The following is a 138968-nucleotide window of genomic DNA, read 5'->3' on the forward strand; positions in this document are numbered from 1 at the left end:
GTGACGGTGCGACATAAATGTTGATATAGTAATTAACGTAAATTACTACTTGTACGATTGAGTTGCATCTCTACTACTTTTTGGATCATAATCATTTTGGACTAGTGTTGTGATCTTAGTTGTTCAATGGATTTTTATTAATGAAGTATGTTTTAAGCATTTGGGATATTTTCAATTTGGTGCATAGTATTGCTAAAGAAAAAATTTATTCGCTGCGAATATTGCATATTGTTAGATGCATGTTAGGAATATTGCATCTTATATGTCATGAACGGGGGCAGGTAACCTTGTGTTGCATGTCTCGACGCTTCAAATGTCCGTCCGATCCCAAACGGAATTTGGGGGCGTCACAGGGTGGTATCAGAGCAATACGTCTCTGGGCAGTAAATCCACATGTCCTTAGGAAATGCACCAAACATTAGGCTTGAATTTCTTAAGGTATGAAAGGTAGTATGTGGTTTTTATACATATACTCGTGTGTTTCAAGAAGGGACACATGACTCGTGATAGAATACCTCGGAATCCTAAGGGAGATAATAATCAAGAGGATCAGAATTTCCCGATGGATGAAGGATTAGTTGAGGTAAACATAGTTAACGTTGATCTGATTGCAATTGATGGTAGTATTGCATTATTGTTATTTTGGAGTAGGTCAAGTCATTGGGGTTGGTAAATTGTACATTGTTTGATTCAAACGAGTCATTGTTTCTATTAATTGTGGTGCTTGAGAATTCAGCTTGGAAGTTGAATTGTTACTCTAGTGGTAAGAGTAAAAAATTTTCATTAGAAGTATTATTGTTCATACCAATGTAGATATAGAATACATTTTAGTAATATGAAAAAGGATATGTAGGATTGATGAATGGTATTCCACATATTTGGAGAATTGTTTTGATTCTAAAAATACGATAGAAATTGTGTTTGGAAGAGTAATTTGATTAGGAGAAGCTTTAGCCTTAATAGGATTCATTTATGATAATAGTATTACCACGCCGCCAGTAAATGATTTCTGGCAAAGCACTATCTTTATGGATACATAGATCGATCTTCTTTTGAAGACTATTATATGGAGAGTAAAATCTTGGTCTTGAGGATTTATGTGAACATTAGGAACAAATCATTTAGAGTTAGAATAATTGATAATTTATGATGGATAGAAGAGTTATGACAATCATAAGAGAGAAAGTTTCAAGTTTAAGTTATTAACTGGTCAGTTATCAAAGTACCACCTAGGAAGATGACTGATTGTTGCGATTATAAAGAAGTAAGTTAGTCCTAGACCAGTAGAACTCCTTGAGGTTTTTATTAACTTGAAGATTACTGAGAGTTTGGATATGCATGATTAAATGCATATTTATATGAGTCATTGGATCATGTCATATATATGAAAATCCCTGAAAGAAATAAAATAGAGTACATAAAACATATACCAAAAGATAGAAATACAAATATGAATATTTGTGAAGTATTATTTTATTATCATAAAGCAAAATTACAGAAATTTGAGACTCTTTGCCTCAATCTTTAAACGTTCTTGCTCTTCAAAAATCTGCATGCCTCTCCTATCTAAAGGAGTAGCCACTCGAAAAGAAGAGTTAAGCAAAGATTTTAAATCTCTGTTCTCTCGCTTTACTGCTTCTATCTTCATGTTGGATTCCATAAGAAGCCTCTGAAGCAGAGAAATACTCTCGTGGAGTTTGTCAACCCCACCAGTCCTGGATTGCAGTCTCTGAGAATATGCGACAATGGCTGATGAATATCGAGTACCGAGACTCACAAGCTCGTAGATAAGTTCATTTTCTGACTTATTAGTCAGATCATTATTTGATTGCATAATAGCACCTATGGAAGAAGCAGAAACAACTGGGGAACGAGGTGCAGAATACCTCATGTTTTGGCAATGAGAAGATTGCTGAGCCATTGCAAAGTGAGTAAGCAGAAAGAGATTGCAGAGTAAGAATGCAGATTAATTTCAGAAAAGTGAAGAAGATGAGATGAGAAAGAAGATGAACTGAATAATTCTTTTATAGAGAAAATTATGACGAATCACCTCTCGTGAATCATTTCTCTACAAGAGACAAGAGCAATGTAGTATCATAGCTGCAGTGCCTGACAATTACAGAAGAACAAAGTAGTGTCGTAGCTATGCGGCGCCTGACAACTACAGAAGACCTATAAAAATCACGCGGATCAGAGTTGTCTGGTCTAAAACAGAGTGCCACCGATTTTGTTAAAAAGAGAGAGGTTAACGGTTTAATTTTGATGAATTCTTTACTAACTATGGTATTTACAAGAACATTTAAAGTATATCACCTATGCTTTTCTAAAGAAGAGTTTCGGAAGATTAATTACTTAAAGTTTTAGGTTTGGAGAGTATGTCGTTACAACTTGGCCAACCTTGTGCAAAGAAGTATAATCTAATTGTTGATTAAAGTAAGAGAGTTAAGGAATGACATAATCTCAAAGGCATATATATATATATATACGGGATAGACAATAGGTTGGTAAGCAACACCTCCTCATTAAATTGCTACTTCTTATTTAATTCGATTTCGAGGACGAAATCTTTTTTTTTAGGAGGGGAGATTGTAACAGCCCGCTAGAAATTCAATTAAGGAATTTCTATTGACTTTAGGAACCTCGTGAAAATTCTGTAAGTTTACACGAATCGACTAATCGCATAAATTTTAGCCTGTCAACATAGTTAGTGTTATCACTCACTATGGTGCTAGAAATGCGATTTTAATTATTTGAGATAGTTAAAAGTGTCAGAATACATTATAGTCTACACCACTAGGCTTAATTAAATATTTAGAATTTTTCAGTACTAAGTTTATTACGTTTATTTTTGGAGTGAATAGTAACCTCGGTAAATGTACTGAGCGCAGTGTTTTCAAAATCATAGTGTGAAATGTCCAAATTAGGATAGCGATATTTTATTTGGACACTTGGCAAGATCTTAACCACACATAATGAATAGTATTAGATACTTGGCACAAAGAGAAACCATTAGATGGAATTGTGAAGGAAATCAAGGTGTGAGATCATGACACCTAAGCAAAATACACATTTGGAAAATATCTTAAGAATAGAGATTTAAAATACACGTAGAAAGATTTTAGCCACCTTACTCTTCCAAGTCTACTCCACATTTGGAAAATATATTGAGCTGATTTTTATAGATATTATTGGATAGAATATTTTGAGATAATATTTTATAGATATTTTGGGTAGGAGAAAACCACACTCAACTCTCAACTCCAGCCTTATCATCTCCCTTATCTCTTCCATAAGCATCTCCAGCCATCACCCACGAACTTATCTTCATTTACACGTTTCTTTAAAAGAATATCAAACATTCTCTCTCGGACAGCTTTTAGGAGTTCTTTTGCATGCCCATTTCGAAGCTGTTTTCCTCGTGATCGCGCTTGAGGTTTTATAAGAAACGCGGAGATCGAGGTAAGTTAGCTTTTAACTTACTAGCAGTCTACTGTGTATGTGTGCTAAGTAAAAGAACTATAGTGTATGTATGTGTGTTATCATATATGTCATGCCACGCCAAGTTATCACGTAATTGTTTATTATACAGAATTTATTCTGTCATCAATTTTTATCTGTTACATAATATATTCTGTTATGTATTACTGTACATTACAAGTACGTCATGCTAAGTATGCTATCTATTACATGTATGTCAAGTCATGTAATATTCACTGTTGCAAGTATGTCATGTTAAATATGTTGTCTATTATATGTTATGCCATGTTACGAAATGTTTCTATCTCAAGTTGGTCATGTATTTCAAGTTATGTTCAAGTCACGTTTCATCTTGAGTACATTATATTTGTGTAGAATACATGGGGCCACAACAACTGTGGAGTATGTATTTTACTACAATTGTGATGCGTAGAATACATGGGGCCACAACAACTGTGGAGTATGTATTTTTCATGTTAAGTCAAGTTTGTGTAGAATACATGGGACCACAACAACTGTGGAGTATGTATTTACACGTAGAATACATGGGGCCACAACAACTGTGGAGTATGTATTTTTCATGTTAAGTCAAGTTTGTGTAGAATACATGGGGCCACAACAACTGTGGAGTATGTATTTTTCATGTTAAGTCAAGTTTGTGTAGAATAAATGGGGCCACAACAACTGTAGAGTATGTATTTACACGTAGAATACATGGGGCCACAACAACTGTGGAGTATGTATTTTTCATATTAAGTCAAGTTTATGTCGAATACATGGGGCCACAACAACTGTGGAGTATGTATTTTTAATGTTAAGTCAAATTTGTGTAGAATACATGGGGCCACAACAACTGTGGAGTATGTATTTTTCATGTTAATTCAAGTTTCAGAGCAAGTTCATGCTAAGTCAAGTTTCAGATCAAGTTCATGTCAAGTCAAGTTCAGTTCATGATTCAATTTAAGCTATGTCAATTATGCTATGTTGTACGCTAAGTTATGCTTTAATTACTTATGAATTTGATTATGCATTTATGCTTTTACTGTCATACATGTATCATTAGTCTATATGGAAGTTTTTTGTTAACTTGCTGAGATTTGTAATCAAATCTCACTTTGGTAGTCCCAACTACCATTCCCCCCGAATGGTAGATCTTATTACAGGACTTGAAGGAGAATCAGGAGCTGATCAACTAGACACAGTTGACTAAGTGACGGTGCGACATAAATGTTGATATAGTAATTAACGTAAATTACTACTTGTACGATTGAGTTGCATCTCTACTACTTTTTGGATCATAATCATTTTGGACTAGTGTTGTGATCTTAGTTGTTCAATGGATTTTTATTAATGAAGTATGTTTTAAGCATTTGGGATATTTTCAATTTGGTGCATAGTATTGCTAAAGAAAAAATTTATCCGCTGCGAATATTGCATATTGTTAGATGCATGTTAGGAATATTGCATCTTATATGTCATGAACGGGGGCAGGTAACCTTGTGTTGCATGTCTCGACGCTTCAAATGTCCGTCTGATCCCAAATGGAATTTGGGGGCGTCACACTACAACTTTGGGTTTGGCTCAGATTAATTAATACAGAACTTGTGTTTGTTGTACCAAACCGTGTCTACTTAAGAAGCATGAACTTAAAAACACAATAATGGTGATGTGTCTGCTTTTGATCAATACCAATGTACACAATAATTACGTGACGTGTCTGAACAATCATTTTTTTTTTTCCCTATTTCCTTCCCCCACAATATTCTTTCTTAATGATCATGACAAAGCAAGGAACACATGGGCCTTAAGAAAAAGATGTTCCTCTCCATTTAGTCCACAAGAAAAATGAAATGTCCTGGTGTCTGCCATACGAAAGAGGACATGCGAAAGCAACAGGTGAGGGAGAGGGCGAGGTAGCGTACGAGCAAACAACTACTCCATTCTCAAATTTCCAACCTATGTACAGTATTTTTCAATCCAAGAAAAAGACAGTCTGGGCAAGTCGAGCAGAAGTTTCGGTCATGTAATTATTTGTAACGCTAACATTAAGACTCAGACCACAAATTCAACGCGGAAGATTGGTTTTGTTGCTATGTACATAAAAGGACTTGAGTAGTTGGAGATAAAAATAATGGTGTGTGGGGGAAATGAAGTGGCAGTTTCTACGCCGTAAAAGTGGCAAGAAAAAAAAAAGAGAAGGATGAAGAAGGAGCCTCGTGGTTTTAACTTTATGCAGAGATGATTGAAAGAAAGTGGTATTATTCTGATAAGGTGGAGAAAGGTAAGATGCAAAATGCAAGAGCCGTGGGTATCGAATCCTAGAAGTTTTAGGCCATGCACATTGAGATCGAGATTGATTAGAATCACTTAAAAAGGGATTCTTTGACAATTTTGACGCCATCAATTATTGGGTTCTCTCTCTCTCTCTCTCTCTCTCTCTCTCTCTCTCTCTCTCTCCTTGCTTATCTTTTCAACTCTCTGTCTTTTCAGTACGTAGGACAATCCTCACGGGATCCGAGTCAGGACAGCAACTCGCCGCCCATCATATGTTTGCTGACAAGCGTGATGTTGTCGTTGGATCCAATGAAACGCATTTGATCCCAAACAAAAATAATAATAATAATAATAATAATAATAATAAATATTGCCAATTTACTTCCTTCCTCGTATTGTTACAAAATATTACTTATTATTATTTTAGTTATTATTCCCTCTCCATGATTTTCCAATATTACTAGAAACAATTAATTTATAAGTGAAAAAATAATAGTTTTTCAATAGTTTTATATCAAGTTACAATGGTAAAAAAAGAAAAAAAAAAATTGCAACGAGTAACACTACTTTAAATTTGTTTTTTTTTTATAATATTTTTTAATTTATCTCATCTCATGTCATCTAATCATTATAATTTTTTCAAAATTTTACATAAAATAAAATAAATAATTCAACTTTTTCAAATTTTAAAATAAAAATAATATTAAAAAATATTTTAACTGTATTTTATTTAACTTTTAAATTTTATCTTAACTTAACTCATCTCACTTTATCTACAAAAATAAATCAGGATATTACATGCTCCTTTATCGTTTATCGATATATGAATAATATATTAATGTAGAGGTTTATCATATCAATATACCTAAAGAAGTATTGATATTTAAAGTTTTTTTATGAATATAATATATCCCTTAATAAGTTGTGTTTTATATATCAAACTTGTAAATTATAATTACTCTTTAATAAAATATAGATATTTATCACAAGTCTTAGATCAATTATTGAGTATTTTGATGTTATTAACAAATTTATATAAAAAGTTAATCTTATAAAAATTTATATTTATGTGTCATGTCTCGTGAGATTTTTTTTATTAGATTGATATATAGAACATATTTAATAAAATATTTCTATAATTTAATTTAATTTCAAATTTTAATTTTAAAATTTAAAATTTATAAATTATATCTTATTATTTAATTAATGTAATCTTATAAATGATGTACTCTACCCACGTAAACATTGGATAACTCCTTTCTTATACGATATATTTTTCAAAATTTTAATGACAATTATTAGTTGCTACGTGTTTGTTACGGCTAGCGAGTTTTATTATGGTTTTACCCTCGGATGGTGTGGACAACTAGGAGTACGACGAACATGCAATAACCTCGAATTCTCCATCATGGTAAATGGTTGTTTTGACCTGTGGCAGACACAAGGCCACGTGGGCGTGGAGTCGATGTCGGCTCAAGGAAATGAGGTACCCTGCACAAAAATAACGTGGGTGGGTGAAGATGAAATGTCTAAGTAATGCCACGTCATTATGCCAGTTGTCTCCAGCTACGTTTAGGATCTGGCCACGTTGAAAAATGTCAGACCAGTGAGAGAGGGCAGCCTGCCGCCTGCCTACTGGCGCCATCCTTCTCCATTCTTTCCACAGCCGTACGATCACGGCTTGTAATCGCTTCTTTTGTCGCTCTATAATCTATTTAACTGCTGATATATTTTCTTTATTCTTTTTATTTTATTTTATTTTTAAAATTTTTTTTTTTTAAATACTACTCTTACTAATGATTTGTACCGCTGTGATTTTTTTATTATTATTTGTTTTACTTAATGATTAAATAAATATTCTTTTAATAATATTGTAAATTTTTTTATTTTTTAAAAATATTTAAATGTATTAAAAATATATATATATTATATATATATAAAAAAATGTCAAAGGCACAGGCAAGAGCCAATAGAAGCTTCCAGCAATGGGAGAAACACCGCTCATTAAGAAAAGACAGAAGGTCACGAAGGACAAGGCTACCCCACGTAAAGGGTGTTAAATTTTGCCCTCCAGGTGAGATGGATTATCCACCTCAATCAATTCTCAGTCTCTTCCATTAAAATAAAATAAAAAAGGTAAGGCAACGTTGAAGTTAAAACGACATGTAACATGTCGTACACTTACATTTAAATGTTTGCAAACAATACCTTTCTATACAGTTCATGCAAAGCCACATGATAATGATGAAGCAATGCCTTATATATTGCAACATTATTTTTACTATTTACTATTATTAGTTTGGTACGTTTTTTAAATGGTTTCAAACGTACCTACCTTTACAGAAAGTATGGTATTGGTACATAGAGTAAGTCATACCTTAAGTCAGCTAGTTTGTTGCATTGGATTATAGCGTGAAAACTGGAAGGTGTTCATACGCATTTGACCAAATCGCATTTGTTATAATCCAAACAAACAAACAAACAAAAGTTTGATAGGCTCATTTTCTATAAATAAATAAAGTTTCAATGTATGCAAAAATAGTAAGACAAAAAATCGTTATTTACAGATAATCATGTACAAAAATATATAAGAGATAAATAAAATTTCAGATAATGTCCCGTTTCGGGTCGGGTGAACTCGACAGTACATTATAAATACTAACATTCGCAAGGCTTGATTTATAAAATTGAGAAAAAAATTTATAATTTGACATTTGAAATTCTAAAATTTGTCTGCATTGTATTGCTTGTGAATAGTGATGAGTTTTTCTTGTCACTATTGAGCTCCAAACATATATAACAGACAATTTACTACCTATTATTTAATAGTGAATAGTCAACTTGTTTATACAACGTGTCTTATGTTCTCTCTACCTTGGTTAAAGATAACAAACACCACATTATTGGCTCAACACGCTTAATGATGTAAACACGGCAATATCGAGGAACCTTTCAATGATACAATCCGATTACCCATTCAAAAAACATAATTCCTAATTGTAAAATAAGACGACTAAAAAAAATGAGTCTTTGAAAAATTCATAAATTGTTTTAGTTTTATATGTAAAATATTCTTTATAATAAAAATAATTTTATAATTTATTATATCACGTCAAATTATATTAATTTAGAAATTTAATTTTATAATATGTTTTGTGACCAAAACATTTATCATTTTTTAAAAATGAAAGTAGACTAACTTTTAAATCGAGAATATAATCTTCTAAATGTCATTTTTAAAAAAATCAAAGGTTCGTATTTGGTGTAAGTGTAAAGATTGGAATTCCAACACAAACTTATATGAATCCGTAATTAAATTAGAACATTATGCGATGCGCTTCTAATCAAGATGAGGGCATATACATTAGCATATTCTCTTTTCCAAGTGGTATTATATTTCTAGAGGGACATTCAGTATTGGACTTTGCCAACATCAATTATTGAAAGGTAAAAGGAAATGATAGAAAATAATTACATCGAAAATTTTATACGTTATCTTATTTTTATTCTATTACTTAAGATTTGATAAATTTTAAAAGATGATAAATGTGACTAATTTTGTAGTAAAATGAAAATATCATTACTCGTTACAGTCAGAGAGATAGATGCCAAGCAATATATATATTATTATAATATTATAATATATATAAAGAAGAAGAAGTAGTTATTATTATTGTTATTATTAATCTAATTTATGTGGATGCAGTAACAGGGGCTTTCGTTCTCTCTCTCTCTCTCTCTGCCTTCCTTCATCACGATCTATCGCCTCTGAGCTTCGTTTTGCTCTTTCTATCGCGTGTTTGTTTCACTGTATATGTATTTGAACATGTATACAACGGATTGAGCATTTTCCACTGTATTTGCGTTTTTTTTTTTTTTTTTCTTTTGTTGTTTTCGGTGATTTCTGTTTCTTTGTCTGAGTGTTGAGAGTGAACCCGAGCTCCTAAGCTCGGGGATCCGGATCATGGCGACGGAGAAAGAGCTCAACAACTGGACTGATGTGGAGGTCGACTACAGCTCTCGCTACTTGCAGAAGTTCCGACTTTATGAGACTCGCTCGGTATATACTATATACATACATCTTCTTCAGCATTGGCTTGTGATTTTGATTTGTTTCCACCGTTGTGTGGGTCAAGTTCATGTTCCTTATAGTTTAGTTTAGGTTTTTTTAATAAAAAAGATATTTTATGCAGTTTTTATATTATTGTGTTGTGCATGGTATTTTGGAAATCCATATGCTGTTGCTCTTGTTCGTTGGACTTGATTTATTGGAATTTTATGTGTGAATCTACGCAACTGAAGTGTTATTATTTTAATTATATGTTTGAGGTCATATATGCTTGGTTTATTATTTTTGCAATTATTTTTGGCCGCAAAGGGAATTTTGGTTTAATGATTCGTGCTTTGGGCATGATTTGGCAATGGTAGTAGAGTTAGATTTTGGCTTGAATGCGGTGTGTGGAATTGATCCAAGTCGAAGCGTGATTTATATATTTGCTACTTCTCCGTGTATAGCTAGAAGATGGGGGATTATTTGTGTTCGTTTCTGATTGTTGTCTTTCTCCCGTGTTTTTTCACGTTTAGAGTATCCTCAGCGTTCCAGAGATCTACGTTTTCTCGTATCTGATATTTTGGAATTCATATTTTGGTGTTAACTGGCAAACATATAGATATTCCACTGCTATGAACTATCAGATTATTGACACTGGTTTTTAACAACCACGATCTTGGATTTGGGCAATGCTGATTCTATATTGGCTTTTACTAATAAAACAATTGTTCCTTTTTGCTCTGTCTATTAACTGATTATCCTACTTCGATTGTTAGTTTTTCATATTTGAATAATAGTAATGCAAATGTTAACATGCCATCTACATGCAACAGAACTTTTATATGGTAGGAAGAGACAAGAGCAGAACAATCTGGAGGGTGCTAAAGATTGACAGATTGGACCCTTCTGAGATAGACATTCTTGAAGACTGTACAACATACTCAGAAATTGAATGCTATGACCTGCTAAGGAGGATTCATGAAGGAAACCAGTGTACGGGTGGACTTAAATTTGTCACCACTTGTTATGGAATCGTTGGTATGTTACGTCTATAAGAGTTAAAAACTGTGCACGCTTTCTTTCTCAATATTTGAGCGCTCATGGTTTTTCTTTTGATAATAGGGTTCATCAAATTTCTAGGACCTTTTTACATGCTGCTTATCACGAAAAGAAGCAAGATTGGTGCAATTTGTGGGCACACAATTTATGCCATTGCCAACAGCAGGATGATTCCAATTCCAAATTCTACCGTGCTGTCCCAAATGGCTTATTCTAAGAATGAGAACAGGTCTTTTGTCCATCCTGCATGTAAATGTAATATGCCCTTAGTGCTTCTAAGGAGACCTAAGAGGGTAGCAATCAGATTTAAAGATTTTCCATTGTACTTGGATGAGAATTTTGTTATAGTGTTGTTCTTTTCTCTTAGTTTCAATTAATTCTTTTTGGGGGCAAGTAATCTTCTTAGTCTCATCTTTTAACAGTATATAAGCTCTGCATTTAGGAGCTAATCTGTGTACCAGCTAATCTGTGTACCACATTTGTATTCACCACTCAGTGTGAAACCAATGATGTGGGCTTCTTTGATTCAAACTTATCTCATGTTCCTCTGGTAGTTTATAGTAATTATAAAAAGAAACCAATTATGCATCTCCATTGTTTCCTGAGTTATATAGAACTGAATGTTATTGTTGTATCCTTCTCTGTTTATACTTTCCAATAGAGGCAGGCTATTGCCAGTTTGTTTCCTGAAAATGTACAGGGGCAAAGTTCATTGATGTTGTGATGTAAATATAACATGTTGAATGAGACAAGGTATCATCAGGATTTTGCACGGATAATCCACATCCTTTCCTCTTTTTTTCTTTTTTTTCTCCTCTATTTCCTGGTTAATGTATAGTTCAAACAATTACTTCATGGCATTTTTCCCTCTTTGTTCAAGTTATTAGATGTATATTGATACTTGTTGCCTTTGTTTTCCTGGTGGACATAGATACAAGAAGCTCCTAGGCACAGTGGATCTTACGAAGGACTTCTTTTTCAGTTACTCATATCATGTCATGCATAGTCTTCAAAAGAACTTGTGTGATAATAAGACAGGCGAATCCCCTTATGAATCAATGTTTGTTTGGAATGAGTTCTTAACTCGTGGAATTCGTCATAGCCTCAAGAACACACTATGGACGGTCGCCTTAGTGTATGGCTTCTTTAAACAGGTATGGAATATGTGACTTGACTAATTTATATGGGGATTCTCTATCTCTTTACTTCTGGCAAGTCACCACCAAGAAGGATGCACGCATAGTTGAACCTTTTTTGGCCATTGTTTCTCTTTTATTTGTTTCAATTATTTGTCTAATATACTCATCTTTGAAAATTGTTCTTTAAAACCACCACAACCATCCTCATTTTGCTATCACTGGGGTCAGGACAGGCTGTTTAAAATGATTTCAGGGCTGAGCATTAATACAGATAGTTCTTATTTGTTTAATTTTTATTTTATTCGCATATAGCTGTTTTTGCTGAGCCATCCAGGATGTTGGCATATATGTTGTCCACTCCCAATATTTATTCAAAGCAAGAATAATTCAGTTAAGAATACTCTTTTTGGAAAGCTAAATGGCCTACCCTTGAGGCAGATTAAAGGGTACTAGTGTTTACATGTTTCTGAAGTTGGGAGCATATGTATTTTTCTTGATATTTATTTGAACTGCAAAAAAGTCTATTTAGGAATACACATTGTAGCAAGTCAAACTGCTTGCTTGTGCTAAAACTTGGACAGTGTAGTGTCATACAAAGACTTGCCACCTTCCTCAATTGTTTTTCCTGAATTTATGCATGCTATTATGTATTAGAACGAAAATTGAAAAGTTTGGTTTTATTTTACTCTTTTATGTTTTGGTTTTCCAGGTCAAACTTTCTGTATCTGGCAGGTATTTGAACGTGACCCTAATTGCTAGACGCTCACGTCATTATGCTGGCACCAGGTTTGGCCACTGCTCAAGAATGCCTCCTCAATTAGTTATTTGGTTAAACTACATTCTCTTGATATTGCATGTGGTATATTTTGACTCTCACCTCCTTGACCTATTGCCACAAATATGCACCTATAAATGATCTAGACAGGCCACGTGACCTTTTATAACTGCTTCTTTGTCATTTCAAGTTGACTTGTGACTGTAAATTTTGATCTTTTCTGGCTTCTTCTGGATGCTCGTGAGCTCTGTAGTAGGCCACTGAGGAGATTTTCCCTGCACATGTTATGCTTTCCATTTGCCAGAATAAGGTTTTCTCCTCTAGACATAACTCTCACTTTGTCTTCCCATCTCCTGGAGCAGATATTTAAAACGAGGTGTCAACGAGAAGGGTAGAGTAGCTAATGATGTTGAGACAGAGCAGATTGTTTTTGAAGATTCTCTTGAAGGACACTCTTCACAAATAAGTTCAGTTGTGCAAAATCGAGGTTCAATACCCCTTTTCTGGTCCCAGGAAACTTCGCGATTGAATATCAAACCTGACATTATATGTATGACTTTGGCATGTATCTTTGTCATGATAACTTTTTAAGTTCTGTTCATACTTTGCTGACATCTCTCTGTTTCCAGTATCAAAGAGGGACCCTAATTATGTAGCTACAAGACTTCATTTTGAAAATCTTGCCGAAAGATATGGAAATCCCATACTTATCTTGAACTTGATTAAGGTAGGCCTTTCTGCATTTATTGAGAAATCCTGTCATCATATTTTCATCCATGCTCATATTATATGCTCATCTATCTGAATTTTAGTGGCTTTTGAGGTATGATTTCTGAGCTCTTTGTTCATTTTCTTTGCCTTTTGTTATAATGGTTGGTTACTAACAGACTCGTGAGAAGAAACCTCGAGAAACTATTCTTCGTGCTGAGTTTGCAAATGCTATCAGGTTTATTAATAGAAGTTTAACTGTGGAAAGTCGCCTTAGGTTTCTTCATTGGGATATACACAAACACTCTACAAGGTGCTTCACTTTCCCCTGGCTTATGTAAAAGCTTCAATTTTTCTTGTTATTTCAACCATCACTGACATTAATAGAATCTGTATTATTGCAGCAAAGATACAAATGTGCTGACACAACTAGGGAAAGTGGCTGCTTATGCATTGAATGTAACCGGCATCTTCTATTGTCAAACAACACCAGATTTAAAGCCAGAGGGTTTATTAAATTCTTCCTACTTGGAGTAAGTTCTTAACAAAAAGATGTTACCTTACTGAAATCGCTTTTGTGATCTATTTTTACAACGTTTCAGTCTTCCCATATTAGCATGCCTGAAATCCTGTGTTGAACAACTTTATGTTATTGACGAATATTATGTTTCTCCCCCATCCATGGGTCTCACTGTTTCTAGCTTGTACAATCCAAATGAGACGGAGTGGAACAAAATTCCATTTTGACTAAGGTTATTATATGCTTTTATTTAAAACATTTTTTGCAGGATAACTTTACTATGTAAGGTACCATAGCTTCCTGAGGCTATCTTATAAGGCTTCGTTTCAATATTTGCCAATACTGCTTAAAAATATTTTTTTGTCAATTACACTGCTGACACCTCCGTATTGTTGCAGGAGGGAAAATGATGGAGGTAGCTGCTCTCTGGAGAAGTTTTCCAGTAGAAATGACAATTCTTATAACTTGGGAAATCAAGCTAAAAATGGCAGTGGTAGTGGTGATGCAAGTGGGGACCACCTTGTCAAAACCCCAATATTTCAAAGAGGAGTCCTAAGAACCAATTGCATTGATTGTTTGGATCGCACAAATGTAGCACAATATGCCTACGGACTAGTTGCCCTTGGCCGTCAGCTGCATACTTTAGGATTTTTAGATTCCCCAGACATCGATCTAGATAACCCTCTGGCAGAGGATTTGATGGGAGTTTATGAAACTATGGGTGACACGCTTGCATTACAATACGGTGGTTCTGCAGCGCACAATAAGGTACATTAATTTATTTTTGTTTTTGGAAAAATTGGAAATCAATGTTGGATGGTTGTATAAATAATAGTGTGAAAAAGTGTGACAAAAAGAATTCAAACCTCCCCCAACTAATGGCCTTTGGCATATCAGTTTTTTTTTTTTTTGTTAAAGCTGGGAAGTTACTTTAGTTCCTGATTAGATTTAGCACTATCGCCATTCAATGATTGTGCATATGTAATGCTAAACAGATATTTTCTGAAAGGCGAGGCCAGTGGAAACCCGCAACTCAGTCGCAGGAGTTTTTTAGAACACTACAAAGGTTTTATAATAATACATGCATGGATCCTGAGAAACAAAACGCCATTAATTTGTAAGTCAAACCATCCCCTTAGTCAGAACCCTATTTTATTTCTGTAAAAGACTATCTGGGGATCTTTCTAGTTTAATCTATTATACTTGGTGAGTTAGCGTGAGAGTCGAAATGCATAATTTGACCACGTGGTTGTGCAGGTTCCTGGGTTACTTTCAGCCCCAACCAGGTAAACCAGAGCTGTGGGAGATGGATTCGGACCAGCACCAGAGTGTTTGCAGAAATACCCCTAATTTTGTTGATGAGAATATTAGGTATATACTTCTTGGAAAATGCTGTTGTGCCACCCCAGTTGGGCATTTTTTTTTTTTAACTTAGTGATTAAGAAAGTGATTTTAAGTGTATTGATGTATTTTTTTTTATCTAGTGATTAAGAAAATGATTAAAAGAAAATTAAAAAAAAAACAACTAAACGTTACGCCCAGCAGTATACTCCAGGCAGCATAGTAGCCGCATCCATACTTTTTTGTGTTGCCATTATTCTGTCATTTCAATTTTCTATGCTGATAAACGATAAAATGTATGTACAGTATTCTTTTAAGTCAGAATGGAAAGGATTCCGTTTAGGTGTTTGATTGCCTCAAGGAGTTAGGGAATGGAAAGAAAATTATGTTACTTGGGTTCCGTAACCATTAAAAATTAAACCTAGTCTCTTTGTCGCATCATCCAAATTGGAAGGGAAAGAATAGTGAGCCTACTGGGAAGGGAGTCCCTCCCCTAGCTTTTTTACCCAACCACCCCCTTCCTCTTTTGTCCACCCTCTTCTTTTCCCCATCAAAAACACAACTGTTTTTTTTTTTTTTTTCTCTGTGGGTAGAATGCATTTCTGTCACTTGGATGATATAATTGGAAGTACTGTACTCAATTAACTTTTTTGTAGGGATGGGAATAAATGTACAGTTTGTCTTCTCTTTTTGTAACGATAGAACTTTTTTGAATTACTGAAAAAAAAAATGATAGAACTTCTTTGAAGAAAAAGATGTTGCTTGTTCTCAAATAACTTACCAAGTCCTATTGCTTTATTTGTAGATCATTTATTAAAAGATCACTATCGGATGGCAATATTCATTGCGAAAGGGATTCACCTGTGGTAAGCACAGATGTTGGACACGAGGAGCCTTTGTCTGAAAAATTGCAAGAAAGTAACACTGGTCATTCAGAGTCGATGCCAGAGATCTCGAGTTGTGAAAGTGCTTTATCCTATTGTTGGTCTGTTGATTTCTCATTTTTTAACTTGCTTCCATGTGAAGCTGCTCTAATGATTATTTTGGAACTGTGGGCCTTCATCTGCAACTCATCCAGTAAATGTTGGTTGTCTTTTGTAGGTTTACTCCTTCAATGTCTCGCAGGCAGCTCTTTAGAGATATGCTAGAGGACCAAAGCCCTGAAAGTGGTAAACTTTGTTATGATGACCATGGTGATGCATGTACCTGCTCAAATTTGCTTCATGCGGACTGGCTTTCTTCATCTGGAAATTCTTGTGAAGAAGAAATATATGAAAGGTAATTCTCATGTATCTGCTATGCCTTCTGCTCTGTCACAGGATGCAAGGATCAAAACATTTCATTGTTTGCATCTTATATGTGCATTCATTATCGTTAGCCATTGAAGTGATAATCTTCAAGTGACATGAAGAAGATTTGTGTTAAATTTACAATGTGACAAAAAGAAATTTCTCTTGTTATGCACCAATTTTACCAGTAGTGTATGTGAGGTATGTTACCTTGATTTCAAATCAAAACAATAAGCTGAATTTTTTGGTGGAAATCAGGTAAGTAAAATCATTCCACTTGATAGGCCTGTCCGAACCAATCAATTCCTTGAATTGGACGTCTGTTTACAAAGAAAGCTTGTAAAGAATCAGAATGTGTACTTAGGGGCAGTCAATCAGTACTTGGTCGTACTCCCTATCTTAGCTTCATTGCCCGACCCTAGGCCTTATATTGGGTAGATGCAACAAGAAAATGTTCAATTGCGAAGTATTAATGAATGAAATATATTTCTTTCTGCTGTTTTTGTTTTCTTTCTTGTTGGGAATATTAGGTCTTGAACCGTGATTTCACCATTCTTTTTCTTACCTGAGAAGACGTCATTTGAATTTTAGTTCACTGGCAACTGAATACCGATTTATTTGGCCGCAGGTCTATCACCAGCCTCTCATCAGAAAATTTTGGGGATGGACTGAAACTTGACACTACCACATCTGCAAGCGAGACTAGTTCCAGCATGAGGGTAAGTCTTTATCATCTTGCTGCTGGCAATTTTATCCAACGTTGCATTTGGATTTTATCGAGAAAGAGTTTAGAGGATAGAATTTTCCCCAAAGCAATCATTGCAGGATTGAAAAATGATTGGCTTTGCTCAATAATGTTTGATAAAGACTTTAATAATTTTTCAATATGTGCAAGGATCTTCGAAAATGGAAACATCATTTCTGCACGGAGAAATGATATTTGCAATTCTAAAATGTGTAAGTCTCGCACACATCATTTGAAAAAAGTGGATAAATTTGAGTTCCATATAAAAAAAAAAAAAATCATTTGTTTAATAATAGATTCTATTTTTTTTTTTCAATAGAAATATGCAGGGCTTGCATACTCAAATATTATATGGCATTACTCTTTCTGCGCGATTCTATTCTTTGATATGTTACTACAACATTACCTACTCTCTCTGTAAACTTGGGCTCTGAATTTATGACTTTGTTCATATCACTCCTGGTATGTACATATGTACCCATACGCATATACATATATCCATCGTTTGTACAGTTGCATGGATATGCATACAATTACACTCAAATGCACATAGCCGAGTAATTCCCTGATGAAACGATAAAATTCTAAATGGACCTATGGATACATTTAATGCTACATGTTGCTGGTTGGAAACGGGTAATGAATTCTATTGGTACTTATTTAGGAAAGGAAGCTGACTGGAACAGAGATCACGGATGATGGTTTCCATCCTGGATTTTCTGAAAGTTTTGCGAAATGGGTAACTCATGGTGGAGTACTGTTACCACTAAAGTTCACCTAAAAGTCTGTCACTACATTTATTTTCATCTTCGTGAATCGTCTGATTCAACCCGTCCGAAGGATGTGGGTTGCCGTACAGAATAAATCGTGAGATAGCAATGAAAAGAGACTGGCATTGGTAGCGGATATATTCTTTCGACTCCACAGCATCTTCTAGCTTCTAAACTAACGAACTTGATTCTGTAAATATGATATGAAGAACTCTTAACTCCACTAATTCCTCTAGGTTTTAAACTCTGATCAGAAGGTTCTTGACCTTGTGTAAATGCTCATGAATAAGGTTAGAACTTTTCCATTAGATCTCAAAAGCACACTGTTGGATTATAATTTCTTTGTTATTTATTTATTTTTATTTTTTATTTTTTTGTTTATATGGTAAGAAATAATGGTGTCCCATTTATGGATCGGTGGGGATTTTAACCTCGAATTACTGTGGTTCTTGAATCCTTTTGAGAACTGCGGCGGGGCATGGAGGCGAGAAGTTATGCCTTGTTCCATAAAAAACACAATACAGTAAATACTAAATATGTGAACACTGCCGTATTTTTGTCCCTAGATGCGTTTGAAGTTTGATCCATTGTGGTCGGCGTGGCAGCAATGCCCAGACCTAGACGAGGATTAATTACTTTTGACAGAGGATATATACAACCTACAAATGCAAGTTTCGTGCAAATCTCTTATTAAAAAAATAGATTTTATCATGACAAATATGAAAAATACACTCTCTCAATAGGATCTATATTTTTACCAAAGGCTTGTATAAGATTTATACATTTAAAACTTATACAACATTACTCTTACATTTTAAAATTTAAATAAACGCTTGGGCTGAGGTTCTCGAGAAAAAAAGCAGTAAGACTGTTACCTCTAGTCCTCAACTGTTGACATCAATTTTCCACCATCGATTTTACTAATCTATCCAACGGATTTCCATCCCTTTTTTACCCCTTTTATTTTTGAAATCTTTTTCCCCCCTTTTATTGGTAAGTAAAAGAGGAAATTATTAGCTCATTTAAAATACAATTACAAGATTCTGCATTTCAATTTTCTGTCCAGAAAATATATGTTATTAGTTCAATTGAAAATTGAGGGCACAGCCTAACGGATACGATTTTGGAGCAAATACGAGATTCGGCACCTACATTCTCTAATCACCATTCCTTTTACCAGTATTTTTAAATCTCATCATAATGTGTTATTAAAAAATTTAAGATTTATTATATTCTACTTGTGAATCAATCACTTGATGCTACATTAAGTGAAGTTGAGAAAATGTTGAAATGATGTTAATAAAAATTCATTATTATATGAAACATAATAGTTGCAGTCATGTCTTGTATAAGCATCACACACTCCTCTTGAAAAAATGTGAGCAAATATAAGACCTACCAAATAAAATAAAATTTTTAATGATAAATTTCACTGTAAAAAATGAGTGCACAGTACTTACATAATTCATTGATTGTATCTAACATTATTCATTAGTGACCAAGTGTTCTATAAATATATTCCTCCACTGCAGGCCAACGTACATTCGAATTATCTTTCATATCGATTGGAACTACACTTCAGAGAACAGATCTAAACCCACAATGGAACTACACTTCAGTCATGTAGACAGGGTTGGCTTAACTATTAAGTTGTCTGTCTCCTACAATCAAACTTATATCATATATACAGGACTGGCTTAAACTTGCATCCTATAAGATTGATGAAAAGCCATTGATATGAACAGTCACAAACACAGACAAACAAGACTCACCCCCTCATTTTCCTTAACCTTGTCTTAGCAAGGCTAGGGCGGCTAAGCACCAGATGATCTAACTGCCGATATTAAAATAGTTAGGTTTATATGGATAGAAGATGAGTAAGATGATAACTTCTGGTCACCCAAAACGAGTTTATTTTCTGGGCGATCATATTAAAAAGTTGGGGGGCGATACCAACTTTCAAGCTACAATTGCCAATCATCTCAAGCTGTTTAGGCTGCGAATCTGAATCAAAACCAATGAAGTAACCCAATCGTAGTGGGAGACCAGATGTTATTATCTTACTCCTCGAGGTGAAGGAAGAACTACTGACACAATAAATGAATAATAACACTACTCAGCTGCCAATCAGAGTCGTTCAAAATGTCCATCTCGAAAATACAGTAGATGGATCCTCAATAGAATCCAGTGTGCCATATTTTAACAAAAATGTAGAAACACCACAGGCACATCAAACCTTCCAGTATTTTAGGCTCTAAAATAACTAGATATATTATTTAGCTTCTCAAAAAAGCCTAGGCATCAACTCCGCCTTTTAACTCTTCCTTTCCAAAAGAATTGAATTTGTACGGAAAAATTACATCCTTCTATTAATTGCATTCAGAAGACATGCAAAACAAGTCTTACACTGGTGGAAAAAAATTCAGTATTAAAATATATCAAAACAAGGCATCTCCCTTAAAACGGCAACAAAAGACTCAAAAATAGAAGGAACTCAGTCTCAAGACTAAGATGTGCCAATAAAGACATTTCCCAACAGAAAATTGAAAATGATAGAAAAACTAACTCACAATTGTAAATGCAGCAATTTAATAAAAAACACTTTCAAACTCCATTCACTCCCAATCTGAAGAAGCAGGAGGAGCACCTTCAATAACAGGCACTGCTGGCGCCGGAATAGGATCCCATTCACCTGTTAAAGGGACTGCAGCTGAACGAAAAAGGGTTGATAATGATTTACAAAGGCATTTCAACAAATAAATTAGATGCTGTGCCAAGTACGCAAATGCAAGTACAAAACCAACTGCACAAAATCATTATACTTTACATGACCATGTCAAATATGTTAAAAAATCACATTAGAAATTGGCAAATATAATAGCACCATCACATAGAAATATCTTTTGATGGACCACTACAAGGAGAGAATGATATATAATATTTTATTTCAATAAACCACAAAAAGCACGTAAATTAGTTCTACCTGGCTCTGAGCCCCATGGAGCAGCAGGAACTGCTGAAATAGGTTGCTGAACGTCAGGGTTCCACTGGGCATCAGAACCTTGAACTGGCCAGTGATCAGATGCAAGGGGAGCAGCAGAATAATCAGCAAGACCATAATCTGGGATGGCAACTGCTTCTTCTTCTTCTAGTTGCTTAGCCTCCTCAGGCTCGCGGTAGAAAAACAAATCCACCTGCACATAAGGATGACCAATTTTTTTTAATTAGCAATTTAGCTCTCAGCAAAAGTCCACCAAACAAAGCCGTCTAGTTTCCTCCTCACCATCACATCCCACTTGTGCCCCGGACGAATAGTACCACGCATCTGTAGAACCATTCTTGCCAACAGCCAAAAGAGACATCCTATGCTATGCTTCCCCTTGTTGTTGGAAGGGATCCCAATATCAACATACCGCATTGGCGAATCAGTGTCACAAAAAGCTATCGTTGGGATATTTCCAAGAGCAGCTTCCTTAATAGGCTGCAACCATCCTTTCAAGGTGAGGAAAAATTGAGATAAAGAAATTGAGATAAAGAAATGCAGAACAAGAAAAATTAATGCAAAAAGATCGTGGCAGTAAATAAATCCTCCAATATATAACAACATCCAAAATATCAACACTCTATGCAAGTAACTTCTACATTAAAATTTATCTCAAACAAATTTCCAACCGGTAACAGAACCAAAAACTAGGCATCACATTAAATATGAGGAAGGCAGCATTCACCTGGTGATCTGTCCTTGGATCGGTAAGTATGAGGAGACGGGGTTCATTGAACGACGTCTGCAGCTGGTTGGTGAACGTACCGGGTGTGTGCCTTCCAGCAATTGCATGGGCACCGGTGTACTGAGCAAACTTAAGGACTGCTCTCTGACCGTAAGGTCTTGCAGACTGTACTATGATGTCCTGAGGATTCTCAATTGCAACAATAACCCGGGCTGCCAGCTGAAGCTTTTCCCATGTCTTTCCAAGGTTGATTATGTATATACCTAAGCATCAAAACACCGTTTCGTAATGCTAGAAAATTTCACCTGTAACCAACGCATGTAAATGAAATTTTCACAAATACAGAGATGGAACGCATTACGTTCTTCGCTTAATAACTCATACGAGAAAATATATATGCGTACAGAAAACATAAATCAGTACAAAAAACACGAACAAGCCATTCAGCATATTAGATCTCTCAAAAAAGCCCAACAAAACCACAAATTTCCTGTTCGATGATCCAAAAACAAAACGCAGAAAGAAAAAAAAAAAAAAGAGGCCATCATTCCCACCTTCCTTTACAATCATTTGAAATAAAACCAAAATAATTGAAAAAAAAAACTCGAAACCCATTCTTTTTTTCACTTCCAATTCAAATTTCTCAATGCTCGACGACACTACGACACAGGCATGAGGGAAAGAAAGTGCCCGATCTGAGAAATGAAACGATAAATACCATCGTTACGGCGCTTGAAGACGTAGCGTTCCATCTGGAAATCACAATTCTTGGTGCCCAGATGGACCTCGGCGGCCAACATCATCTGAATGTCAGCCTCCTTTTGAGAAAGCTGACGAGCTGGGGCGGCTGCGTTGTTAGCCATGCTTCGAGGAGAGGAGGAGAAGCACAGAAGAACCTAGCCGCCTTTATTTGGTGGGAGAGAAAACGAGGGAGCTTGAAGAAACGCCAATTATGGAATTTATACGTTGCTAAAACCCTAATTGTCCTTAAACGAATTTGTATCTTAACGTATTGAAACCCTATTAACGAGTAATGCTACGGAAAGTCCATTTCGTGCACCCTTGTACAGTCCTTGCTGACCTGGCAGGTAGTTTAGTAAATAAAAATCTTATGTTCAGATATTTTTGAGAAATTTTTTATGGAAATTAATTATATATTAAAAAAATTAATCGAACTAATCTAAAATATAATTTGATATGTTAAAAAAAAAATACTTAGCATTTCTCTTTAATAAATTATCGTATGTTGTTGACTTCAAGAAGGAAAGCTCTGTTTCCCGCTCAATGCACGAACGAAGAAGGCAAGCCCACTCAACACATGAACGAAGAAGGCAACGCAACGTAATCCAGCCCCTTTCATCTCCACCATCGACACGGCTGTGCACCGGCACGTCTCTGCCATTAGCATGTCTGAGCACGACTCTCTCACCACCGAGACATCTGGGCAAGGTTCTGTCGCCACCGGCACGTCTGGACACCGGATTTGGGTTTCGCAGCCAGCAAAACGAGGCCATTGACGATCTCTTGTGCCGTTCCTCGACGTCTTCAGCAAGCCACCTGTTGTCCTCTGCCACGCACTTCTCTCTCGAATCCGTAGTCGCCTGCTTTCCTCCGGCATCGATGTGAACATTGGGTTGTCATCGTGGGACGGCAGCTCCTCCCCACTCCTCAACGTTGTCAGCAAGCCATCGTATCTAGTCTTAACAGTCTCGTCTTTTCTTCAATCTGTCAACCCTAGCCCCAAATCACGACGCATTCTCCATTCCCCCGTAGCCAAAGCCCCAAATCATTCTTAGCAAGCCATCGGCATCTCTCTCTCTCTCTCTCTCTCTCTCTCTCTCTCTCTCTCTCTCTCTCTCTCTCTCTCTCTCTCTCTCTCTCTCTCTCTCTCTCTCTCTCTCTCTCTCTCTCTCTCTCTATATATATATATATATCTTTGTGATTTTGGATTAGTTTGTATATACATATAATGTTAGCTTAGGCCAACATTATGTGCTTGTTGATATCTAAACTGTAAATTTATGTTGTTTGTTTCTGGGATTAAGTTTCGTCTTGAGTTGGTGTTGAGCCTTGAACTGCTTGTTTCTTCATCTAGCGAGGTGATGCTCATAATTCATTATGGCAAAGAAAAAAAATTCTTAACGTCCATGTCTAGTTAACAGAGGCCTAAGCTAACTAATATCTGGGATGATGCAAAATATTTTCCAATCGATTACACCATTACAGTGACATTGGAAAATTGGGTCGAAGAAGTAGTAGTTGAAAATGATCATCAGGATGCAAATTAGATTGTTAATTTGATTTAGCTTATAGCTAGCTAACAGCTTCATGTCCCAAACTTGATTCGATCTGCTTATAGGTAGCTAGCAGATTTAACTTATCAAAAAAAAAAGCTGGCTAGCAGATTTAAGAAATATCAGCATCTAGAAGTAGAAGATCTGAATGCCAAACTTGTCCTTGTTCTATCATCTTTCTTATATTTTATAGAATAAATCACAGTACATTTTAGATAGCTATAACAGTATGTATTATTCAACTCCAATTATAATGCATTGAGGAAGCATCAATCACGAGTAACTATTCCTTTGAAGTAACTCCAAACAACACCAACTTAGTTAATGATTGCTTTCCCAAAATTTGTTGGATCAAATAGTAGAGGTTGATATTTTGAATAAAATTTTCCCCTTATTTTATTTTCTTGTTGATTGCAGGGTATTAAATTTTGGGAATATGGTGGATGCAGCTAGCTAGGGGTTGAAAACTTGCAAAATTTTAGTCACCAAAGAAGTTGATCACTGTACTCCATGAGGTTTTCTTTCTCTTTACCCTTTCAATATTCAACACTTTTCAAGGAATTTGTGAAGGCCTAGGAATTGAATTTGTAGAAGTAGCTAGGCATACTGGAATATTGGTACAGGTACATTTAATATAATGCAAATTCATTGAATTTTACTCGATCGGTTCCATTAGCAAATTTGCTGGTATAACTAGTTGATCCTTGTCAGTATATATATGATGTTGCAATTGTATTTGAATAAGGCCTATGCAGTAATGGAAATACAATCAATACTCACAAAATAGCATAGAATATCTATTTTGTACTGAGGCTTTCACTTCGCCAGTACTCTTGTAAGGAGGGGGAACTAAAACTTAGTTAGCAATTATAAGTCAAAATTATTAAATTACAGCAAATTCAAAGAGGAGAGAGATAAAAGTACTTCAATAAACATGGAAGTGTGTTAAAACTTCACTATATGAACATGAGAAATACTTTTTGCAGTCGGCAGATGCAGTCGGCGTACAGTCGACTGTAAAAAAATGAATTAATACGGGACCTACATGAAAAAAAAATTATTTTTATAATTTTTTTTTTATTCATGTAGGTCCCCCTGAATATAAAAAAAAATTTATAATTTTTTTTTTATTCATTCCGTACAGCCGACTGCACGCCGACTACATTTGCCGACTGTATGTAGCAAAGCCTTATGAACATTGAAAGCAGCTAATAATTAGGTGCACATGTCCATCAATTTGCCATGTGTTTTAGGAACATGCGTATGCATGCATGCATGCAGTTTCATAATTAGGTGTCATGATTTATTAAAGCTGGAAACATTACTTTCTTACTTTGAGAGTCAATTTAATTTCTTACTTCCAACTCCAAGATTATTGCACTGAAATCTTGGGAAGGGGGGGAATAATGCTTGATAGCTTTTCAATGAGAAGTAGAGGAATATCTTTATAACATTGTTCACGCAGACTCATCAATCAAAGATGAGGGAGGTATGCAGTCAGCATCATCATCCATTATATACAAGATTTGCATTACTTGAATAAAGAAACCAGCTTTGAAATGGACAGTAGCATGTGTCTTTTTTACCAGACAATATTTTACTTCATATCTTTATGTTCCATTCTTCAAAATGAGCCCCCCTTTCTTTATATCTAATATTAATATAATAACCCACCACCTATTTTTAATTTTGCACTGATCTAGACTATCATCAAAGGCTACAAGTGTGTATGATTCTTCTACACGACAACTTCACCTTTCGTTTCTCTAGATTTTAAAATCTAAAAAGTCAATTAAACATTAAACCCTTAATAAATTTAGGACAAATATTTTTTCTTTTCTTTTATGAGGACTACTGATCAGATATTTGGCCAGTATATTTATAATCAATAGTTTTTTCTCTTCGCCTCTTTCTTGATTGTTTGCCTAGTATATTATGGTTATAATCGCTTCCAAAAATTATTCTCCAGATAGAAAAATGGAAAGAGCATGCTGAGCACACTAGGGTTTAGGGTTTAGGGTTTAGGGTTTAGGGTTTTTTCGCGTATGTCACCTCCTACCATAAATCCATCAAATATTCCACAAACCCAAGTTTTTAAAATATTATTTCAAATCTAGTTACACTGTTTGATGTCTATAATTTTTAATTTTGTTAAGGTTCATTGTGCTGACTGTTTATATCTTAGGTGATACAAATATCATTTTATCCACATTTCTCAACACCTCCTACCACAAATCTATCAAATATTCTAGCAACCCAGGTATCCACAATATTAATTCATGTTCGTTTAGCTTTTTATTGTTTAAAAAAAAATCATTTCTTTTTGTTTGGTTTATATCTTATTAGGTGATACCAACACCTTTTTTTGGTTGGTTACCACCATTTGCTCCGATGGCAACCCATCTACATGGACTAGTCAGGTTATGAGTTCATCCCTTATGTTGTTTGTTCATTTGAATCTTGCTTATATTGATTTATACATGGATTTTTATTGTTGTAAATTGCAGGGAAATGTTGTGTCCCCATTTGACTCTTCAATTAGCCTGCCGATTGGTGTACACACTGCAAGCTCAAGCCATGTTAAAGAGACAATAATGGGGGCACCTGAGTCCAAGGAAGCCAAAACTTTATCTCCCTCTGACTGTAATACTGGTGAATCCAATGATGGAGATGACTTCGGGACACAAAATAGAATGCATACTGATGGGGGTTATAGCATTGAGGAGCCCAAGTTGGGGATGGTTTTTAAATCTAAAGAAGATTTAGTTTCTTATTATAAGAGTTATGGGAAACACTGTGGTTTCAGGATAATGACGCAGAGAAGTAAGCGGGAAGCAGATGGGAGTCTCAAATATATCACACTAGGTTGCTCTCATGGTGGGAAGGCACAAAACTAGACATCAAATGTTGAGGCCACGTCCAACATCAAAGACAGATTGTAAAGCAAAGCTCAATGCTACATTCATTGATGGGGTGCTAAAAGTGTTAACAGTTCACAATTCCCACAATGACGGTCTCAGTCCACAAAAATCAAGGTTTTTTGTTGCAATAGAGAAGTGAGCGAATCTATAAAGAGAATGTTAGATATAAATGATCAGGCTGGCATTCGAATGAATAAGAGTTTCGCCGCTCTTGTGCAAGAAGTGGGTGGATTTGAGAACTTGTCATTCTTAAAAAAAGATTGTCGTAATTACATCGACAAGGCAAGCCATCTGTGACTTGGGAAAGGTGGCCCTTAAGCCCTTTGAGAGTATTTTGCTAGGATTCAATACAAAAATGATGGTTTTTTCACATTGATTGATTTGGATTATGATGTGTGTAGGTTGAGAAATGTTTTTTAGGCTGATGCACGAAGTAGGGTGGCCTACAAATACTTTGGTGATGTAGTCACATTCGATACCATGTATTTGATAAACAGGTATGGGATGCCATTTGCACCGTTTATGGGTGTAAACCACCACGATCAATCAATCCTTTTGGGCGCATGATTGATTGGCAGTGAGGATGTAGAAACATTTACACAGTTGTTTCAGACATGGTTGACATGTATAGATGGTATCGCTCCGAAAACTATTATCACAAACCAAGATAGAGTTATGAAAAATGCGATTGCACTCATATTTCCTAACACTCGACATAGATTTTGTTTGTGGCATGTATTAAAAAAAGTACTTGAGAAACTCGGATCCTATATTGCATACAAAACGGGGTTGAAGAGCCAATTGCTAAAGTGTGTGTATAACTCTCAAACAATTGAGAAGTTTGAGAAATGTTAGGAAGTGTTAATTACGACATATAACTTACAGGAACATGCTTGGTTGCAAAGTTTATACACCGATCATATGTATTGGGCTCCAGTATTCCTGAAAGATTGCTTTTGGGCTAGGCTGAGTATGACCCAATGCAGCGAGAGTATGAATGCATTCTTTGACAGGTATGTTCATGCACGGACAAACTCAAAAGAGTTTGTGAATCAGTTCGACAATGCATTGAGGAAGAAGATTGAGAATGAAAATGAGGTAGACTTCCACTCATTCAATGCAACAATTCCCGTCGTCTCTACCAATTATCATGAGAAAGTATTTCAAGAGTTATACATGAACTCGAAATTTAGAGAGGTTCAACAAGAAGTAATGGGAATGGTCAGTTGTCTTCTAGTTCTATACAAAAATGAGGGTGTAATTTCAACGTATCATGTAGAAGACGAAGTTCATGTTGAGACATTCATAAATGATGTTACCCATTCTGTCTACTTCAATGAGGCTGAGTGCGAGATGAAGTGTACATGTGGATTGTTTGAGATGAGAGGGATATTGTATAGACATGTGTTTGTTGTTTTCAGGTTTAATCGTATCTGTTCGTTGCCAGAAAAATACATATTGGACCGATGGAGAAAAGATATTAAAAGGAGATATGTTGTTATCCAAAGTAGTTATGATGGAGTTGTGGCGAGGCAGGAAGTGCGCATTCACGAATAATCAAGATATGTTATGATGTCACAACAAATGCTGCGTCATGTGATGAGCATATGGAGGATATGATTGAAAAGTTACATGAAATGAACCTTGTCTACAATAGCAACAAGCCGCCCCCGGATTACTTGGTCGCAATCCCTACTGTCAACACGACTACGACTGGGAGTTCAATGAAAGTACTCAATCCCATTGTTGTGAGAGGCAAAGGCAGACCGCCATCGTTAAGGAGAGCAGGAAGGATGGAGGGATTGTACAAACCCACTCTGAAGAGAGCTATTCAGAAGGAAAAATGTAGACAAGTACACACCGTAATCACATTGCTTATAATTTCAATTTCACTTATCTTTTGCAATTGTTGGTTAGATTTTAATGTGGTTATTTTACTATTGATTTGTAGCCGCGTGGAGGACATACACAAGTCGTTGACATGCGCAGGAATCTATTTCCCCAAGTAGTGGTTGAGACTGAAGAGAGCCTTCCCATTCAGGTTTGTTTGTACCTACTATGTAATTTTTAATAGTATGCTTATATAGAATTATAGTTGAACTTACTTATAGTTTGTTTGTACTATTTAGATGCATGGAAACACAGTCGAAGTTTTGGAGTTAAGTGGTGATGAGTGTGCAAAAGTGCACTCTAAATACCCTATTATTAGACTAAAATGCTAAAATGTGAATAGCAATCATAGGAATTAATGTGTATTCTTAAATTGAATTTCTATTTACGTTGGAATACTCCTAAACAGTTTTTTTATGTCTAATTTCAGAGTTTATAAAAGAGCAAGTGAAGCACAGTCAAATTCAAATGGGGACATTAATGGGGTTTGAGAGCAATTTGGAAGAAAAAAAAAAAGAAAAAAAATCACAAAATGAAACCACAAGAAGTATAAGTCCGAAATTCGTTAAGAGACAGTCTGGACATATTTTAGTCTGTTGACTATATCTTTTTATTCACATATTGGATTGATACGATTCTTGATGCATTAGAAAGCTATCTTAAATAGTTATAACTTTGTCTCTAATAAGGATTTTCAAATTCAAACTCCTGAAGGACGTACGTGACTGTCAAGATAAGTCCTAAAATTTAGGCGATTTTTTTATGCGGAAATTAAGAGGACATTAGGGTTTCTTTCCTACCCTATATAAGCATATCATTAGCACGAAATGGAAGGGAGGAGAGGCACAAGAGGCAGATCTAAAGAGATGAGAAAATCACTTCCATGGCCACCGTTCGCTTCAGTTTTCTCTAGAGATTTTTGTTGTCCAGTATATTTATGGGTAACTAAATTCTCAAGTAGGGTTAGGGATGAACTTGCACATTAGATGATATTTCTAATTTATTTTTAATTCATGTATTTGATTTTCAATTTCTAAAACTCTTTTGTTTTATCATTTTCAATTCATCGTTGATGTTTTCTTCTCCGAATAATCATAGAATTTATTCTGTTATGGATTCAGTCATGCTTTTTCTATTGAATGGATTAGTTCTTTGATTATATTTGGATCAATTATTTATCTATATTGATTTAGTTTTTTGCTGCAATATTGCTCCCTAAGTATATTGTCGTCATTAGATTTTCTCAATAGGGGTAGTAATTTACGTATTTTAAAAGTGGTGAATGATTTTTTTTTAAATGGTTAAATTTGATTTAATTTTGGTTTATAAATCTATACCTTCCGATTGGAAATTTCGGGAATTGAGTTCCTAATTGAGTTATCCAATAAATTAAGAATAATTAAAATACCGGATTTGTGTAAGGGATTCCTGACACTCTACTGTTTGTCAAATTTAAGTATTTTTTCCGTTAATCATTTTGCTTCACTTTAATTTACATTTAAAATTAATCTTTGTTCTTCATTTCTTATTTAATATTTTTCTTTAGTTTCTTTGTTCCCCTTGCTATTCTTTTAATTTATCTCCTTGTGGAATCGACACCCCAAAGCTGTGCTACAACTACCGCGTTATTTTTTGGGCGTAATCAAGTGGCCTGATTGGATAAATAGTCATTGAGACTCAAGAAAGTGTAATTAATGTTGTTTAATTACTTTATGCACAAGTATGGAATTACAGGTGTTGGTAAGACATGTTTTATTTTTCTTAGTGGAACTTTAATGGAGAATTAATTAAGTCCCTCACATATTTTTCTATGTTTTTTCTACAAAATTAATGATGTATATTTGTACAAAATGGAATTGGACAACACTTTGGACAGTTACAACCTTGAAGATTTATGGAAATACTTTTGAATGATAGTTTTGTCTTTTGTTGGTGTATTTGTTTACACTCAAGTTAGAGATGTAACATTGTTGTTTTGAGGATGGAAATTGAATTAGTGTATTTCATTCCATGGTTGTATTTTGAGTTGTAAGTGTTAATTAATACTTGTGAAGTAGGTAGCATGTTATTTATATGCAATGGAATGAAGTGTTGCTTGATTATATTTTATTACAGTTAAATCAGGTAGTACTTGAATGAGGTTCTGATTATATGAAATGAGTGGAGCTCCTAGTACTACATTATTAATTATATCAACAAGACGAGGTTGGTGTGCGTTGCGTAAACTAGTGCATGGAATTATATAGATATATGTAAGGAACTTGGAAAACTGATGATATATGCATGCATGAATGATTTCGTACATCAATCCATTTCGTTTTTTAAACTTTAACTAAGTAGATCATGAAGAATATTGGAATTCACTCGTTAAGATCGAATTAAAATTTCATTTTAAGCTCAAATATTGTGATATTAACTAATGGTATCACTTATCTTGTGAATTAAAATCATTAAAAATTCGATCTTGTATTCTAGAGTACTTTTAATGTATGCCATGATACGCATTTATAAGATCTTGAGTTACCTAGATCTTGTTGTGGAATAATGATATGGAATATATTAGTATCATTTAATCAAAGTTCCAGTTTTCCATCTAATTATATATTTCATTTTTTTAATTGTAAAAAGATAATATGATCAATATTAATCTTTTTGTAAAAAACTTATAAAACCAAAGTCATGAAATTAACTGATCGATCATTTTTCATCTAAAACCATGGCTTTACCATTTTGGGGTCCAAATTAGAGAGACAACCCATTCATGAATAATATGAGACACCAAAAATTAAGGATTAATGTGTAGAGATTATACATCCATGAACAATATTCATGTAGAGTAATATATATGCATGGACATGCATGCAGGAGGGTTCTAATTAGTCGAACATTACTACAAGATTATCAGGAGTCGAGTGTTACAATATTTCGCCAATAATCTAATATTGAGCTTGACCATTAATTAGCAACATAAGCAGATGGGAATTAAGTTTCCCCGTTTTAAAATTTAACTAAATTAACCAGCTGAACAAACTAAGATACAATATCAGTAGCATTTGCTTGGACCCTTATGACAAGTACAATTGAAGAGTTCTAGGGTTGATATTCCATATAATATACATATATATATATATATATATATATCTCATGTTCAGACATGTTCAGGAGTTTTTTAACAAGAAGTTAGTTCTCACAATACTTTAGCTTGGTTTCTTCACCAAATGGAGTTCAAATTGAATGGTTGCTTTGACTGTTGCTGTACTTGCACAGATTCCAAGACTTTAGAGGAAGAGGCCTGCAAGTTAGAACTCAAATCATCTGCTTGATGAATTTGCAATATTGATGTTTAGGTTTGGTAACTCAACGTCTCCAAATTCATTTACATTTGACTTTGTTTCACATGGAGACTCAAGATTAGATGGCAGCTGCGAGGATATTGGTGTGATCTGCTGTGGTTTTTTCACTACAGTCTCTTGGAAAACATGACAAACCACCCATTCTTCCTGCAAAAGAAAAGATCACCCAAAATCTCTCAGAATTAACCAAATCAAAAGAATTCATTAAAGGCCGAGCACATTCTGTGCAATCTACTACTGCTTGCTCACACTAATGAATAGAACATAATATAAGATATAAGGAAGCCTGGAGAAATGTTTCACAAACTAATCCAATGAAAAATTGAAAATGAGAAGGCCAGCCACAAATAAGCTAGGAAAAAATAAAGATAAAAAAGATTAATATTTCCTACCTCTCTCTTTCCTAATCATTCAACTGCCTATAGTTGCTACTTCAATACTTCATGACAGAAAAAGTTTGAATTTTTTATTTTGGCAAATAAGAATGGTTTTGAAATTGACCATCATTTGTCAAAGATTTTCTACCTAGAGTCCCATCAATTCTAGTTCCCGGTTGAAATACCCAATAGGATATTATAATAGCTTCTAAGAAAAATTTGTTCCAGATAACATATGCATGATTTAAAACTTATGATTAATAAGAAATTTAAAATTATTCACTTAATTTTGTGGTCATCAAACAAATAGTAGTCTCCATTTCAATTAGTTAGCTTTCAAATTAGTTTTACGTTTAAACTCAAGTTAGTACTTTGAATTAATCCTTTCAAGAAGCTAATTTTAGAAAGCACTAATTTTTCCTTTTGATAAGTACTAGGCTAGAAATTATATTAGTTGTTTACAATTGAATTATAACTCAATCTTTGAAGTGCGGTTTAGAAAAGGTAAAGTATTTTCTCACCTATGCTATCTGCCCCTCAGAAAAGGCAAGAACTGTAATATTCTAGTAAAAGTTGAGAACTTCTCTTGTTTTACAGCAACCTCAACAAAACCCAACGCAATCCGCACCAGAGCTCTCTTTCTCCTCCATAGATACATAATAATTAATTACATAAAACAAACCCAGAAACCTTCCAAAAGCTTGAAGCCTTAAAAACTGTAAACATACCGAAGCCTACCCATTAAAGACTCAAATAACCAAAAATGGAAAAACGAATGCATGAACTCCCCAGAACAATTGGTTTCAATCAAAATAAAATCAGTGAGAGAGACATACCAATGTTGATTGAACTGGCTTGCAGAGTGAGGCCGTAGAAAATCACAGTAGGCTGAGTCTCTAGCTTGCAGAAGCTACAGGGGGAACTTCGCGTCTTCGATGGAGGAGGAGGTTCTGGGGGAATGGGGAAGAAAGAGAAGGGAATAACCCAGCACCGACGTCTCTCTCAATTTCGTCTCCCACCCTCCAATCTGCATTGTTTCATTAACATTTTTCCATTCCATTTTCAATTTTGTCTCCAGCCAAATGCGATCCACACCGTTTCATTAATCAATTACATGTCATTTGTCGTGCGCAGGGTGCTCAAACTTCACTACGAACAACATTTTCCTTAACCATTTCTATTGTTACTAAAAAAATCCTATTTCTTATTCTCTTAATCAAAATGAGATGCTTATGAGACAAAACAATGAAAGATTAAGGTGTTGAGAAAATATATTTGTAATCGTGAATTGAGCAACCGCCGCGTAATTACTTTACATATAATTTCAACCAATCTCATTTCATCTAATCTTAACATTCAAACACCATTTAAATATAAACATTTTTCAATTTCAAATTCCCAACTTTTTAACTTTTTTTATCTAATCATTACAATTTTTTTAAACTTACAAACAAAACAAAATAAAATAAAATAATTTCAAATCTCAAAATAAAAATAATATTAAAATTTATATTATAATAATATTTTAACTTTATAATTTTTTATTTAATTTTTTTCTCTCTCATTTTTCAAAACTCCACAAAACATCCTAACTCAAATAAATTTTACTACTATTTTCAAATTATATCACTGTTATTTATAAATTTATTATCTTATCCCATCTTATTTGTATAAGCAAACAAGGCCTAATATCACCACCTAGATTTTTCTAGAGAATTTCCTAACCTTCTAGAGTCTCATAATCCTTTGTAATCTTGTAGAATTGTGTGGAGTATTCTAGAATGATGTAGAACCCACTAGGGAAGGACCTTTTAGACAATTCTAGAGTAGTAATCTAGAATGGACGTTATAGACAATTCTAGAGTAGTAATCTAGAAAGTTCTTTACCCTTGGATTGATGACAAGTGTCACAATCCTAACCATTCTTTGTACCAAGAGTTCCCTATAAATAGAGGGGCTCTCATTTGTGTAAATCACCAAGCAATAAGAGAAACAAGTTCTCTAGAGCATCTCTCTCTATCTTCTCTTTCTAGCTTTGTTCTCTATTGTCTTGAGTCCTTTAGAAGGCTTACTTAGGAGCTTTGTGGAGAGAAAGCCTCCTAAGGCCGCACGGGTCGAGTGAAGAAATTCTAAGTCCATGACAGTTGGTATCAGAGCTATCCAGGTTGGGATGGCAGATCCAAGCGAGATCACCATGGAGCACCAGGAGACAAGAAAGAGCAAGAGGTCGAAGGATTCAAGCTCTTCTATGGAGTCTCGTCTCGATGGCATCGAGAGGGCCATGACCAAGATATTGGCCAAGATCGAGGAATGGGATCAGTCTCACAGGGAGGTGAGCACCCTTGACAACACTGTGACGAGGATGGAGGTGGCGGTAGCGGATGTCATGGACCGACTTGACATCGTGGAGCAAGGTTTGGAGGAGCTAGGATTGGAGGGACAATCCGAATCGCTCAAGGAGTCCATTCTGAGCACCATCAACCCCACCATCGAGGCACAGCATGTTGAGAACGTTGCTTTCCAAGACCGGGTCTTGGGGGAGCTAACAAAACTCCAAGGGCAAATGGAAGAATACTACGTCGGTCTGGAGGAGACCAAGGCGGATTGGGCCATATGCAAGCGGGCAGTGGCTAATGGGGGCGCCGTCGGAGCTGGAATGATGGCGACACCAAGGGTGGATACCCCCAAACCAAAAGATTTCGATGGCAAGCGGGATGCCAAAGAACTAGACAACTATATGTGGCACATGGAGCGCTACTTTGAAGCTTTGAATATGCAAGACGAGCATGTCAAGGTACGTACTGCTTCTCTCTATCTTACTAATCTTGCTGGTACTTGGTGGCGTCGTAAGCATAGTGAGATAGAGAAGGGTACTTGCACTATTGATTCTTGGGAATAATTCAAGCATGAACTCAAGAGGCAATTCTATCCTAAGAACGTGGCTGTCAATGCGCGGAAGAGAATGAATGAGTTAAAGCACACATCTTCTATTCGCAACTATGTTGAGGAATTTTCTGCCCTCATGCTTCAAATCACAAACATGAGTGAAGAAGATCTCCTCTTTAACTTCATCGACAGTCTCAAATCTTGGGTGGCTCAAGAGCTCAAGCGTCATGGAGTCAACGACATCTCCACCGCCCTGACAGTGGCAAAAACCTTAGAAGAATTTGAGTATCATAAGAGTGACAACTCTTCAAAGCCCAAGTCTTCAAAGGATAATCACAGCAAGGGTGGGGGAGCAAAGGGGTTCAAGCCCCCACAGTACAAAGACCAAAGAGACAAGCCTTCAACATCAAAGGAGGGCAAGAAGGACTACTCTAAAGATAAGAAGCCAAATGATGCTTGTTTCCTTTGTGACGGCCCACACTGGGCTAGAGATTGTCCCAAGAGGAAGGCCCTCAACGCTATGTTGGAGGAGAAGGAAGTTCAAGAGAAGTCGCACCTGGGGTGTCTACAACTTCTCAACTCCCTCAAGGCAAGCACAAAGCCAACCACTAAGGATGGATCTTTGATGTTTGTAGAGGTACTTGTCAATGGGAAGAAGAGTCACGCCATGGTCAACTCAGGAGCTTCTCATAACTTCATTAAGAAGGAAGAGGCCACACGGCTAGGAATTCCTCTTAAGAAGGGTCAAGGATGGCTGAAGACCGTGAATTCTGAAGCCAAACCCCTTGATGGTGTAGCTCACGGGGTGGAGCTACAACTTGGCACTTGGAAAGGTACGGTGGATTTCTCGGTCGCTCCTATGGATGACTTCAACATCGTGTTGGGAATTGAATTCTTGAGACAGTTCAATATAGTCTCTCTTCCCCACTACAACTCAGTGTGTATCTTAGAGGGCGGTCCATGCATGATACCCACCGTGTCCAAGCCAAACACCACCCAGCTTCTATCTGCCATGCAATTCAAGAAAGGATGGAAGAAAGGCGAGGTGTCTTACTTGGCTTCTATGGAGGAAGATGAAGTGAAGATTTCCTCCCCTCCACCCAAGGAGATCCAAAAGGTCCTCAGGGACTATGAGGATGTCATGCCGCCAGAGTTGCCCAAGCAACTACCACCTAGGAGAGAGGTGGATCATCAGATCGAGTTGGAACCCGGCGCTAAACCACCCGCCAAAGCACCTTATCGCATGTCACCTCCAGAGCTTGAAGAACTAAGGAAGCAAATTAAGGAGCTACTTGATGCCGGATTCATCCAACCCTCCAAGGCACCATATGGGGCACCTATGTTGTTTCAAAGGAAGCATGATGGGTCTTTGCAGCTGTGCATTGACTATCGGGCTCTAAACAAGGTAACCATAAAAAACAAGTACCATATTCCTTTAATTGCTAATTTGTTCGATCAACTAGGCCATGCAAAGTACTTCTCCAAGTTTGATCTAAGATCGGTATATTATCAAGTGAGGATTGCGGAAGGGGATGAAGCAAAAACAACTTGTGTAACTCGCTATGGAGCATACGAATTCCTAGTGATGCCCTTTGGCCTCACAAATGCTCCAGCCACCTTCTGCACACTTATGAACAAGATCTTCCATCCCTATCTTGATCAATTTGTGGTAGTCTATTTAGATGATATCGTCATCTATAGTTCTACCCTTGAAGAACATGTGGAGCATTTAAGGGTTGTTTTCCGTATCTTAAGGGAAAACCAACTCTATGTCAAGAAGGAGAAGTGCTCATTTGCACTAAACGGAGTCCATTTCCTTGGCCACAAAATCCAAGGGGGAAAACTCAGCATGGAAGAGGGGAAAATTGAGGCAATCAAGAAGTGGGAGCCTCCCACTAAGGTTACCGAGCTCCGATCCTTCCTTGAACTTGTCAACTATTATAGGAGATATATAAAGGGATACTCCACAAGAGCATCCCCCCTCATCGACTTGCTCAAGAAGAACAGGACCTGGGAGTGGTCATCAAGGTGTCAGGAAGCCTTTGATGATTTGAAGACAGCCATCATGGAGGAACCGGTCTTGGCCCTACCAAATTGTACCAAGCCTTTTGAGGTACAATCTGATGCATCAGACTTTGCCATAGAGGGAGTTCTCATGCAAGAGGGACATCCCATTGCATATGAGAGTCGCAAACTCAATGAGACTGAGAGGCAATACACCGTACAAGAGAAGGAGATGACGGCTATCATTCACTGCCTCAGAGTTTGGCGACATTATTGCTTGGCTTCCGTTTTGTGGTCAAGACATATAATATTGCCACTAGTTACTTCCAAAGTCAGAAGAAACTAAGCCCAAAGCAAGCTAGGTGGCAAGACTTCTTGGCAGAATTTGACTTTGTCTTGGGGTACAAACCTGGGAAGGCCAACCTTGTTGCTGATGCACTAAGTAGGAAGGGCGAACTTTCTGCTATCACTCAAGCTCAAGGGGAGCTACTTGATGTGATCCGTGAAGGCATGGAGCATGATCCCTTAGCCAAGAACTTGGTAAGTATGGCTAAGGAGGGGAAAACCAAGAGATTTTGGGTAGAGGATGGTCTTCTCTATACCATAAGGCGGCGAATCTATGTTCCAAAGTGGAGAAACCTTATCAAGGAATGCCATGATTCCTTGTGGGCTGAACATCCAGGCCAACGACGTACTCGAGCTTTGTTAGAAGCTTCCTACTATTGGCCTCAATTGAGAGATGAGGTAGAACTCTACGTGAGGACTTGTCTTGTGTGTCAACAAGACAAGGTGGAGAATCAAAGTCCTACAGGATTGCTAGAACCACTACCCATTCCTTCTCACCCATGGGAAAGTGTGAGCATGGATTTTATAGTGGCTCTACCTAAATCCGAGGGGTGCGGTACCCTCATTGTGGTGGTAGATCGATTCTCCAAGTATGCCACCTTCATCACGGCTCCTAAAGATTGCTCAGCTGAAAAACCTGCAAAATTATTCTTCAAACATGTGGTGAAGTATTGGGGCTTACCAAGGAGCATCATTAGTGATCGGGACCCTCGTTTCAAAGGAAAGTTCTGGTCAGGACTATTCAAGCTTATGAGGTCTGCCCTACATTTCTCTACCAGCTTTCACCCTCAGACAGATGGGCAAACTGAGAGGGTGAATGCCTTGTTGGAATTATACTTGAGGCACTTTGTAAGTGCCAACCAATTCGATTGGGCTAAGTTATTGGATGTCGCTCAATTCTCCTATAATTTACAAAGGAGCGAATCCACACACAAAAGCCCATTTGAGATTGTAATGGGCCAGCAACCACTTACTCCCCAATCATTGGAGACAAGTTACGCGGGGAATTGTCCGACAGCCTTCAAGGTTGCTAAGTCTTGGAACGAACAATTAGATGTGACTCGTTCCTACCTAGACAAAGCAACCAAGAAGATGAAAAAGTGGGCTGATCAAAAGAGGAGGCACGCGGAATATCGTATAGGCGACTTGGTGTTAGTAAAGATCTTGTCGAGCCAACACAAGTTCACAAGAAAGCTACACAAGGGGCTTGTACGACGTTATGAGGGACCATTCCCAATCATCAAGAAAATAGGGAAGGTCTCCTACAAGCTAGACTTACCCTCCAAGTTCAAATTTCATCCGGTCTTCCATGTCAGCTGTTTGAAGTCTTACCATGGTGATGAAGATGAGCCAACACGATGAGAGTCTAAGCGTGCACCATTAGGCATAACTACCACTTTCGACAAAGAAGTAGAAGAAATCTTGGCGGACCGTGTCATCAGGCGAAAGAGTCATAAACCACGCCAAGAATACTTGATCAAGTGGAAGGGATTGCCCGAAAGTGAGACAACTTGGGAACCAAAAGAGTCATTGTGGCAGTTTGAAGATCACATATGAAGGTTCCATGAAGATACCGCGCCGAGGACGTCGCGAAGCTAGGTGGGGGAGAATGTCACCACCTAGATTTTTCTAGAGAATTTCCTAACCTTCTAGAGTCTCCTAATCCTTTGTAATCTTGTAGAATTGTGTGGAGTATTCTAGACTGATGTAGAACCCACTAGAAAATGGCCTTTTAGACAATTCTAGAGTAGTAATCTAGAAGGGGCGTTATAGACAATTCTAGAGTAGTAATCTAGAAAGTTCTTTACCCTTGGATTGATGACAAGTGTCACAATCCTAACCATTTTTTGTACCAAGAGTTCCCTATAAATAGAGGGGCTCTCATTTGTGTAAATCACCAAGTAATAAGAGAAACAAGTTCTCTAGAGCATCTCTCTCTATCTTCTCTCTCTAGCTTTGTTTTCTATTGTCTTGAGTCCTTTAGAAGACTTACTTAGGAGTTTTGTGGAGAGAAAGCCTCCTAAGGCCGTACGGGTCGAGTGAAGAAATTCTAAATCCGTGACATTAAGCATATCAAAATTAGGAGGATTTTATCTTTGCATTGTTGATTGATAGAACCACTTGCTTATCCATAAACCACAAAAAGAAAAATATGCCATTAAGCATCAAAATTTTGTTTATTTCTACATACATGTACTATCCATGATCGTTGCTACTTATTAGGGATGAAAAAAAAAGGAAGCAACCTCGTAAAATCAGTCTGGTACCTATTTCATTGTTTTTAAAACTGGTCGAAATCGGTCAATTTCGATTTCCTTTTCCAAACACCAGATCTGACCGGTTCATATAAATATATATTTTAATTTTTTTATTATATAAATATTTTTTATATGATATATAATTTTTATATATAATATATATAATTATATATAAAATAATATTGTATTATATGCTAAATTACTAATTAAAATAACATTAAATTTTAAAATCCTATATAAATTACTATATATTATCACTATCATCTATAATATTAGTACTTATACTAATACAATGTCACTATATATGTGTGTGTGTATTTTATAATGAAACATTGTTTTATTCATTTATAAAACGGATAATTAAAACTTCGAACCTAAGAAATACAAGCCAAATTCTAAACTTTTATCGCTCTTCAACCTACAAATTTTTTTGCAACTGATAGAGTCTTATCCAACACTTCTAGACTAACTATCTGAGAGACAGGCCTTCAGACTAATCTTCTGAGAGATAAATCTCTGTCTTAGACCACCTCTAAGACAGTCCACAAAACTCCCCCTCCCAAGGAGCGGAGTACAAATTCTACGGACCATTGATCTTAAAGACAATATATTCTATTTTTGATTTTTTTGGATTTTTGTTTTTTTCCTAATACTACCTAAAACAAAATAACTAAACGAAAATACATGAAAACCACTCAAAAAAATACACAAATCAAAACAAAATACACAAAACACTCAAAAAACATAAAATCGAGTCTGGGAAAAACTCCTAGTAGCAGATCTTCTTCTTTTTTTATATAAGTAAAACCTGGTAGCAAATCTAATAGAGCCGAATGCACAACAGTCATGTGTGGCAACTAAAAAGCTCACTGGATAGAGGCAAGTGGGCTTTATGGGCCGACTTCAACCCACACGTGTGGCTCACATGCCACACCTTTCAGCCAACTTCTTCTACCATCTGAAAGATCAGCTCTGCGGGGAGCTTGTGATGGGGTGTGTGTAGCTGGCCTGTCGCCAAAGAGTTTCAAATCGACGTTTTCAACTTCCTCAACCTGAAAAAACAAGGAGAAACAAAAGAAAAGAGAGGGAGGAAGAAAAAGAAGAGGGGAGAGGAGGGAGGAGCCGAATCTCCCCCTCGTCGAATCTGCTTGGGCACTGGGAGTTTTTCTTAGAGGGTCTCCAACTTTTAATGTCACTATATATTATAATATACAATAATATATTACTATATTATATATTATAATATATCACTATAGTCTATAAACAATTATAATATATATAGCATATTATATATACTATATATATAATATACCGAAAAAATTGGATCGAAATTGATACAACCAGAAGTACTGGTTTAGGAGTGTAACTAGTATGCTATTGATTTTTCAAATCTTAAAATCGGTATATATCGGTTCACAGACTAAACATGACCGATTACACCTTTACAATACCGATTGCTCTACGCAACATGCATTGTTAAGTGCTATGCAATCTTTATTTCTCCGCATAATGATTCCATCTTTCAGTGATAGCTTGCTACATTTGGACGCTAAGGTGAAATTGATTTGTGAATAACAATATTGTATAGATCTTATTAATATGTGTTTAAATATATAAAATTGATTAAAATGTGTTTAAATGTACAAAATAAATTAAGATATGTTTAACTTTTTATGAGAAATTAAAAACAAATAATAAATCTCATCACAATTGGTTTGTACATAGAGATAATCCTGATATCCAAAGATCCCGGCTAGTTATACTTATTTACTGGACTACCATTTCAAGATTACTATTTACTAGGATCAGATTCAATTCTCAAATCTTTTTAAGATTGTGTTGGGTATCCTCTTTAGAATTCAGTGGGTGATCATCTAACACGAAAATGGAAACACTTAACAGACATTAAATTAACCCACAAAGACTTTATAGGGTACCCAAAAAGCAGTGCGAAAATGAGGATGTAATCATTATATTAGTAGAGCATTCGGGAGATCCATAAATACAAGTCCTGTATTGCTTGAAAAATATCAAACCATAAGACGTATCAAATAAAACAACTCTATTATAGGTACCAACAGCAAAGTGAAAAAATCTTTAGAATTCAGGGTGCCACTAAAGCAAGTTCGTTTCACAACAGAAAACTGAACTACTTGAAAAAACTAACAAAAAGTGATTTTTAAATAAAATTATGGATGCAAAAGCTTTCAAACTTCATTCCCATCCAGTAGCAGCAGGAGGGGCCCCTTCAACAACAGGGGGGGTAGGCAATGGTGGCGCTGCAGCAGCATCCCATTCCCCTGTCATAGCAGCAACTGCAATTGAACAACAAAGAATCAAAAATAATTTCGAAAAAATGTTGGCATATGTAAAAGATACCATACTAGATAATTTTCTGTATTAACCGTTACATGTTAACAAATGATTTTTTTACAAGTTTAATGTTACTAAATTATAAGTACGGATTACAGACGTTTCTTTAATTAACAGGCTAACAACCAAGGATGATGTATATGAATTGTATCCAAAGAATTTTGAATAGTATTTTTTAGAGGTTCAATGAACATTCGAATAATAGTTGAATTCTTTCATGATGATAGACATGATAGTAAAAGAAGGCAGGGCTTATGCAGTTAATCCAGACGAGAAAAACAAACAAATGCACATGGTTGTAAATGAAAATAGCTTATAATTTAGATGACCAAGTCAAATACAACAATCAGTCAAATATGTTTAAACAATACGTGAAATAGTTTATAACAAAAGCAGGTAAGTTAGTTCTACCTGGCTCTGAGCCCCAGGTAGTGGCAGGAACCGCTGAAATAGGTTGCTGAACTTCAGGGTTCCACTGGGAATCAGCAACTTGAACAGGCCATTGATCAGATGCAAAGGGAGCAGCAGAATAATCAGCGAGGCCATAATCTGGCATGGCAACTGCTTCTTCTTCTTCTTGTTGCTTAGCCTCCTCGGGCTCTCGGTAGAAAAACAAATCCACCTGCACATAAGGATGGCCAATTTTTTTAAATTAGCAATTTAGCTCTCTGGCAAGAAGTCCACCAAACAAAGCCGTCTAGTTTCCTCCTCACCATCACATCCCACTTGTGCCCAGGACGAATAGTACCACGCATCTGAAGAACCATTCTTGCCAACAGCCAAAAGAGACATCCTATGCTATGCTTCCCCTTGTTGTTGGAGGGGATCCCGATATCAACATACCGCATTGGCGAATCAGTGTCACAGAAAGCTATCGTTGGGATATTTCCAAGAGCAGCTTCCTTAATAGGCTGCAAGCATCCTTTCACAGTGAGGAAAAATTGAGATAAAGAAGTGCAGAACAAGCAAATATTAATGCAAAATAAAAAATCGTGACAATAAATATATCCTCCAAGTAACTTCTACATTAAATTATTTTTTATTGGCACCGGATGTCCGGTAACAGGTCCCAACTAATCCCGGGGTGAACTTCTACATTAAATTTATCTCAAACAAATTTCCAACCGGTAACAGAACCAAATACCAGGCATCACATTAAATATGAGGAAGGCAGCATTCACCTGGTGATCTGTCCTTGGATCGGTAAGTATGAGGAGACGGGGTTCATTGAACGACGTCTGCAGCTGGTTGGTGAACGTACCGGGTGTGTGCCTTCCAGCAATTGCATGGGCACCGGTGTACTGAGCAAACTTAAGGACTGCTCTCTGACCGTAAGGTCTTGCAGACTGTACTATGATGTCCTGAGGATTCTCAATTGCAACAATAACCCGGGCTGCCAGCTGAAGCTTTTCCCATGTCTTTCCAAGGTTGATTATGTATATACCTAAGCATCAAAACACCATTTCGTAATGACAGAAAATCTCACCTGTAACCAACGCATGTAAATGACATTTTCACAAATACAGAGATGGAACGCATTACGTTCTTCGCCCTTGATAACTCATACGAGAAAAAATATATGCGTACCGAAAACATAAATCAGTAAAAAAAAAAAAAACGAACAAGCCATTCACCAGATTAGGTCTCTCAATAAAACCCAACAAAACCACAAATTTCCTGTTTGATGATCCAAAAACAGAACGCAGAAAGAAATAAAAAAGGCCATCATTCCCACTTTCCTTTACAATCATTCGAAACAAAACCAAAATAATTGAAAAAAAAAAAACTCGAAACCCCTTCTTTTTCTTTTTTTTTTTTACTTCCAATTCAAATTTCTCATCGCTCGACGACACTTAGACACAGGGAAGAGGGAAAGAAAGTGCCCGATCTGAGAAATGAAACGAGAAATACCATCGTTACGGCGCTTGAATACGTAGCGCTCCATTTGGAAGTCACAATTTTTGGTTCCTAGGTGGACCTCCGCAGCCAACATCATTTGAATGTCGGCTTCCTTCTGCGAGAGCAGGCGAGGTGGGGCAGCAGCGGTAGCCATGCTTCCAGTTCGCGGAGCTGAGGAGAACAACGTAAAACCCTAAGTTTAGCTACATATTTATAGCGGAATCAAAATCCTAGCTCTTACTGACTTAAATACCCCTCGGCCGTTGCAATTTTACATTTGTGGACAATTCTGGTTGCGGTCGGAGGTTTGTATGAGATGAAATTTAATAGTTAAATTATTTATTATATTTTATTTAAAAATTGAGAAAAATTTTAAGTATTATATTAGATGAGATCAATTTAAATGATTTTGATATTCAAACTTAAATGTTTATTTTTGAAGTATTTTTTAAACCTTTTTAACTATTAAAAAAATATAAATTTACCAACATTCACTTCTTTAATTATTTAAAAAAATTAAAATATATAAGTGGATATATTTAAAAGTCGTACTAACATTTTTCTATACATTTTATTTATTTTTAGTGTCAAAGTGACAAAGCAAGAATACTTTGAATTTTCATGAGTTTAAATTTAAAAAAAAAAAATTATTGAACTTTAAAATTTTGGATTTTAGGATTTTTTGTAATTAATTATCTCTATTTTATCTATACAATTATCAAGCCGCGCTAATGTCACGATATTTTTGAGAATTTTTCAAAATATTTAAGAATTAAGAAAATTTTCAAAAAAAAAATATTTTGATGTTAGTTAATATTTTATGTAATAGCCCGCTAGAAATTTAATTGTAAAATTTCTATTAACTTTAGGAACCTCGTGAAGACCCCATAAATTTTCACGAATCCATTAATCGTATAGGTTTTTGTCTAACTACATAGTTAGTGTTATTATTTACTATGGTATCAGAAGTGTATTTTTGATTATTGGAGATAGTTAGAAGTGTCAAAATGTATTATGGTTTGTGCCATTAGACTCGGAGGGTTATTTAAGGTCTTATGTCGCAATAACATTTTTTCATATTTTCAGACAAAACGTCTGTTCAAAACTGTAGATATTATTGGATAAAATATCTTAAACTAATTTTATAGATATTATTAGATAAAAATATTTTAAGCTAATTTCGTGGATATTATTGAGTAAAAATATCTTGAATTGATTTTTGTAGATATTATTAGGTAAGAGAGTCCTACACTCCACTCTCACTCTGGGTAAAAGAGTCCTACACTTAACTCTCACTTTAGGTAAAAGAGTCCTACACTTAACTCTCACTCCAGCTTCATCTCTTCCATATCTCATCCATAAGTATCTCCAGCCACCTCTCCCCACGAAATTATTTTCATTTATACTTTCAATTAAAAGAATATCAAACACTCTCTCTTGGACAACTTTTAGGAGTTCTTTTGCACACCTATTTCGAAGCTTTTGTAAGTGTTTTATCATAAAGTCTCTTTCATATAAATTGTTCCTTTTTTAGTTTAGTTTACATGGATATCTTATTTGCCCCATTTGAAGATTATTTGGTCAGTCAAATATTGTATAAACTATAGAAAGGTCACTCTAGGAGATAAACTGGAGAATATGTTATAGTTTGGAATTTTTGACCAAACTAATGGATAGATATTGGTCCAAAATTTTTGTGGAGTATTGTTAACATGTATATATGACTATTGGTTGAGGATTTTTGCATGATTAAAGGTTTTAATGAAAGATTTTCTTAGATTTAGAAACTTAGAAACTGGAAGAGGAAAAACAGTTTCTGTTTTGAGAAAGTTTAACTCTTTGGTGGTCTAAACCTATTCTAATGACTTTGATAATTTTATTGGAGGATCTTAAGCATCTTATATACATGTTATATTATTATTTTGAAGATATTTGATGTTAGTTTCAAAGATATGAAATTTTATGTAAAGAGATATTCAGATAAGCCAAAGTATGGATGTTATTGGCTAAATTTATGTTTTGGTTAATTTTTAACCATGTGATCTTGAATTAGAAGCTTATATATGTTTTAGGACATCTTTTTAAACCATGTGATGGTTTGGTTTGAAGATCACATATTTATAAGTCATAGATCAAAAGGTTGATCAAAACAAGTTGGAAACAAAAATCAATAGAAATAGCATATGAGAATTTCGGCCCTATGGAGTTTTAATAGTTGTGATTAGTTTTAAATTTTTCTAAATTGATATTTGAATTGAGGATAAAATTTACATGAGGCATGTAAATTTTGGTGACTTTTTGAGTTAGTATGCAAAATCCTTAAGTTATGGGTAAAACGGTCATTTTCCTACATGCAGAGAGTAAAATAGAAATTTTTAAGTTAGTATTTTCCATATTTCAATTTATTAATGATTTAGTGCTAACTTTCAGAATCACTAATTACAGTTCCTTGTGATCGCGCTTAAGGTTTTGTAAGAAACGCGGAGATTGAGGTAAGTTAGCTTTTAACTTACTAGCAGTCTACTGTGTATGTGTGCTAAGTAAATGAACTACAGTGTATGTATGTGTGTTATCATATATGTCATGCAATGCCAAGTTATCACCTAATTATCTATTATACAGAATTTATTCTGTCATCAATTTTTATCTGTTACATAATATATTCTGTCATGTATTACTATACCTTACAAGTACGTCATGCTAAGTATGTCATCTATTACATGTATGTCAAGTCATGTAATATTCACTGTTGCAAGTATGTCATGTTAAATATGTTGTCTATTATATGTTATGCCATGTTACGAAATGTTTCTATCTCAAGTTGGTCATGTATTTCAAGTTATGTTCAAGTCACATTATGTTACGTCAGGACTTCAGTCATTTCGTATTCCAGTCACGTTTCATCTTGATTACTTATGTATGAGGTCACAGCAATTGTGGCGCATACACTACGTGAGACACAGCAATTGTGACAAGTAGAATACATGGGGCCACAACAACTGTGGAGTATGTATTTAAGCAGTTAAAGAATAAGTTTCTGTAGAATACATGGGGCCACAACAATTGTGGAGTATGTATTTACACGTAGAATACATGGGGCCACAACAACTGTGGAGTATGTATTTTTCATGTTAAGTCAAGTTTGTGTAGAATACATAGGGCCACAACAACTGTGGAATATGTATTTTTCATGTTAATTCAAGTTTCAAAGCAAGTTCATGCTAAGTCAAGTTTCAGATCAAGTTCATGTTAAGTCAAGTTCAGTTCATGTTTCAATTTAAGTTATGTCAATTATGCTATGTTGTACTCCAAGTTATGCTTTAATTACTTATGAATTTGATTATGCATTTATGCTTTTACTGTCATGCATGCATCATTAGCTTGTGTGGAAGTTTTTTGTTAACTTACTGAGATTTGTAATCAAATCTCACTTTGGTAGTCCCAACTACCATTCCCCCTGAATGGTAGATTTTATTACAGGACCTGAAGGAGAATCAGGAGCTGATCAACTAGACACAGTTGACTAAGCGACTGTGCGACGTCAATATTAATATAGTAGTTAACGTAAATTACTACTTGTATAATGGAGTTGCATCTTTAGTACTTTTTGGATCATAACCATTTTGGACTAGTGTTGTGATCTATTCAATGGGTTTTTATGTATGAAATATGTCTTAAGCATTTTGGATATTTTCAATTTGGTGCATAGTATTGCTAAAGAAAAAAATTATCCGCTGCGAATATTGCATAATGTTAGATGCATGTTAGGAACATTGCATCTTATATATCATGAACGGGGGCAGGTAACCTTGTGTTGCATGTCTCGACGTTTCAAATGTCCGTCCGATCCCAAACGGAATTTGGGGGCGTCACATTTTATGACCCAAGATTAATCCTCTTTTATCAACTACAAATAGTAGCATTAATGCTACTACTCACACCCTCAGACGAGGGTGCCCTTACCTTTGCCCGGCCCCAACATGTAGTTTGGCCGCCGGCCCTACCCCTAGTCCCATCCCCGCTTGGGTGCCCCCCCCCCCCCCCGGTTTGGATGCCAATGAGAGGATTGGCTTCAGTCAATCCACCAACTACCTATGACAAAAAATAAAAACTAACTCTGTGAAAAACAACAACCAAAATTAACTTAGAGAGAGATACTAGCTGGGGTGATGAGAATCATAAACAGAGAGATTAAGAGATGAGAGGGAGACTGAGAGATTGGTGGTCGGTGGGTTGACCTCAGTCAACCCACCGACCACCCATGACAAAAAATAAAAACTAACTCCGTGAAAAACAACAACTAAAATTAACTTAGAGAGAAATACCAACTGGGGTGATGAGAATCATAAATAGAGAGATTGAGAGATGAGAGAGAGAGACTAAGATATACGATGGGGATGGGTGTTTTAAAACAAAGTCAATTTTAGAATTTTTTTCAAAACACTGTTGTTTTATTGAAAAAAAAAAAGTTGTTTATATATATATATAATTTGGGGTGGGCGAATGAGGTAAACTTGGGGCGCCTAGACTAAGTAGCATGGTAACATGTTACTCCAAATAATACTTTGCATTAGGCTTGTTACCCACTTTCAGGGGCTATCAATCGGCCATCCCACCCCTTGCATCCGCACTTGCATGGGGGGAGAGTTGAGGTCGACCCCCTAGTCTCGATTTCGTCTCACTTGGGTTGATGTCCCCACTAGAACGACAGACATATGGATAAACTCTTGGGCCGGAGAGAGAGAGAGAGAGAGAGAGAGAGAGAGAGAGAGAGAGAGAGAGAGAGAGAGAGAGAGAGAGAGAGAGAGAGAGAGAGAGAGAGAGAGAGAGAGAAACCTAGCAACATACCCTAAGTTGGGCCTACAACTCAACCAACAGAAGCTATGTTAGGGTCCGACTTGACCCAATCATATTATTATTATTATTTTTTAAATTCACCAACCTAACCCGCTCTTACTCGAGTCGGGTCGGATCCGAGTTTAGTTCTAGAGTATTCTCCATAATATTCCTTGTACATATTGTGATAACCTATTCGACCTTGATACCTTTAACCAAATCCCCTAGCTCTTGATATCGGTAGGGTTCTTTTCAAAGATTTCATTGATCGCAAGCATTTGCCCATTGTTTTTATTGACCTTCTTCAATTTTCTTAGAAAATACCAGAACTTAAACTTGGTGCAAACTTCATATGTGGCCCAAAGTTTCATGCGGTGGATATGTGGGTGCTCATTTGCTTCAGTCGACAAAGCCCTCCCAACAACTTGATACTGGTGAAACCTAAAAGTAACCATTTACAAGCTAAGATCTCCGAAGCAACTCCTCTGGTTCAGCCTCTGCCTCTCGCCCTCTCTCTATGCGGGTTTCATACAATGGGTTTCATCCTCAATCGAGCATGGGGTTCGATGGGCAAGGTCTCACTATGCTCACGGCCACGTCCAAGCACAACCACGCCCACTCAATTGCACAAGAGTTGGATTCTGGAAGCTGGCGATTTTGCTCTGGAAGCACAGCCACTCCCTTTGGCAATTTCACTCTGGAAGTTAGCCACTTAATCACGTACACTCAATGCCAATAAGGTGCTTTCTTGCTTCGACAAAACCTCTCCCCACTCTTCTTTACAATGCCCAATGATCCACTCTCATATCCCCTTCCTCAAGAGGCTATAACAGACGTCAAACACACTTTGTAATCTTTTTCATCATTATTGTCAAGGTTGAGGGCGACGTCTATCAAGCCCTTAATTAGACCATCCATGTTTGTTCAACGAGAGAGAAAAAGAGATAAGAGTGCGGCTTGAGAAGTGAAGAAATAAATGTTGAATGGATTGGCATCCAAAATACAAACCGTTATTAATAACAGGTTAGAGACACGATCAAGTTTAAACCGATTAAACTCGGGTCGGGTTGAATTATTTTAATTTGGGCAAGCGTGCTTTTGGTTCATATGCATAGCCCTACTCTAAGAGCATCCACATTGGTTTCATCAAAGCTATCTTCAAAATTTGATGAAAAGTACAAATTTTTCATAAATCTAAAATTTTCCCATCTATAATCGCACATTGGATTAGCTATTGGATTCATTAAAATAATACTATAATATTATTTTTTAATAATAATATGTTTTTTTTCATATTTTGCAATTAAACCTACTATATGTACATTAATAATTTAATTTAATATTTAAATTATTGATTTCCAACTAATTTTTTTCCTCAATCTAATTACCAACAAACACATACAATTTGTTCATCAAATATTGAAGGCAGTATCACTTGTGCCTTTTATTAACTTATATGGATATATATATATATATATTTATTTATATTAACCATTAGCTCTAGTAGTTAAATAACAGATTGTCCATCTGGTACGTATAAACTACACAAATACAAATGAAGCCCTGTATGATCAACAAAGTTCTTGGAAGCTAGACAAATAAGAGTTCCTTGAAGCTACACAAATAAACTACACAAATGCAAAGTGTTGGATGCTAAAATTGAGAAACAGTCAAATTAAATCCTATAAAAGTAGTTATCCAAAAATTGGAGCTAATAAATGAATAACAGATTCAGTTCTATAAACTGAACCATTTAGCCTCAAGTCATAAATCCAGCCACATAACAGCATACACCAATTCAACCTTTCTAAATGACAGAATAAACAATCTCCATTCATATTTTCTTTCCACAAACAGATCCAAAATACAAGTTTAATAAATAGCCACATAACACCATACACCAATTCAGCCTTACCAAATGACACAATAAATAATTTACATTCAGATTTTTCTTTCTACAAAGAGATTCAAAATACAAGTTTAATAAATAGCCCACAAACACATAACAAAATGCAAGCTACTTCAATATTTTCATTCCCCCAACACTTCCATATTTCTGGCTACTTCACAAATTTTCTATTTCCCAAACACTTCCAGCAAATACAAGCTACTTCACATACAATTCATATCTACAAACACTTCCAAAAAAGTTGGCTACTTCACAAATTTTCTATCCACAAACATTACCAAAAAGTAATAATTTGTTTCTGGCAACTGATGACTTTCTGAAAACAGGAAAAATAGAGAGGAAATAAATACTTCTTGTGTTGGTATAATGAAATTAGTACTAGGCTGTGACCTAGTTAAAATGCTTTATATATGTAGCAGCCCTTCTACTTGGAAAAAATCCAAGAAAAGAAAAGACCAACCCTTTTGCTTTCTGGCCATTTTCAAGTTACTCATTTGCTTTTATATTTTTCCTAAGTTGAAATGGCAAACCTTTTGTGAAGAGACACATAATTCTTATTTTATTGAAAGAGTGATTGATGATGTTGATTACCTAGTACAAGGAGTTTTGGAGAATAACTCTTTTTAAAAGAGTTGACTTATTGGTGACCAAATGGTTAGATATAAGCTTTTTTGCACTTTTTATTTTGAACCATATCTTGTGCTTTGTTTTGGATCCAGCAGGTTTGGTGTAAATAGATTCAGATTTTAGCTTGTAGCTTAGGAAATATTTAACTATATATAAAAAGATTGAAATAGAAGCAGTTCATTTTGGAGGCAGCTGCAATCTTCATCATACAATTCAGTTACCTTTGACATGCTCCACACGTTCCTTTCTTTAACAAAAAATTTGTTTTCCCTTTGTTTTAAATGATGTTTTACTCTTGAAGGTTGTTTTCCTTTTCATTAGGATGGTGGTAACTAGAACAGTTGATTATAGGAAGCATTAATATATAATACTACCGAAAGAGGTCAAGAATGGGAGGTAATGAAGGGGTTTTGGAACATCAGCTGGAAGGCATGAAAATCGTATAAAAGCTTCTGAAGGATCTCATAAAATACAATGATTGGCATGGCAAAATTCATTAACTCTGACTGAAAGCAAGCATAAACAAGTCAGACAAATATTTAATATCTTAAGCAGCAAACCAAACGACAAAAAATTGTTGTCTGGAAGAAGCAACTCAATCTAACATGGGTGTCATCATATTAAGTGGAGCATCAGGCTATGAAAAGTTTCACAAAATTTAGTTCTAAATTTCTGGTGAACCCAGAACCTTAGGAATGCAAATCCAACTTCACAAATGGTTTTCGTACACTCAACAAATAAGTTCAGTACTACATAATGAAAAGAGATTCAAGAGAAAGAACAAAAATCCAGAGGAAAAAAGTGCAGAATATCTTTTAAAGATTCATCACCGAAGCATTTTCTATTGTGTTTTTTTGGTAAGTTCCACCAACCCATTTGTAGAAACAATCAAACATGTATGAGAGAATGACTTCGACTTCCTGTTTCCATTACAAATACTTTTGTCCTGGTACCGATTGCCCCTTCGAATTTTCTTTTTGTGATTCCACTTAATCATCTAGACAATAATAGCCAAATAGCAAAAAAACAAACAACTGGGTTGGAAAAATAGACCATAATACATTCGCCCATGGCATCAAAACAAAAAAAAAAAAAAAGAAGATAGAACTAGGGTTGCAAGAATTTGGAGAGGAGACGAACCTGAAGGGAGAAGAAGGTTGCGCCAAGTGCTGAAAGAAGCAACCCAGTAAATCACTCTGCTTCTACGTGAAGAAAAGAGAAGGGGAAGAATCGGTGAGGAAATACCATTACAGAGAGAAATAGAGAAAGGGAGAGAACGAAAAACATGGGAAGAAAATGGAGAAGAAGATCGCACCTGATTCGAGGAGAGAAACTATGGATTTACTTTGATTTTGCGTGGAGGAGAAGAGTCCCTTCAGATTCTGAACTCGGACGAAAACAAGAGTAAGAGAGAAAGGGGGGGAGAAAGACGCGGGGAGGGAAAGGAGAGAGAGAAAATAAACTGGCTATGTATTAAAATTATAATAAAATATAGGGATGAATGTGTAACAGTATTCTTTTAAATTTGAAGGAAGTGAAAGAATCACTGTAGCTCAAAATTTGAGATAAAAGTTTTTACCGAATCCAATACAGATCAATTTTATCTATATTTATCAAATTTTAAAAATGCATTGACTTTTGATGAAACCAATATCAATGCTCTAAATGGTGGTGCAAGAACAATAAGTATTCGGCATGAGAGAGACATCGACGCAAGTATCATGCAACAACATCTGTGTAGTAAAGTCTCGTGCGGTGGGGTGCATACTCCAACCGGTAGTGCCAGAAGAGAGTGAAAGAGAGGCAGAGTGACGGTAGCGTTCAGCGCTTCCTTCTGGCCCGGACCCGAGTTGAGGAACGGATCGCCTGCTCAGAGGCCATGACCCAAGCCCATCATAACGTTTAATGGGCTAATTACTAGTATGCCACTCGCTTACTCCGGTTACTTTGCATCGAGTCCTTCGGCTCCATAAACCCTACGCTCTGTCACTCTCTCTCTCTCTGCTCGCGCAAAGTTCGCAACTTTACGACCTCCCCCAACACTCCGTTCAAAACGTTAAACCCTCGTCTCGGAGCTCCTTATTTGACAATGGCTGTTTCCCTGAAATCGAAGAAGCCTTCGAAGGCCCCAGAAGACATAGATACTCTCAAATCGGACGTAGCCTCCTTTGCTTCTTCTCTCGGCCTCTCCTCCTCTCTCCCACCTTCTTCCTACTCAGGCTTCAACGATTCCGATTTTCGGAAAACAGGTCCTCTCAAACCAAAACCCACAAAACCACACAAGCCAAAGACCCAAAACACCAACAATACCAACGAGGATAAAGAAAGACCCAAGCCTAAGGGGTTTGACAAATCACAACCAAAGGGCAATCACAAGCCAAAGACTCAGAATTTAAATCCCAACGGGAAAATCTGGAGTAACCAGAAGCCAAAGGACCAGAACTGGAACAAAAACGAGAAGGCCAAGGCACCCGTATTGGAACTTGATGATCACGGTAAGCAACAGGGTTTTAATAAATTCAAGAATTTACCAAAACTGCCACTAGTGAAAGCTATTGGGGTAGGAGTGTGGTATGTGGATGCTGCTGAACTAGAAGCAAAGGTGGTTGGAGAGGGGAAGAGATCGGAAGCGAGGAATGTGGAGCAATTGAAGACTGTGGTGGAGAAGAAGAGGGAGCTCGGGGAACGGTTGATGGCACAGTATACGAAGGATTACGAGGCCTCGAGAGGGCAGAGCGGGGATATTAAGATGTTGGTAGTCACACAAAGGTCTGGTACTGCAGCCGATAAGGTCTCGGCATTCTCGGTTATGGTGGGGGACAATCCAATTGCCAATTTGCGGTCACTCGATGCGCTTTTGGGTAAATATGCTTCTGGAAATGAAATCTTTGAACTTCATGAGTTGTACAACAAAAGGGTATTTTGTTTAGTTTGTTTCTTCCACAACCATTTTTTGTTTAATTGGAAAATAATTTATTTTCTGAAAATAGAAAACGAGAAATTCTACAACTGTGGTTAAAGAATGTTTGGTTATGCTTCTGAACTAGGGACTCTAAATAAGCTTATTAGGTTTATAAAAGTTATGCAATTTAGGCGTGAAACTTAAGTTATTTATTTATTTATTTTTTCTGGTTGATTTGGTAAGTATTGTTTTTTTTTTTTTTATCGGTAAACAAAATTTTATTGAGCATGAACGTGGGCAATGGAAGTATTATTTTCTATTCTGGAGATTGAGGAATCCACGAAAAAATTAGAAATGTTCAAGTTCCTCCTTGGATATTATATACACCTCAAGCAAGGCTATAGGCCCAGTGGTCTTTGTTGATTAATGGGCCTTTCAATTAAGGAGGAGGTCGCTGTAAGGTTTCAAATAAAAAGTTTATGTTTTGTCGATCTCAATTATAAGAACTATTATGCCCACAAAGAGATTCACAAAAATACCTCACAAAGTGATGTGGCATGATGTAGTACATTAGATTTGCTTTAGAATAAAGAAAGCTTTATAATCTAAAGTACCACATCATGGCACATCACTTTGTGAGAGTTTTAGCTGTTTATGGACTAATTATTTTCCTTCAGTTGTATATTAATCAATTAGTTACTTATCAAAAAAATATATTAATCAACTTATCAAAAAAATATATTAATCAATAAGTGCTAATGTAGAAAGTAGATCTTTTTTCCATATATTGTAACAACTTAAAGCATATGATAATTATGTTTTTAAATAGATTCATTGGAAAATGCATGTAAGAGCATGAAGACTAAGAACAATAGGTTAATCTGACATGAATCCGGCTGACTCAACACGTACTTGAATGACTCATTTTGTTATTTGAGTCTGGTTAAGGTTGGCTCTTTAATGACACAACCCTAGTAACCCGACACGAATCCGAATGACACAACACGAATTGCCACCCCTAGTATGTATGTCAATGTAGCATGGAAACTTGGCGGATGGATTCTTTGAATGTAATGTGGTCATTTGAAAGGAACACAATGAGTGGAAATTGAAGATTTTTTGAGAATGCGACGGATGACCTTAGATCCATAGAGCTAGAAATTCTTTGTCTAGATGTCAGCTCAGAATAGCTATAGCCTTGGTAGTTATCAAGATTTTATGTCTTTTTGTTTTCTCTCACCTTTCTATTCAGGCGCTTCTCTTGTATACAGCATGCATACTTTGTTTTGTCTCCTTGCACTTGTAATAAAGGTGGCTTATATATATTGTGGGATTGGGATGCCACAGACCATAGTGGTTGCTGGTTTCTAAATCTTTCTACATCTATGTTTCTCATCTTGTTAATCATTTTGATTAGCTTTCAGCAAAACATCTCCTGAAAGATATATCCTTCTTTCTGTGGAATCTTTGTTTGTAAAACACTGTTTGTTTTTTTATGAGTAAAAATATTATATATATCAATAGAAGTAACCAAGTACATTGGACGTATACTAGAAAACACCTAGCCCATATTAGCTAGCCCCAAATGACCCAAAAAGCCCATGAAAATTAGAAATCTATTCAAAATACATCAAGCTTGAATTGGAATAGAACACACCTCCCCAATCCCCACCCCCCGTAAGGCTAATACTCTACCCGAAACTCCCTCTACGAGAACTTCTTGCCCTCCCTTTCATCTTCTCTCGAATTGAGCTACCTTCCTTACGTCGTAGTTGATTGCCTAAGAAAGACGCAAAAAACTCCATGCTTTTCTTAAAACTTGATTTGGTTTCAAGCGAGTGGCCCGCCTCTATCGCAGTGAGTAGTACTTTAAATTGGTCTTCACATCCTCCGTATGAAAGCCCCACAATATGCTAAATCTCGTTAACCTTATGCAGGACCCAATCTGATGGTGACACGCCATGTTGTTTGTCAAAGGAAGAGAAAATAGGGGAACAACATTATTCCCAGACACAATTTCGAACTGCTCTCCCGTCCCTAGAAATTGCTCTTCACAAGGCACCAATGATAAACTTGTAATTTCCTCCTCACAGTTTTCTACATTCGAATCCCGAACCTCCTCAACAGCTATATTGTTGTTGCACCATTAGAGGTTCCTTCACCTCTGGCATAGGTGTCGTTGATCCTTCGATGAGAACATTGCTTGTAGGTGCCCCACCCTTGACGACCCTTTTTGTGCCACTTTGTTAGACCGCTACTACTCCCCATAGAATAGGTAGGGGCAGCACTATCTTCTATTACCCCATTTTCATCTTCTAAAAGAAGCTCGTATGCTTCTTCCAAAGTACTCAAAACCCTAGAAGGACCCCATCTTCAACTGAAAGTGAACCCAGGAAAAATGTACCAACCCCAATTGCAATTGGTGACTGAGGTTAGTCAGACGGCAAACCGGCGTGAACAGTGATGCTGGTGTCCGACAACCCTATCTGTGACGGCATCGAAGTGCCCTTTACAACAGATGTGACTAAGATCTTTAAGTTTAGCTGTTTTTGGGTGATTAGGAAAGGTTCTGGCAATTGATAACTTGAGAAAGAGGCACATTCTGACAACATATAAATTGGAGGGCTTCTCACAACAGCTACCAACTTTGTAGCTTTTTATATTTCAACTATGTTTGCTCTTTTATCTTCCTAATAGTTGGATGTTTCCTTTTGTATACTTCCTATATACTAGGGTTACACCCACTGCGTGTCTTAATGATATTGCATTATGAAAAAAATGAATGTTAAGATCTTGGTTCTTCTATGACCTTACTCAAGATGCTAATTTGATATGGATTCTTGACCTGTCATTGTTTATCCTTATAGATATATTTGCCAAAGGGAGCAGTAATAATAACCAAGCTTTTCTGGAATTGTGTATATATTGCATTTCACTGTGGCTTGAAACACTATGATCATGCCAGAAAAATGTGAGCCAATTGTGCCAAATGCTATGCGTCTAAGTGCTTTTGTCATCCAAGGACATTAGATTTGCATTAGTTTGGTTGTTGTGCATTTTATATTGGGTCTTTGAACTGGCTTTTAATGGAACAGATTATTTGTTGTAGGAATGGTAGCATCAAAAGTTGGGAAGCGCCATGCATTGGCAGGTTTTGAAGCACTGAAAGAACTGTTTATTTCAAGGTTCTCTCGCTCTCTCTTTTATTTTCATTACATCTAACAACCTGAAAAATGACCCCTTCATAGTTGCTTAATGCACTCTTCAAGGCACAAGGAATTGTATGTGGTGTGTCCTACATTGGTGGTGTCCACCTATAGCAGCCACTGTTCACACTGTTTATTATCTCTTGATATCCTATAGACTCCCATTATTTTTTTTTCATAATTAATAAAAATTTTATTACCATGAATAGGCATAGCCCGAGCACACAAGAAGTATACAAGATGAAATACCTACACACAGTGACTAAAAAGATGGGAAAAAAACTAGAATAACTCCCAACACATCATCACCATTCATTACATTAGCCTTAGCCCATAGAAATGTAAAGAAAAATTCCCTAATTTCTTCCATCATTACATTAGCCTTAGCCCATAGACATGGAGTTTTAAAGAAATATTCCCTAATTTCTTCCATCGATCATTTGTTGTCTTCAAAACATCTCCCACTCCTTTCTAGCCATAGACATCGCATCAAGCACGAAGGAATCATTTTCCAAATGGCTGCAATAGGTAGACTCTGCCCAACATACCTCCAACAAGCTAGTAAATTCGCCACATGCTTTGGCATTACCAAAGAAATACCCATCCTTCCAAAAATGACATTCCACAAACTATTAGCCACCTCACAAAGAAGAAACAAGTGATTAACTGATTTGCCATCTTTCTTGCACATAGAACACCAATCAACAATACAAAGACCACGCTTTGTTAGAGTTTCTGTAGTCAGAATTTTATCATATGAGACACTAGCCAACAGAAGAAAGCTACCTTACTCGGCACTTCAGCTTTCCAAATACTTTTCCAGGGGTAATCACATACACCTTGGCAGCTTAAAGGATTAAAATTGGAGTGTACAGAGAATCTGAAATTTCTTTCATGAGTCCACAACAATCTGTCTACACTTCCTTGGACAATCTTCAACTCATATAATCTGCTGAGAAAACCTGAAATTACATTAACTTCCCAATCATTTACATTTCTCACGAAGTCAACAGTCCATTGAATGCTGTTATTCAAAAAACAGAATGAATCAGCCACACTAGCATCTTACTGCCTTGCAATATGAAAAAGAGAAGGAAATTCATCTTTGAGAGTCAACTCTCCATACCAATTATCATGAAAAAAGTGAATTCTTGATCCATTCCCCACCTTAAATTTGACATGTTTAACAAACTCCCCCCAACTCATTCGAATTGATTTCCATAATCACATCCCATAAGCTCCTTTTACTTCATTTGAACACCAACTACCCCACATATCCCCATATTTAACATCTATCACATTTTTGCATAATGCATCTCTTTCTAAAGGATATCTCCATAACCATTTTCCACAAAGAGCTTTATTAAAAAGCCTCAAGTTACACACACCCAAACCACCATTTGAAATCGGTTGACATATCTTATCCCAACTCATCAAATGATATTTCTTTTCCTCCCCTTTACCTCCCCACAAGAAATTCCTATAGATCTTTTCAATTTTCATAGGGTAAAGGAAAGAGAGAAAGGAAATATGTTGGAAGATTGGACAGTGTACTCTTGATTATATTTAGGCAAATATAATTTTTTCCATCTGGCTAACCTCCTCTCAATCTTCTCAATCACTCCTTCCCAAATCGAAACAGATTGATGTGAAGCACCCAGGGGAAGACCAAGACACGTCATAGGCAGCGACGATATTTTACATTTCAAAATATAGCCAGATCTGAAATATTTGTCACTGAGCCCACCGGAACAATTTCAGACTTGGTTAAGTTAATTCTCAATCCCAACACAGCTTCAAAACATAGCAAAAGACCTCTTAAGGACCAAAGTTGATCTTGATTGGCTTCACTGGAAATTAGTGTGTCGTCGGCGAAAAGTAGATGAGAAATGATCACACTACTCTGAGAATCACAGCCCACTTCAAAACCCGACAAGAAGCTACCTCCCACCACCGCTTCAATCATTCTACTCAATGCATCCATGACAAGAACAAAAAGAAAAGGAGATATCGGATCTCCTTGTCTCAAACCACGTGAACTATTAAAGAAACCAACCGGGTTACCATTCAAGAAAATGGATAATCTTGGCATAGAAATACAATACTTTATCCACATACACCACCTCTCACCGAAACCATATTGACCAAGTAAATACAATAGAAATTCTCAGGAAACATGATCAAACACCTTTTCTTTTTTTTTTGATAAGTAAATAAATTGTATTGTCAAAGAATAGGCAAAAGCCCAGTACAAAGTATAGTTTCCATAGCTAGGTATGAGCGATGGACATCAGAAAATCATGTAGCTCTAAGCCATTAAAATCAACCGCTATAGTCCAATTACAAAGAGTTCTAAAAAAGAAAACTTTCAGTTCCTCCATTGATCTCTCTGTCTTCGAAGGTCCTTGCATTGCGTTCTTGCCACAAACACCACATGATGCATATGGGTATCATCTTGTACACCTCTTTTATCTGTTGGTTGCCTCTCAAATTTGTCCAGCTAGCCACTACTCCTACCACATTCTCAGGCATAACCCAAGCCAAGTCAATTCTACCCAGAACCTCATTCCATAACCCTCTCGCTATCTCGCAATGTATTAAGAGTTGGTTCATCGATTCGCCCCCCTTCCTACACATACAACACCAATCTGCGACGATCACCCTACGCTTCCTCAAATTATCAGTAGTAAGAATCTTGCCTAGGGATGCTATCCACACAAAGAACGCAGCTTTGGGAGGCGCCTTATGTCTCCGTAACTTTCTTCAAGGGAACTGAATAGGTGTCTCTTGAGTAAGAGACTTATAAAAAGAGCACACAGAGAAAGTACCTTTAGTTGCAGGTATCCACCATAGACTATCCTGTGAATTACCCTCTTCACAAGAATACAAGAGGCTATAAAAGGCTTCAAAACTGCTCATCTCCCAATCTTGTGCCGCCCTACTGAAGTTGATGTTCCATTGGATTTGCTCCCTTGATCTTACCCTTACATCTGCCATTGAGGCATCAATATCTCTTGCTACTCTAAACAAAGAAGGAAAAGATTCCTTTAAAGCAACATGGTCACACCACGTGTCATACCAGAACTTAATACGGTTTCCTTCTCCTAGACAGAATCGAGTATGGCGTGAGAACACCTCCCACCCTCTTCTTATATGTTTCCACAAACCCACTCTGTTCACTCCTCTCACTTCTTTTGTGCACCAACCCCCCATAGTTCCCCATATTTTCTCTCTATTACCGTCTTCCAAAGGGCTTCAGCTTCCTTATGATACCTCCATAACCATTTACCTAACAATGCCCGATTGAAGGTTTTCATATTTTTAATGCCCAACCCCCCGTTCAAGATAGGGCTGCATACCTTTTCCCACTTAACCAAGTGAAATTTGTGTTCCTCTCCCAATCCACCCCACAAGAAATCCCTTTGAAGTTTCTCCAATCGGTTTGCCACTTTTGTTGGAATGGTGAACAATGACAAAAAATATGTGGGTAGATTAGATAAAGTACTCTTGATTAGTGTAATCCTTCCGCCTTTTGACAAGTACAATCTCTTCCAACCGGCTAGACGACTTTCCACTTTCTCAATAATCGAATCCCATATTGGAGCCGCTCTCGATGCCGCCCCCAACGGGAGCCCCAGATAGATCATAGGTAACATTGTGGTCGAACATCCCAAAATACTAGCAAACTATCTAATACGCCGAACTCCTCCAATGGGCACCATCTCTGATTTTTGCAAGTTAACCTTCAGTGCAGAAGTTGCTTCAAAGCAAAGGAGAAGGACCTTCAAAACTCGAATCTAGTAAGGATCTGGTTCACAAAAGAAAAGAGTATCATCTGCAAACAGTAAATGAGATATGTTAACAGGTCCCCTACTTGGAGAGCCAATCTTGAAACCAGCCACCAAACCATTCGCTACCAAGGCCGAGGACATTCTACTCAACGCCTCCATCACAATAACAAAAAGTAATGGGGATAGTAGATCTCCTTGTCTTAAACCTCGTGTGCTACGAAAAAATCCAGTTGGGCTTCCGTTTATCAAGACAGAAAATTTTACCGTTGTTATGCAACACCTAATCCACGAGCACTATCTCTCCCCAAAACCACATTTCTCCAACAGATTAAGAAGGAAGTCCTAGTTTACATGATCATACGCCTTCTCCATATCTAGCTTGCACATGATCCCTGCCTCACCAGATTTCAGACGACTATCAATGCATTCATTAGCAATAAGAACCGCATCTAGGATTTGTCTACCCTTTATAAAAACATTTTGAGGTTTCGAAATTAGTTTTCCCACTACCTTGCTTAAACGATTTGCTAATACCTTAGATAATATCTTGTATACCCCACTTACAAGGCTAATAGACCGGAACTCCTTAATCTCCTCAGCCCCCACCTTCTTTGGTATCAGTGCCAGAAAAGTAGTATTAAGGTTTTTTTCAAAACTCTCCTCTTAGTAGAATTCCTGGAACACTTTCATAAGATCTTCTTTCAATACAGCCCAACAAGTTTGAAAGAAACCCATCGAAAAACCGTCGGGACCCGGTGTCTTATCTTTAGCCATTTTTCTCAGAACTTCATAAACCTTCATCTCCTCAAATGACCTCTCCAGTCAACCTACTTCATTAAGTTCAATGGACTCAAAACCAAGCCCCTCAAGTTTTGGCCTCCCTCCCACCTGCTCAAAAAGTAATTGCTCAAAAAACTCAACTACATGGTTGTTTATCACTAGTTCTTCCCGACATTCCACTCCTTCAATTTTCAGCATCTCAATATTGTTGTATCTCCTATGCGAGTTGGCTATTCTGTGAAAGAATTTAGTGCTTCGGTCCCCTTCCTTCAACCATAACGCTCTAGACTTTTGCCGCCAAGAAGTCTCTTCTAAAACTATAATTCTTTCCAATTCCGCTTCCAACCCCAATTTTACAGCTATTTCTTCCTGAGTTAAAGGCCGTGCTTCTTGTATCCTTTCTAACCCTTGAATCTCCCTTTCCTTACTTTTTTTGCGTATATCGCCAAAAGACTTCCTATTCCACTCCATTAGGTATTTTTTTAGAGCTTTCAATTTACCCGCAAAAATAAAACTAGGGGTTCCTTGAAACTTATATGATGCCCACCCACCGTTGCCCGACCCTTTCTTCAAAACCATCCGCCTTTAGCCACATGTTTTCAAATTTGAAATACTTGCGTCTCCTTAGAACTCCTCCACTATCCAACATAATAGGCCAGTGATCCGAGCACAAACGGGGCAATCTCTTTTGCCACACATCCGAGAAATGACATTCCCACTCTGGTGAAATAAGGAATCTATCCAATCTCGACCATGTCTGATTGGACCACGTACAAGCGCCCCCTGCTAGTGGTAAGTCCACCAAATTCAAATCATCCGAAAATTCTGACATAGCTAGCCTACTTCTATTCCCAAAACTCCTAGTTGGAAATCTTGTTACGTTGAAATCTCCGCCTATACACCATGGTAGACCCCACCAGCTATGTACACTAGCCAACTCCTCCCATAACAATCTTCTTTCCTGGTCTAAGTTAGGACCATACACCCCTGCAAATGCCCACATGAAATCATCTGCCACGCTTCTAAAAGAGCAAGCCACCGAATACACCCCTATGAACTCTTCCATTTTCTCCACCACTCTTTTATCCCACATCACCAAAATACCTCCCGATGCCCCTTTGGCTGCCAAGTACACCCAATCTACATATGTGCAGCTCCAAATACTACGCACCAACTTTCTATCTATAAGTTTCAACTTTGTCTCCTGTAAACGCACAATGTCCGCCTTCCACTCGCGTAGCAAATGTCTTATTTGTAAACGCTTGCTGACCTTGTTCAACTCACGGACATTCCACGATACAATTTTTGGTTTCACTTGGAATGTGCCAAACCTTTCCCTTTAGACCTGTCCTTGCTTGCACTCCCCTCCGAATTCATTGACCAATTCAACCTCCTTAGCTCTCTTTGCTTTTTTGATTCTACTTTCCTATATTCTTGGTGACCTGTTTCAATTACTGTAAGTAAAGCCATAAATTGATCCTCATAGCCTTCACACCTCAATCCCACCAAATTCTGAATATCCTTTACCGTGTTGAAAACCCAATTTGAAATCTTGGGCTGCACTGGACACATGAATTTTAAAGGTACTGGCTCACCCTCTTCTACCTGCACTGCAACCACCCCTAGTTCAAAAACAACTTCCTCATCTGATTGAGCACTCAGCTCTGCCTCCACCCCCTGATTTCCTTCTCTGCGTAAAGTGTCTTCCACCATGGAATAATCTTCCACCCCTATAAGTTCTAAACATCCCTGAGATGGTCTTGAGAGTGTTTCATCGTTTGTTCCCTGAAAATCCTCACTATCCGAGTTCAGTAAAAGCCCCTCCACCTCTACCGTCACTCCAACTTATTTCAAACTCTGGTTGGAGTGATTCTCTACCACCTCCGACGCCTCTAAACCTAACATCGGCAAAGTCTGACCCAGAAACGGCAGCAAAAACTCTCCCGATCGTCTCGGGGAGGTCCTGGAACCATTTGCATCTTTTTTCCGGTCACCCCACACCTACGTGCCGTCATCGGAGAGTTCCACTGTCGTCGTTGGCGGTGTCTGTCCCTTCGGCGACAACCCCTGCTCCGGTGGCTGTTGCCGTTGCTCCTCCATAGAACGAGGGTCGCCTCTGTGCAAACCCTAAGGGTTACGGGGCTGGATACGGGCACAGGTACCCTGGGCTAGGCTCCCGGTCCTTTCGATGGGCCCTTGGCTTGCGGCCCATCTAGCTGGCCCTTCCTTTCATTTCGCCCAGCTGTGCTCTGGGCCTGGGCATTGGGTTGAGGATTGTGGCCGGCTACTTGCCTCCACTCAGTATCTTTTATTAAAGGGGCCTTACCCTTCCCTTTGTTAATTTGGCCCGGCCCCTTCCAGCCCATCTCAAAATCCTCCCTTTCCTTATATCTCCTGACCATCATCCTCATAGCCGTCATATCTCTCTGCAGTTGCCATATTTGCCTCTGCATATCTTCCAACTTCCAGCCCATGCCTCTGTCACCTACCCTATCAACTTTCGTGTAGCATACTCCATGAGGGGCTCGAGACCATTGCCTGTCAAAATTTTCCGCATCACCCCTCTTTCCGTCTTGGATTAAAGCCTCCTTATACGACCTCGGCTCTTCCTCCTTCCTCCATGGCTGAACCCCACCATGCATGGCAGCAACCCTTCCTCTTCCTTCTTGAACTGACTCCCCCAACACATCCCTCATTCTCCTCCATCCTCTCCCCCTTTCCCCTTCAGGAATGATAATAGAATTTTTTCTCGCACCCTCCCTAAACACCGACACCACAACAAACTGACCCCTGCCATTGGAACACCTCTGTGCAAGTAATCTGCGCTGCCCCTCCCTAATGGTGCTATAGACCTCCCTTTGTTCACCACTTAAACATGCTTCCAAAGCCTTTCTTAGCCACTGGACCGTATTCTCATCCACCCAAACCTCCTGCTCATTCTTCCATCCTCTCTCAATAATACGCAATTGTCTTCCTTCCTTTGGTAGAATGAACAACGTCGATTCAATCACAAGTTCTCTCACAAAACCCATCTAAACTAAAAGAACATTACACCATCACCATTAACATCCCCACGTATGTTACGACGATGTTGTGTGTTTTTTTTTTTCTAAAGGAAAATCGCCAATGTACGGAGAGAAAAAAGTTTCTCAGGACATTGGTATCTGTACATTTAGAGGCAAAGAAAACATCAAACACCTTTTCCATATCCAATTTAACCAAAACTCTAGAGTAGCCCATTTTAATTCTGTGATCCAAACATTCATTAGCCGTTAAAACTGAATCTAATATTTGTCTTCCTCTTACCAAAGCATTTTGTGACTTCAATATAATTCTTCCCATTAATGCTCTCATCCGATTGGCCAGCACCTTATAAATTATCTTGTAAAACCCCATTAACCAAACTAATTGGCCTGAAATCCCGCATAGATGCTGCCCTCACCTTTTTAGGAATCAAAGCTATAAAAGTGGCATTGATACTTTGCTCGAATTTCATGAAAGCATAAAAGTAGCAATGAACATTATTTCAATGACCAATTTAGTGCATGAGAGGCTCGATTCCTAGTTTGGCTTGTGTTATGCTATATAATCTGGCAATAAGAAGCTGGTCCACTTTGAGTGTAGAATTACATTTGCTTCAACACTTATGCTTGTATCATAAGTCTCATTCAACACTTTTCTTATTTTCATATTTGTGAATTATGCTTCATTGCTGCACTGATTTATCCTGTATAATTTTATTTTTTTTTGATAAGTAAAATGGTAGTATTAATAATTTATCCTGTATAATTTTATCTTACCAGTTTACTACCTGATCGTAAGCTGAAGAGCCTCTTACAGCGACCAGTAGATGGTCTTCCTGAGACTAAGGATGGTTATTCCCTTCTTCTTTTCTGGTATTGGGAGGAATGCTTGAAGCAGAGGTAGGTATTATCTCTGTTTCATTAAATGAGCTTTGGTTCCAGTTATGCATGAGTCATTTTTTATTCTAGGTATGAACAGTTTATTTGTGCACTTGAGGAAGCCTCAAGAGATATGTTACCTGCATTGAAACACAAGGCGTTGAAGGTTAGTCCGGTCATTATTATCTGATCAAAGCACTTTGCATGGGTATTTTTGTAAATCGGAAGTGTGTTTTCAAGAATTCATGCAGCTAATTGAGTTATTGAATAAATTACAAAGTTAGTGAATTTTGATTGACTGCATGTGACAATGAAGGTTGAAGTAAATTGAAATCGAATGTGAGAGGTTTCAATTCGTAAGTAGTTAGTGAGAAAGATTAAAATCTAATGAGTATTGTGGATTAAAACTTAAATTATATAAAGTAGGTGTTTAGCCAAAGTGATTGTGATCTCATGGATTTTTTTTTTCAGACAATGTATGCGCTGCTGAAGAGTAAATCAGAGCAGGAGCGCAGATTGCTTTCTGCATTAGTCAACAAAGTAAGTTCACCTTGAAGTCTGCCGCATGAGGAAACTACTTATAAAAAAAACCTTATTAAAGATTTTAATTGAAGTTGCTTTAACTTTTGAAGTTGTTTCCTTGTATACTTCAATTATTGTATTACTTGCAGCTGGGAGATCCTGAAAACAAGGGTGCATCCAATGCTGATTTTCACTTGGCAAACCTTTTGTCTGATCATCCCAATATGAAGGTATGGCCATCTGGTGTAGTTAATTCTAATTGTTTGCTTTGTGTATAATTTATTTTTATAGGTAATCAAGAAGTTTTATTCATAGAGATAGGCAAAGCCCAAGTACACATGGAGTATACATGAGAGTTTGCTTTGTGTATAATGTGAAGGCTTATGTGTTGGTTAACTGGTTTAGCCTGCTTGTTTTAACCAATGACACATTCAAGTTTAAAATTCATAAAAGTTGGGGTATAGGGCATAGAACATTGCATTTTTTTATTGGAAGGGTATGTACACAGGTCATATGTCAAATATTGTGACATTTCTCATGCTCATGGTCCTTTGTCATTATGAATCCCTTCCCTCCTCACACTCCCCCTCCCACACCAAAAAAAGGAAAAAGAAAATTTGCTGCCGAGTTTTCTGGCTTTTAGGATGTACTTACTGAAAGTCATGGTTGCTATTGTTATGGTGATTTGATCTAAGTATTTACCTACCGTTTACAGGTGGTGGTCATTGATGAGGTGGATTCTTTCCTCTTTCGGCCGCATTTAGGGTTACGAGCGAAGTACCATGCTGTATGGCTCTTCATTTTTACTGCTGATAATTTTAGTCTCTACTATGTAATTTGGAGGAAACTTGTTGCGTAGTTTGAATATTAGTTTGTCCTGTATATTTTTCCAGTAGTTGTATAATAATGGTGATCTTGTGCTTACAAAACGCGTACACACAGAGTGGTAAGAGATTTAGTGAAGTTCTTGTCAATGGACAGCTTTGCTGTCCATATTTGTTGCCATATTTATTTCATACTTATTTCCTTGATTTACTCTTCCGTGTAATTAGCTTAATATTTGACAGATTGTATAGGAATAACAGTAGCATTTACGTAGCTCTTTATTTCCTTGATTTACTCTTCCGTGTAATTAGCTTAATATTTGACAGATTGTATAGGAATAACAGTAGCATTTACGTAGCTCTTTCCATGTATAGAATTCCTTGTACAGTTTATATAATAGAGAGAAATCACAAGGCCAACTATTCGGCCATTCATTCATCCTTTTCGACTTATCTTGACATGGTATCAAGAGCCGGTTGAATTTTTTTTTTCTCTCGGTTTGTTGTTGCCCGCGTGAATTTTTTTTGGTCTTTTTCCTTTTTCGGTTTCGTGTGTCGGCGTCTTCTGAGTCTCGGCAGCACATCTCGGCGTGTTTCTATTTCTGGATTTTCACATCTGACGTCACAGCCTTGTGCTTTTCGGCATTCTGTTTCTGGGGTAGTGTTTCTCAGCAGCCTCTGTTTCAGTTTGAGCATTCTCGGCAGCTTCTCGGCATTCTGTTTCTGGGGTAGTGTTTTTCGGCAGTCTCTGTTTCAGTTTGAGTCTTCTCGGCAACTTCTCAGTCTATCGACACGTTCCTCTCCTGGAGTGGTCTTTTTCGGCAGCTTCTGTTTAAGGTCTGGGTATTTCTCTCGGTCTCTACGTATTTTTTTGGGTGTCGTTCTTTTTTTTTGCCTGGAGTGGGTGTTTTCGGCACATTGTTTTTTTTGGTCTGGATATTTTTTGGGCTTCTATTATTTGTCGATAGCAGGTCCTTCTATTGGTCTCTTTCAATTTTTTTTTAGAATATTTTTTGCTGTCTCAGGTTCCATTTTTTTTGCAATGGACTCTGCACCTGTGTGTGTCAAGTTTACTGGCAAAAATTACTCTACTTGGGCTTTTCAGTTTGAACTTTTTCTAAAGGGAAAAGACCTTTGGGGTCATATTGACGGTACCGATGTCGACGACCCATCCACTTCTGACAAACCCAAGACTATTCCTTCATGGGCTGTTCTTGACGCTCGGATTATGTCTTGGCTTCTTGGTTTGGTGGAGCCACATATTGTTACCAACTTGCGGGCGCATCGCTCCGCTCAATCCATGTGGAATTACTTGAAGACAGTTTATCATCAAGATAATGATGCTCGTCGCTTTCAGTTAGAACATGCGATTGCCATGTTTCAACATGGTAGTCTTTCCATCCAAGACTATTATTCGGCCTTTTTGACTCTTAGGCATGAATATACCGATTTGGTTATAACGGATGTTCCTGTTGCCGCTCTTTCGACTATTCAGAAGCTTCATGAGACTAGCCGGCGTGATCAGTTTCTTATGAAACTACGCCCGGAATATGAATCTATTCGCTCCTCTCTACTGAATAGATCTCCTGTTCTCTCTCTTGATGTTTGTTTTGGTGAGTTACTTCGCGAAGAACAACGTCTTAGTACTCAAGTTCTTTTGGACCAATCTCATGGGAGTTCTGGGACGCCCACTGTGGCTTATGCTGCCCAAGGACGAGGATCTTCTATGACTTCTAAAAATCTACAGTGTTTCTGCTGCAAGGAATATGGGCATATTGCTGCCAATTGTCCTAAAAAGTATTGTTCTTATTGCAAGAAAAAGGGTCAAGTTATCAAAGAATGCCGTATCCGTCCTCAGAATCGTCAGGCCCACGCTTTTCAGACTTCTGTTACTGTTCCTCCTGCAGCAACTTCTGTAGCACACGACTCTTCTTCAGGTGCTTCTTCTGATCTTGCATCCCTTGCCGCCCCTTACTGCACCCCTGAAATGGTGCAACAGATGCTTATTTCCGCATTATCTGCGATGGGCTTTCAAGTTAACAATTCTACTACACTTTGGTATGTAGACTCAGGGGCTTCTAATCACATGACGAATACTCCCACATCTCTGTGTCATGTTCGGCCCTATGCTGGTCACTCTGCTATTCAGACTGCCAATGGCAATTCTCTACCCATAGCTGCTGTCGGAGATGCCTCATCTACCTTTACTAATGTGTTTCTTGCTCCTCAGCTTTCCACGAATCTTATTTATGTTGGTCAATTAGTTGATAACAATTGTGCTGTTAATTTTTCTGGTGATGGTTGTGTTGTGCAGGACCAGGTAACGGGGGAGTCGATCACGAAGGGACCTAAAGTGGGACGCTTGTTTCCACTATTTTTACCTATTCCGTCATTTTCTTCAGTTTCTTCTATTAAGTCTTTTGTTTGTAATAATGTTCCTGATCTAAGTATGGTGTGACATCGTCGTTTAGGCCATCCCAATACTCAGATCCTATCTCATGTATTGCACTCTGGTTTTCTTGATAATAAAAAATGTTCTTCTTTATCTCTTTAGTGTGATTCTTGTAAGCTTGGCAAAAGCAAAATTCTTCCATTTCCTTTGCATGCCAGTAGAGCTTCTAGCTGCTTTGAGCTTATTCATAGTGATGTTTGGGGACCTTCCCCGATTAGTTCACATGACAAATTCAAATACTATGTGACTTTCATTGATGATTATAGCAGATTCACTTGGGTTTATTTTCTTCGTTCTAAATCTGAGGTTTTTCGTACTTTCACTGAATTTTTAGCGTATGTTGACAATCAATTTTCTGCGACTATTAAGACTTTACGCACAGATTCTGGTGGTGAATATTTGTCTACTGAGTTTTAGGCATTTTTGGCTTCTAAAGGTATTATTCACCAACGTTCATGTCCCGCTACTCCCCAACAAAATGGAGTAGCTGAACGCAAAAATTGCCATCTTCTTGATGTGGTACGTACTCTTTTGTTAGAATCTTCTGTTCCATCCATGTTCTGGGTTGAGGCTCTAAAAACTGCTACTCATTTGATTAATCGTTTACCTTCCCAAGTATTACAAATGGAGTCTCCCTATTTCCGCTTGTTTGCTCAGCAACCTAGTTATGATAATCTTCGTATCTTTGGTTGTGTATGTTTTGTTCATTTACCTCCTCATAAGCGATATAAACTATTTGCTCAATCTGTTCAGTGTGCATTCTTGGGATATAATGTGTGTCAAAAGGGATTTGTTTGCTATGATCCTACTTTACATCGTACACGCATTTCTCGAAATGTTATTTTCTTTGAAAATCAACATTTCTTTCCTATGTCATCTGTGCCCTCTTCTTCTATTGTGGTCCTTCCCTCCTTTGAGCAGCAGCTCTCAGATCTTCATCATGTCAGTTCTTGCTTTAAACCAGGTATGGTGTATACGAGACGCTCCTGCTCACAGTCTCTTCCGGTGGCTTACCCGATATCTGATCCTAACATACACCGGCATCAGTCAGTTGCTGCACCTCCAGAGCCTTTGGTACGTCGCTCTTCTCGAGTGTCTGTACCCCCGGATAGGTATGGTTTTTCTTCTGGCAATTTTGTTTCAGCTCTGACTGTTGCATTGTCCAATTTTGATATTCCTACATGCTACTCACATGCTGTCAAACATGACTGTTGGCGACAAGCTATGCAGGAAGAAATTGCCGCTCTAGAGGCCAATCACACCTGGGACATTGAGCCTTGTCCTTCCACTATAGTTCCTCTGGGTTGCAAATGGGTTTACTCAATCAAGGTTCGCTCTGATGGGAGTTTAGATCGTTATAAAGCTCGACTTGTTGCTTTTAGGAATAATCAGGAATATGGTGTCAATTATGAGGAGACCTTTGCTCCTGTGGCTAAGATGACTACTGTTCGTACGATTCTAGCCCTTGCTGCTTCCAATGATTGGCCACTACATCAGATGGATGTTAAGAATGCTTTTCTTCACGGGGATCTTAAAGAGTGTATTTATATGAAGCCACCTCCGGGATTGTTTCCCTCTCCGACCTCCAATGTATGTAAACTTCGTTGCTCTCTTTATGGTCTTAAACAAGCTCCGAGGGCCTGGTTTGATAAATTTCGAACCACTTTATTAGAATTTTCCTTCAAGCAGAGCAAGTATGACACTTCATTATTTCTTCGGAAATCGGACATGGGTATAGTTGTCCTCTTGGTTTATGTTGATGATATTGTGATCACTGGTTCTGATTCTGCTTTACTTGTCCAGCTTAAGACTCATCTCTCAGAATCCTTTCATATGAAAGATCTTGGGTCTCTCACATATTTTTTGGGTCTTGAGGTGCGTTGTAGTTCCTCGGGTATTTCCCTCAATCAACACAAGTATGCTAGTGATTTGGTGGCTACAGTTGGATTGCAGGAAGCTACCTCTGTCGATACTCCCATGGAGTTAAATATCAAGCTTCGCAAAGAGGAGGGTGACTTGTTGATCTTAGTTTATATCGGAAATTGGTGGGTAGCCTTGTCTATCTCACTATCACTAGACCAGATATTTCTTTTGCTGTACAGCAAGTTAGTCAGTTTTTTCAGACTCCTCGTCATCTCCATTTGGCTGCTGTTCGTCGGATCATACGCTACGTTCAGGGCACTTCTGCCCGTGGCTTATTCTTTCCTGCAGGAAATTCTCCCCGTCTTGTTGCTTATAGTGATGCTGATTGGGCTGGTTGTGCTGATAGACGTCGCTCCATCACTGGTTGGTGTGTATTCTTAGGTGATGCATTGATCTCCTGGAAGAGTAAGAAGTAAGACCGAGTTTCTAAGTCCTCTATAGAATCTGAGTATCGAGCGATGTCTCTTGCTTGTTCTGAGATTATTTGGCTTCGAGGATTGCTTGCTGAGTTAGACTTCTCTGAGCCTGATCCTACTCCTTTACATGCTGATAATACAAGTGCTATTCAGATCATGGCCAATCCTGTCTATCATGAGCGCACCAAGCATATTGAAGTTGACTGTCACTCTATTCGTGAAGCCTTCGATGCTCGTGTTATCACTCTTCCCCACATTTCCACTGAACTACAAATTGCTGATATCTTCACCAAGGCTCTTACTCGTCATCGACACTATTTCCTAAGTAGCAAATTGATGCTTGTTGATCAACCCGCATCAATTTGAGGGGGGCTGTCAATGGACAGCTTTGCTGTCCATATTTGTTTCCATATTTGTTTCATACTTATTTCCTTGATTTACTCTTCCGTGTAATTAGCTTAATATTTGACAGATTGTATAGGAATAACAGTAGCATTTACGTAGCTCTTTATTTCCTTGATTTACTCTTCTGTGTAATTAGCTTAATATTTGACAGATTGTATAGGAATAACAGTAGCATTTACGTAGCTCTTTCCATGTATAGAATTCCTTGTACAGTTTATATAATAGAGAGAAATCACAAGGCCAACTATTCGGCCATTCATTCATCCTTTTCAACTTATCTTGACAGTTCTTTGCATTCGTTTGCACCAAATATATGGTTGCTATGATTGGCTTTCAAGAGTCAAGTATCACTCGATCTTGTGAGTCAGATTAGTTGGCACATTTTTCTGCTCTTCGTGTTGACTTTTACAAGATTGTACGACTTATTGGGAATCTTATGACCAGCCTATATCCATGCTTTTTTTTCGATTTTCCTTGGCCAACCAAAGTATTCTGATGGCAATAACCGCGTTTGCTGTTAAAAGTCAACCAGTGCTTTACTTATCCCAAAAAAAGAAAAAAAAAAATCTATCAGTGTTCATGTGTTTTTCTGTACTGATATGCCTCTTTACGTTTGTTTTACTGATTCAAGTCCCCTTGATACTTTTGAGCTTGAACTTTCATATACTAGATTCTATTCATTCTTAATTTTTCATGATCATATACATTTAGTGTGGGTCTGTCTTATTTGGAACCATTTGTTTTTCTTCAGTGAAACGACCTCTCTAAAACTATTGAACTGGTTCCAAAACCTTGATTATACTTCTAAAGGGTTGTGTTCCCCAGCTTCTGTATTGAACCACAAATCTCTCTATTTTTTTTGCGCAACTTTTCTCCTTACCATAGTGCACCCAATTCAGGCTCATTTGTTTTGACCTGCAAGTTTTTTGTTCTGTTTTATACAAATGCAGGTTAACTTTTTAAGCCAAGTTCGATTTAGTCGTAAAGGAGATGGGCCAATAGTGGCTAAACGTTTAATAGACGTGTATTTTGCACTTTTCAAGGTATGGCTGCATTCTTGTTTTGAAACTGTATCATTTATAGTGCATGGCTTTCCTATCATGTTTGGATTAAGTTTACATGTTCTCCATAGAGTTTCGTCTCTATTATTGTAGTTTTGAAGCAAATACAGTTTCATACCTACACTTAAAAAAAGAAAAATATGTATATTAAGTGATCATCTCTCTGACTGACTACAGTTTTTTTCGTTGGACACTGTTGTTTTACTTCAACAATGCACCATCCTTCTGAATTGGTGAGGATGATAGAAGAACCTTGTAGTTACAATTCACAATTTCAGGTCCTGATTACCGAGGCTGGTACTGGTGCTGATCAAAAGATAGATAAAAGTGGCAAGGCTCTGGATAAAAAAGCTCAGGGGTACCATAAGGATAGGAAGGGTAGTAGAGTGAAGAGTTCGTCAGAAACTCATGTTGAATTGGATTCACGACTTCTATCGGCTCTTCTAACAGTCCGTAAAAATGCTTATTCATTTTATGTCAATGTTACTCTGAATAGGATATTTTTGTTTGCTTCCCAGTTGTTATACTTATGCTCTAATTGTGGGCTTTTGGAAAAGCTTATTCTGAAATGTTACTAACTAACTTGTGCTTTACCTCTCTTCTTCCATTCTCACAGGGAGTAAATAGAGCATTTCCTTATGTCTTGAGCAATGAGGCTGATGACATTATTGAGGTCCAAACGCCCATGCTCTTCCAACTGGTAGGTGTAATGCTTGATGTCACTTTATTGCAATCCGTTGAGAGGAAACTTCATTTTTTGCGCTGTAATGTGGACATTCGTTAAAAAAAATCAGTGTCCGTATCAGATGTTTGGATGTTAATGTAAACCTTTCACCCTGCAGGTTCATTCAAAGAATTTCAATGTAGGAGTTCAAGCATTAATGCTTCTTGATAAGATATCTTCTAAGAATCAAATTGTTAGTGACCGGTTTTACCGAGCCTTATATGCAAAACTTCTACTTCCCGCTGCCTTGAATTCTTCCAAGGCAAGTAAATATGGGTTGATGTGGTGTAGTTTTGTTTGATTGTACATCCTCCAAATTCAAATTCAATTTCTAAGAGTGTTCTTAAGCATGAGCTTATGTTAATGTGATGCAGGATTATTTCTTATTTTTCTTCTTCTTATTATTATCTTTAATTTTTTTTTTTTGGTTTTATTAGCACATTATTTGGGTGTTCTGTTATCCTGTTTGATGCTGTTTGGTTAAACTAGCTTACAATATGGAATGGGGTGAGGCTATTTTGATTCCACTACTCATTTAGACTGATTCAGATATGTGTTTCCTAGTTTACGTACTGTAATCTTCATTGACATCTATATATAGCTGGGAATGTAGTTGTGGAGGCTTTGCCGTATATTGATGTCTAAAGCTTTTCCTTAATGTAAGGAAGGAAAGAGCCCTAATTAAAAAATCGTAGTAAGATGTTCTTGACATAGGAAAGGTTGTGAATGGGCCCCTCTTTATCATACCATCTATAAAAAGGAAGACTTTCTTCCTTGCCCTGTGTGGCCTTGCTGCTCACTAGTTCCTTACAATTGCCAAGATATCTTCTGGCTTGGGTAGAGACTAGAACAGAATTTTGGATAAATTTGATTATTAGTTCTGTATAGGTTATTCAAACTTTTCAGCTGGCCAACCTGTCCATTGATCTGGATTCTTTGGCTGCTGATGTTGGAAGTTTCAGATTATGAGATCACTTTTCAGATGTTTTTCAAATTTAAGGCCCCTATTGTGAATTTATTCTTTTCACAAATAAGCGTGTATGGGTTAGATGTTTGAATTCCATGGTGGTAGGCAGGACTCAACTTGACCATTGAGAATGTGGAGTCGGTTTCTTATTTTATCAGATGAATAATTATCATGAATGAACTGATAATGATGTTAACATTACCTGATCGATCTTTTTAATATGTTATCGTTCTTCCAATTTGACTTGCACCTTAGTATATGGGTGTATAAAGGGTGGTTCTTTAATGAAGAAAATATTCTACAGGCAGAAATGTTTATCGGACTTCTTCTTAGAGCAATGAAAAGTGATGTGAATTTGAAACGTGTAGCTGCTTTTGCAAAGCGTGTGCTTCAGGTTAGTAACAAAATGCATTCTTGCTCTTGTTAGACCTTTGTTTATCACACAGATGTCTGACAGAAACAATCTATAAATGGATAGCTCTGCAAGCATTCGCTGTTGTAATGCACCCCACTAATTTAAATTGAGAAGTTATGTTTTAAATAACATGCAGCTATCTGTTATGGTACAACTAGAAGAAAGAGGAGTTTTTTAAATCACGGGGAATTGGTCTTTCTATTTTCTTATCTTTTAGCATTTTGTAAGTTTTATAATATCCTTGAGGGTTGTGGGCATTGTTGCCGTCAATTAAATAATCTATGGCTTTGCTTGTCCTGCACTTTGAAAAAGATTTACATATGCAAATACGCCAACAGGTTGCACTTCAGCAGCCCCCTCAATATGCCTGTGGATGCCTTTTTCTCCTCTCTGAAGTTTTTAAAGCTAGGCCACCCTTGTGGTAAGTCAGATTTTTGTGAACTGGCTTGGTCCCCTTATCATTACCTTTAAATTAAGAGTTCCATCACTATGCAGGAACATGGTGCTTCAGAATGAGTCAATTGATGAAGAACTAGAACATTTTGAAGATGTTGTTGAAGAAACTGCCGAGGAACCAAGCACTACAGCAAAGGAAGAGGAAAATGATGGTGGGCTGGTTCACAGCACTGATGCTATCAACTCGGATGGTGAATCTTCAGAAGATGAAGATGAATCTCCAGCTTTTAATTCTGAAGATGATGTTTCTGATGAAGCAGAGGAATTTCTTATGAGAAATGATTCAAAAGATATTGAGGAATCCAAAACAGTATCTCCTCTTAATGTGCAGCAAACTCAAGTATCTTCTAAGAAGTCTTTGCTGCCTGGAGGGTACGATCCACGGCACAGAGAGCCCTCTTACTGGTCAGTCATCTATTATTCCCAGTTTATTTTTTATGGTTCCCACTTTCCATTGCTTGAAACACATTTTGGTGGCCAATTGAAGACACCATCAATAGATTTGACAGAAACTAATCTATGTAAGTTATTTCAAACATTACCTATATATATATTATAATAAAGTTATTTCGAACTTTGAGGAAGACAGAACAGCTCCGCTGCAGGAATTAACTTTTTGGTTGTGTTGTCATATTCTGTTTTGAGCATGTTGGTTCTTCTTTTTATCTTTCCTTTTAATGCACTTTCAGCAATGCGGACAGAGTAAGCTGGTGGGAGTTGGTGGTACTTGCTTCTCATGCGCATCCATCAGTTGCTACCATGGCTAATACTCTTCTTTCTGGGGCCAATATTGTCTACAATGGAAACCCACTGAATGACTTATCACTTACCGCGTTTCTGGACAAGTTCATGGAGAAGAAACCAAAGCCAAGCGCATGGCATGGCGGTTCTCAAATTGAACCTGCTAGGAAGGTTAGCTTACATACTGGCATTTCTAAACCAGTATCTATTTTGCTTTTTTTTTTTTGTTTTTTTTTTTAAAAAGAAAATTCTTCCCTTCGGGATGTAGAGTTCCTGCATCTTGCTCGAGTGATTGAATCAGTTTCAGTGGACATTGACAAACTATCAAGCTTATTAATTATTTTTCTGATTTAACTTTTATTTCCCCAGCTTGACATGAACAACCTTTTAATTGGGCAAGAGATTCTTTCATTGGCTGAAATTGACGTACCTCCAGAAGATCTGGTCTTCCACAAGTTTTATGTGAATAAAATGAATTCTTCAAAGAAACCAAAGAAGAAAAAGAAGAAAACAGCAGATGAAGAGGCAGCGGAAGATTTGTTTGACGTGGACGGTGGTGTGGATGGAGCTGATGAGAGTGATAATGAAGAAATTGAGAACATGCTGGATTCGGCTAATATTTCCATGAAAGCAGATGGTGACTATGATTATAATGATTTGGATGAAGTTGCCAATGAAGATGATGAAGACTTGGTCGGTAATGTTAGTGATGCAGAAAACGACGCCTCCTTGGATATTGCCGAGGGAGAAGATTTTGATACCACTGCTGATGATGGTCCAAGTGACAATGATGATGACATTGATATGGGGGATGCAGATGATGGTAGTGATGATGAAGACGAGGTCTTTGACCAGACAAGAAGAAAACGGAAGTCCAATGGGAAGGCCACGGCATCCCCATTTGCAAGTCTAGAGGACTATGAGCATTTGTTGAGCGAGAATAGTCCTGCTAATGAGCAATCTACTAAAAAGAAACCCAAATCACGAAAGAAGAGGAGGTCATCTTCCCGAGAAGAACCTTTTTGACGTCTCGTTTACGGTCCTTGTAGCTGTCTGTCCGAGGAAACATAATTTAGTTTAGTTCACTATTCTTGTACCCAACAACATGTTTATTAGAAATATTTTTGTTATTATCACGATCAAGCAGAATGGCTTAAAAATTTTGAGTACGCAGATTAGCTCTTAAAAGTTTTACTTTGATGTTTGTATAACCGAAGGCTGTAGAACGTTTCCCAGACACAAAGTTCTAGTTTGAAGACTGATCTCACACGCATGAATGTGGACTCATGATTATTTCGCATAAAAATATGGTTTACGTGCAATGTATATAGAATTGACTCTCTCATATCTACGAGACCACGAGGCTCTGCCAAGTACCAGAGTCAACTTTCTAGCATTGGCCTGTCTCCCCGTATCACTTGAAAATCCATAGTCTATACTGCTTTCCGGCAAACACAGTGAGGACCATAAGATAACCATCAAACAGCGATTACAATGATTAATTAAACTACCATTAAATGAATCATAATACAAGTCCATGACGATCACAAACTCATGAATACGACCGTTGTACATTGCTACCTCATCCCATCGAAAAGCAAGACCTAAAGCTAAAAATGAGCGACTACAACTGGAAACTCAAAGCTGTCCTTCCCCTCTGTGAAACCCCCCATATTCTTTTAGGAAACAGTAACTTCCACGGTTTTGGGCTTGTTTGCCGGAGGAAGCTTCTCAACCACCACAGTCAAAACCCCATTCTCGCATTTGGCTGTGATGGCCGACACATTCGCATTTTCGGGCAAGCGGAACTTCCTCAAGAGCTTTTGGGGTACCCTCCTCTCAAGCCTGAGGTACTTGCAGCCTTCCTCGCCATCTTCACGTTTTCTCTTACCACCACTACGGATCACAAGAGTGTTCTCATCTTCGACCGTCACCTGCAACAGATTCATTAATGCACAGAAAACAATACCAAAAAAGAGATTTCAGCAACCATCCTGGTATGGAGAAGTACACAATATGAACAGGGGATAATACAAAGAGGAGAGACTACTTCAAAAACCATCCTCCCATCTCGCATTCGCTACGCGAAATATAAACACGGCTATATGAGAAGTTAGGATAGAAAGATGCACCTGAATATCAGACTTGGACAGACCAGGCACGTCCATGTAGAAAATGTACTCCTTGGGAGTCTCTAAAATGTCAGCCGGAATGCTCAACACGCCCTTGTTCTCATTGGACTGCGGCGGCCGCGAAGTAGACATTAGTTTCTCACCGCTCTCCGGGAAATTGAACAGCTGGCTCACCGCCGACGCCCAGTCCCCAACGAATCCATTCGAGTCCGCAACAACACGACTCATTTTCACTCCTAAACAGCCCACAGATGTCCTGTAAAGCGTAGACAAATACATTTATCACATTAGTTCCTGTCAAAAAAAAAAAAAAAAAAAAACCTTAAGCAAGAAACTACAGCAGCCCATGGATAAGACCAATATTATGACATAATCCCGTTGTCCCAAATTTAGGAACCCAGACTCTGCTTTTCCCTAGGGCAAAGGGAGAGATTATAAAAAGTGAAGCAAAATGCCAACGAATGAAGAGTGTGAGCATCTCATTAATGTCGATCCATGTCTAGGGGTTCGGCAGTAACTAACCAAATAAAATTGAAAAACAAAACACTTTACCATCCTCTGTTTGGTTTTCCGAGAAAGTGAGGAACCCCTGCTGCTTACCTATGGACGCCTAAATAAGAGTGGGCTTCCTGATTAGTGCAAGAAGATGATTATTCAACGAAGACAGTAAGTCCAAGCAGCAGATTGTTTGCCGAGATAATGTGGGGATTGCTATAAATGGATGAAAGCAAAGGGGTAGGAAAGTTCGAGAGGGTCACCCGAAGGGTCTGGAAAGAGCTTTGGCATTTGGAGGCTTACACGTGTATTTATCCAGGCTAGTGCGAAACCCTCGATCGTTTAACGGTTAACTGTATGTTGACGTATCAACAAGTTGGTCCCAAACAACAGGCTTTGAAGTTAAAGCCCGTCATTGGGCTATTAACCGGCAAGTCTGCCGTCTAGCCCAATCAAATGGCGGGTGGTCAGGGAATTCAGGCTCTGAAGCTCTTCGGTCAGGCCCATGATTATGGTTCTTTTCTGCAATACATTGGACTCGCCATTTCTTTGATTTGATTGAGCAAGTTATTGGGTTTGTGAGGCCCTTTGGAGGCCCATGTATTGAAATAAAAAAAAAAGAACTTGAATTAACCGAGATGGTTTGCACGAGGAGAAAAGATAACCGTGTTGTTAAAGCCCCTAAAAAAACAAGAGTTGTTGGTCTTGTGGAAAATTTCATTTTCTTCAACAAACACACAAGGACTTTCTGTTGACCATCTGACAACAAGTTAAAGCTGTGTGATTTTCTCATAGGGTACATTTGTATTTTAAGAGTATTCCAAATCGTCTATAAATAGTACTATTTGTAAATAATAGTAAAGTAGTCTTAGAAGGTCTGAAAACATCCCGAACATAATCTTAATTATCATGCTACAAGCACTAGGGCACTTTTTTGGTTGGGAAAATAAGAAAAGTAGACGATGATCCTTGGGTTCGTACATGGGATGTGTGATCCCATGATTATTAATTCGGAACCGAACATGATTATTAATATCCTACAATTTATTAATTACACGACTCGATCGATTCTTTTAAAAATGCATTGATTATTTATGATGTTTCTTGTAAATTAAGCACATGATCCAAGCTCTCAAAATCTTCCATTTATATATATATATATATATATATATATATAATCAAAACCTGATCATGTCCTCGAGCACATGCCCCCTAAGTGGCTAATCCTAACAACCATATATACTCGAGATTTTAAGATCATTTTATTCATTGAGCCGTATATCAATCGAGGAAGAGATCGAGAACAACAACATGTGGGAGCTGCATTGCAACATATATAAATATATATATATATATATATAATGCCTTGATTACCTCCCAACAAGAGTAATTTGAATGTTCCTAATCCTTTTCGATTATGAGCCAGACCAAATTATTGTGCATGTTTTTTTCTTTCGGGACAAAGAACAAAGCCTCAACTTATATTTCCTGTTTTATAGTGTGATTAAGATGATGAAGATGATGAGGCCCACCTGCAAGACGAGAGCTAGCAAATTAAAGCAAAAGGGGGGCATGACAAGAAACCAAATTAAGCGTGGCTTACTGTTAGGTATCCTATATCTATTATCTAACGTACAGCTTGTTCGAGCTTGCTTGCAATTAAGAAGAAATACCGTTGGAACAGAATGATTACTTGCTGGAATGTTGGACCTCAGTCTGCACCTAATTATTAGTGGTTTTAAATGTTTAAAGAGCGATAATTTGTACAAATTTAAAATATATAAGTCTCGTAATGACCTATTCAAAACTTACATATTTTAAGATTATAGATATGGAAAATGCTAAATGTACTTAACAAAAACTTATAAAAAACTTACTTCTCCACGTGTCAGTTATTGATATGTTAAAAATCATGAAATTTGAAATTCAAAAAAAAAAAAAAAAAAAAAAAAACTAACCAGATGAATCTTGTAAGTAAAAGTGTAAATAAAACTATAAGTACATATAGCACTAACATCCACATATATACTGATAACATTAAAAGTTATGAAGCATTATTTCTGTTTGGTTTGATACTTGATAGATTAACATTCTTGTTTAATTTATTAGAAATAAATGAAAATATATTATAACAATAAATAGGATACAATCATACAATTTTTTTTTAAATTATTTTCAACAACAACATCTATTTTAGAAAAAGTTAGCTCGACTTACAAAAATATAGTACTAATAAAGCATCCAAAAGTAAAGACAAGAGGTGTAGCGAATACAATGCAGGTAATAAAGTATAGAGGTGAAAGATGTCAAAGGTTAGTTTATATTCTTTGTTGGAAACAAAAACCGGTTGTTTTTTCGGATGGAAGCTGGTGGGCTGCTCACCAACCAACAGCTTAACTTCGTTGCTGTTAATGGTAGAAGTATAGACAAGAACAAGAGCAAGAACCAACCACTTAGAGTGAATGATACCACCTTATTATTTGCGTGGTTACTCTAATTATTACGTCTTCGTTGCTTTACGGCCTCATGTATGCCCATCTGATCTTCATTTGTGATCGATGTACCAAATTTTGTTTATCTCGAGATGGTCGAATAATTCTTCTTTTTACAATACTCGTGACGTTTACGTCCATTAGAAAGAGACAGTGAAATGGTCATGATAATTGTTTACTTCCGGAATAATTAAAAGAAATTTAAGTGTCGGGAAGGATAGCTACGTACATACACAACAAAGACACAGATCATTCTAAAAGCTATGGATAGACAGTACTGCAGTAGTCCCACTCTCACCAGACGCCAAACAAGGCTCAACTGGTTTTGCTGCTTCATATCTCATTCTTAGCTGGTGTCGAACAGTGGGCCATGCACTTTTGTCCCCCCTCTCTCTCTCTCCCTCTCCTCCATGGCTTTATATACGAACCTTCCCTCCCTCTATCCCCACAGCATTCACAACAGAGACCCGGCCTAGCTAGCTAGCCTGATCTACATCTCTTTCCCTCTCTTAATTCCATATTCAAAACCCATTAAACACTTTCAAAGATTCGGTACACTGTTTCAGAAACCCATCAAACACTTTCGAAGATGGCCAAAAACGGGAAGCTAACAAAGCTCAAGTCGGCCATAAAAAGATGGCCTTCATTCCCCAAGCTCACCCGCACCGCCAGCTCCGTGGCTGCCGCAAACGAATCCGATCAGGCGTCGAGGGAACTTCATGCTGTTTACGTGGGAAAGTCTCGGCGGCGATACCTTGTAAGCTCCGAAATCATTGAGCACCCTCTCTTTCAGGAGCTGGTGGACAAGTCGTCGACCGGTGAACATAATGATGGGGTAGCGGTTGCTTGTGAGGTGGTTCTGTTTGAGCACTTGCTGTGGATGCTTGAGAATGCTAAGACTCAGTTGGGGTCCATGGATGAGCTTGTTGAGTTCTACACTTGCTGAATTCGAGTACTGCAGTGATGATGATAATGATCATGGATGATCAAACTCCAACAAGATTCAACGAATTAGTTTGTAAAGATTATATGAGTAGGGTTAATGGTAGCCATTAGTAATATGCGTGTATTAATGTTTGACCGTTGGATGAATATTTATAACCCATTTCATTTTAACGGAGATCGTGATGTTAAAGAATTGATTAGGCTGGTTGTAAGGAACTCTTATTCATCATTATTTTGAAGATTTGTTACCACTTTAATTTTTTTGAGTGATTGCTTGTTAGTTCGTCGTCGTTGTCGTTCGAATTTCTCTCTTTTCTCTTTCTCATGTATAGCTTTCTAAAAGTAATCAAACGCTTAACCCCACAGGGTGGTGGCTTGAATTGCAGGCCACTTAATTAGAAGCCCCTTGGAAACCACACAACCCTTCGGGCTCATGTGCTACTCAGCTAAAGCAAACTCTAGATCCAAAAATTATAACTATCATTTAATTATAATAACCATATAACGAAACAAAAACAAATTAATGAAATTTAGTACTGTTGCTGACGGATAATAAGAAAATTCTTGTCCAACTTGCACGAATACGGCTCGCCCTAATTTGGGTCCTACTATACTGTGCTATGAAGTTTTTGTCAACCTCCTTAATTATTTAGAGCGTATTGATCGATGGTGGACCTAATCATATGTTTTCTGGTAAGATTGATCAACGAGTTATGGCATCAAATCCCAAACAACAACTTCGTCACATATACTTCTCGAGCAAATGTCGGGAATTTTTCTATAGATCTCTTCAGAGTCCCAAACCAATGGTTGGCTTTTGTAGGCGCTCGAGTTGCCGGCGATGACAAACAATACCGACGGGGGACGGTAGAACGTAGATTAGAATAATGAGATTATTGTTAATAAGAACTTATATGTGGGGGGAACATTAATTTAATAAGCAAATGATTGGATAGTTAGTTAGAGATGCTTCTGTGGCATATATACAAACATGAATTGATGCACATTTTATTGTCACAAAGGCTGTTTGTATTGGAGGACAGACACTTTGCTTAGCAAAGGTTAACAATTTCTTACCAAAATAAAAAAATAAAAAACTATACACGTACGAGAAGAAAATGGAAGTGACCATTATATATACACCGTTGATAACACAGGGAAAGTGGGACTGGATTGAATTAATCAATGGTTTGGTGGTTAAAATCCCTTGGGATAGTAAGGGCTACTTGACAAAGACGTCATCTTATTGTCTTAAGTACTTTCTTTCTAGGATCGCATGTGACAGTTCAGCCTTGAATTTGTCTTTGCAGTTACAAACTGTCTTAACACTTTCACGACCCCAGAAGTTGCAGATGAAGGCATGGCTCATGGTCCAGCATCTGAGCAGCCAGCCAAGACGGTAACGAAACCAGTGGCTTATATGATGCCGCCCGCTCGCCCCCAGGTTGCTTCACAGTTAATAATGGTCTGGACAGGCAGTGGCTCAAAGCACTAGGAGCAGGATAGAAGCCTGCTTATGCGGGGGCAATCGGCCAATAAACGGTGTGCGATTACCGTGGGCCTTGCCCACTAGCAGCTCCATTTGGCTGCCAGATTATATATATTTTGATATTATTATGAGTACAAATAGCTCAGAGAGAAGGGAAAAAAAAGGAGGGAGGAGGAATAAAATATGAAGGGAAGCAACCAAAACATAAACTGGCCCGCAATGGTCCCTCTAACTGGCAACAATAAGGACAAGTTGCGACAGAAACGTGGATTTAGAGAGAAGGAAAGTAGACCCAATGCGCTGCTTTGAGTGTCAAAAGGACTGTAACCTTTGTCCCCTGTACTCTGATTTCGTACACAATTGATGTACATTTTTCTGTGCTACTCTCGCCGACAGTTGGTCCAAATTAGGTTTGACATTTTTTTTTTATTTAACGATTTAGAAAACATTTTTTTAATAATATTATAAATTTTTAATAAATATATCTATTTAAAAATAAATAAAATAAATAAATAAAATTACCCTTATCGAGACCCATTTCAGATTCTCATTTACACTCACGGTAGGCGTAGTGGTACTCTTCCGTGCTTAAAAAGTTGCGACTACCAACTTGGCATCCATTATTAATTATAAAAAAAAAAAAAAAATTCTTTTTATAATTACACTTCATATATCAATTTGTATATCAATATCGATATATAAAATATATGTTTAACAAAACGATATAAATTAAAAATAAAAATAATTTTTATGAGATAAAAAATTTTATTATTTTTTCAAAAAAATAATTATATATTTTTTTAAATAAAAGAATTATCAGTACGTAAATTAGCATATAAACTTATTTATATTTAACAAAACTCAATTATAAAATATAATAGTAAAATTAAAAATACTAGTTGCAGTACAATATTGCAGGAGGACGTTGTTACGTAAGATTTTCATAAAATATTTTTTATCAATCAGTTAGTAGTTTTTTTTTTTTCTTTCACCATTTTTTTAAACCATTTAGATATTTTTAAAAAATAAAAAAAATCACATATTTATTTAAAATATTTATTTAATTACTAAGTAAAAAAAAATTAAAAAAAAGTTTCGGTAAACAATTTCTGTAGCGGTATTGTTTTCCATTTTAGTGTCCACAATGCTAACTTGCTGCTTTAAGGATAAGATTAATTACCCATCTTTGTCTTAATACTTTACCTTTATAAAAAATGGTCGAATATATTATATTTTCTGACAATCTCTCTCGTTCACGTGTGAGACTAGACTAGACAGCACGTGGGCCTAGCAATGAAGTCAGTTTTCTTTTATTTTTCTTGTTTTTGAGGGGTCAGCTTAAGGCTTATCATAAGAAAAGCAAAATATCAGAGTAATTCAAACAAAAAATGTGACTTTTTAAAAGCAAGGCAGACTAAAAATTCATACAAGACTGACACCAATCGACACGGGTTAGCCAATTTATACTATACACGACACGTTGTTCAGATGTGTAATTGGCTTGGTTTTTCATTGTTTGTCACTCGTAAAATAACTCTCTGATCTTCATGACCAAACAGTGCACACAAGATTGTTTCTCTTGGACCTTCTCATCATCCCTCATTGCAGAAGCCATATTATTCACCTGAGCTATACATCAACTCCATGAAATCCTCTCACCTCCAATAAATCTTTTAACCCTAAGATCTAGAAACTTCATTTCGATCAAGTACTGCTTTTAAATTTAGGAAATAAACCTTAATTTGCTGGCTCTTTGTTCTACTCGCGGTTTTGGCATGACATGGCCTGGTTTTTTTTTTTTGGGGGGGGGGGGGGGGGGGGGGGTGTTTGACCTACAAGGGGTACGTACTGGACCGAACATGTCAGTAGTGACTCTGAGATTGAGATTGACAAAAAGAAATGGTCCACTTCTGGAAAATACCTAAAAGGTAGGGGTGTGTAAAAAAGGCTTTGGACCGGTCCGTCCTGTGCAACCGAATTGAGCCCACCCGACAAATGCCGGGTTCTTCGGATCCAAGTCACCTACGGGTTGAGAGAAATCTATATTGGTCGAAACTAATAGATCCGCTATACGCTTTCACTGCACAAGCTCTTTCTCTTAGTTTTAGAAACCCTAGCCACTGCCGTTCGACTTCGCCGTTCGATTTCGCTGTTAGACTTTTCCGTTCGACTTCACCGTTCGTCTTCGCTGTCCAAGCCGGTAAGTCCCTCTATTAAACGCATTTTCCCCTAAACTGAGCGATGATTTTGTGCCCTGGATCCTTCCTCTTTCTGTTTGCAATAAAAAGATGATCCTCTCTCTGTTTTTAGAGCTTCGTTTCTAACTGCATTGATATGGATATCTGCATTTGGTTATGTCATTTTTATTAGTGTTTACTGAAGTTGGTTTTAATTCTTTTTCCTGAAGAGTTACTGTTGTTGGTCAAAAAGAGCTTCACAAACCTGAGTCTGATCACTCCTGCATACATCTCGAGTTTGATATTTTAGGGACTGGCATTATGTAAGTTCATGAATTTTTCTGGGCATTTTTCTGCAGTTTTTTTTGCTGCATACAGCTCTGTCTTTTGCTGAATCTTGTGTATGGCAAATATATAAACATATATTTTTCGCTACTCTCTTCGATTGTTCTTCTACAACGAATGGAATACATAATTTTTACTCGAATGTTCATCCTTGCCCTTTTTTTTTCGAGGTAGAGAACTGCTTGAAATTCCCATTTCATGTGTTCATTCAATTATGCTGGCAATTAGAGAAGCGAGTCCTCTACAAACTGTTCTTTTTTTGAAGTTCATTGTTCTACACTATTTCTTTGACGGGTTATATTATGTCTCCGATTGGTTTGGCTGCTTTTTGCTCTTTTGGCAAAGATGACATAGATAAGAATTCTGTCATTCTGAATATAGACAATGCACTTCAGGATTAGTTTAGTTTTGAGGCATTCCTCATCAAAATGGTTGATTAATAGAAGTGACCATATTTAGATGCTTGAGCTGGAATCCTGGACTCAATAGATTTTTCTTGTTCTGTCTGTATCATGTTTGCAAAATTGACCAAAAGATAAGATGATAACTGCATTTCTTCGTGTGAAAGTAGTGGATGTCTTAAAATAGCCATTGTAAGGATTTCTTTGAATGATTGGGAAATTGTATTGGGTTTACTCAGGGCTTGTGGAAACTTGGATATGTATTAATCAATGGAGGCCTTTTGAGCAGTGGAGCTTAATTTTGTGAAGGTGTTGACGCTAAGCACTAAATTTTGATTTGGAAACTTTGACAATGGAGTGCAATTTAGGCACAGGCATTCTGATTTAGAGCTACTTTGTGCAGGGGTTTTTTTTTTTTTTTAAATGACTGCTGATATTTACCTTAATACTTGCTCTTCATGACAGAATGAAAAATGTTTAGCCACAAATAAATTTCATAAAAATAAACTCACAAGTTGACATTGCTTGATGTCGTATCTAATTATAAAATTATTTTTATTATAAAATAGATATAATGTATTACATGAAGCCATATTAGTGTGTGAGTTTATTTTTGTGAAATCTCTTTATGCCTGTAGTACTTCTGTGATACGAACATCACTTTCCACTTTCTTATCTGATTATGCTAAAGCTTAGCATTTAGTAGTAATATCATGGCTTTTCCCTTTCATACCATAATGTATAAAACAATAAACCCTTTCATTAAAGAACCAAATGCAGATATCCATAACCAAATTCAGTGCTCATAGTTAGGTTGAATATTTGTTTGAAATGCTTGGAATAATTCTTCAGCTCATGCATTGCGAGACTACTTGTTCTTGTTATCCTCCTCTGTTCTTCAGTTTTAATACATACTTTTTATTTTTCTTGCAAATTACACTGGCTGGCTCTCTTGGCATAAAGTTCTAGAATTTCTCAACACAGTTCATTTTTATTAATAAGCAATTCCTTGTTTTGGTACGGGGACAAATTTATGGTAATGTAAATTTAGAACAGCTATGATTATATAATGTTGGTGGCCTTGAAATCATTTATTATTCTTAAATTAATGCCATAAAACCCTGCAATAAACAAATAATCATAATTATAATTCTCACTGCAATATTTATGCCATAAAGTAAACACTTGGAAGCTTTCCTTTCTTGTACCAGTTTTATATTTGTGTGTGTGCGGTTGGATGCATTACTAATATCTTGATTTTTGTATGTAATATTATATGTCAGTTCATATATGGATTGCTTCGAAAGTGACACTCATACCAATTTAAGAGATAATGAGACGGTTACTCATTTGGATAACCGATCACAAAAGGCATCAAATATTAATTTGTCTAGTGACACAAGTCTCCCTCCTCGTGAAAGGATGGCAAATTAAGATCCCTCAGTCGTGTGAGATCATTTCACTAAAATAGATGAATGCCCTTTAAATGACCCAAAAGCGAAGTGTAATTATTGTCACAAGCTTTACTCTTGTCATCCCAAAAGACATGGTATATCAAGTATGCTGCAATATCTTGATATTTGTAAACAACATCCCCATAGAATCAAACTTACGGATCAACAGAATATGAGTCGTGATGGGCCTCTTGAGGGAGTTGGAGATAGTGATGTTAGTAACTCGGCAAATGCACATAAGTTTGATTCGGAAACTGTACGAATGACAATTGCTGAAATGATCATTTGTGATGAGCTTCCATTTAGGATAGTAGAAGCCCAGGGATATAGGAAGGTATGTAGATCTCTTGAACCAAGGTTTCAAGTACCATCTCGAACCACTGCAGCAAGAGACTGTATTAAACTGTTTAAAATGGAGAATGAGAAGTTAAGGAAAATTTTTAAGACGGTTGGGCGGGTTAGTTTAACCACCAACACATGGACATCAATTCAAAAATTAAATTATATGTGTCTTACTGCACACTTTGTTGACTCTAACTGGAAACTACACAAAAGAATTTTAAACTTTTGTTGATTCCTAATCATAAAGGAGAAACTATTGGAAAGTGTGTAGATTCATGTCTACAAGATTGGGGCATTGACAAAATCTTTACTGTTACAGTTGACAATGCTTCCTCAAATAATGTTGCTATTGAATATTTGAGAAAGTTTGTAGGAGGTCACTTGTTTGAAGGGAAATATATTCACATCAGGTGTTGTACCTATATAATGAATCTCATTGTGAATGATGGGTTAAGAGATTGTGATGATTCAATCACAAGGGTGCGCAATGCAGTTAGGTATGTTAGATCATCTCCCATAAGAATGGAGAAATTCAAAAAGTGTATAGAGAAGGAGAAAATTGATTGTACAAAATTGGTATGTCTTGATGTTTCCACGAGATGGAATTCGACTTATCTAATACTAGAAGTTGCATAAACATATAAAAAACTTTTTTTGCCGTTGGAGAAAGATGATGATTCTTTTGTTCGTTATTGTCGTAGTGTGAACTTGGGCCCCCTAACTCTAATAATTGGGAGAGAGTTAGAGTATTGATAAAGTTTTTGAAGATTTTTTATGATGCTACTGTGAGACTTTCTAGCTCTTTATATGTCACATCTAATGCATATTTTTAGGAGTTTTGTGACATACAATCACGTTTGTAAAAAATGAGTCAAAGTAATGATGCAGTGTTGAAATGTATGACGGAAAATATGAAGATTAAGTATGACAAATATTGGGGATCAATTGAAATGACAAACTTGTTGATATTTATTGCTGTTGTTCTTGATCCAAGATGCAAATTTAGTCTTTTATATTTTTGGTTCAAAAAGATATATGGTGGTAATTTAGTCGAAAAATGATTGCAATAGTGAAACACTTGATGATGGACATTTACTGAGAGTATAGTATTTTGTATGGGAGTTCAAGTGGAGTTTCCTATTCTGAGCCTCATTCCTCAGTTGATCTTACTATGATTGATTCTGATTCTCAACAGAGTTTTTGGATTGAGTATGAGTAAGAAATTATTGAGTCTAATTTGATAAACAAATCAGAGATTGATCAGTACTTAAAACATGGATGTGAGGCACGAGCTCCAAATTTTGATATTTTGGATTGGTGAAAGATCAATAAAGTAAAATATCATATTTTGGCAAAAGTTGCACAGGATGTAATGGTCATTCCCGTTTCTATAGTTTCTTCTGAGTCAGCCTTCAGTGCAATGGGTCGTGTGCTTGACCCATTTCGTAGTTCACTATCTCCAAGAACAGTTGAGACACTTGTTTGTACACAAAATTGGTTGAAGGATCCAATACCCATTGATCTTCGTGCCTCTTTGGATAATATTGAAAGCTTTGAGGCGGAATTAGGTAATGAATTTATTTTTTATTTACATATTTATTAAATTTTTTCATAATATTTATTTTTATATCATTTTAATAATCATCATGTGTTTTTTTAGAGTTTGGCCCAAAATCAAGCTTTGCTTATTATGATGAGATTGAGGAGTAACTCAAGGCTTATGCTCTATATGAATGGTATGATTTTTATTTTCACTCATTTGTATATGATTTGTATGAATTAAAAATTCTAATTTGATTTTCCCCAATGTTAGTTTCTAAATCTTTGATATTGGATTTGTAGATTCACTTGCAAAATGGTGGATTAAAATGGAATGTAGGTAGTAGCTTTGGAAGCCCAAGGATGAGCGGAGGTTTTTGAATTATAAGGGATGCAGGGGAATTTTGTTGCTGCCTTCTCAAACTATGGAATTGGTTTTAATAGGTTTTAATGGTTTTAACAGTAATTGTATAGAAAAATATGTTTATTTTGTAATTTTTTTATTGATAGTTTTGTACTAGTATTTTGCTCACTCCTTAATAATGAATTGATGTTGATTCGTATGGGAAAGACAACAAATAGATAATCAACTCACCTACACGAACCTTCAGATTTTAAATTAAAATATATATATATATCCGTCCGTACATGCGGACGGGTCGGGTCGGGTTGGCGAGCTTTGCCATTTGGGTCAGATATCAGATCAGGCACATATCCAACTATTTTTAATCGGGTTGCAGGCCTACTAAAAGGTATATATATATGCCGATCCAATGTATTAACGTCGCTATTTCTTGCCTCCTACCAACACGTGATTTACTACTTGTGAGACGAAAACTGGATTTTATGAGTGATTTTAAGAGAAATTACTCTTTCTAAGATTATAGTAGAGAATGTGAAGCATCACAGCAGCACATAGACTCAGGTAATTGAAGCAGTGAGAAAGCGATCAACTTTCACTCAAGATATATATTACCCGAATTTGTAGTCGGGATCCCGAGACAGATGCATGCACCTGTCGTGTATGCTATTGCCGTTTGAGAATAGCTTTAGTTATAATTTTTTTTTTTATAAAAATAAAATTATAAATCAACATAATTTATTATGAAAAAATAATTTTTATTATATAATATGTATAACTTTCGTATAATTGTAAATTTACTTTTATAAATCTTTTTATCCCGTAACCCTTCTCCTCTCCAACTCGAGAGTCGAGACCCAACTTCAAAATATTTTTCCGAGGGAGTTCACATTTAAGCAAATTACACTAATTGCGATCTATTTACTGGCCTGTTGAATCCACCAAAAAGGCGTTTCAATTCTTCACAGAATCTGAGCCCCAACTTGAATAGCCCATTGGAAAATTAATGACAACGAGAAGGGACCATGGTCCTTAGGGGATACTCGAAGCATCTTCTTTGCCGAATGTAGGAGTGCTTATGCATAGCCCGACGATGAGCGGTGACAGACGCAGTATTCTGGTTCTACGGGACAGGGTGGCGGTGGCGTTGACGGTGACGTAACGCAAACAACAATGACATAGGTAATCCTCTCTCTCTCACTCTCTCTCTCTAAAAATTTAGCTTATATATAGTTCATATTTAATCCAATATGTACCCAGTTGAAGTTGATCGTGTATCAGACTTATTCGTGGCTCCCTCATTGAAAATCGCTGTTTTGGTTGGAAAAATGGTCATAAGTTTTATCATTACCAAGAAGCACACGAGCAATTGCTTTGAATATTATCCTCCACAAGTTATGGGATATTAAAGGGTATTCCTGGGCTCGGAAATTCACCCCCACACCCCCCCCCCCCCCCCCCCCCCCCCCCCCCCCAAAAAAAAAAGAAAAAAAAACGCTCGAAGAGTTTTAAGCACGTGGGAATCAGATGAGCAACCATGATTCCACCTTATTCGGCTTATTTGGTGATATATTGCCTTTCATAATGGGTTTTCGGAAGTTGTAGTCCATGTTCTTATATATGGATGTGATGACTTTTACATTTGGTTAGAATGGTTGATCGTACTTCATTTCTTTACGAGTGCATTTAGAAACTTGTATGCCTTTTGGAAACCGAATGGATGAAGTCATTTTGAGTTACAAATTTGTCTTGTAAAATGATCCAATATATGAAACCAAACCAAGTATTCAACTGGTTGTTGGTATATATAAGATAATGCCCACACTTTCATATTAAATGAAATGCTGCAATTTTATAGGATCCTTACCTACTGGTCCCATCTAAGTGGGGTCCTTTGAAGGGTGATTTGAATATGGTCTTATCCTTAAGCATTTGCGTTAAGTGGCCACTCTTGTGGCTCGATCATGCACAATTGTGCTGTGATGCCCCAATACTTTACTGGTGTATTTGGTATTTGCCATGATTTCATTTACATGCGTACATACGTATGCACATGTTCATGTGAAAGTGTATGGTATTTAAAAGTCACAAAAAAATGTGACTAAGTGATATACTGGGATGTTCAATTATACCCCATAGGGCCAGAGGTATCGAATCATCGGTGTAGGATAAATCGAACGAGAGTTTTTTCCTTTTTCTGATTTCTTTTTCTATGCAAGCAGACAAATCCCAAAGACTTGATTTTTTGTTGTATTTTAGGGGAACTTGAGGGGTAGATTTAGAGCACTGCGGCAAACTTCCACTACAACATTTTTGAGTTTTTGCGGCTGTTTTTTTCCCGGCGTTCTATGCGTTGGACGGAAGAGTGATATACAGCCCATTTTATTACGGCGACCCATATAATGACGCAACAGGTGGCATATTGCGGCGACAATTATTTCGCCGCAATAAAATTGACCGCGAAATGCAATATAAGGCGGTCTTGACGTTATTACCGCGACATTTGTGCGACGCAATAGTATTTGCTTCAGCATTACCTATTGCGGCGGATGTGTCGCCGTAAAACAGGGGATTTATTTAAACCCCTATTTTCCTTCTCTCCCAACCCGATGCGTATACATGATCTGCAGCTGAAAAACACCCTGACTTCCCTCAAGCCGCCGATAACCTTGTCACGCATCATCACCTCACCCAGCAGGTATCTCTCTCTCTCTCTCTCTCTCTCTCTCTCTCTCTCTCTCTCTCTCTCTCTCTCTCTCTCTCTCTCTGTGTGTGTGTTCTGGTTTGACCCTCTCGGCCTCTCTCCATTTGCAGCACAGATCAAACAAATTGGGAATTTGGGATATAATTCCCTTAACTCCAGCTACGAATTTCGGTTTCCCTAATCCTGCTGCCGCAACAATATTAAGGTATATATATAAATTTCAGCCTCTAATCTATATAGAAAATGCATTTTGGCAAACATTTCAGATGTTTTCTGGGCTGCATATAATCGGTGATAAATCACCCCTCTTTGTACCTCTTGCCCTTGCTCCTGATTTTTGACGTATTTCTTCCAGTTTATTGTGGGTTTGGTTATTTCCATCACTTAGATCAATATCTTCAGATTCCCTTACGCAATTTATTTTTACACTTCCTATGGTTGATGTAGATTTATTTCTCTCCTCATTTTGCTCTGTTTAATTAGGTTTAGCTGAAATTATTGTGCATTTTATTAAACTACAACAGTTGTAATTTCTGTGACCATTTACATCTATCTAAATAAGAGCTTATTTACCTCCATTACTGCACATCTCCACCTACAATGCTCATGATAATGATCCTGATAGATGTCGTTTGTTTCTTTATTTCTTTTTCATTTTTTTTTTCTTGGGGGAAGGGGTTGATAGGCCATGGAATTAGTGGCCATGATTCTTTAATATGGCTGGAATCATTAGCACCCACACATGTGTGCTAATGAGTGAAGAGCTGCTTGTGCTGCAGCCAATTAATCTGCTGCATAGATACCAATTAGTGGCCATGATTCTTTAATATGGCTGCTTTAACAAATTAAATAAATAATATTGTTTTATAAAGAATAAATTAATGTTGACACTAAAAGTCATATCTTTCCAAATCTAAGACCATCAAGCGACATGGTTCATGAGGTACTTTTTGGATGATGCATGTTTGTAGTAGTCAAGGTGATCGGGTGTTAATATTAACATGGTAACTAATATGAGAGGGGTTTAAAACTATGAGTTTGAAATGGTCCAATGTATGTGGTGCACAATTCAGTAGTGTGTAGTTAGTTGGTAATGCCCCTGGGAGACATTACCAATTTATCTCCATGCTAGATAACTGTGAACTGTTGGTTAAATTTCTGACAGTTTCAAAGTCAAAATGGCTGTTAGCATGCTTCATCCATTAATTACTTTTACATACCATGAAGAAATGCATTGAGTGTGGGTTGGATCATGCTATATGCTTACATCTTTGTGAGCTAATTCGTTGCATGACTTTTCCAAACATCTATATTTTGGAACATTTTAAAGGATTGATGATTTATTATAATATCAATGCATTTCTTCTTTTGTTTTTGTAATAGAACTAAACATGGACATCACCCACTACCACACAAGTCCTTTGATACTTACACATTCCTATCATGGGTGATTGGAGCTAACATAGGAGTTAGGATTATTCAGACATGTCCATTTTTTGATGGGATGCTATTGCCTTTTGTGAGGGATCATGAACCCTTCATAAATATCTGTATTTATGACTTCATCCCCATACTGAAGTTCTATACTTGATCTCCTATAGATATAGAAGTTCATAAAACACCCATACACTTCCTATTTTTCTATACCACCACTAGAGTGCTTTCTAAATGAGCACAAACACCAACTATTCCTCTTATGAAATATATCTCTCTTTTTTTCACTGCATACTCCGATGTCTATAAACATCTAAAACCAAGTGTTGAAATATTCCTTTTTCAGATGGACAAAAGTTGGATGCACCTCACCGATAGGTTTAGGTCAAGGGAATATGGCATTGGGGTTAGGCAATTCCTCACAATGGCTCGAGCTCATGCTCAAGGAAGTACAACAGTGAAGTGTCCATGCCGTAGATGTCGTAATAATTCCTTCTTGCCAATCAGTGAGGTAGATAGGCATTTGTTTATTACGGGTATTGATCCAAATTATACTAATTGGATCTTTCATGGCGAGCAAGAACCGTTTAGTTTCTTGGCCGAGGACGGAGATGATATACCTGATGGTGGTGACAATAGTTATATTGATGACATCGACGATATGTTGGGTGACATTCATGCGGCAAACAATGTAGGCGAAGAAGATGACATGGCTCCACACCCCGGGGAGCCCAATACGGTTGAACCCGACCCGAGCACCTTTGAGAAGTTGTTGGAAGATGCTCGTCGTCCACTTTATGATGGTTGCAACTCATTTTCCAAATTATCATTCATTGTTAAGTTGCTCCATATCAAAACTATTGGCGGATGGAGTGTAAAGTCCTTTGACATGTTGATAAAACTATTGAAAACAGCTTTTCCTGATTCACTCTTGCCAGAATCTTTTCATGAGGCACGTGCATTGGAGCGAGGGTTGGGATTTAGATACATTAAAATTCACGCTTGCCCAAACGATTGCCTACTCTATTGGAAGGAAAATAGCAACTTGCAACAGTGCCCTAAGTGCAAAGCCTCTAGGTGGTTGTCGGCCACATCTTCTAAACGACCAGTGCCCCAAAAGGTAGTGAGGTATTTTCCACTGAAGCCAAGGCTGCAGAGACTATTTATGTCCAAGAAAACAGCTGTATCCATGAGGTGGCATCATGAAGAAAGGGTACAAGATGAAAGCACTTTGCGCCATCCGGCTGACTCGGAGGTGTGGACCACATTTGATGCCGAGCATCGTTGGTTTGCTCAAGATCCTCGAAATGTGAGGCTCGGGCTTGCTACTGATGGGTTCAACCCATTCAATAATATGAGCAAACCATATAGCATATGGCCAGTGATTCTAGTTCCATATAATTTGCCTCCATGGCTATGTATGAAAGATCCATTCTTCATGTTGTCTACACTAATTCCTGGGCCGAAATCACCGGGGAATGAGATTGATGTTTACTTACGCCCTTTAGTTGATGAACTACTAGAGTTGTGGGAAAATGGGGTTGATACGTATGATGCCATGGTTGGCCAACGATTTCGATTACATGCGGCTTTATTGTGGACTATCAATGATTTTCCTGCGTATGGTAACATTTCTGGTTGGAGCACTAAAGGGAAGTTGGCATGCCCTTGTTGTAATCTGCATACAGATTCTTTCTGGTTGACAAATGGGCGAAAGCATTGTTACATGGGTCATCGCCGCTTCCTTCCAACAGGGCACATCTTCAGAACCAAGAAGAATATTTTCAATGGAAAAGAAGATCTACACATGCCACCTATGCAGCTTTCAGGGGAAGATATAATGCACCAATTAAATAGCATTGGGCATGTAGATTTTGGCAAGGGTACTAAGCGGAGAAAGCGCACCCCTGAGGAGTTAAACTGGACAAAAAGGAGTCTCTTATTTGATCTACCCTATTGGCCAGCTCTGAAACTTAGACACAATCTCGATGTTATGCATATCGAGAAGAACATATTTGACAATATTTTGGGTACATTGATGAATATTCCAGGTAAAACAAAGGATGGTATCAAGGCTCGCAGAGACTTGGCCGAACTCGGTATAAGGAAAGAATTACATTTGAAAGAAGTTGGTGATCGAGTTATTATTCCTCATGCACAGTTCATGTTGCATGGAGATGAGAGGAAAGATTTTTGTGCATGGTTGAAAGGTGTAAAATTCCCTGATGGTTTTGCATCTAACATTTCAAGCTGTGTTAATGTCCGCGAGTGTAAAATATCTGGTATGAAAAGTCATGATGCCCACATATTTTTACAAAGGCTATTGCCAGCAGCAATTGCAGGGTACTTACCTCGTGATATATGTATCACATTGAATGAACTTAGCACATTTTTCAAGATTTTGTGTGCACGGACATGCAAAAAAGAAGCAGTTTTACAACTTGAGTCTAACATTGCCCTCAATCTTTGCAAGTTGGAAACAATATTTCCCCCAAACTTTTTTGATGTAATGGTCCACCTGGCTGTCCATTTACCCAGAGAGTTGTTGCTAGCAGGACCAGTTCAATACCGTTGGATGTATCCATTCGAGAGGTATTTGGGCAAGTTTAAGCGGTATGTGAAAAACAAAGCCCGACCAGAAGGATCCATTGCTGAGGCTTATATTCATATTGAATGCTTGACGTTCGCATCAATGTATCTACATGATGTACCAACTCGCTTCACTCGAGAGGATCGAAACATTGATGTTGGTGTCCAAACATCCGAGATATCAGCCTTTGGGATTTTTGATCAAAAAGTCCACCCACTTGGTATCGCAACACCTATCCAGTTGGATAAGAAACTATTTAAAACTGCCCGATGGTATGCCCTCAACAACTGCATCGAGATTGAACAGTTCTTGGAGTAAGAGCCTTGAACTAATTGATGGGCAAAAAATAAATTTAATCTACCATAATTGGATAGTGATTAGGTACTTTATGCTTGTTAATATACTTTATGTCTTTCGTGTAGGGAGCACTACAACATCTTGAAGGAGCAGAGCTTATATAACATTGAAAGGCGGCATGAAGCTGAATTTCCATCGTGGTTCAGGAAACGTGTAAGTTCAGGAAGACTTACATAATATCTACCCCACTTTATTTCCATTAATAGATACGTACTTATTCATTTCCATTGCCTTGCTTGTCTTCATGTCATTATTTTAGATTCAAGCGCTACGTGGTAGGGATCCCCACATAGTATCTGACGATCTTTATGCAATAGCTTGTGGGCCTGACCCTTGGGTGGGTTCATATTCTGGGTGTATAATGAATGGTATACGATTTCATACACAACTCCGGGAATTGAGACGTAGGACACAAAATAGTGGTGTTCTAGTTACAAGTGAGCACCAATCAAGTATGGTTGATTTCTATGGTGTTCTGAATGACATATTGGAGGTGAGGTACATGGGTTGGCGGCGTGTGTGGTTATTTAGTTGCGATTGGTTTGATGTTGGCGATCCAATTCGAGGGATCAGGGTTGGTGAGCATTTCACAAGTGTCAATCATAGTAGAACTTGGTATAAGGATGAGCCATTCATATTGGCATGCCAAGCTTCACAAGTATTTTACCTCAAAGACACGAGATTTTCTGGTTCTTGGCACATTGTGCAAAAGATCACATATAGGAATGTATATGACGTTCCACAATTGGATCGCCATGATGATGTAGATGAACCTAGCGAGTCCAATGTCTTCCAAGAAGAACAAACTCCAAAAGAAGCAGTACCAGTGGACACCGAGCATAATGTCGACAACCCCCAATGGGTAAGGCCAGATGTTCAGTCAGCCACGATAGCCACTACCGCATTGGCTGGGGGAAGTACTCACAATGTCAACAACCTGGGTAATATCGACGACATTTCAGATGAGGAAGAATTCAATTCTAGCGATACCATGTCTAATGGATCATGTGAGGAGGAAGACCTTGATGACACCGATGCGGAGTCTAATGTTGAAGGCTCTCCGAGTAATGACACTCATCGAGGATGGGATTCAAGCTAAGGTCTCACTTCCAGAAACCCTTTTCTTAATCATATAGCTTCCAAGTACATAATCCATCATATTATACCTTTAGTAATGTGGTAGATGTCATATGGTGTCTTTTGTAATTAATTCCATTCATATTAATATATACTCCAGTATTTATTATAATTTGAAACTGTATGTACCAGTTCAATATTGGGGTGTTGAGTTGAATAATCTTTAAGGAAAATATACATGGGTAGTTGGCGTACATGAATTATGGTTCAAGGAGGCATGGGGTGTTGATTAAAATATGGGAAAGTAAGTGTGTATCAGTGCACATATTCTCTAGCCTCTATTGCTTCAAGATTTATGCATGGAGTGCCTGATTTGGTATTTGGTATTTTGTAATGCATTGAACAGATTCACAAGTTTGAGACTGGTGTGATTGGTGATCGAGTTCAAGGATGATGGTAGTAGATGGATAAACGAAGAGGAGTTGGAGGACAAAGTCATGCCGACATTCTTGGGGAGTACCATGAAGCAGCTAGAGAGCAAGTTGTTTTAATTACTACAATCCCCCAAACTTCTTCAGTACATGCTGCATAGCCCCTTACCTTATTGCCCTCAAAGTTAAATACTGATATATATACATATATATATATATATATCACAAGAATTGGCTAGTGGTTTGTGATAAATAGTGCAACGAAATATTGTTTAGTATTTTGAAATTATTCAGCCAGATATGTGGTGTAAACCCTGGAGGCATGTTTGCATCGAAGTGGGGCCATGAAATCTGAACGAAGGGGTTAAACATGTATGCTTGTTTATTGTGTGGAAATGGTGCTGATCAGTTATTCGGTATTAGATAATGGAACCCTTCTTTTTTGGATATGAACCCTTCTTAGAAGATGGTAGATGGTAGAGGTTATTACATATGCATTGCATTACAAGAATTGTGACTGGAGTAAATTCATTTGAGAAGAATGTTATGCAGCAGGCCAATACATTTATTATAACTTAATTAATATGTATTTACTGGGATATAACACTTTTATCCTATTTCATTTATTATACATAATTAACAGGTGAAAACTTATGCTCGCATAAGACATTAATGGGCGAAAGCATTTTCATGCCCAGCTCTGATATGTTGGTATGTAGGGATCCATTACTTGATCGGTTTCTCCGAGCTAACCATAAATCATGCTAGTATGGTTAGCTATACAATTAATGAATTGGAAATCATTTTAAGATTAATTTGACATGTTGAATACGTTGCTGTTAGTTAGAGTACTTGGGCAAGTTTGTCCATTCCAAAACAGATTAATTAAAATAGATTAATTAATAAGCTAATTCAGTTAATATTTTTATTAATTATTAATATATATATATATAACTTTTTAAACAATGCTCTTAAAACGAGGAAAAATGCTAAGTGAGAAGGATACGTTCATATTATACAAGTACAGGAGGCGGGAAAATTATTTCATGAGGCGGGATCCTTCATTTGGGGGGAAATATCTGGAAAGCCGTAAGGGTAAATTCGTAATCACATTCTTTGCAAAAGCTGAAGAAGTATTACACAACCATTTAGTGTTTTATTTCATAAGCACTTTGCGTACAAGTTCTTGGAGGAAGTGTCTAGAAAGCTGTAGAGATTTTCAGGGGAATTAGGGCCATCGTCTTGAGCTGAAGAAGAGAAGCTTACCTCAACTGTGGTGCAGCATGGGCTCAAGGGGTCACTGTGGGTGCTAGGTACGTTCTCTTGAATTTTTATATTTGTATGGTTGAAGGGCCGAAATGTTTTCTCTTGGGTATGGTGTCCATTTTCTCTTCCCCACCCCCATTTTCGTAAGCCATGGGCGAAATATACATGGGTTTCCTCCATGCCTATGTCAATGACAGTTCTATTCAACCTTGATGATTTTAGTGATAATGATTTTAGTGAACCATAAACATTGTTGGTTAACTCCGGGTTGCATAGAGATACATGCAAGAACCATGAGGGGATTTACTAGACAAGGTTTACACAGTCTCTTATTTTATTAGGCCAACCATATAATTTCAGAGGGCATTAGAAGAAGAAATGCATGTTCTTCTAAAATAAGTCAACCGACTGGTTCTTGCATGTATATGCCCCCAATGTCGACAATTGCTCCGTGTGCTGTTTGGTTCATATGGTAACCAGCATTCATTCTTTTTGCTATTTAACAGTTTAAATAACAGTCAAATTAGGGTGGCCACATTAATTTAGAATCTATATATACCTTCAAGAAATTATGTTCTAATGATCAGACAACTTACTGGTAGATGCCGTGTGTAAGTAATATATTAGACATTGGTACATAGATTATTTGGAAATGGTCGATGTCTATGCATGTTGTAAAAGCTACTGATTTTACCATTGCAGTACAATCAGGTGTATCAGAATAGGGGGTAAATCTGCAGCTCATTACAAGAATGGTACGAAGTTTGATTGGTAGAGGAGTCCGTGGACGCGGAGGAGGATTTCGGGGCATATCGGTGCGCAGGCCAATTATACAAGACGCTCAGTCACCACCCAGAAGCTCTGAACCGAACCTGCGAGACGAGGTTAACTCCTCGTCATCAGACGACTCAACCCAACCACCCGATGTCGTATTTGAGACTGAGTTCCCAGAACAATTGGATGGAACAGGTATCTCTACTATTTTTTCTAATAAATTCCAGTCAACATTTACTTACTATTAGAGTAAATACTTACAACCATGCTAATCCAAATCAGTTCTAAGTTGGGCACTACACCACTATAGTAATTTTAATCCTCCCATTAACTTTGTTAAATTCAAGCTGTGAGTAAGAAACGAGGCCGTGGACGAGCCAAGATGACAAAATTTGACATGCTTCGAAAAATGGGCCCGATTCCGTTGCTTATCAAGAATGGAGACACTAAGGTGTCATGCCAAAATGCTAACATTTTCAGTGGACGGGTGACATGGATAATAAAGCATTATGCAAACATGGGTTACAACCGTTGGAATGAAGTGCCAGAAGCTGAACAGGAGGAGTTGTGTGGCCGTGTCCGAGTAAGCAATACTACTTATCACAATAGCTGTAGGGGATAACCAGTCAATATATTTTGTATTGCATACCACACATTCCTTAATTTTACACTTCTGTGACATTGATTAGGCTGACTTTATTGTTGAATGGGAAAAAGAAAACCATCGAAAGACTGTTATTGACCAACTACGTAGACGGTTTAATTCTTTCCACTATGACTTACACAAGATATTCCTTGGGTATGGGAGTACGAAAGTTGCTCTAGCAAGAGGAACCGAGTTGGTGGATCATGCAGTGTGGAGGAAATTGTGCATGCGCTGGGGTAGCAAGGAGTTCAAGGTATAAACATTACTAACTATGAAAGTTGCTTTGAAATTAATCTTTCTCCGATTTTTTAATATTCTAGTAACTTTCGTTGCAACTTATCTCCTCTTTCTATTTGGCAAAATAAAAGGCTCATTGCTGATAATTTACTTGCTGGAGTAGGCCTTGTCGCTGCAAAACAAGGCTAATAGAGGCAAACAGCTCACCAACCATACTGCTGGCAGGAAATCCTTTGTTCGAATACTCGAAGAGCAGGTAATTATTATCTTAGTACATGTGTGATTATCAGTCCTTTGAATTGAAATCAGAAGTTATACCTACAATATGGTAATGGGAACTTTGGGTTGGACATTCCTCACAAAATTTTAATTGTATGTTTCAGCGTGAGGGTGTTAATAATTTGGTCGAATTTTTTAAAGAGACACGATGGTCCAAGAAGAAGAACGGGTTTGTAACCGACATGAGTGAAGAGCTGTATGTGAGTATATTTTGCTATGTATAAAACTTCGTATTTTTGTTGTAATTAACATAACATGTACATTTGTGTTGTAATACTTCATATCTAAAACTGTTGGAAAATTATTTATACCTACAATATGACATTCATGGCATTACTTGTTACACGTAGAAAGTAAAATATTTAAAACTGAAGCATTTTCATGTTGAAAGGAAAAAATGGTGGAAAAGCTGAATGAAATGCAGCCGGAAGAGCGCACTAAAGAGGCAGCAGCTGCAGTGTTTAGGGAGGTCCTAGGGAGGAGATCAGGATATGAGAGGGGTTTGGGGGAGAAGGTAATGCCTGTAACTCATGGAATAGCCCAAACTAGTAACAATGGAGGTCTATTGAGCGAGGATGCACAGTATTGGAAGGCGCAGTTTGAGGGGTTAAAGGCAAATGTTCAGGAGATTTTACTAAAGCAAGCAGAATTTGATAAATTTATGACATACACTCAATCACAACAACAGTCACAGGGGGAGTTTCCGAGGGAGACTCCGGGGGCTATGTAAGATAGTCTTGTGGTAGGTTTTTTTGGGACTTTTTGGGAGATATTTTGGAACTTTTGGACTATTTTGAGAGGCAACAGATTATGGTAATGTACATATAGTTAGTTGGCTGACAACATTGACATATTTTGTGAGTGGCTTTTTGGACCATCATGTATGGGTGTTTGCCAAGAGAGGTGGATGCATTATATATTTGGAAACAAAGATGGGGTTTTATAAGTACTGCTTACAATTTCAACTTCATGGGTAGTAATGAACTCCTTCCTGTCTATATAGACAGGACGCGATTTGGGTTGATAATATGATGGTAGTGCAAAAGAGTTTGATACGTGCGACCTTGCCGATACATGTGGGGGCGACAACCCTTTCAAACAGGTATTTATCAAAAACTGGCATCTAGTTAATTTGGTACTGACTTCGAGTTGCATTAATTTAGTAGGATTTAAATGGTTGTTTCATTTGAAAGGGTAATTTCCTGCATTATAATATAAGATGAACTATGGGGTAAGTTGATCTTTATAATAATGTTAGTTAATAAACATTGTTAGTTACTACATACAGTTATGAAAATAAATGGTTAGTTCTGAATGGATTGAGGAAGCAGTTTGGGGGGAGTTAATAGCACGGTTAACCAATTATTTCTAAGTGGTATGAGCAGGGTAAACTCAACAATTAATATATTTAGGTTCCCACATTAAAATCTATTCACCTCAGGTAGATGTTTAGTTAAAAAGCAATGTAATCTGATGGATATAGTTTGTGGGAATTTTATATTACTTTTCTATATTTAACCAGTGGGTTTTTGTATAATTTTGGATGCAGGAAAAACTGTTGGGCAAGATGGGGCTAGCTGATGGGTGATTGGTGAAACTAGTACAAAGATGGGAGCAGTTATGGTTCTAGACACAAAAGATACTGATGGTTCCATGATTGAAAGGACTCAAATGTTGTCAACCTAGGGTACACTGTCTGAATATATATGATAATTATAGTTGCCGTGTATTAAATGTCCAAAAATTATTGCCTCATATGCGACTGCACAGTAAGAAGTTGCTAATTTAGGTAAATATGTAATAGAGTGATTGGTACATCACTGGTAGTGGAATTAGGTGGATCAAATGTATGGTACACCAAAACTATGACAGCTTTCAGGGTATATGAAGTTGCTGGAATATAAATGATACAATATTTACGTAGTTGGAAGATGCATATTTCTGTTTGAGCCATAAATAGGTTGGAAAACATGTTAATTGATGTTTGAAGTTACAGCTTTAAGTAGCATTTCTCTATTTCTATCATTTGCAGGTTTATGTTCCCACAAATATATTATGGACGTAAAAAGTTATTATAGATTGCGAGCCCGAGGCTATAATTTGCTGTGAATTTACCATCAATTTGCAACCAAGAAGATATTTATTTGCTGCGAAAAATCCAGACATTTTTGACACTAATGATATGAATGTAATATTTCACGTCGGATAAATATAATAGCAAGACAACTAACATGGGTCGCAAAAGCTACATTTACGTTTGCGACCATAGTAATCTTTTGCAGCCAATTTTTGACATTTGTGACAAATATTAGATGAATTAAAAATTAGTCGTGACGGTCAAGTACAATTGAGAATGTCATGAGTAATTTGCTATTTGCGACCTCGCAGTTTTTTTAGCTGCGAATATGATTTGGTATTTACGACATTGTCAGTTGTTTATTTGCTACGAATGACAAAATACTTGCGACTAAAATTAGATAAGAGCAGAAACATTCACGGCGGGACAATTCGGGTCGCAAAAAAGAGAAATCGCAGTAAAATCAATTGACGTAAATACTCATTTGCGTCTGTAAAATGGGACGCAAATATCATTCAAAAACCGACCGTCCATTGGCGACAAAGATGGATCGACGCTATAAATAGTCACTTACGGGGCAAATTAAACATTTACGGTTAGAAAAGTGGACGCTAATGAAGCAATATTCAGATGGAAAATGACTTTTTGCGTCTATGATGGAAGCTAGTTTGGGGCGATCAAAATGGACGCGAATAAAGTAACATTTTGCGATTAATCATTCGTGCGCCGCGTCAACTCTTTTGAGACGAAGTACTACCGACCACGTTGCGGCGAAACACAGTGGACACTAAAAATTATTAGCGGGGAAATTTGTGTCTATTGCTGCGATAAAAAACGACGCAAAAAGTAAAAAATGTTGTAGTGTTCCCTAAATGCAACCAAGAAAGGTACCATATGATTACCATCATCTCAAGCTTCTTTTTAGACTGCACGTGCTGTAGCAATGTTTGTGGGGTCTCCTTTGTCTTCATGATGCAGTACCAATTTTTCCTTTTCCATATGCCTTAGAATGTAAAGGTTAGCTATCATTCAGTAAATGCTGGAATCCATGCACTATATAAGCGTATTATGATAATTGGAGGTATTTTTTTTGTCTAATCTCATTTTCACACTCAATATATGTGCGATCGCTATTTATTATTCTTTCGTTTTCTTTTTTGTGCAAAATCAATCTTTAGCTCTCTTGTGGAATGCTGAAGACTCAATGCCTCCTATAGAAAGATACATATTCAATTTTAATTAGAGGGAAGAACTAAAGAAGTGGCATCTATATTCAGATTCTGAATATGGGGTATTTAAATACATGAGATCAAGTCTCTGTTGCATTCAGAAAACCACTGCGCGGTGTCTACATGTAATTTTGCAGTGTCAGTCTTTCAATATTTTCTTTCCTGTAATGGATGGATCATGGAACAAAGCATTGGTTTACTGATGAAATTGGCCAACTGCCAAACCTGTAATGACCACTAAGTATGAGGCTTGATTCACTGAAACTCCTTGGTTGGCAATGAAGCTCTTATCATTCATCAATTACCTCTTGATAATTGCAATTGGAATACTGTCCGAGGGTGTTTACTGTCAGATGTTGTTTTAGTAAACACAGTGAGACTCGTATAAATGTCAATGTTTAAATGTATTCCAATTTGTCCACAGCCTCTTTAAAGATCAAAGAATCTGAAAATGGACTCTGTGGTACTTCTGAATATCTAATTTTACAAATTGTAACATATCAGTATAATCCTGATAGCTTATTATTTCCAGTTATGTTGGCTCTGATTACCACTTCTTATTACCTGGAAATTTTTTTCTCTTGTGAAAAAGAGAAAAGAACTTTAATACGTGATGCATGTTTAGAACAATCTATTGCAAATAATAAAGTCCATTGTTGTATCTGACATTGTTGACCTAAGAAGTGTTTGTTGCTTGAGATTTTGACCCGACACTGGCTGGTGGAATACTGTTTTCTCTATAAAAGGACCTGGTAACCTTCTTAAGAAACTTACATTTAAGAAACGTTATACGAGTGTATGAAAGAATGCAATAAGAATTAGTTTTCGATTCCATTTGAATTGTTTCCAAGTTGTATTGCTTCATTTAGATGATTCTTGTCTTCATGACACACTGCCTCTAACATCATAAACTCTAATTCAGAATGGCCAATTAGGAGGTGGTCATATTACAGATATCATAGAGCTCAAGTCTCCTTTTTATGATCTTAACTTTTTGAGTTAAGAGTTTGTTTTCCTAATCTTTTTTATGCAAAACTTGCAAGTTTGATATTAATCTTTGTCAACTTATGATGCAGATCTATACAGAAAATTGGGTAACTCACGTGGACAAGAGGAAGATTAGTCATGACAATCTTTTGTTATCGTACCCAAGGACAATTGGTATATGAGAATACCTTCTCGCCGGTCGGGCTGCCCAATCCCAAATAACAGCCCCCAACTAATAGCCCTCCACGTAAGTAGTCCAATTTACATATCATGCACCCATCCTACAGAATACCAAAAACTCTTCAAAAAGCTTCCAAGTCTTCATCACGTCCTCCAAGTCCTCATCGTGTTCCAAATTGACCAGACCCAGAGACAAATCCCTTCATCTTTCTTCGTCTTCCACCCTTCGTCCCGTCCCCCTTCGTCTTCCACCCTGACCAAACCCAACGAATACCTTGTCACGACAGACTGATTACCTACTGAGCGACGACGGACTAAAAACCAAGGGTCATGAAGTCTTGAATGACGGACTGATTTCAAAAATGTCTTGCCAAGCTGTGACGAGCTGTTTCTTGCTGAGACACAACGGATGGAGATTGACACACCAAGCCACGATATACTAATTTGGTGACCCCCAATCACCCATCCCAAACCCAGGGTCTTGAACAACGGATTGATTTTGCGAGCCCTCGTCGTTCGCTCTCACACTGCATGATTTTTGGTTATGACTTTCTCATAAGAGTTCTATGATTTTTGAGGGTTTTTTTGCCATTAACTTCATCCTGATTATGGCACCAAATGCTGTTCTTTATGGTCTTATAAGTGCCTTTTTTTTCGTCATTAACTTCATCCTGATTTTCTCCCCCTTTTCACCCTCGACATAGAGACCCCATGGCTCTTCTCTCCAGCCATCCATCACCTCTCGACGCCGCAAAGCTATAGAAATCCACCCACCGTCGTTATATTGGTGCGCTCATCTGGGGTCTTGTGCTCAAACCATAGATGTGGGTCTCCTCGAACCAAAGCTAGGATGTTAAAGGGATCCCACGTACTAAGCAACATTGGACTATGGAGAAGAAAAAAATATCAGTTCGGTGATTCAAATTCTATTTCTATAAAATAACCTACCTGAGAAACTAAAATATTATGTATTTTCAATTTGAAGAGTTTTATTTCAAGTTTATGGCAATCGATGATTTCTGTAAAATAGAATACACGGACTGGTTGGGTAGGATGACGAATTGGTTGTGTTGAACTACTAGCGATCTTCTAGTGCTGGTGGCAACGGCTGGTGGAAGTAACAAGCCCAACTTGTCAGGTAGAAAGAGGGAAGGGGAAACAATTCGCTCGCATGGCTTTTAATTCTAGCTAGCAATCTCGTGCAGTGCTACTCATTGCTTTAACTTATGCAATGCTGAGATGGAACCTTATTATTGGAGGCTGTTAAAGGGCTAAAAACAGTTCGACCGTTCCAAAGCATTTCTCTTGGTATATTGCAAAGGCACGTTTCCCTTTCCTCTAGCTTCTGTTCTTAAAAACACTATTACAGACTTATCTCTATCTCATACTGAGCTTTAGATTCTTTATATTTTATAAACATAGATGCTTACGACCATTACATGGGTAAACTAAATGAAATTAGGACCATATTTTTTGTAAATTTTCTTAATAAATGAGCTATTCGATTATTAAATTTTCTTTTATAAAACAAGTAATTTACAATTGATAGATGCATAAGAATCGATATCATGGTTCACCTTCATGTACTTTACATTATTGTTTTGCTTTTAAGGGTAGAGTGGTGTTTTTGGGGGAGGTGGGGGATGGGGTTGCATGAATGAAGGCCCTTGTATGTGGCAACTGAGGACCTGAGGTAACGTATGTGTAAGGGGAACGGCCCTACCCAGAACCTCTAGAGAGCCCTAAGTCAAGGAAAACAAAGAAGCCCGTGGCAGCTAGGGTAGGGGCCCAACCAATGAGACGCAGAGGAACCGGAAAAGGAAGGACGCGGCCCGCCCTAGTGACTCCCTCTACCTCATGAAAGGGGCCCTCAGGTCACAGCCCACATCTGACCAAGAGGCCCATCACAGGCCTATACCACCACAGAGAGTTGGGATCTGACAAAAGGTACTTGGACAGGAAACTGTACGGTGCGCTGGTATCAGACATGCCTAGTCATGGGCATTCCAGCCAAAGACATGTCGCATTTAAAGCAAGTCAGAATATACAAACACACGACGGTGCACCTCTAAGACAATACGACCTTGGTATGGCACTGCACCGCAAGATCAGGGGTATGGTAGGTCTAACCCAAACGCAACTTGGCATTCCAGGATCCCCCTCAATGCCAGAGCCCAAGCCAAGTATAAATACCTCGACTCCATCCATGGGAAGGGATTGGATACTCTTTCATTTTAAAACAATTTAGAACTTTCGACTAACTTTAGCATTTGAGGATTCACGGGCTCAACCGGAGTCCATCCTATACTCTTCTTGCAAGTTCCATAGCATGGGTCCCATGGAACTGCTCAGGCCGCGAAACACAACATCAACAGTATGAGTACTTTGTATAACTCATGGGCATCCCTTAACTCCTTCAATATTGCACCTACTACCAAAGTCTGAACCAAAGAAGGGATGGGATAGACATAGCCATCTCTCCCTCACCCTACATCAACACTAAAAGAAGTGAACCTTGGTGGCAGAGCGAGAAGCACCCATCCTGTCTAGCAAAGGTATTGGGGAAAGATCCAATACCCTAATGTCCTGCCATATGTCCTCCAGAAAAAAATTTCTTGTTGTAGGAAGAACCCACCTCTTATTACCAATAAGGTCCGAAACCCTGATCCAAGTAAAGTTATCCCACAAGCAAGTTGGTCATTCCTTCTTTCGTCTTATTGAAATCACTTTTTTCTAATCAAAAAGACTGTTCTCAACTCTATTTTGAAAATTCCAGTGAATCCGGACAATAATGAATCCGGGAATCCAGGACATACTCATTCCACCATTCCTTTAGTCTTTTTAATGTTACTTGAATCTTAAGTTGCGGTCATATCTCGCCCTCCTCGTATAGTGACCGATTCCATATTTTCCCCAAATTTAATTAGTTCCAAGCTCAAGTGCTTGCTCATTAGTCAACCAATTCCTCTACCCCGCTTCTTCCCCTTCTCTTTCTTTCACTATTCCCAACTAGGTCCCCTAGCTTTCATCCTTGTTGAAAGGAGCCTCAGGTCTCTCGAGTCTCCTCTATCATCATCCTCCTACGGATCTTCTTTTTCTGCAAGGTTAGGAGGCGGTAACCAGCTTTGCATTCCAGCCAGTTTACTTTGCAACCAGATTCAAAACTAAATATGTTCTCAAGGTTATAGGGCAAAATAAATCTCCCCCCTTTTTGGTTGTGGGCTATAGACAAATGGATGACAATCTCTTATTCTCATAGGTTATATTTTTGCAATTTACCTCCATTTATACCCAGAAACTTGTTTAATAAAAATGAGGAAATTTCATTATTTACCTTCCATGTACACTTTGCACTTTTTTTTTTTTGAAAATAGATCATTGAATTCATTCAATAAACCAAAGTTATAAGTGTGACTTATCAATATAAGAAAATCCAGACTATAAGCCAACATACACATCTGCTCTGAAGCATTCCCACACACATAGTAGCGGACATTGTCTTAACTTCTAAATCTCTCCTAAGCGAGAGAGAGAGCGCTCTGTATTAACAGAGAGGAAAGACCCCCTCCATCCTCCCAGGGAGACGGAGTATAGCACTCTGTTACTATGAACACCAAGTCCAATAGCCTAATTCTACGATATTAATAACTAAATAGCAAACTACAATGCAAAACAAAAACATAAAACAGAACCCCAAGCACCGGCCTGAACCCTGACAGCACACCTACCGCAAGTATCGGTTGCACGAGCCCAGAACGGCACGAGCACCCAGCGCGCGCATGGACAACAGCCTCTACTATAGAGACCGGCCATATAATCACCAGCCATAACATCGCCCGCCACTCTCGATCAACTCTTATCCTACATTGTGACCAATCAAACAACTCATTACCTCACTCGGGTAAAAACACTAATGGCCCCCACAACGTGGACTTTTCATCAATTTTTTCTATTTTCCATCCACTTCACTGTACGTACAACTATGGCACTACGGCACATGACACCTGTATGCCCTAACTGCGCATCTGCACAATCTCTTAGCAAAACACATTTTGCCCCCCACTGCCAACCGTTTTGCACATCTGCATATTGTATGGCCTCTGAGCAGCTACGTACAACAAGCTTATTTTCATTACGTACGTACAGATACGTTTTGCCCTCTGAGCAGCACCCTTAACCCACTACGTTTTCACCTCCATTTTTACTAAAAATGCTGCTACAGCAAGCTAAGCCACCCTGGACGCCGCAGTGGATGGTACTCTTCCCCTCTACCCACTGCCGTCAAGGGCCTTATTTTCAGTACTATGGAATAAAATGCAAATACAGTACTAAACAAATACAAATCTAAATGAAAGAACAAGGCCTAGAAATGAACACAGAAAATGAAAACAGAAAACTAAACAAAGAAACACTGAAAACAGCAAATGAAAACCAACTGCAAGCATAGAAATGGAAACAGAAAATAGCAAACGAAAACCAGCTGTGTCACTCCCATTCTGACCACCTTCCAAGAGGATCTCCGCCATGAGTTCCGCATGGCTTCACCCCAGAAACCTCCTTAAAACTTCCATGCATTTCAGCGTGCCTCCCAAAAACCACATCTGCTTTTCATGGATAAAATAGAGCCATTGAACCCCCACAGGAGTAACACCCTAAAACTACATGCATGCCGTAGTTGCTGAGCTCATAAAACCATGGCTCTACTCACACGGAGACCCTCCCCTTTACCACCACGCCCAGCTACGTGGATTTTCATGATGGTCCCTCTTTGAATCAAAACGCATTCACAGCCAAACAACAACGTCCAATCCCTCCACCTCCATCGTGTAAAGATACCTTCATCACGTCCGAGTGAAGTAAAAATGGTAAAAGGCTTCAATGTCCCAACAACGTCAAAGCCCTCCACCTCTATCGTGTAAAATGCCTTCATCACGTCCGAATGAAAAAAAAAAAATGGTAGACGACTCCAATGTCCTCGACCATATAGTGAGAACTTTCAGGCCACTATGATCATCGCCAACCGACGTTTATTGATGAACGAAAACCAGCATAAACAAATAAAGGGATTGGAGAAAGGCTCCCCCGGACAGTTTACTCTTTTTTTTCCTTTAGAGAGAAAGATGAGCTTCTTTCACTAGAGATATAAGAAGTTCTCCATAGTAAAGGAAAACATTTACACTTTGCACTTAAAAACTATAAAAACTATTATATTGTACGCTCAAATTACTAAAAGTTTATATATAAAATTTTTATTAAGATCTGACATTCAAGATTATGGCACATGCTCTTGTTTCATTTATTTTTCAGAGAAGTGATAGGCATAACTAAATCACAACTATTTCACAATTCCATTATAAAATAATTTTTTTATTTATAAAATTTAAACATATTAAATTCAAATAAATTCTAAAAAATAATATTTTATGAAGTTGTTGGGTAAAAGTTGTATAATTGTTGGTTTTTATCATTTTTTTTTTCCTAAGCTTTTATCAACTTTCTTTGTTTTATGCTTACCACCACGGATGATCTGGCTATAATGCTATTCCCACCGTTGGTAGCTGGGAGCTACTGTTGAGATTTTTGTTTTTGTTTTTTTTTAAATTATGATTAAAGAAATATTTTTTAATAGTATTGTAAATTTTTTTAAAAAAATAAATATAAAAAAGATACAATAAAATAACGACCCGGTTCCAGCGTCAGCTGTAGTGCCTCCCATCCACAGAATATCTGACACTCATTCTAATACGACAGCTTTGGATGTTTTGGAAAACAGAAAAAAATCCTATGCCCGGATAGCGAGTGGAAGGGAACGTCAAGTTCCACTCACATCAAGAGTTTGATAAATACGGTGACGGTGAGAAAAATAAGCTTTTTAATAGCCCATGCAGTGGCAGTATGCGAATTGTTGGGCCCAGATGATGTGCAATCGGAGTTACCATAAATATTAGGTGAAGCCCTCCATTTGGGGTAAGTAAGGAAAGAGAGCCCGGATCTAAAGTGTGGCACGTGATCTGCGTTACGAAATGACAGGTAATCACGTGGGCATTCCGAGCCGAGGCCGAAAACAAGGACCACGTCGGAGTTTGTCGGATAGTAACTCCTATTCCATCCGAACATGGATGATGATGCTACACAGCTGACTACATCGTCCGTCCCTAACTTAAAGTCCATTGATTCTCACTTTTGCAAAGCTTTTTGAATGATTTAGATCGAAATCTGTTCAACCCCATCTTCCATCTCATAAATTTCCAATATTGTTTAATGGGAAATTATTTGTATAGTTAAATTTTATATATTCTTTTTTTTTAAATTATAAACTTAAGATTCGTATAAAAAAATTAATTTTTTATTCTTTTTTTGTTTATTTAAAAAAACATACGTAAAATTTAAACGCTCATAATATTAATCTTATTTAATACTTTGACACCTGCGTATATATTCAATTTTCTGTGTTTTTCTCATGCTCAAAAGATTTTCTAAGTAGGTGTGACCTTCAGTTATTCTGTCTTTCTTATAAATATGTTTTAAAAAAATACAAATTTACTACTGATAATTTTTTAAATATTAAATAATAATAATAGATAAAACGTACTAACGTCAAACCAAAGAAAGAGGAAAAAGGTCGTTGCAGAAGTACTCATGAGAGATGGGAATCATCAACTAGTAATAACTAATCGAGTGGAAAGTTGGAAACGAGTCTGTTTGAATGTCAAGTTCTGATGAATATAAAATTCATAAAAAGTTTGGAATGAACTGAAAATGGATTAAAGACTAATTGTATCTTGGGGAAAAAATAACTTCAGTTACCTTATTAATTAAAAACTAATGACAACAAATGCACTTCAAAATATATCTATCATTGTTTTCGCAAGTAAATTAAGATGAAAGTTTAAAATTAAATAAAATTTTATTAAAATATATTTTTTTAATATTACTTTTATGTTTTAATATATTATGTTAAGATACATCGATTTGGTGATGAGGTATTTTCTCCTAAATTGTACGCAAACATTATCTAATTTTGATATAAATTATTGAGTATTTCTCCTAAATCACTTACCAATAATATATTTAAAAAAAAATTAGTTGTAAGTATAATTACACATTAATATATATTAATTTAATATGATTAATTAAAAAATAAATTTTATTAAAAATAATTTTAATTTAAATTTTTAAATAAAAAAAATTAATATTAATATATCCATTAATACATGAATTTGTTTATATATAATAAAATTTTATATTTAATCAGAAATTTAAATGTCAAAATTTGTTTTCCCAAAAATGGAATGGCACTACAGTAAAATTTTCCAAAATGGAGGTCTGATTGCAAAGGTGGATCCTCCACCTCGTTTTCATGCCAATTGTGTTGCGAGGTTGCCAGTGGGACCCAGCTCTGGGTTTCAATTCTCATCAGTCTCACAAAGTGTACCGTCAAGAAAGACCTCACAGTTAAAACAGAAGTTTCTGGATACACAATCTGGAAAAAATATCTACCACCACCCTGCAATCTCAACCGCACATCGTGTCCGTGGCCTTGTCACACAGTCAGCAGATAATGAAACGCATGGAATTAATTGTTAAAATCGGGATATTAAATTATTCTAGTGTTATGAAAACAACCCAAAAAAAATTGTAAAAGTGATTTACTTTGTATAAAATTAGTCCGGTTTCTGGAGTGTTCTTGAGCCTTAGCGTTTGGGGGGAGGATTACGATTTCTCTCCCTTATTTTCTTCTCTCTCCTCCCCTTCTTTGCCACGAAAACCAAATGCTAAGGTTCCGTGTTGCAACCCACAAAGATGTAGTCCAAGTTTCGTAATATGCACACGTATCCTTTAGGAGTTTACGAGATCGTTTGATATTTAGGCCAATAGGTTTGTGTGAGTTAGTCGACAACGAAAGAGTGTCTTGGTTTGTGTTGCTGTTGCTTCTTCTTTTTTTTTTTCCCCGAGTTCTGTGTGTTTGTTTGGTGGGTTGGAGAATGGAAAACGGAGAAGAGAAAAGCGACGACTTCTATGCAGTCCTGGGGCTGAAAAAGGAATGCACTGCGTCGGAGCTCAGGAATGCTTATAAGAAACTTGCAATGGTTAGCGTTGGAAACCTTTCTTGTTCGCTTTTTTCGAAGGCTTTTCTTCACGATTCAATCAAATGGGTCTTCTTTTAAATCTAAAAACATCTCCTACAAAACTTTTTCTGAGCTTAGTTACTCAAATGAACATACGGGTTCCGTCCGGATCATTGAAAAACTACTGTTTTTATGATAATTTTTGAACTGTAAGAGGATTTTGGTTTACGGGATTTCCTGTACGAGAAAAAGAGAAGGGCTCGGAAACGATAAATTTTTACTGGGATATGAGGAAAACTGTGTGAATTGTAGAACCTTTTATGTAAGAAACATATTTTGCTTGTTGCGCTAGAGATGGCACCCAGATCGATGTTCAGCTTTGGGGAACTCAAAGTTCGTGGAAGAAGCAAAGAAAAAGTTCCAGGCCATCCAACAAGCCTATTCTGGTAATTATGATTTCGATTATTCTCATCTATCCCATGAAAGCATTTATTTTTAAAGGAAAAATTCAGTTACAAATATAATTATATATTAATATATCTATTAATCTAATATAATTGATTAAAAAATAAATTTTATTAATAATAATATTAATTTAAATTTTAAATATAAAATAATGATTAGTTCGTAATTTTATCTGAATTTAACAAAACTCATTTTTAAAATGTTCCGAAAGTCATGAATGCTTTTTCTTTCTTTCTTTCCTTTTTAATTCTATCTTATTGGGTCGAAATAATTTATTGGATTCACGAGATGGTGTCTTGTTCTTTCTGTGCTTTGAGTACAGTTCTCTCTGACGCGAATAAAAGGTTTCTGTACGATGTAGGAGTCTACGACAGCGATGACGACGAAAACGTAAGTTTTCATTCTCCACGACCTTGTTAACATGCGGATTAGGTTGTGGCGTTCGTGATTAGTTGGAAACGTGGTCATCTGCATCTTTCTTTGACTTTTCAAACAGTTGACCAATATTTATTGCAACCTATGGAAAACTGGTGGATTTGTTATTCCTCCAATCATTGCTCGTAAACCAGAGCATTTATTGTGGGCATCTAGGCATTTGTTAGGCTAAGCAGTACTGGGTTTTGCATCTTTTGGTACTTTTATTTTTGTCCCCGGAATCAATTTTTGCGTTTTGTAGTGATCGCAATAGCACCGTTTCAATTAGGGGTTTGACAATCTCCCGTTATTTTCGACATGGCCATTGGCCGCCAACCCTTCTTTGTCTTGTTATTTGAATATGTGTCAAAGTTTTGGATGTGGTTGTCGGTGGGAATATGAATGTGTTTTTTTTTAAAAAAAAATCAATTTCTGTTGGTTTCCTAATGGCTTGGAGCCTTAGCAAGGAACACCAAAAAAAAATAAAAAAAAAGACAACACAAAAGGAATCGCCTTTTATTTGATTTAACTTATAATCGTCGGTTACCCACAGGGAATGGGTGATTTTCTCAATGAAATGGCAGTCATGATGACCCAAACAAAGTCCAATGTAAGCTTCTATCTCTTCCTTGTTTATTGCTTTTTTACCAGGTTAAATTTCTTTTTCCAGTCCAATGAATCTATGACCCTCTTTTTTGTGAATTCCTACCTGGGATTGGAGCCGTCTTTGCTGGCTTTAGTAAAGGACAGCTTTTGCTTGGGTTGCTGGGGCTAAAATGGGTCAGTTAAAGGCCATTGGACCAACATACTTCGATTTTATTATTCATTTGGGCCCCTAGTACCTATCAAAACTATCAAGCCGTACGTAGGCCCTTAGAACCCTCGGCCTGAGCTTATCCTGAGCTCTGATTTTCCCCCCACCTCATATGATGGAAAAGTATCTCCCCCTGGTGGCTGTGATTTTGACGCTTGTGGGGTCCCTATGAAATTTGAGTTGCAAGATATTTGCCGATTTGCAGGAAACTAACTTTTATTTGTTTCCATGAAATAAACAATATGTTGTAGAAAATGACGAGAAGGTTAGCATGCGAATACTGAGGATGTCTTTAATATATTGTTATTGGGTTGTGAAATTTTACAGGAAAAGGGGGAGGAGAGCTTTGAGGAATTGCAGGAGTTGTTTGACGAGTTATTTCAAGGCGATATTGGCTCATTCGGCTCAAGCTCACAGACTACTACTTGTTCTAGTTCGTCCTCATCCTACGTGTCTTATTGTGAGACTTCTGGTTCCAGCAACAAGCGCAATTCCTCAGAGATGAATTTTGGGAAGACAAATTTGGAGGACACCTCTGCCTCTGGGTTTGGGGCCAACTTTCAGGATTTCTGTTTTGGGGTTAGTACAATCTCTCTCTTTTAATGGAGTTATAACGTAGTTATTACTCTCTCTCTCTCTCTCTCTCTCTCTCTCAAAGAATAAAGTTAGACATGTTAAGAGCTGAGAGGTTCTTACGTCAGCTGCATACTAATGCATTTTCCATGCCTAAATTATTGAAGACAGGCGGAACAGCGCCGAGATGCCAGAAAGCAGAGGGGTGTAAGAGGAGTTCCAGGAGGAGGCGGTAGACGAAGTAGTATGGCAGGAAACAAAAGTTTTCATCTGATCACGCCAGTAGGCTCAAATCCAACCTTATCCTATTGACTTGACCCTGAGAGAGAGATGATGCATCACTTAAGCAGAGATTTCCTTGGAAGTAGTCTTTTGCTCACATTGGTGGAGGCAGAATCGACAACACCCCTCCCCCCAGTGATATCATGGCTCATTGTTCTACCCCACTTCAACATTTCTAGCTGCATGCTTCGTGCTCAATCTTAATGTTTAGTTGTAATGCCCTGGTTCAATTGTTTTTTTTTTTTTTTCCCTTTTTTTCTTTGGGTTCCTTTGGAAGCCAAGTTCAGGAGATCTTCCCACTTCCCATGCTCCGATTGCTTTATTTTTAGTCGAATCTAATGAATTTGTTCCCTTCGGATTGTTCAGTATATGTATAAGACGAGATGCTGAATGTTGGACACTAGAGGCAATCAATACATTATTTGGTCTTCAGGCTGTTGGTTCCCTCATGAAATAAGTAGACAAGGTGAAAAGAAATTGCACCTTTTGACTGGTTGTGCCGAATGCCTAGGGGCACACCCAGTCAAATGTTATATTTCCTTTATGTTATAAGATTAAAATTATTAAAATTTATATGTTATATTAAAAGCTACATTAGTTTTATGCTATACGATTAATAGATATGAATAATAAATTTTATGTTTTATTAACAAGCAATTTGGCATATAATATATATAATATAATATATAAAAAACTGCATAAAAGATATATTATATATAATATTAAAAATATATAAATATTGGTTTAAACTGATCTTCAAAATATAAAAACTAGTATAAAATTGGTTTTGATCTTAAAAACCGATACCGAAATAAACCGATTATGAACGAGACGGAACTATTAACTGATCGAAAAAAAAACATTCATTTTATTTTCTTTCTAAATATTATTTAAATATTAATAATTTTAAATTAATTATTATACATTTTTCAAACTAATTTTTATAATTTTTTTAAACTTTCAATTAAAAAATAAAAAATAATTCAATCTTTCAAGTCTTAAAACACAAATAATATTAAGAAATTATTTTATAATAATATTTTAATTTTATTTAACTTTTTTTCTCTTTTCTTAGAATTTAATAAATACTTAATTTAAATTATTTTATTATTATTTACAGACTATTTCATTACTATTTATAAAATTTTTATCTCAACTCATTCTCCCATCCTCTCTTAACCAATTTTTTAAATTTTGTTTACACTAGAGCACAACTTGCCACGAATGGATCGTTTACATAGACATTCTATATTTTCCAGGGCAATAAAAAATATGGCAGTATTGTAGAAATGTTGGAGACTAGGAATATTACTTTGGGCCTATGGCCCTACATCACGTGGGTAGGAACCCACGACAAATTCCATGTGTTGAAGATACAGCTGGTCTACTTTTTGGTTCTTGTTTTTTTTTTAAAAAAGAAGTCATAGGGCCCATCATGTTCATCCAGAAATTTTGAATGCAACAATGACATGATAACAATAGTAATAAGAGTGAAGATGTAACGCACACAAGTTGGACAAGTTGCACACTCTCTCTCTCTCTCTCTCCCTATCTACTTAATTACTACTGTTTCAATCAAATTAATATACATATACTTGATTAAATGGGTCCTATATATATATATATGATATTTGAGTACTGAAAGACTTTTATATAATATTCAAACGTGGGAGAATACATCAGTTTAATATAATATATATATATATTATATATATATTGCATTTATAGTTTTTTGATTCATGGTGTGCGTGAGAGAGGGAGATATAGACAGAAGACCTTGCATGCATACACAATTTGGTCAAATCATTCATAATTAATGCATCCAGCTTGCTTATATGCCCCCTATTCATGACGTCTTTGCCTTTTTCTTAGCCGACGGATGCGTACTAGTCATTCATTTGGAGCACAAAATGAAAGGCCACTTGCTTTTGTCCCCCGCCGCCCCTGGAAGCGATGGCAACTTAGAGAACCTCGCGATAGCGTTGCTTTCCAAACTAGTTCCATTGTGTAATTTGTGTGCATGCATGCATGCATGTGTACTGCATTATCATAACGATCCTAAATGCCCATGTCCAGTGCACCAATTCAAGTTGATTGACAGTTGACACCATGACTCATAACATCATCAGCTTTATATTATGGAAAATGCTGTATGCCGCTCCAGTTGTATAGTTACAGTATACAGTTGGTTTTCTTTTGATTTTAAATGTATTGATATTTTTTTATTTAGTAATTAAAAAAGTGATTAAAAAATATAAATTACTTTTTGAAAAAAAAAATAAGCCCAAGGGTATATTCCAAGTGGTACAGTAGCCGTGTCCTCATATTATAATATATCAATACTGACTACCATTTGGAAAACATCGTACGCAATACTCACGTGAAAAATTCTATTTTTTTAATAAATGAATTACACAAAATTTGTATACATTAAACTATATTTAATGTTATTGCTCAATAAATATAATAAAATCACGATCCTAGAACAAGAGAGTCAAGTATTTTTATAGTTTCACTTATCAAATTTAGGGGCTGTTTTAATTGAGAAACTATCTCATCTCACCTTATTCTTATAATTTTTTTAAATTTTAAAATAATCATAATATTAAAATATAATATTATAATAAATGTTGTGAATTCATGAAAAAGATAGAAAATGATAGAGAGTTTTCATTATTAATCTCAATGAGCCTATGAATATCTCCATATATATAAGGTTACAAAAATCTTAATTGATGGTTAAGACTTGGTTAATAATGACAGTTAAATGTAGTTATACAATATAAGTTAGTTTATAACACTTCCCCTTTGGATGACCATATTTAAAGAATATGCCTCGTTAAAAACCTTATCAAGAAAAAACTCTATCGGAAAAAACCAATAGAGAAGGAAAAATAGTATAGTATTCATGTGTACCGTCAAATGTTTTAGGATTACCTCATTAAAACCTTGCAAAGAAAAACCCAGTGGGATAAAATCTTATTGAAGGAAAAAGAGTATAATTGGTACAAGTTTTCAAGACATTACTTCCCTTGAAATGTGCATGATAATAGGTCTTCAAGTTTTCGCATTCTAATATTCTGTACAATCTTCTTAAATATTGCAGTTGGTAATACTTTAGTAAATAAATATGTCAGATTATTACTTGACTGTATCTTCTTGACATCAATTTCACATTTATTCTCATGAATTGCAATGAGCTTCTTGTGTGGATCTAAAAGATAGTCTGCATTCGAATATCCAACTAATTGTGGACTTGATCTATGTTGATAAAATAATCACTGAGATAAGGTACTTCAAAACCAAGAATTTTTTCATCGTCTTCACAAGGACGAAATGGATCTTTTGCTCATCAAATAATCAAGCAACCATTGGAGTACTCAGAGGATGAGTTTTGTCCATATAAAAGTACTTCAAGACTTTATAATGAAATTCACCATATTGATTCAAGATCATTTTAACATTAAATTCAATACTCTTCTAGAATTGTGCTCTTCTGGAGTTCTTATAAATAATGCAGTTAGTGGAGAATTCATCAAAATTAAGCCGCTAACCTCCTTTTTCAACAAAAATGGTGGCCAGGTTTTTAGACTAGACAAGCACCGTAGGATTTTCAGCTCTTCTGTAGCTGTCAGGCGCCATAGAGTTATGATGTTACATCTCTTATCTCTTATAGAGATATGCTTCACGAGAGATGCTGTGAAGCAATAGAGATGCTTTGTCATAATTTTCTCTATAAAAGAGATATTCAGCTCATCTTCATTTGCATCTCATTTCCTTCACTTTTCTGTAATTATACTACATTCTTACTCTGCAATCTCTTTCTGCAATAGTTCAGCAATTTTCTTATGGCCAATATATGAGGTATTATGCACATCGTTCATCAATTGTTTCTGCTTCTACCACAGGTATTATAATTCAATACAATAATGATCTAACTAATAAGTCAGATAATGAAGTTATCTACAAGCTTGTGAGTCTAGCTACCCGATACTCATCATCCATTGTCGCATTTTCTTAACTACTGCAATCCAAAATTTATGGGGTTGACAAATTCTACGAAAATATTTCTATCCTTCAGCGACTTCTTTTAGAATCCAATATAAAGATATGAGCAATAAAGTAAGAGAATAGGAATTTAAAATCTTTACTTAAATCTTCTTATCGATTACCTACTTCTTTAGATAAGGATGCTATGCAGATTCTTGAAAAACAAAAGCGTTTAAAGAATGAGGCGAAATGCCTCAAATTTCTGTAATTTTGTTTTGAGATAATAAAATAATATTTCACAAATATTTATATTTGTGTTTCTATCTTCTGGTAGATGTTCTGTGTGCTCCATTTTATTTCTCTTTAATAATGCACACTTATTACAAAATCGTAATATGAATCTGAAATACTAATTACATTTAAAAGCTTGTATTTCAGAACTAATAATTTCATTCATCTCCTCCTTGAAGTCACAAGGGTTTCAGATTTATATTTCAAATATATGCAATTTTTATGAGCTCTTCTAGATCCTTAATGACATTTAAATTATCTATATAAACTGCAATGGATACTGAAAATATATGAAAATAGCTTGTTTCACATGCGTTTGGATTGTTTTAGATCAAATAAAGATTTTTGAAACTTTAGAATACATATTTCTGGATGTATTCAGATTAGAAGTTTCAGATATTTTATATCCTTAAGAGATTTTCATATATATGTCATGATCCAATGATCCATATAAATATATACAGTTAATCATGCATATCCAAACTCTTGGTAACTTTTAAAATAATAAAAATCTCAATATAATTTCAACCATTTTAAAAGCATATAAATATTGTTTCTGCGAGAAACCGACTCGTGATTTATATATCACATTTTCAGATTAGAAGTTTCAGGCATTTTATATCATTTATATAAAATATCCAATGATATTTAACAAGCATCACGTCTTTATGTATTTGGATTTCGAGTCCATATGTATCACATTTTACTAGTGATATTAATTCTACAGGAATTGTCTACGATAAACTGACTCGTGATTTATATATCACATTTTTATTTCCTTTATATAAATACCCAGTGATATTCAACAAGCATCACCTTTTTAGGTGTTTGGACTACAAGCTCATATGCATCATATTTTACTAGTGATATCAATTCTGCAGGAATTGTTTCTTTCAAATTTGGTCAATATTTTATACGTCGGTATTCTTCGACGGTTCTTGATTCACTCATTACTTCTGGTAATGTCAATTGTCATCTTATATGAAAATACGTTGTCGACAAATGTTTTATTTCTATCTGGAATTTCTCTTTTATTCATGAAATGTATCGAAATCTTGTTATTTTCAGATACATGTCCCTCTTTAAGGGAAGATATTTCATAAAAAATCTATTCAGGATGCACTTTTTAGGAGATTTATAATCTTCAAGAGTTTATATGAGAGAATTTTATACAAAAAATTTAGATGAATTTTATTGCTTGTTTTGTGGATATAGCCTCTTCAGGAGCACCAAATTATTTGTGTTTTTCTCTTTTGAGATGTTTTATCTTTTGTATCAATAGGTCTCACATACTTTTAGACTTTTCTTATGTTTATTAGACTGCTAAATTTCTTAATTGTCATACGAGGACTTCAATCATCGCTAGGATTTTAGCAGTTAGAATATGAGACATTTTTATCTTATTGCATCCATAATTTAATTATCATCTGAATTTCTAGTTCACTTATGATAATCAAGATAACGTCGAATTATTTCATTTTATTTGCTTCTAGGAAATTTTTCTTTCTACTCCTGGTGGTAAGATTTTATAGTAAAAGAATCTTCTGGTTCTTTTATGGACGTCCATATGAAAATTATTCAACTTATCGTAATTGATTTTGGATGATTAAGATAATCATGAAAAAGATACAAATATTTTGAATCATATCACTTTTGATGCATCATAATATTTAATTTAATAATTGTATAATATCATTTCAAAGAGAAAGCGGGTAATCTTTTCAATATGAGCTTCTGACCCGACATCATAAAGGTATTATATATATTCATTACCACGTCCAATCTCTTAATTCCTTTTGAATAAAAATGCATTACTTTTCACTTCAGGAAATAAAATAATATAAATCCAATATCATTCACTTCAATGAATGATGTGAAACTATTAGGACGTGACTAATGATTTCTTAACAAAAATTCATTATTTTGCTTACCCTTTAGAAGACCAGATATAAATTTGGAATATATTGCTACTTTAGGAGCACACTCGATATGGCTACTTCAAGAGTACATTCGAGGCATTCATTTTAAACATATATTTTTTAGTGACTTTTCTCTACACAATTTCAATTATGCAACTTTAGGTGCATTAATCATAATGAGCTTTTGGTACACATATCACTCATTTAAACTATGAGATACTCAATAAAATTATTGATTTAGAGCGGTCCTTTAGGGATGCTCAATTTCGATTCCAAGATAAATCATATCATCAATAATTCATAACAAGTATAAAAAGAATAAATAAAACTTGTATATAAATTATGTGAATAAAAAAAAATTTACCATAGGTATAACTGAAATGTAAATTATGAAAATTTTAATTCACCATAGATATAACTGATATGTAAACTATGTGAATAAATATAGAATTTTATCAAATAATAATAATGAATATAATTTTTAAGACTCACATTAGAGATTGAAAATAATATATTAAAAAACTTACTTAAAGTCGAAGACCACAAGCTCCAGAATCATCAGAACCTTCGTGTAACTTGGATAAACAAGTCATTTTATGGTTGGCATGCCATTTTTGACTAATGGTTTCCATTAATGTTTTTTCCTGACGAGAGCCACGACATAAAAACTTTTTATGATTGGCATAACATATTTGAATAATGATAACATGTTGAATATCGGCTTCCAGTGCTTTCAGATAATCATTGAACCAAGACTTTACCATGCTCGTGATCTCACCTGGCGCAAACATTGAGGGCCCCACGTTTATGGCTCAAGATCCCACACTGCTTTAGCACATGTCGGAGCAGTACACCATGCCACATCGATGTGGAGACCTCGGCTGCTCCCTAGTTGAAACCAACGGTCTGTTTTACCATATTCTGCTTTTTCTGTCTGTTTCCCGCGCATACAAGAGTGACCGGTAACTCGAGGGTTTTGAACTCGGTGACAAGTTCGTCCCTGGTGAATCGGGCAAGTTGCTCGATGTCTCAGTCCTCCCACCTGGTCTTGGGGATAGCCCCTTGGTTGCGAACATAGTGGAGTGGCACTGAGGTGATGAACTCGTGGTTCATGAGCCGAGTCAGGGGTGGCTCCAAGGGGTGCTTCCCTCAGATCTGATCACTATGAACTTAGATCTAATCCTTAGGGGAAAGGATCAAGTAGAGCGGTATCCACAATCAGCAATGGAACCGAATTGAGAGTATGGGTAAATGCATATACATAGAGAATTTAGATAGATAAAATTTTAGAAAGAAAACTGGAGATAAAATTTCAGGTCTCGTTTGCTGCGGAGTATGATCCTTTGCTGATGGGGATTGGATATAGAGATAGCACCGCGGTTGTCGTGCGCATGGTTGCCATGGTGGCCTACGTTTATACTAGTAGAGATCCATTTTGAATCTGCCAAGCATTCCGTTCGGCTAGTGTTCTCCCTCTGGTTCTAGTTTGACGGTATCGGTGGAGAGTTCACCGTAGATATCACCACCAGCCTCCTCATCTCGATCCTCAAGTGCCGTCGTTCCCGACATTGATCCGGCAAATCGTCGTCATCACTCAGCATCCTCCAAAGACATACGTCATTGAAAACCCCCACCAACCACAATCTTCGATAAACTGATCAGGTTGCCTGTAAACATTTCCTTCAATCTAAACAATCAGTAGAACATATAAAAACATCAGAGGGAAGTGTGTTGTTTCCTCTCTGTAACTTCCTTACGCTTCGAGAACCGTAATAGAAACAGAGAGAGATATGCAACGTGTTCTGCGTTCTTAGCACTAGAAAAGAAGATTTAAGATCGAGCCTTAGCACTAGAAACTCATAATCCAATTTTGACAAGGATTAGAGAAACTAGAGAGAGAGAAATGGTAGCTGGAGGAGGAAGAATTTTTCTCACATAGTGCTGATAACGTGTTGTGAATTCATAAAAAAGATAGAAAATGAGAGAGTTTTCATTATTAATCTCAATGAACCTATGAATATCCACATATATATAGGGATACAAAGGTCTTAATTGACGGCTAAGGCCTGGTCAATAATGACGACTAAATGTGGTTATACAATACAAGTTAGTTTATAACAATAATATCTTATTCAAATTTTAATTTTTATATAAAACTATCTCATCTCATCTCATTATATAAACAATCTCTTAATTAACGAGCTAAAGTGAAAATGAATTTTGGGATAATATTTTTTTAATTTTCTATGTTAATTCTTTCTTGCTCCCAAGTTTTTGATCCATGATTGTATCAACTCCTTAATTCAAAATGGAAACGAAGAGAAGTTACCAGGATTAAAAAGGAAATAAAGTATCAATATCCAAATATAAATTACAAGGCCCAATCGCCGTGAAAGAATTAGCCCAAAGTCCATAAAACTTAGATTTAAGACCTTCATGAAGATCCAAATATCATTACCAATTTACGATTTGTAGGAATAAACTTTTCAGTGCTTTAGTTTTGGACGTGTCATTGTCATGCATAATATAATGGCCTTAAAAAACACATTTAAAAATAGAGTAGTCCAATTTAAAAATAAATAAATAAAAATACAGTAGTCCACCCTGGGACCCCTGGCTATGGATGCCATTTGGGCCCTTTTGGACGGTTCCATGATGGGCCGCCACTTTTTTTTTTTTTTTTTTTTATAACTGTTTTAGTGGTGGGTAGTAATGTAATTCTCTTATAAATAATTTATAAAATTAATATTAACATTTTTCTTCTGCTTTACTTTAACTCTCTAGTCTAAACCACAAGTTTGATTCTGGAAATTTAGTGGTCATCCGTGCTCTATTTGCATACTTTATTTTTTCATTATAAGTGAAAATTATTAATAAAATTATGATACCATTTTATTCTTAAATAAATTAAATAACATTTTAAGAACATGTACTTGATGATTCGGGATAATTACTTATTTGTTAAAGATGTGTTTCCCCGCCACCCACCACATGGATTATCTGTAACAAATGAAGGGGTGACATTAGTTACCCTGTGAAATCTCCGATGTGAAAGTCAGAATAATAATATGATAGTAAGAATATATAATAAATCAAATTAAGGATTTGTTAACTCTTGTAAGTTATTTATAGAGATTATTTTCTTAGAGTGATAGAAGTTTAATTAGTCTTATAAAGTCTTTTCTTTTAAAAAATGTAAGTTCATCTTCTACTAGAAGTGAGAGTCATTTTCTTCTTAAAAGTCTGAATCTATTATTCTTATCTCTTCTTATTCTTATCTCTTAACTAAATTATAAGTTGTGGAATTGATTACTAAATGGTACAAATATCCCTTCCACCATCAATGCCATTATTACTTTTAAAGTTAATGGAAGCAAGTGAATTGGGTCTAAGGTAACTTTTTTGATATCCATGATAATAATTTTCTGTTCTTTCTTTTTCTTTTTTATTTCATATTGTTTTAAAGTGAAGCGGACAATTACTTTATTTATTTTTATTATTTTTTTGTTTGGTTCGATGACTGAACTATATGAAAGGATTCATTCCTGTTGTGAAAAATGATGGTAATAAAGTAAAAATAAATACAAACAAATTAATCACATAATAGAAAATTAATGTGATTTGACAACGTGTTAACGTCTATCTAGATATAGAAAATTTTATTAATTGGGGAATCACAAATACACTTTGGGTCAAAATTAACTATTAAGAACCAACTGTACTATTTATTAAGTACATATTTATAATGTCAAGTGGTAGAAATCATATCTTTCACTTTACTATTTTATTTGCTCGAGTGGAGTATTGAGTGCACCTCTATCAAATTCTCTTACCAATATTTACTCGAGCAACATGTTAAGCAAGTTTAAAGCGAATCCTCTCCCTGAACTTTGCTCGAACTAGGTGTCACACGAACAACGAGCGAACTTTATGCTCGTTACTTCTCGACTCGCAAACAATGCCAAAACCTTTTAATGCAACGGCTCAAGCAAGCAAATATTGGCCAATCCTGATTGAAAATTTACTAAAAAATCATAATATATTTTTATCGGATTAGGTCATCAAATCGAACAAACACGTCAATAAATCAGACTCTACAAATCGAACAATTCCACCTCTCATTTGATCTCAATTTTTTGACATGACATTTAAAACAAAAAAAATACATGTTCCAGTACACATTAAGTACTGTAAACTAGTATCTATTTTAGTGCCTAGCTGCGCGCAGCATAGCTAATAAACAACCAGAAACAAATAAGATGCGTGGTGGGACATATGACCTAATTAATGATGCCTTAATTCTATGAACAACAAAAGAAGACATTACTGAAAACAAATATTAAATATATAGTTCCTTTTCTCTCACCATCGTTTCTTTACCTAACCAACATGAATTATTAGAGACGGTAATGCATTTTAACTAGCGCAATATTAGACTCATTTGATCAACAAGACTTTCATTCAGAGTCGTGATCATGTAGAGTCTTGTAAATAAAGTCTTTGTGGGGGCCATTACATTAATTAATCCAATTTGAAGAATTTCCATGCAAACTCTGGTGGGATTAATAATATTAATTAATGGAATTCAAATGGTCATCGCATATTCTATGATCTTCAGATTCATAAAAGATCCCATCTTTGTGGGAATGTATATGAAGCCATTTGAAACATTGGTATCCACTTTTCAAGACTTTGGGAACTTCTATAATCATTTATATTCTGTACTCGATCGTATTTAATATTTATACACCTCATTTGATACGTTCATTTGATATCTATAATAGTATAGGATTTTATCTTGCAACAGAGAAAAATTATATTTCAAAGATTCTTAAAAATAAGTCAAATATGAACTCATTCTTACAAAACAGCAAAAGTAGACATCACATCCTTAGGCATGACTTGGATCGATGTTTTAATTAAGGCGTACTCATTAGGCCTGGCGCCCTTGGATTAACGAGTCTCCATTGGTATCCTACTACACCTACTGGGATGAGATTAAGACTTGTTTGGACATTTATAATATTTCATAATATCCGTAAATAGTAGTGACATGCATGGTTTATAAATATTAAATAATAATAAAAATATTTGGATTAAGATCTTTTATTGAGTTTAGAAAAATGAGAGAGAAAAAAATTAAATTAAAATATTATTTTAATATTTTAAAAAATTATATTATTTTTTATATTTTATTTGAAAGTTTACGAAATTTGTAATCATTAGTTTAAAAGATTGAATATTTAAAATTAAAAAGTATTTTGTGTTTTAATAATGTTTAAAAAAAGAATTTTGTTACATATAGTTACTTTTATGTACTATTTACGTATTCTATTAATATGATTGGTCAAAACAGTTATTTTATATTAAAAAAAATGATACGACCAATCACATTAATATAATACATAAAAAGTAAATAAAAATAACTACACATAAATTTTTATTAAAAAAAATATATCTGAAAATATTTAAAAAATACCTTATAGGGCCAAATAATATATTAAGATCTTCCTCGATCTCAATAATTTTGTTTGGGAAGTGATAGAATGTCAATCTCCCTCCTGACCCACGTTTGTGTTTACTCAAGAAAATCAACCTTTTGAACGAAAAATTACGAGGGCATATGTAAATCTTTGTCCACCGGTCAACAAAATATAGAAAATGACATATTATCATACATTAAATATTTGTAAAAAATGCTTATCTTTCCCTTTTGATTTGCATTACTTTACATCACAACTAATTAAATAATAATAGAGTAAATAAATATTTTCTCTTAATTTGCTACTTCATTATTATTGACTATTTTTAAATAAATTTTTTAGTTAAATTGAGGTGAATTGATTTAGTAAGTCAAATTATAAAATTAATTTTATTATTAAATAAATTAAAAAAAATTACATAAAATCACGTTAATTTATAAATTTAAAATCTCAATTTTTATTTATTTAAAAATAATATTGATGCCAACATTGTTGAAATATTAAAAGGTCAAGGAGCAAGTTGATCTGTAGCGCCTAACTCTGATATTATTCGAACGGTCAATTATCTTTGTATAATAGTCATATAATTTACGTCTCATACGGAAAATAAGATAATCCTCCTGGCCCATTTTACACCCAATGCAAGTCTTAATCATGCAGGTTTGTAAGATTTTTAGAAAATTTGGTCCCGTCCTCACATATAATAATAATATGGCCATATGCTTTTATTGGTTTCACTTATCATGCATTAATTATTGAAAAGGGTTTGGCAGGAAAATCCCTTGCTGCTCCCTTGCATTTCGACAATGATCTGTATACGTACGTATAACTATATAAACACCGTATTGTTGGGGGTATGAGTATATTTTAGATTTAGAAATAGTTATTGATTGTCTAAGCGGCACGTATTTATTTTAAAAAATAATAAAATATATAATTAAAAAATTAAATTTTTTATGTGAATTGTATAGATTATATATTTTTTAACTGTAAATATTAATTTTTTTTTAAAATTATATGATTATTAATTATATTTATTGATGTGACATATTAATATATATCTTTTTTCAGCCTATTTCAACTCGGCATTGTAGTCACGATAAGGCCAGAAACTTCACTTTACCAATTAAGCCAGAAAAGTCCTTTCTAATAAATTAGTAAAACAATCATGAAGACGAGATTAATGCGTCCCAAAATATCGGATTTGTGGAATATCGAGTAAAATTACGTTTTGAATTTGTAGGTATATTTGAACTCACGGAACATAATTAAAAATAATAAAATTTAAAATGACGGATGCAATATCCCAATCAGGGTGGACCTCAACATCTAGATTCTAGATTTGCTTCAACCTTATCCCATTGACGTGTAACATATTTATTTCCTTAGTGGGGGCCACCTGTCCAACAACTTGACTCAGTCTCTTCTTCCGATAACTTTGGCATCGCTTGGTGCTTTTCTCCTTCTCGGCTCGACTAAAATCATTCGGCTGGCTGGCTGCTCAATTTCTCCTCTGATTTTTACATTCAAATTAAATTGTCATTAACGAACGATCTACTGTATGATCTATTATTACTTACTCTGTAGTACCATAACTACCCATGCATGTGACCTCTATATATATATATGCAATTTTTTTCGTTTGATGGACGTCTTTATTTATCTTTCAAAAATTTTATATATAATTATTTGTACGTATTTTTTATATACTTTATTAATATAATTGATTCTATCATTTTTTTAATATAAAATAATTATTTTAATCAATTATATTAATATAATATGTAAAAATATATAAAAACGACTGTACGTAACATAGCTTTTTATCTTTTATGGGTCATTTCAAAATTCATGAGCTATTATAGGCTAAATTTTTCTACTAAAATTACAATACCGATGGCTATAATTAAGATGGCTATTCTTTCTCTGTCGTTGATAACAACGATCGTTAAGAGAGATTTATTTGAATTGCCCATTAATTATACAAACGATTCTTTGTTTGGGTTCTCTATCTTGCTCACTTTTAGAGTAGTTTTCGAATTTTTAGTTAATTTTTGGGGGCAAATCAGGTAATTAACTGCATTCAAGTTATAATTAGTCTTGTACGTGGTACTGTGTATATAAACAAATCAATTAATTAAATGGATCCGGAAACTTTGGAATTTGAACATGCAATTCAAGTATGACGTTAATCGATCATCATATTCTTAATTGCATGTATTATATTAAACCTCATGCATGTATATTAATTAAGAGCTAGTAATGATCTTGACCCGTTGTTAACGATCGAGATGATCTGGATGAGATTAATGATGTGGAATTATAAATTACCAACGACGGCGACCCACATGGTTAATTTAACCATACCCCAAATAGATTTGATGGCTCCAAACAAAGCCATATTAGCCGGAGCTACCCCCACTCAAATTTAGCCGTCAAACATCTTATCCTCTACCTTTCTCATGCTCAGAACTTCCCCTATAAAAAAAACCCTAGAGTTACATCTTTCTTCGCAGAAGAAAGATACAACTCTTTCTACCCATTGTTCCCCCATCTTCTGATCTCCTTCGTTTCGTTCCCCCATCTCTTCGTATATATACTTATTTTGTAAAGCTAGCAGCTAGCTAGGCCGGTCTAAAGCTAATATTTCAGATACACAAAATAAGTATATATATATCTTATACTTACCAGCTTAAACGTATAATACACGTACATACACGTAAAGCCGTTCTGGTTGTTACACAGAAAAGAAGTCATGGGTTTCCTTCACAAGCTTTGGGACGAAACACTTGCCGGTCCGGCACCAGACACCGGCCTCGGCAAACTGCGCAAGTATGATTCATTTTCAGCCACACGATCGCCTCCTATGGTAGCCAATGAGGTGCCTATCACTCGGAGCATTACCATTCTTAGGTCTAACTCCAATTTTAGAAACCTTTCGGTTGATCCCGGTTCGGCACCAGAATCTCCGGCGGGGCCAAGCAACCCTGAGTCACCTCTAACACGTAAGTTTAATTAATTAATTACCCCCCTCCCCTACCCCTGGTCTCTCTGATCTCTTGCATGCATGAAATATATCAGAGGGTATGGAGATCATGCTGTTGTTTTTCTTAGACGGTTTTCTTGCTTCTGGAAAAGGAGTAGGAAATGGAAAAGGAGTAAGAAAAAGAAAAGAATAGATTTATTATATCAATAGAGATGGTTGGATGGAAATGAATAGGGTAAAACATGAAGCTCTCTTTGTTAGTATTATTTCAGGAGGTTCATCGAGGCAAAAAAACAGAGTGATTAATGGTTGGAAAAGAAATAATAAATATCTTATTTAGTATCTTATGTACTGAAGATAGAGGTTGAAATTTATGCTTTAGGATTAACACGCTCTTCCTCTCTTTTTTTAAAAAATTGATTTGTGAACAAGCGAAAATTGTTCAGACTAGCTATTTATTATAAAAACGATTATTTCATATCAAAATAAGTCTATTTTATTATAAATAATATATGACAAATACTCGTTTTTCTTTATAGTGACGATCGAGGCCAGGCATGCCAGTTAGTTGTCATGTTGATTGCTAAAAAATCTTGGCCGCCTGGAAAGGGATGAATGCCAATTCATTATATTATATCCTGTTAATGGGGCCCTGATTCATCATTTGCATGGTTATTAAAGTAGTGGACTATTTTTTCAAATACATGTTTCATTGTCGTATATGTGCTTTCTCAGCAGCCAAACAAGCCTTTTCTTTTCTTTTCTAAATGAAGAAATCAAAGTAAGACTTTGTTTATGTTGTATTATATGTGGTTTATATGGGTTTTGGTTAATTTGCATGCAGCGGGGACACCAGGCGGAGACTTCAGGAAACTTACGAGGAGAAAAACGCCAGCCGGGGCATTAGAACAGGCTGAGTCAAGAAGTCCGACCGCTTATGATTGGTTCACTCTCTTTTATTTACTTTTCAGAATGACATATATGCCCTTATCATTCTGGCAGTACTGTCCATACCGGAGTACTGAAAATTGTCCATATACATCCCTGAAACTGACCTTTAGATACGTAACCGAACTATCTTATTATAATTTTTTTAAATTTATATATATATAAAATATAATAAATAATTTATTTTTTTTTAATTTTAAATAAAATTTATATTAAAAAATTATATTAAAATAATATTTTATTTAACTTTTAATAAAATATCTCATCTCTTCTGAACTGTATAATTAAATAAGATCTATTCCGACTTTTTGAATATATTTATCCTTTCTAGGCAAATATGACTCTAACAAAAATTCACTACGAATTTCTCTCGTACTAGTTTATTCCAATCAAAATATTAGTTTTTTTTTTTTTTTTCTTTTTAACAAGTTTGAAATCATTAATTTCATGAACAATTACAAGCTTTTAGTTCCTAGCTATAAAAATGACATGGTAAAAAAAATCTGGCAAAAAAAAAGGAGAAAATTGTAATTTAGGGAAATGTGCATGCCTATATATATACCGGCGGGATCCTGATCGTCATCTCCTACATGTGTTTCAGGATAGTGATTACTACTGCTTTGGATCGTTGAGGGAGCAAGTGGCGATTTTGTTTCAGCTTTCAAGCATCAGCAGAAATATATTATATATGTATCTATATATATATATATATATAATATTTGTACATATGTATATATAATATAGAGAGAGCCCTAGCCTTAGCCATATGGCTATATATGGTCTCTTATGCGTCTACATGTAAATATAACAAAGTATTAATTAGACTAGTACTAAAAATATATAATAAAATGGCTGGCATGGCTTAATTGGATGAAGAATATTCAAAGAAATGAAGAACCAATGCTTTGGATGGAGTTTCCAAATTAGGAGGAAAGCCGAGGGCTGCATGTAGCCTGCAGGCCAGGGATGGATAGCCGGCTTTGTTAATGAAGCCTAATGAACCGATGCAGCTTTGGGGTGACCGAGATTTGGAGGCTCGTTATTATTGTTTTCTTTGCTTAATTTCTTCATTAATATTCCCCTTCCTGAGCCTGTACTCTGCATGTTGATCTGTGCGTGATCTCTTTATTTGTAAATATGGACTGTGTTTTGAATCCTCCCTCAATGCAGCAACTGATGATCTAAATGGAGCTAGTGAAAGTTAATATTGTATTCTATTATATATCTATTCTATTATAATAAGTGATTATCTAACTGTAAATAGTAATTTTTGTTATTTTTCGCCAAATTTTCTTGTTTTTCATTAAGTCTGTTAAGTTTTATTTTACCAAAAGGCCCTTGACTATTTGATGTGTACCTCCATCGTAGAATTTAATGAAAGATCATGTTTTACCAAAACGTCATTAATAACCCCACAGCGCACATGAATTGACATATCTTTTTCATGTCATTTTTGTTCTAAGAGTATACTTATTTTCCTTTCTTTTCGTTTTAATTTTTTTAAATAAAAAAAATTAAAATGACTTCACTTTTTAGAACATAAAACATTTTCATTGTAAAATTTAATTTTAAGTAAATTTAACTAATAAAATACTTAAAACACTTAATATATAATATTAATTATTAATTTAATTAGAATATAATTATCATTAATATTAATATTTAATATGATTAATTTGATCAGAATATAATTATTATTAATAACTTAATTAAAATGTGATAAAATTAAAAATTAAAAAATTATTAAATTAATGATATTTTATTATTATATAGAGAGTAAATTGATAATCCAATATAAATGTAGATCAATACTCATATTTTCACTACAACATTTTGTGGCTTTTGCCACGAATTCTTTTTCTGCGGATATCCGTCGTGGAAAAAAGTGGCCTTTTGCCACTAAATTGATTGGAGAGAATAAACATACGCATTTTCCCATGAAATTGTCTTAGTGGATAATGTTTGATGGCAAAAGATTTTTCTCTACCACATCTGTAGTTTTTGTGATTAACTTGTTTCCTGGATAATAAATATGGGCAACATATAGACCTTTAGTGGAAAAATAATTATTGTGACGAGTTAAATTGACGTTTTACCACAGATTAAAGTCGTCGCAAAAAACTATTCGATTATCACCTTCATCATCGTGGCTTATTGTTTTTTCCGGCTACTAAATAAGTAATTCCCACAAATATTACTCCCCACAAAAATCTCTACATATTTTTAAATAGAAGAATATTATACATTAGCCTATTGTATACCCACACTCACACTTGACGTCGATTATCTTTCTTTAATTTTTTTAGAAATTTATTTCAGATATTTAAAATATTAATTATTTTTTTTTAAATTTATCGAATTTCTCACTGAATTTATTTTTTGATTTTTTTAGTTGTAAAAATTATTTTGATGTGCTTTATTGTTATTAATTATTATTTTCTAGTTGATAAATTTTATTATTTTATTTTACTAAATCACTGCATTTAAATTATATTATTTTTTTTTATCATTCTAAAATCATACCCGTTAGATATATTTTAAGACCCAGATTAAAAATTCTACACCTTATTTTTTTCCCTTCAATTTTTTGCCTCCTTTTCTTTTTTTCCTTTTTCCTTTTTCTTTCTTCTTTCTTCTTTCTTCTTCTTTTTCTCCTTATTTCTCCTCCAGCACTGCGCGACCCAGCCCCCAGATCTGCCGTCCTCCACCCAGCCACGCCGTCGGCCTCCGTCCGGTGACACCGCCCAGCCCACCAGCTCCCCCACACGCCGGCGACCTCCCCCACCCCAACCTCCCTTCCCCACGCTCTCTCTCTCCTCCCCGATGGCCGTGCGAAACCCATTCGGGGTGTGGGTTGTTGCGCCGCCGTGCGCCGCCCATTTCTCTCGCCGTTGCTCCCATTCTCTTCCCCATCAGCTGGCGACCTCACCCCTCTATTTTCAGCCCCTCTCGCGCCGCCAAACTCCTCCACGAACGGCTGCAAGCCGCCGCCCAAAATCCTCCCCACGCTGCCGTCGCACCACCATTGGCCACCATCTTCTCACCATTTCATTACCGGCCCTTTAGCAACCCAAACCACCCTTCCCTAGCCCCGATCCGCCACCCATGAAGCCCCACCCGCCACCTCCGGTTCTAAAGGCTTAGTTTATTGCTTAATTTTTGCTTAGTTTATATTTATTGCTTAATTTAGTTTATTGCTTAGTTTATATTTATTGTTTAATTTTTTTTTTTGTAGAACTTGAAGTTGGTAGAACTTGATGTGGGTTTCTTGATATATTTACGCCTTCTTGATGTTAATCGGTTAAAAATTACATTATTCTACTGATTTCTTTATGCCATGACAATAGGGGCAACCCCAAAGGCAATACTGAATTTGATGGGCTCATATGGATTGACCATTTTTCATGTGAAAAGTCATCTGCAGGTATTACAACTTTCTTTCAAGTAGGTGTGCTTTAGATTTCACATGGAGTAGTTTATCTCAACTAATTTCAGACTTTGTATATGTATTTGATCCAAATGTAGGCTCCTTGAATATTTATACTTATTTCTACTCTTTTTAATATTGAGAAGATCTTCTATTTTTAATATTGAGTTTGATTAATAGTTTTGATTATGTTTAACCTTTATGACTATGTGTTAAACTAGTGGATATGAGAATTTATTTTTTTTAACACTTTTCTTCAAGATTAATAGTCTAAGTAAGCAACCAACGATTTTGTTCAAACTAGTAGGTTCTAACTGTTATGTTGGTACTAGGCTGGCAACTTAGTTTTTTTTTTTTTTTTTCAATATTAAAAAGAATACTGGCAGCTGTTTTATTTAGCAGCATAATTTGTCTTGAAAATTGCAGGTTCATGTACACTTCAAGCATTTTTACTGAACTTAGCAAATGGGTTTTCCATGAAAGAGGGCATCTCAAGGTTAGCATCTTATTGTAGTACTTATGTTTATGGGATCAATGATGACTAGCTTGGTGATTTTTATAAAGCAAGATCAATCCTATTTATTTACTCTCCTGAAGCAACTTATCATGCACCCTTAAAAAATATCATTGATGCAGTAGCTTAGTTGAGCATGTTATATTAATTTAGAAGTTCCAATATTCATGTACTAGAGCAGGATATAAGTTAGAAGTTGAGTTTGAACAGCTAGGCATTGATGTTTCTTCCAAAGTAGCTCTTGATTCAGGGTTGTCCACTGGAAGTTTTTTTTTTAAATACTCACTTCAGTATCTTTTTGTATTCTTGCCTATTCTCAATCCATTTGTCAAATTAAATTACAGATATAGAAGCTCATCATAAGTCACCGTTTATCTGTTTTTATTTATTGTTTGTAATTTTGAAAAGCTTGTTTTACTTTTATTATAAACAAGAGAAATTAGTTCAACCTACTGCTTGATAAGGTAGAATAAAATTCTGCTCTGTTTTGGTTTAGGCAATTTGGGTTCTGTTCTGTTTTTTAACACTACTTTGAAGAAGTGGGTTCTGCTCTGTAACACTGCTCTGTAACACTAATTTGGGTTCTGTTCCCCTTCTTTTTCACTTTGAAGAAGTAGCATTTGTTTTCTCTATGCATTTGCTTTCCCCTTCATTTTTTGCTAGTTTCTTTTTGATTGATAAATGCTGAACTTTAGTTGTTTGTAGGTCAAGCTGAGTTTGTATGACATGATTTGGTATTGGTTTCTAAAACTTGAATGTATTGGGAATGGATAAGTTTGTAAAAACAAATGTAAATTTTTATAATATTTTCTTTTTAAATTATTGTACGTGTCAATTTTGATCTCTAATGTTGGAATACATTTATTTAAGCCTATATTAGACTATTTGTTATGATTATTTTTGGCTAAATCTCTCTTTTTTCTTTTTCTTATCTTTTTTTTTTTTATTTTTTGTATATTTTTTTTTCTAAAATATCTAAGCATTTTCCATGAATGTAACTCGTGGCATATACTTTTTA

The 138968-nt window shown here is 36.4% G+C and overlaps 12 protein-coding genes and 2 long non-coding RNA genes across 28 annotated transcripts; 10 read left to right on the forward strand and 4 right to left on the reverse strand.

Moving 5' to 3' along the window:
* Window positions 1-9423: 9423 nt before the first annotated feature.
* Window positions 9424-18522, forward strand: LOC122279963 (phosphoinositide phosphatase SAC2-like). 3 transcript variants are annotated; one of them, XM_043090893.1, is made up of 17 exons: window positions 9424-9811; window positions 10636-10840; window positions 10925-11090; window positions 11793-12015; window positions 12710-12786; window positions 13138-13325; window positions 13405-13502; window positions 13663-13796; window positions 13888-14016; window positions 14402-14771; window positions 14999-15120; window positions 15261-15374; window positions 16150-16329; window positions 16446-16622; window positions 17262-17352; window positions 17529-17590; window positions 18043-18522. In XM_043090893.1, the coding sequence occupies exons 1-16, from the start codon at window positions 9716-9718 to the stop codon at window positions 17568-17570; spliced, it is 2412 nt and encodes an 803-aa protein (XP_042946827.1). In that variant the 5' UTR covers window positions 9424-9715; the 3' UTR covers window positions 17571-17590; window positions 18043-18522. The 3 variants fall into 3 exon arrangements, with proteins under 3 accessions (XP_042946827.1, XP_042946834.1, XP_042946819.1); XM_043090900.1 differs by lacking the exon at window positions 18043-18522 and adding an exon at window positions 17698-17890; XM_043090885.1 differs by lacking the exon at window positions 17529-17590.
* A 1968-nt stretch (window positions 18523-20490) lies between these two features.
* Window positions 20491-22860, reverse strand: LOC122279982 (40S ribosomal protein SA-like). Of its 2 annotated transcripts, none has more exons than XM_043090922.1 (5): window positions 22595-22860; window positions 21877-22139; window positions 21432-21629; window positions 21132-21342; window positions 20491-20852 (listed from the first exon to the last, which is right to left on the reverse strand). In XM_043090922.1, the coding sequence occupies exons 1-5, from the start codon at window positions 22737-22739 to the stop codon at window positions 20764-20766; spliced, it is 906 nt and encodes a 301-aa protein (XP_042946856.1). In that variant the 5' UTR covers window positions 22740-22860; the 3' UTR covers window positions 20491-20763. The 2 variants fall into 2 exon arrangements, with proteins under 2 accessions (XP_042946856.1, XP_042946846.1); XM_043090912.1 differs by having other exon boundaries at window positions 20491-20858; window positions 22595-22858.
* Window positions 22861-27247: 4387 nt separating this feature from the next.
* Window positions 27248-28648, forward strand: LOC122300708 (protein FAR-RED ELONGATED HYPOCOTYL 3-like). Its single transcript, XM_043111550.1, has 3 exons — window positions 27248-27373; window positions 27512-27588; window positions 28105-28648. Exons 1-3 carry the CDS (start codon window positions 27248-27250, stop codon window positions 28646-28648), a joined length of 747 nt encoding a protein of 248 aa, XP_042967484.1.
* A 3146-nt stretch (window positions 28649-31794) lies between these two features.
* On the reverse strand, window positions 31795-33879 carry LOC122279994. The gene is made up of 2 exons (XR_006229706.1): window positions 33548-33879; window positions 31795-32481 (listed from the first exon to the last, which is right to left on the reverse strand). It is a non-coding gene; the product is annotated as an uncharacterized LOC122279994 (long non-coding RNA).
* An 8273-nt stretch (window positions 33880-42152) lies between these two features.
* Window positions 42153-44664, reverse strand: LOC122280000 (40S ribosomal protein SA-like). The gene is made up of 5 exons (XM_043090940.1): window positions 44489-44664; window positions 43759-44021; window positions 43291-43488; window positions 42989-43199; window positions 42153-42519 (listed from the first exon to the last, which is right to left on the reverse strand). The coding sequence occupies exons 1-5, from the start codon at window positions 44628-44630 to the stop codon at window positions 42419-42421; spliced, it is 915 nt and encodes a 304-aa protein (XP_042946874.1). The 5' UTR covers window positions 44631-44664; the 3' UTR covers window positions 42153-42418.
* Window positions 44665-53652: 8988 nt separating this feature from the next.
* Window positions 53653-78608, forward strand: LOC122280010 (CCAAT/enhancer-binding protein zeta). Of its 2 annotated transcripts, XM_043090952.1 has the most exons (16): window positions 53655-54709; window positions 57860-57935; window positions 66331-66450; window positions 66520-66595; window positions 66901-66969; window positions 67101-67181; window positions 67667-67738; window positions 73922-74014; window positions 74311-74481; window positions 74649-74732; window positions 74875-75018; window positions 76028-76117; window positions 76477-76559; window positions 76634-76999; window positions 77284-77506; window positions 77705-78608. In XM_043090952.1, the coding sequence occupies exons 1-16, from the start codon at window positions 53938-53940 to the stop codon at window positions 78359-78361; spliced, it is 3177 nt and encodes a 1058-aa protein (XP_042946886.1). In that variant the 5' UTR covers window positions 53655-53937; the 3' UTR covers window positions 78362-78608. The 2 variants fall into 2 exon arrangements, with proteins under 2 accessions (XP_042946893.1, XP_042946886.1); XM_043090959.1 differs by lacking the exon at window positions 74311-74481 and having other exon boundaries at window positions 53653-54709.
* Window positions 78609-78824: 216 nt separating this feature from the next.
* LOC122280032 (17.4 kDa class III heat shock protein) lies at window positions 78825-80247 on the reverse strand. 2 transcript variants are annotated; one of them, XM_043090995.1, is made up of 3 exons: window positions 80020-80247; window positions 79468-79723; window positions 78825-79269 (listed from the first exon to the last, which is right to left on the reverse strand). In XM_043090995.1, the coding sequence occupies exons 2-3, from the start codon at window positions 79693-79695 to the stop codon at window positions 79015-79017; spliced, it is 483 nt and encodes a 160-aa protein (XP_042946929.1). In that variant the 5' UTR covers window positions 79696-79723; window positions 80020-80247; the 3' UTR covers window positions 78825-79014. The 2 variants fall into 2 exon arrangements, with proteins under 2 accessions (XP_042946929.1, XP_042946923.1); XM_043090989.1 differs by having other exon boundaries at window positions 80068-80246.
* Window positions 80248-82850: 2603 nt separating this feature from the next.
* On the forward strand, window positions 82851-83656 carry LOC122280049 (auxin-responsive protein SAUR78-like). The gene has a single exon (XM_043091004.1). It carries the CDS (start codon window positions 83044-83046, stop codon window positions 83398-83400), a length of 357 nt encoding a protein of 118 aa, XP_042946938.1. The 5' UTR covers window positions 82851-83043; the 3' UTR covers window positions 83401-83656.
* Window positions 83657-91275: 7619 nt separating this feature from the next.
* Window positions 91276-91686, forward strand: LOC122303223. The gene is made up of 2 exons (XR_006240635.1): window positions 91276-91343; window positions 91450-91686. It is a non-coding gene; the product is annotated as an uncharacterized LOC122303223 (long non-coding RNA).
* Window positions 91687-95991: 4305 nt separating this feature from the next.
* On the forward strand, window positions 95992-98769 carry LOC122300711. The gene is made up of 2 exons (XM_043111563.1): window positions 95992-98549; window positions 98658-98769. Exons 1-2 carry the CDS (start codon window positions 95992-95994, stop codon window positions 98767-98769), a joined length of 2670 nt encoding a protein of 889 aa, XP_042967497.1.
* LOC122280090 lies at window positions 98294-99814 on the forward strand. Its single transcript, XM_043091049.1, has 2 exons — window positions 98294-98745; window positions 98852-99814. The coding sequence occupies exon 2, from the start codon at window positions 98954-98956 to the stop codon at window positions 99689-99691; it is 738 nt and encodes a 245-aa protein (XP_042946983.1). The 5' UTR covers window positions 98294-98745; window positions 98852-98953; the 3' UTR covers window positions 99692-99814.
* A 2274-nt stretch (window positions 99815-102088) lies between these two features.
* Window positions 102089-105234, forward strand: LOC122280060. Of its 6 annotated transcripts, XR_006229724.1 has the most exons (7): window positions 102097-102335; window positions 102488-102723; window positions 102830-103039; window positions 103187-103279; window positions 103407-103502; window positions 103694-104404; window positions 104852-105234. XR_006229724.1 is itself a non-coding variant. In XM_043091029.1 (6 exons), exons 1-6 carry the CDS (start codon window positions 102119-102121, stop codon window positions 104888-104890), a joined length of 891 nt encoding a protein of 296 aa, XP_042946963.1. In that variant the 5' UTR covers window positions 102097-102118; the 3' UTR covers window positions 104891-105234. The 6 variants fall into 6 exon arrangements, 3 of the variants coding, with proteins under 3 accessions (XP_042946963.1, XP_042946949.1, XP_042946972.1); XR_006229727.1 differs by lacking the exon at window positions 102830-103039 and having other exon boundaries at window positions 102089-102335; XR_006229725.1 differs by lacking the exon at window positions 103407-103502 and having other exon boundaries at window positions 102095-102335.
* A 10172-nt stretch (window positions 105235-115406) lies between these two features.
* LOC122280092 (chaperone protein DnaJ-like) lies at window positions 115407-118824 on the forward strand. Of its 4 annotated transcripts, none has more exons than XM_043091063.1 (6): window positions 115412-115865; window positions 116197-116290; window positions 116632-116699; window positions 117277-117333; window positions 117865-118116; window positions 118282-118824. In XM_043091063.1, exons 1-6 carry the CDS (start codon window positions 115761-115763, stop codon window positions 118420-118422), a joined length of 717 nt encoding a protein of 238 aa, XP_042946997.1. In that variant the 5' UTR covers window positions 115412-115760; the 3' UTR covers window positions 118423-118824. The 4 variants fall into 4 exon arrangements, with proteins under 4 accessions (XP_042947003.1, XP_042947019.1, XP_042946997.1 ...); XM_043091077.1 differs by having other exon boundaries at window positions 115415-115865; window positions 118278-118824; XM_043091069.1 differs by lacking the exon at window positions 117277-117333 and having other exon boundaries at window positions 115407-115865.
* A 13742-nt stretch (window positions 118825-132566) lies between these two features.
* Window positions 132567-135263, forward strand: LOC122280118 (dormancy-associated protein homolog 4). 2 transcript variants are annotated; one of them, XM_043091095.1, is made up of 3 exons: window positions 132567-133080; window positions 133906-134005; window positions 134611-135263. In XM_043091095.1, the coding sequence occupies exons 1-3, from the start codon at window positions 132831-132833 to the stop codon at window positions 134639-134641; spliced, it is 381 nt and encodes a 126-aa protein (XP_042947029.1). In that variant the 5' UTR covers window positions 132567-132830; the 3' UTR covers window positions 134642-135263. The 2 variants fall into 2 exon arrangements, with proteins under 2 accessions (XP_042947029.1, XP_042947036.1); XM_043091102.1 differs by having other exon boundaries at window positions 133906-133986.
* Window positions 135264-138968: the final 3705 nt, after the last annotated feature.

The sequence above is a fragment of the Carya illinoinensis genome, chromosome 1 (assembly GCF_018687715.1).
Source record: "Carya illinoinensis cultivar Pawnee chromosome 1, C.illinoinensisPawnee_v1, whole genome shotgun sequence".
Lineage (NCBI taxonomy): Eukaryota > Viridiplantae > Streptophyta > Magnoliopsida > Fagales > Juglandaceae > Carya > Carya illinoinensis.

What these genes read in the sequence shown, in the direction of transcription:
- LOC122279963 (XM_043090885.1), top strand. Translation starts at nt 9,716, where the DNA reads ATGGCGACGGAGAAAGAGCTCAACAACTGGACTGATGTGGAGGTCGAC. An exon ending in ATACACAAACACTCTACAAG is followed by an intron (nt 13,797 to 13,887) that starts GTGCTTCACTTT and finishes GTATTATTGCAG; the next exon opens with CAAAGATACAAATGTGCTGA. An exon ending in AGACTAGTTCCAGCATGAGG is followed by an intron (nt 17,353 to 18,042) that starts GTAAGTCTTTAT and finishes GTACTTATTTAG; the next exon opens with GAAAGGAAGCTGACTGGAAC.
- LOC122279982 (XM_043090912.1), bottom strand. Translation starts at nt 22,739, where the DNA reads ATGGCTAACAACGCAGCCGCCCCAGCTCGTCAGCTTTCTCAAAAGGAG. An exon ending in CTTCAAGCGCCGTAACGATG is followed by an intron (nt 22,140 to 22,594) that starts GTATTTATCGTT and finishes TTTGATGCTTAG; the next exon opens with GTATATACATAATCAACCTT. An exon ending in ATCCAAGGACAGATCACCAG is followed by an intron (nt 21,630 to 21,876) that starts GTGAATGCTGCC and finishes GGATGGTTGCAG; the next exon opens with CCTATTAAGGAAGCTGCTCT.
- LOC122300708 (XM_043111550.1), top strand. Translation starts at nt 27,248, where the DNA reads ATGTTAGATATAAATGATCAGGCTGGCATTCGAATGAATAAGAGTTTC. An exon ending in GTCGTAATTACATCGACAAG is followed by an intron (nt 27,374 to 27,511) that starts GCAAGCCATCTG and finishes AATGTTTTTTAG; the next exon opens with GCTGATGCACGAAGTAGGGT. An exon ending in ACCATGTATTTGATAAACAG is followed by an intron (nt 27,589 to 28,104) that starts GTATGGGATGCC and finishes ATTCTTTGACAG; the next exon opens with GTATGTTCATGCACGGACAA.
- LOC122280000 (XM_043090940.1), bottom strand. Translation starts at nt 44,630, where the DNA reads ATGGCTACCGCTGCTGCCCCACCTCGCCTGCTCTCGCAGAAGGAAGCC. An exon ending in ATTCAAGCGCCGTAACGATG is followed by an intron (nt 44,022 to 44,488) that starts GTATTTCTCGTT and finishes TTTGATGCTTAG; the next exon opens with GTATATACATAATCAACCTT. An exon ending in ATCCAAGGACAGATCACCAG is followed by an intron (nt 43,489 to 43,758) that starts GTGAATGCTGCC and finishes GGATGCTTGCAG; the next exon opens with CCTATTAAGGAAGCTGCTCT.
- LOC122280010 (XM_043090952.1), top strand. Translation starts at nt 53,938, where the DNA reads ATGGCTGTTTCCCTGAAATCGAAGAAGCCTTCGAAGGCCCCAGAAGAC. An exon ending in TGTATTTTGCACTTTTCAAG is followed by an intron (nt 74,015 to 74,310) that starts GTATGGCTGCAT and finishes TCACAATTTCAG; the next exon opens with GTCCTGATTACCGAGGCTGG. An exon ending in TTCTATCGGCTCTTCTAACA is followed by an intron (nt 74,482 to 74,648) that starts GTCCGTAAAAAT and finishes CCATTCTCACAG; the next exon opens with GGAGTAAATAGAGCATTTCC.
- LOC122280032 (XM_043090995.1), bottom strand. Translation starts at nt 79,695, where the DNA reads ATGAGTCGTGTTGTTGCGGACTCGAATGGATTCGTTGGGGACTGGGCG. An exon ending in TGTCCAAGTCTGATATTCAG is followed by an intron (nt 79,270 to 79,467) that starts GTGCATCTTTCT and finishes AATCTGTTGCAG; the next exon opens with GTGACGGTCGAAGATGAGAA.
- LOC122280049 (XM_043091004.1), top strand. Translation starts at nt 83,044, where the DNA reads ATGGCCAAAAACGGGAAGCTAACAAAGCTCAAGTCGGCCATAAAAAGA.
- LOC122300711 (XM_043111563.1), top strand. Translation starts at nt 95,992, where the DNA reads ATGGACAAAAGTTGGATGCACCTCACCGATAGGTTTAGGTCAAGGGAA. An exon ending in GAGATTGAACAGTTCTTGGA is followed by an intron (nt 98,550 to 98,657) that starts GTAAGAGCCTTG and finishes TCTTTCGTGTAG; the next exon opens with GGAGCACTACAACATCTTGA.
- LOC122280090 (XM_043091049.1), top strand. Translation starts at nt 98,954, where the DNA reads ATGAATGGTATACGATTTCATACACAACTCCGGGAATTGAGACGTAGG.
- LOC122280060 (XM_043091015.1), top strand. Translation starts at nt 102,119, where the DNA reads ATGGTACGAAGTTTGATTGGTAGAGGAGTCCGTGGACGCGGAGGAGGA. An exon ending in GGGGTAGCAAGGAGTTCAAG is followed by an intron (nt 103,040 to 103,186) that starts GTATAAACATTA and finishes TTGCTGGAGTAG; the next exon opens with GCCTTGTCGCTGCAAAACAA. An exon ending in ACATGAGTGAAGAGCTGTAT is followed by an intron (nt 103,503 to 103,693) that starts GTGAGTATATTT and finishes TCATGTTGAAAG; the next exon opens with GAAAAAATGGTGGAAAAGCT.
- LOC122280092 (XM_043091063.1), top strand. Translation starts at nt 115,761, where the DNA reads ATGGAAAACGGAGAAGAGAAAAGCGACGACTTCTATGCAGTCCTGGGG. An exon ending in CATCCAACAAGCCTATTCTG is followed by an intron (nt 116,291 to 116,631) that starts GTAATTATGATT and finishes CTTTGAGTACAG; the next exon opens with TTCTCTCTGACGCGAATAAA. An exon ending in TTCAGGATTTCTGTTTTGGG is followed by an intron (nt 118,117 to 118,281) that starts GTTAGTACAATC and finishes TATTGAAGACAG; the next exon opens with GCGGAACAGCGCCGAGATGC.
- LOC122280118 (XM_043091095.1), top strand. Translation starts at nt 132,831, where the DNA reads ATGGGTTTCCTTCACAAGCTTTGGGACGAAACACTTGCCGGTCCGGCA. An exon ending in CCCTGAGTCACCTCTAACAC is followed by an intron (nt 133,081 to 133,905) that starts GTAAGTTTAATT and finishes ATTTGCATGCAG; the next exon opens with CGGGGACACCAGGCGGAGAC. An exon ending in AGTCCGACCGCTTATGATTG is followed by an intron (nt 134,006 to 134,610) that starts GTTCACTCTCTT and finishes CATGTGTTTCAG; the next exon opens with GATAGTGATTACTACTGCTT.